Source organism: Chionomys nivalis, chromosome 2, assembly GCF_950005125.1.
Source record: "Chionomys nivalis chromosome 2, mChiNiv1.1, whole genome shotgun sequence".
NCBI lineage: Eukaryota > Metazoa > Chordata > Mammalia > Rodentia > Cricetidae > Chionomys > Chionomys nivalis.
The window spans coordinates 83,937,693-84,058,086 of NC_080087.1; the positions used below are offsets into that span (position 1 = coordinate 83,937,693).

The 120,394-nt window shown below is 49.1% G+C and overlaps 7 protein-coding genes across 9 annotated transcripts; 3 read left to right on the forward strand and 4 right to left on the reverse strand.

Moving 5' to 3' along the window:
- The first annotated feature begins 13,807 nt into the window (after window positions 1–13,807).
- On the forward strand, window positions 13,808–15,400 carry LOC130866272 (cytochrome c oxidase subunit 7A1, mitochondrial). The gene is made up of 4 exons (XM_057757566.1): window positions 13,808–13,908; window positions 14,649–14,735; window positions 14,836–14,920; window positions 15,264–15,400. Exons 1-4 carry the CDS (start codon window positions 13,894–13,896, stop codon window positions 15,317–15,319), a joined length of 243 nt encoding a protein of 80 aa, XP_057613549.1. The 5' UTR covers window positions 13,808–13,893; the 3' UTR covers window positions 15,320–15,400.
- Window positions 15,401–16,408: 1,008 nt separating this feature from the next.
- On the reverse strand, window positions 16,409–27,126 carry Capns1 (calpain small subunit 1). Its single transcript, XM_057757258.1, has 11 exons — window positions 26,978–27,126; window positions 25,803–26,026; window positions 24,649–24,682; window positions 24,292–24,381; window positions 24,119–24,176; window positions 23,955–24,019; window positions 20,679–20,747; window positions 20,491–20,569; window positions 20,265–20,381; window positions 17,089–17,147; window positions 16,409–16,958 (listed from the first exon to the last, which is right to left on the reverse strand). Exons 2-11 carry the CDS (start codon window positions 26,009–26,011, stop codon window positions 16,932–16,934), a joined length of 807 nt encoding a protein of 268 aa, XP_057613241.1. The 5' UTR covers window positions 26,012–26,026; window positions 26,978–27,126; the 3' UTR covers window positions 16,409–16,931.
- Window positions 27,127–55,752: 28,626 nt separating this feature from the next.
- On the reverse strand, window positions 55,753–61,529 carry Tbcb (tubulin folding cofactor B). The gene is made up of 6 exons (XM_057757282.1): window positions 61,363–61,529; window positions 60,920–61,063; window positions 57,350–57,446; window positions 56,575–56,766; window positions 56,137–56,209; window positions 55,753–56,017 (listed from the first exon to the last, which is right to left on the reverse strand). Exons 1-6 carry the CDS (start codon window positions 61,474–61,476, stop codon window positions 55,903–55,905), a joined length of 735 nt encoding a protein of 244 aa, XP_057613265.1. The 5' UTR covers window positions 61,477–61,529; the 3' UTR covers window positions 55,753–55,902.
- Window positions 61,530–61,690: 161 nt separating this feature from the next.
- LOC130869051 (DNA-directed RNA polymerase II subunit RPB9-like) lies at window positions 61,691–63,085 on the forward strand. Its single transcript, XM_057761153.1, has 7 exons — window positions 61,691–61,796; window positions 62,074–62,173; window positions 62,252–62,306; window positions 62,478–62,551; window positions 62,639–62,713; window positions 62,801–62,852; window positions 63,023–63,085. The coding sequence occupies exons 1-7, from the start codon at window positions 61,691–61,693 to the stop codon at window positions 63,083–63,085; spliced, it is 525 nt and encodes a 174-aa protein (XP_057617136.1).
- LOC130866177 (DNA-directed RNA polymerase II subunit RPB9) lies at window positions 61,762–68,018 on the forward strand. Of its 3 annotated transcripts, none has more exons than XM_057757418.1 (6): window positions 61,762–62,173; window positions 62,252–62,306; window positions 62,478–62,551; window positions 62,639–62,713; window positions 62,801–62,852; window positions 63,154–63,241. In XM_057757418.1, the coding sequence occupies exons 1-6, from the start codon at window positions 62,115–62,117 to the stop codon at window positions 63,202–63,204; spliced, it is 366 nt and encodes a 121-aa protein (XP_057613401.1). In that variant the 5' UTR covers window positions 61,762–62,114; the 3' UTR covers window positions 63,205–63,241. The 3 variants fall into 3 exon arrangements, with proteins under 3 accessions (XP_057613401.1, XP_057613406.1, XP_057613395.1); XM_057757423.1 differs by lacking the exon at window positions 63,154–63,241 and adding an exon at window positions 67,992–68,018 and having other exon boundaries at window positions 61,767–62,173; XM_057757412.1 differs by lacking the exon at window positions 63,154–63,241 and adding an exon at window positions 63,023–63,120 and having other exon boundaries at window positions 61,769–62,173.
- Ovol3 (ovo like zinc finger 3) lies at window positions 63,168–66,009 on the reverse strand. Its single transcript, XM_057757397.1, has 4 exons — window positions 65,916–66,009; window positions 65,777–65,841; window positions 64,902–65,103; window positions 63,168–63,376 (listed from the first exon to the last, which is right to left on the reverse strand). The coding sequence occupies exons 1-4, from the start codon at window positions 66,007–66,009 to the stop codon at window positions 63,168–63,170; spliced, it is 570 nt and encodes a 189-aa protein (XP_057613380.1).
- A 2,323-nt stretch (window positions 68,019–70,341) lies between the features above and the next one.
- Wdr62 (WD repeat domain 62) lies at window positions 70,342–108,690 on the reverse strand. The gene is made up of 32 exons (XM_057757614.1): window positions 108,420–108,690; window positions 103,596–103,687; window positions 102,048–102,110; window positions 100,316–100,373; window positions 99,921–100,091; window positions 99,705–99,842; window positions 99,173–99,355; window positions 95,666–95,826; window positions 92,903–93,092; window positions 90,228–90,365; window positions 88,998–89,176; window positions 86,522–86,613; window positions 84,591–84,716; window positions 82,963–83,030; window positions 82,761–82,882; window positions 81,609–81,684; window positions 80,858–80,969; window positions 80,696–80,759; window positions 80,113–80,235; window positions 79,043–79,176; window positions 78,109–78,161; window positions 75,297–75,521; window positions 73,999–74,126; window positions 73,604–73,707; window positions 73,202–73,312; window positions 72,881–73,012; window positions 72,505–72,619; window positions 72,277–72,406; window positions 72,145–72,196; window positions 71,369–72,034; window positions 70,756–70,913; window positions 70,342–70,664 (listed from the first exon to the last, which is right to left on the reverse strand). Exons 1-32 carry the CDS (start codon window positions 108,597–108,599, stop codon window positions 70,404–70,406), a joined length of 4,605 nt encoding a protein of 1,534 aa, XP_057613597.1. The 5' UTR covers window positions 108,600–108,690; the 3' UTR covers window positions 70,342–70,403.
- Between the last annotated feature and the right edge of the window lie 11,704 nt (window positions 108,691–120,394).

The following is a 120,394-nucleotide window of genomic DNA, read 5'->3' on the forward strand; positions in this document are numbered from 1 at the left end:
GGCGCACGCCTTTAATCTGCACTTGAGAGGCAGAGGCAGGTGAATCTCTGTGAGTTCGAGACCAGCCTGGTCTACAAGAGCTAGTTCCAGGACAGGCTCCAAAGTCACAGAGAAACCCTGTCTCGAAAAACCAAAAAAAAAAAAAAAAAAAAAAAGAACGGCCCATTGAGCTCTGCCTCCCGAGTGCTGGGATTAAAGGCGTGCGCCACCACCGCCCGGCTCTATCTTCGGGTTTTTATGCTGTGATGAAACACCATGGCCAAGAGCAGCTTGTGAGGGGAAGGGTTTGTTGTGCTTACATTTCCATGCCACAGTTCTCCATCTAAGGAAGTCAGGACGGGAACCTGGAGGCCGGAGCTGATGCAGAAGTCATGGGGGGGGGGTGCTGCCAACTGACTTGCTCCTTGTGTGGTGCGGGAGAATTGTCTGTATTCTGTCAATCATGTTTTAAATAAACGCTGATTGGCCAGGCAGGAAATATAGGCGGGAAAACCAGACAGGAAGTAGAAATGATGTAATGAGAACAGGAGAATTCTGGGAAGGAGGAAGTTCATTCCTCCCACTCCTGCCTAGACCACTGAAGCAGCAGGATGTGATTTGCCCCACTGAAAAAAGGTACTGAGCCACATGGCTAATATAGATCAGAAAAATGGGTTAATCAAGATGTGAGAGTTAGCCAATGAGAGGCTAGAGCTAATGGGCCAATCAGCTTTATAACTTATAGAGATCTATGTGTGATTTTTTTTTGGGACTTGCTGGCTGTGGGGAATGGAGGTGGGGGGGACGACACAGAAAACCCCAACAAACAGGACTCTCTTGTGGGCTTGCTCAACCTGTTTTCTCATAGAACCAGGACCACCAGCCCAGGGATAGCACAATTGGCTGGGCCTGCCCCCATCAATCACTAAATTAAGAAAATACCCTAAAGGCTTGCCTGAAACCCAATCTTATGGAGGCTTTTGCTTGAGGTTCTCTCCTCTCAGATGACTCTAGCCTATGTCAAGTTGACTTAAAAACTAGCCAATACAAAGGCCAGGGTCAACCTTCCTGACCCTGGAGGCCTGGAACTCTGAAGCTGGGACCAAGTGAGGGTCTCTGACCACTGTAGCTGGAAACGCTGTGTGTTTTTTTGGGGGGGAGAGGGCTAGCCATCTGTGACCCTCTGTAATGCCGCCCCAGCATTGCCTCTGTTACTTATTTTTCTCTGCTTGATCATTCCCACCGGTATAAAACACACTGGCCTTTCCTTCACCCTGTCTGAACCCATTTCCACCCTTATTTCTGGTTCGCTTTTACTTTTCCCTGGGGGAGGTGGGTGTGTGTTGCGGGAGCTCCTTACGCTCCTTCAGCCAATAGCCGCTGAGATACCAGCCCACTGGGGCGTGGTCTCTCTCCCTTTAAAAAAAGCGGCCACTTCCCTCTGCTCGCACTCTGGCTTCCGGCTCCACTTCCAGCGAGTAGGCTCCATTCCTGATTGCTCAGAGGGCTGTTGTCTGGGACGGTGATCTGTAAGTTTTTCCCCCTTAAAATAAATAACCTCTCTAATAATCATAATTCCAAAGTGGTGTGGGATTGTTTGTGACTTACGCCTTCAGGTGTGTGCTTGCAGATTCTTGCTGTGACCCAGTCCTCAGACTGCCGAGTTCCGGGACTGAGCTTGTCTGTTAGCTCATCTGGGCTTTATTCTAATCTCCATTTTCCCTTTTTAGGACTCTTCACTTATCCAAAAAGAGAAATCAGAGTAGGCCAGGTAGTTCTGAATGCTATGGCCCTTCAGGTAGGTTGAAATTTCCTCTCAAATATTTTTGTTTTACGTTTTATTTATTTGTTTGTTTGTTTATTTGTGATCCGGTCTTACTGTATAGTCCTGGCTAGCCTAGAACTCATTATTAGACCAGGCTGGCCTCAAACTCACAGAGATCTGTCTGCCTCTGCCTCCTGATTGCTGGGATTAAAGGCCTGCTACACCACACCCAGGCTTTATTTGCATTTAGTTACTTTGTTTACATTTAGTTACTTTGTTACTTTGTTGGTGGTCCTGCGGTGTCTGTAAACTCGGAGGTCTAAGGACAACTTGAAGGGGAGTCAGTTATCTCCCTTCACCACATTCCCAGGGATGGAACTCAGATCACCAGATCTGGCAGCAGGTGCCCTTTGCTGCCAAGTCATCTTATCAGCCCCATAATTTCTCCTAACCCTTGAGAACATAGGAGCATCTCCGTGCCTTATGCCAAAATACCTCTGTAACCTGCTCTCAGGGAGCAAGTGACGCGCCCCTCCTCCCTACTTCCCTACCTCCTCTCTTCTTGGCACTATTTACAAAGCTCTCACAGGGTGCCAAAGGGATGGAAATACATTCTCATGAAGAAGACAGAAGCTTTCTTTTAATATCAGTGGGACTGAGGATGAGGTGACTCTCCAGTGACTCCAGCAGTTCCTCTCCTACGCTGTTCCATGTCACTCCCTTTTAAGAAAAGTATTTCATGCGAGAGAGATGGCTCTATGCTTAAGAGCACGGGCTGCTCTTCTAGAGGATCTGCATGCATTTCCCAGCCCCCACATGGTGGCTCACAGCCCTCTAACTACAGTTCCAGGGGATCAGAAGCCCTGTTCTGACTTGCACAGGCACCAGGCACACAGGTGACGCACAGACATACATGCAGACAAAACACCCATACTTATAATGTCATGCTGTCAGAAATGATATACAAAAACTTATGTCTATCATAAGCTGGTGGTGGCGCACACCTTCAGTCCCAGGACTCAGGAGGCAGAGGCAGGCAGATCTCTGTGAGTTCGAGGCCAGTCTGGTCTACAGAATGAGTTCCAGGACAGCCGGAGCTACACAGAGTAAACCCTGTCTCAAAATTGAAAAAAAAAGAAAAAAAAATAACTCTTTAATTCACTAGTTATATGTAAATATCTATCGTCTCAGGAAATGGTGACATTCAGGGATGTGGCCGTGGAGCTCTCGGAGGAAGAATGGAAGTGTATGGGCCCTGCCCAGAAGGACCTGTACAGAGACGTGACTCTGGAGAGCTTCAGTCACTTGCGCTCACTAGGTAAGGCCACACAGGAAAGGGGACACCCCAGTGGAGACAGTGGGAGTTGCTGTGTTCGCCTCTGGCCTGAGGGGTAAAGGAAGGGGACAGAAAGAAGCAGCCAGCAGCAGTGAGCACTCCATGTGTTTCCCAGGTCAGAGGGGAGGGAGAGCTAGGAAATCCCCCACCTTCACCGCCCTTGACCTGTGGCCTGCCAAGCATAATGGGAAAGCCAGGGACAGGCAACCCTGAGGCACAGAGCTGACTTGGCATAGTGGAGGGGATGGGGAGGGTTAATGGATTCTAATCCCAATTCAAAAACAATGGCCTGAAATTTCTAGGGATTTACTTGTTTTTTGAATTCTAGGACTTGAACCCAGGGCTTTACATACTCGAGGCTTTCTGCCACTGAGCTACAGGCTCAGCCCATCCCTTTTTGACTTTCTCAGCCCACTTTCAAATGTCTCACTCAATGTCTGTTCTCCATTTTTCCTAGGAATTGTTTTGGGCTTTGTGAAGCTGCAACTGAGCCATTCCACTGGGCGCCTCCTTCTCCCTGTCCTTTGAACAGTCTTCACTTTTTCTCTCTATTCTTTGGTCCACACCATAATCCCAGCACTTGGAGGCGGAGGGAGGAAGGTCAGGAATTCTAGGTCCTCTGTGTTAAAGCAAGGGGAAAGACCAAAACCATGATTTTCCAGTTAAAACAAGCTATACTTTGGGGTGTACTTGGGACTGACAAGCTGGCTGTCTCACCTTCAGTTGGGATTTGAGAGGGCAGCCCCTGCTGGCTTATTGAAGTCCCTTGTATAGGCAAGATAAGGTATTCCCGGGGGTGAGAGAGTTGGCTGCTACACACTGATAGAAAGCACAGTGAAAGGGAGGGACAAGGGTCAGAGGTACATCAGGTGAACGGGGCTGTAGGCAGTTTACCTCAGCACTAGAAAACAGGAATCTGCCCTTCCTTCCTTCTGCCCTTCCTACCTTCCTTCTGTCCGTCCATCCATCTATCCTTCCTTCTGTCCATCCGTCTGTCCTTCCTTCCATCCATCCATCCTTCCGCCCGTCTTCCTGTCTTCCTTCCTTCCGTCTGTCAGTCCTTCCTTCTGGTTTTGGTTTTTTTAAGACAGGAGTTCTCTGTGTGGCTCTGACTGTCCTGGAACTCCCTATGTAGACCAGGCTGACCTTGAACTCACAGAGATCCACCTGCCTCTGCCTCCTGGGTGCTGGGATTAAAGACATACACCACCACGCCTGGTCAGTGTTTGAAATTTAATGTTCGTATGTTATTGTTGTTGTTGATTTCATGTACATTGGTGTTTGGTGTTTTGCCTGCATGTATATCTGTGTCCTTTGGAACTGGAGTTACAGACAATTGTGAGCTGCCTTGTGGGTTCTGGGAATTGAACTGGGATCCTCTGGAAGAGCAACCAGTACACTTAGCACTGAACCATCTCTCCAGACCCCAGAGTTGAAGTTTAAACAGTCTGATCATGCCTCATTTCTCTTCCCATGAACAGGACTTGTCTTTTCTAAGCCTGATGTCATCCTCTTATTGGAGCAAGGGAAAGAGCCGTGGATGGTTACAAATTATATGACAAGACCTTGGCACCCAGGTGAGTAAGATCTAACCTGGCGGGAGAGGTCATGGGACTAACGGTACCATGTATCTACTGATAGCTGTAGCCTGGATGATTGTCAGGAAGCCCTGAAAGCCTGCTGTGGAATAAAGGCCTGAGTTAGGAAGCAGAGCAGGACTGTCAGCGTTGGCCTGGCTGTGCACATTAAGTACAAATGTAAAAATATTCTGTATTAGATAATATTTCCTCCCACTGCCTCTGCCTTCTGTGGTTGATAAATCAGGTAGTTATAATTTGGGAAAATGTTTAATGTATATGTATTGTCTTGTTTTTATTTATTTATTTTTTTCTCTTTTTTTGGTTTTTCAAGACAGGGTTTCCCTGTGTTAACAGTCCTAGCTGTCCTGGAACTAGCTCTTGTAGACCAGACTAGCCTCAAACTCACAGGGATTCACTTGCCTCTGCCCCCCAAGTGCTAGGATTAAAGGTGTGCATCACCACCGCCCGGCTTATTTTTATTTTATGTATATGGGTGTTTTGCCTACATATATGTCTGAAGCGTATGCATGCCTGGTTCCCAAAGGAGGCCATAAGAGAGCATCTGACCCCTTGGAACTGGAGTTACAGAGCCACCATATGGGTTCTGGGAATTGAACCCATGTCCTTTGGAAAGGCAGCCATCCAGTGCTCTTAACCAGTGAGCCACCCCTCTTCCTCTTTTTTTTTTCTCCAAGACAGGGTGTCTCTGTGTAGCCCTGGCTGTCCTGGAACTAGCTCTATAGACCAGGCTGACCTCAAACTCACAGAGATCCGCCTACCTCTGCCTCCTGAGTGCTAGGACTAAAGGCATGTGCTAGCACTCTCTCTCTCTCTCTCTCTCTCTCTCTCTCTCTCTCACACACACACACACACACACACACACACACACACACAGAATAAACACTTTTATTCTGTGAGTTGCAGATTCTGACTGTCTGCCTTCCGTACTTTGGTTTTCCTCAGGCAGAGCTCCAGCTGCTTGCCCTCTAGCAGACGGGTTCCTGCCCCATCCCTGCAGCCTAGCCTGAGGCGATGTAGGCAGAAGCTGCCCTGCTTCTCCATAAATCCGCTGCTTTTCTTCTTTCATCACAGTTCTTTTGAATTTTCCTTGATCCTTGTTTGTTTAAAATGCCTTCCTCTGTAGCCCAGGCTGACCACAAACTCAGAGCTCTGTCTGCCTCTGCCTCCCGAGTGCTGGGATTAAAGATGTGCGCTGCTGCTGCCAGGCAGCCAGGGCTACATGGAGAAACCCTGCCTTGAAAAAGCAGAAAAGCTGTACAATCCCTTCCTCCTCAGGAGTTAGCTTGGCCTGGGCTGCAGTGTGTAGTGGGACTCTGACCTTCCGAGTGCCGTCAATAAGCACAATGCAGTTCTCCCCGGGCCCGGTGCGGACCAGTCTGTTATTGGATGTGTTGTATACATCAGTGATCCTTGTCTTGTGAATACAACATTCAAAGCCCCAGGAAAAGTCCCCCACATCCAGTCTCGGGGCACAGGACTTTTTATTGCCTCCTCAAACTCAGGCAGGTGTACGACAAGGGCCAATCTGAGTGTTGGCAGCAGGCCCTCCCAGCTCTTACCTCTTCTCATGGTAGAACTTTCTCTTTTTTTTTTTTTTTTTTTTTTTTGGTTTTTCGAGACAGGGTTTCTCTGTAGCTTTGGATCCTGTCCTGGAACTAGCTCTTGTAGACCAGGCTGGTCTCGAACTCACAGAGATCCGCCTGCCTCTGCCTCCCGAGTGCTGGGATTAAAGGCGTGCGCCACCACCGCCCGGCAAGAGATTCCTAAATAAATAATTCTTACGTTTATTTAGTGTGTGTGTTCATTCATATGTAGAAGTCAAAAGTCAACTTGCAGGTATCAGTTCTTTCCTGCCACCGGGTGGACCTTGGAGATCAAGTCAGGTTGGCAGGCTTGGTGGCAAGCATCTTGCTGAGCCCTCTGCCCAGCCCTGTTGTTTCCTCTTTGATTTGGTCTGAGGTCTTTGAATAAGGGACTTAATTCTCATGCGTATAGTTAGTATGTCTGTTCAGATGTCTCTGCTTTGCTCATAGACATGTGCACACGCCAGGAGGACGCTGGGACTGGTGTACTAGTAATGCATTTGCTGGGTGACTCCGGTCGATTTCAGAACCAGGATCCTCAGACTTAATTTATTTTCTTGCCCCAGTCTGGCAGCATGTATGCTTCTACCATATTTGTGCCCTCAAAAAACTGCTCAGTATTTGAGACATAGTAAGTCAATTTTTTTATGGTGAAAATTTTCATTCTGTCTCCATATTTTCTGTGGTGTTTTCATGCCTCATGGTAAAAAATAGTTTGTAGTTGTTTTTCTCTGGTTTCCAGGCGTGGCATCAAGGGCTGATGGAGTTCCACAGCAAGGACTTTTGGAAATAGAGTCCTTTAAAAGGGAGGAAGTGAAGAGCTTTCAGAGCTGTGGCCTTGAGGACTCCCATGGCACGGACGACAGGGCATGCAGAGACCAGTTTGAGAGACAGCCATGGAGTCAGGAGTGCCATCTCAAGCCAGTGGAAATCCCCTACGGAAGCATGCCTGCTTTCAAGCCTCACACATCCGCCGCCCTGTTACATCAGAGCTGCAGGACTCCGGAGAAACCGCTCGAATGCGGGAAAGCATTTAGCCAGGCCCCACCCCATATGCAGCACCAGAAGACTCCTGCTGCTGAAAAGCCTTTTGAGTGTAAGGAGTGCGGGAAAGCTTTTGGGCGAGCCTCACACCTCGTTGAGCATCAGAGAATCCATACAGGTGAAAAACCCTACGTTTGTAAAGACTGCGGGAAGGCTTTTTTTCGTAGTTCCCAGCTGACTGTGCACTGGAGAACTCACACGGGGGCTAGGCCCTATCAGTGTAGAGACTGTGGAAAGACCTTCAGACAGCACTCACAGCTCACCGTGCACCAGCGAATCCACACCGGGGAGAAGCCCTACAAGTGTAAGGACTGTGGAAAGGGTTTTATCTATAGCTCAGAAGTCACTCGCCATCGAAGAATTCATTCTGGGGAAAAACCTTATGAATGTAAGGAATGTGGGAAAGCCTTCAGACAGCACGCACAGCTCAAGCGACATCAGACCGTTCATACTGTTGACAGACCCTTTGAATGTAAGGACTGCGGAAAGGCCTTTAGTCGGGGTTCATACCTCATTCAACATCAGAGAATTCACACAGGTGACAAGCCTTATGAATGTAAGGAGTGTGGGAAAGCCTTCATTCGTGTTTCCCAGCTGACTCACCACCAGAGGATCCACACCTATGAGAAGCCCTACATATGCCGGGAGTGTGGCATGGCTTTCATCCGCAGCTCACAGCTGACCGAACATCAGCGAATTCACCCTGGCATCAAACCTTATGAATGTAGAGAATGTGGGCAGGCCTTTATCCACGGCTCACAGCTCATCAACCACTACCAACAAGTTCACACTGACTAGAGGGTTCTGGGATATCTGTGCAGTCTGCGGAGATGGATTGCTGTGATTGTTGCAGTAAAAAGCTGAATGACAGCAGCTACGCAGGAGGTGCGGGAGGGGTTTCCGGGGAGAAGAGGAGGAATCTAAACACACAGGAGACGCCAGGAGACGCAGAGAGGACACAGGAGGTGCGGGAGGGGTTTCCGGGGAGAAGAGGAGGAATCTAAACACACAGGAGACGCAGAGAGGACACAGGAAGTGCGGGAGGGGTTTCCGGGGAGAAGAGGAGGAGGAAGCTAGACACACAGGAGACGCAGAGAGGACGCAGGAGTGCAAAATGCAAGAGCGGTAGTGCCATGTGATAGAACGTAGATTAATATCCATGGGTTAATTTAACTTATAAGAGCTAGTTAGGAACAAGCCTAAACTAAAGGCCGGTCTTTCATAATTAATAAGAAGTCTCTGTATCATTATCTGGGAGCAGGCTGGCAGGACAGAAAAGGACTCGCTACCCTAAAGTCCTAAATATCAGTTGCAGAGACAAGCCTTTTCGCAAAGTTCACATCTGGCCAGAGGTGTATCGCCCCCAGTGTGACTACTGTCAGAAAAAGTTCATTCATCTCTTCTGTTAAAGGGGTCAGAAAACTCAGTGCCAGCGACAGACCCAGTGAGTATGGGAATTCACTTCGCCTCACTCGCTGGTTACTAAGCGTCAGCAAACCTGTGCTAAAAATAGCTTCGTATGAACATAGAAAAGTCTCTTATTGCCTATCAAAATATGTTCAATTTCTGAGAATCCCAAATAGACCGTGATCCTGATTAGATTATTCATTTGGTGTGCTGACTGGTGAATGTGCCTTTTGGTCGGTGTGGCATAGACCTTGACATTGCTCCCACTGATTAGTAGATTTTGCAATTTTGTCTCTCCTTTTTACTTCCTTGTTTTTTATTTTGTTTTTTGAGACTGGATCTCATTTAACCTTAGCTGGTATCAAAATTATGTAGCTGAAGATGACTTTGAACTCCTGATCCTTCTCTCTGCACCTCCCAAATTCTGGGATTACAGGCTTGTACTGCCATGCCAGCTAACTTCTTGGAGTTTGGTTTTGTTGTTTTGTTTTTTGGGTTTTTGTTGTTTGTTTGTTTTAGGTTTTTTTTTTTTTTTTGGTTGGTTGGTTGGTTTTTCGAGACAGGGTTTCTCCATGGTTTTGGAGCCTGTCCTGGAACTAGCTCTTGTAGACCAGGCTGGTCTCGAACTCACAGAGATCCGCCTGCCTCTGCCTCCCAAGTGCTGGGATTAAAGGCGTGCGCCACCACCGCCTGGCTTGTTTGTTTGTTTTTTTGAGACAGGGTTTCTCTGTGTAGCCCTGGCGGTCCTGGAACTCATTCTGTAGACCAGGCTGTCCTCAAACTCACAGAGATTTGCCTGCCAAGTGCTGGGATTAAAGGTGTGCACCACCGCTGCTCAGCTGGTTGTTTGTTTTGTTTTTAAGAAAGTGTCACTTACCTTGTAGAAGGCCTCCATGTTGTAATTTAACATGCATCTCTCTCTGGCATTTCCTACAACTGGGAGCTAAGATTTTAGAGATTTAGCCAGCACATGCTTTTATTTTTTTTGTTGTTGTTTTTTTTTGTTTTGTTTTGTTTTTTGTTTTTTTTGTTTTTTTCGAGACAGGGTTTCTCTGTGGTTTTGGAGCCTGTCCTGGAACTAGCTCTTGTAGACCAGGCTGGTCTCGAACTCACAGAGATCCCAGCACATGCTTTTAATTCCAGCACTCTGAAAGCAGAGGCTTGGTCCAGGCCAGCCAAGGCTATGAAGTGAAACCCTGTCTCCAAAAGGGAGTGGCACTGAAGCGATGGCCAGTCATTAAGAGCATCCGTTGTTCTTGCAGAAAACCTGAGTTTGCTTCCCAGCATTATGGCTCACAACCATCCATAACTCCAGTTACAGTAACCCAACACCCCCTTCTGGCTCTGCAGGCACCAGCATGTACTTGGTGCTCATCAATTTATGTAGACAAAATATTTTTTTAGTTTTTTGTTTGTTTGTGTGTTTAAAATAGTTTTTTGGGGGGTTTTCATTTCAGGATAGGGTTTCTCTGTGTAGCTTTGGAGCCTGTCCTGGAACTCACTCTGTAGACCCCCTGCCTCTACCCTCCTAGTGCTGGGATTAAAGGTGTGTGCCACCACTGCTCAATCATCTGCCATCTTCATAATACTTTGACATGGGCACAATCCTGAAACCCACCAAAGGGCTATTTAATTAAATAGTAAATTTTAATCATCAACCATAAGTGACTCCATCATCCCCATCCCTAGAAGCCCAAGGATATTGGGAAGGATGGATGTCCAACCTTTTTTTCATGCCTTGATCTTTCTGGTGACCAGCCCCATCTATCTATCTACCTGGGGACCTCCGACATCCCATTAGCAAATATAGAACACTGTCGATCACTCTGATGGTTCAAAGAATTTTAGGAACTGGAGACAGGCCCAAAGATGTTTTTTCTGTTACTCATCTGGTACCTTCATTCAGTCAGGAATATTCATGGGTTTTGTTTGAGACAGGGTCTCACTATATAGCCTTGGCTATCCTGGAACTCAAGATGAGCCTCCCAAAAGGTTTACGGGCATGCACTTATGAGGTAGCTTAAAGTGCCATGGGATGCATTGATTTAAAATCGGCAATTGTAAGCATGGTTTGGTGGGACCTGCCACTAACTGCAGTGGTCAGAAGGTTGAGACATGAGGATCACAAGTTCCAGACAGGACAGAACAGTGTGGCAAGGCCCTGTCTGGGGACAAAAGAAGTGTGGGTGGGATGAGGCTAAGAAAGTAAGTCAATAAATACATGGAGAGGTTCAGGTTGAAGAGCAGCTGACTGTTTCAGCCACGAGATGGCAGAAGAGTGCTACCAAACAGGTTTTGGCAGACTTCCACCACAGCGGCAATTTATTTGCTTGTTTGCTTGCTCTTTTGTTTTGTTTTGTTTTTGTGTTTTTTGAGACAGGATCTCACTATGTAGCTCTGGCTTATTTTTTTGACTTTTAACTTTAGGTGCACGGATGTTTTTCCTGCATGCCTATTGTGATGAGTTAAGCGATGCCGTGGGAAAAAAAAGTCTCACGTTTAGGACGTTTTGCATGGTCAAAGGAAGGAGACACAGTCCTGTGTAGTCCAGGGTTGCCTCCAACATGAAATCCTGTCTCCGCCTGAACCCAGGGCTTTGCACAAGCTAGGCTTTGCACGATCTAGCTAAGCTCAAACTCAAGCCCCTAATTGGTGGATTCTAGATAAACATTCCCTTGCCACTCAGCACTTTTATTTTCCCATTCTGTGTATGCATGCGTGTGTGTGTGTGTGTAGGTGCATATTTCTGTGTGTGTGTGGGCATGTGTGTGTGGGTGCATATTTGTGTGTGTGTGTGTAGGTGCATATTTCTGTGTGTGTGTGTGTATAGCTGCATACTTATATGTGGGGGTATGTGTGTGTATAGGTGCATATTTGTGTGTGTGTGTAGGTGCATATTTGTGTGTGTGTGTATAGCTGCATACTTATATGTGGGGGTATGTGTGTGTATAGGTGCATATTTGTGTGGGTATGTGTATGTGTGTATGGTGCATATTTATGGGGGAGGGGTATGTGCGTGTGATATGCATATGGTATTGTGTATGTGTGATTGCACACAGATGAAACTGAACTAAATGCAAAAATATTTGACTCCGGCTTCAGTTTTTTTCAGTGTGCTAGGGTGTAGATTGGGCAGAGCGCTGGCCCAGAAAGAGCTAGGTGCTAGAATTGGTTCTGCACAAGAAACAGATTTCCCACTAGCAAGAGTTCCTTCTGTTTGATTTTTCTCAAAATCACATTACTAGTTCCTTCTTTCTTCTCTCCTCCTGTGCTTTCCTTTTCCACATCTCAGGTAGCTCACGTCAGCCTGGAACTTTCTGTAGCCAAGGCTCTGGTGTATATGATGGGAGGGCCCACGTTTGCCACAGGAGGACAACCTTGTAGACTTCGGCGGCGAGCAGCTACCCACAGAGCTGGCTGCCGAGCCCTTCTTTTTTCTTTTTTTTTTTTTTATTTTATTTTATTTTTTTTTTTTTTTGAGACAGGGTTTCTCTGTGGTTTTGGAGCCTGTCCTGGAACTAGCTCTTGTAGACCAGGCTGGTCTCGAACTCACAAAGATCCGCCTGTCTCTGCCTCCCGAGTGCTGGGATTAAAGGCGTGCGCCACCACCGCCCGGCCCGCCCTTCTTTTTTCTTAACTGTGCGAGCTGAATTATGCTCTGAGCTCACTTCATTGCCGCAATAAACCTCTGACTATAGAGACAAAAGGGTCAGAAATCTAAAGCAAAATGACCTATTCTCTGGTAGTTAGACCTGGTGACCTATGGTCTTGTTCTACAGTTAAGCCTAACTCCCAATGGCCCCTGGCGCCTCACCCAAACAGTGGGTTGCCCTCTTGACCTCACTCCAGGCTGAATCCCATACGAAAGGCCTAAGGAGCCTAACTTCAGCTACAGAGGAACCTCACTTTTCTCTCAAGGGATCTCTCCCTCCCTCCCCTCTGTCCCTCAATTTGCTCTTGTGTTTCTATCGAGTCTCTATTCTTTTTTTTTTTTTTAGATTTATTTATTATGTATACAACATTCTGCCTCGATGTATGCCCGCACGCCAGATCTCAGTACAGATGGTTGTGAGCCACCATGTGGTTGCTGGGAATTGAACTCAGAACCTCTGGAAGAGCAGCCAGTGCTCTTAACCTCTGAGCCATCTCTCCAGCCTCCCCCCCCCCGAGTCTTTTTTTTTTTTTTTTTTAGGTTGTTTTTGTTTTGTGGGGGCAGGGTTTCTCTGTGTAACAGCTCTGGTTGTCCTGGAACTCTCTATGTAGACCAGATTGGCCTCGAACTCACAGAGATCCGCCTGCCTCTGCTCCCCCACTACCACCACCCCAACCCCAAGTGCTGGTATTAATGTGTGCCACCACCACCACCCAGCTATTCTTTATCATTTATTTTTATGTGCATTGGTGTTTTACCTACATGTATGTCTCTGTATGGGTGTCAGATCCCCTGGAACTGCAGCTGCAGACAGCTGTGGGCTGCAGTGTGGGTGCTGGGAATGGAAACTGGGTCCTCTGGAAGAGCAGCCAGTGCTCCTAACCACTGAACCATCTCCAGTCCCACCCCAATGTGTGTGACAGAGTCTCTATGCAGCCCTGGAACTCACGGTGTAGACCACTCTGCTTTAAAATGGCAGAAATCCACTTTCCTCTGTGTCCTGAGCGCTGGAATTAAAGGACTGAGCTTCTTTTTTTTCTTTTTTTTTTAATTTCTTAAATCAGTTCTGGCCGTGTAAATAATTTTATCTTAGTGCCTTCCTATTTCCTCAGGACACTGAGGAAGATTCTAACTTGGCTCTCAGGAAACAAATATAGAAACTAAGGCTCTGAGGTACGAGGTGCAATCACTCACTGCGTAGACAGAACGAGGAGTTAATTTACCTCGGCCCTCACTGGCTCCCAGATACCAGCAGGGTAGCCCTAGATGGAGGCCGGGGAATGGTGCCTCCCCTGAGACACCGTCTCTGCCAAAAAATATTCTGTTGCAATCAACCCAAACACGGAAACAGATGATGACTGGTAGGTTGGAACCTTTCCTCTGAGCTTATTGGACAAATCTGATTTGGCCACGCCCCCAACTGTCAAGCCCGGCGCAGCAGGCGTGTCTTGGGATTCCCTCAGGGGTAAAGTGCTGCATGTCCTTGGGCTGAGAGAGGAGGTGACTCGAGCTGCAGAGGACGCAAAATGAGGGCCTTGCGGGTGAGGCCCCCACGGGCTGTGTCGGGGTGGAGGGGAACCCCACAACCTAAATGCCTACCTTAAACATGTCAGGATCTGGAGTCTTGGAACACGTGCACCCCTCGGAGTCTGGGACTCCCTCCCTGACCTCCTGAGTTTCCAAGACAGTACCTCTAACCTGGTCCAGAATCCTGGGTTTAAACCTCCCTTTACCCGAGTTCCCTCTTAACATTCCTCGGAGCCCTAATACCAGCTCCGGGTGTGGGTGTCTTGGGCAGCCTGGAAACTCTCAGGGAACTTCCAAGCCAGCCTTGACATCCCTGGGACCCGCTTGGCAGCCTGCTTACCTCCACACCGTACTCTCTCAGCATGGATTCCCTACCCTTACCCCCACCCCACCCCCTTTTTTTTTGGACACTGGGCATCATATAGCCCAGGCTGGCTTCTAACTTGATATGCAGCTGAATAAGTCTTTGAACTCCTAATCCTTTCTCCTCCCCCTCCCAAGTGTGATAACATGTGTAAAACCTTAAAGTCATTTTTAAGATGCTTACTGAGTAGCCCAGGCTGGCCCCAAACTCCTGATCTTCCTGCTTGAATGCTGGGATTACAGGCCTCCCCTGATTCCTTCTCCACTGGTGACTGGTCTCTTGCCTCTAAGACAGACATTCACCAGACATAGTCCCTACACCCCTTCTCGCAGGACCACGTGAAGGCAGCTCTCCAGGTGCCACCAACCCACCCATCTCCTATCCCTCCAGGTCTCCCAGGCTTTGATTCGTCCTTTTAGCTCATCTGCTCGGAGCCACTTAGAAAATCGTGTGGCAGAGAAGCAGAAACTCTTCCAGGTAGGACAATGTCCCTGGACCGATGGTGGGGTGGGGGTGCCATGCACACGGAGGTCTATGCAGGACCCAGCACCCTGTTGTCACCCTCACCCTCACACAGGCCAACAACGACCTCCCAGTACACCTGAAGGGCGGGGCAATGGACAACATCCTATACAGACTGACTATGACCCTGACGCTGGGGGGTGAGTGCAGGGCCCACCCGGTTGCCTGGGTTGTGGACTAGCCAGTCAGTCAGTGCTTCAGGAGGGGGGAGTCCTGAGCTGACAAGGTCTGAGGATGGGAACAAGGGGTCACCTATTGCCCTGAGGGATCAGAGCTAGTGATAGGTCTGCCCACCCCACCCCAAAATAAGCTCCTGGCCTGGTTCATATCAAAACGGGTGGGGGCGGGCGTTCCCTGTGAGGAATCCAGTTTGGGAGGAAGTTCAGAGCTGAACTGAGCTGTGATCCATGAGGGGCTGGGGGAACCTAGGGGCTTTTACAGGTCCTGTGAGAGGATCTCATTTGATATCCATCCTTTCCCTAGGCACTGCCTACTGCTTATACTGCCTGGGCTGGGCCTCCTTCCCCCACAAGAAGTGACACCAAGAATGCTGGCGGACTTGCACAAACATCAATAAACATGCTAACCTCTTGAGAACCCCACTCTGCTCTGGCCTGTGTTTGTCTGTGTTCCAACCCACCTTCCCATCATCCAGGGATGTCTACCCAGTGGAAAACAACTCACCCCAACCCTTGGCCCCTCATGCTGGACCAGTGCGGTACTTAGAACAACCTGCTTTAGATGCCTACTGGGGGACCAAGGACCTGTAGTGGTGATGCTGAGCGGAACAGGGGTATTATTGTCCAGCATAGCATCCCTCCCTTTGTAGAGGCCCAAAGGGTAGGGAAGGTGCTGGTCTAGTTCCAGGGCAGCCAGGGCCATACAATATGGAGACCCTGGTTCAGAAGGGAAGAGAGATGGCATGGTCTATGAGCCAAGGGAGGATAAAGACTGGCACCAAGACTGAAGCCCGATGGTGATGTGGCTGAGTGGAAGAGTATAGAATCTGCCCGGTGTGTGTGTGTGTGTGTGTGTGTGTGTGGTAGAGTACTTGCCTAGCATTTGCAAAGCCCTGGGTGCCATCCTTTGCACCAATCAGGCAATCAATTAAAAGACAGAAGTTCAGAGAGCTACAAACATGGCCCCAAGGGACAAAGAACAGAAGGTCTCCAGGATCTGTTAACAGCTTGGAAGCTTTGGGAGATGCAAGGGCATCATTGGGAATTCCAAGTCCCATCCTGAGCCTGCATGGGATCCAGGCGAAGCCTCAGCAAAGCCAGGCTGTCTCGACTTAGAACACACAGTACGAGGAAAAAAAAAAAAAAAAAGATGCGGAGTAGGAAATACGTGGTCCAGCCCCAAAGACAGGCACCCCAACCACTCTTGGAGCTGGAAAGACGATACTTTGCTGCTATTGAAGAGGATCTGGGTTCAGTTCCCAGCACCCCCGGTGGCCCACAACCCTTTGTACCTCTGTTCCAGGGGATGGCAGATACATGGTGCACGTATGGGCATGCTCATTAAACACATACACTATATAGTAACTAAGCAAATACTCAAGCCCCCATAAGATCGTTCCTCCTCCCTGGACTCCGAGCCACCTCTCAACACTCAGGAGGCAGAGCACATGGGAAGCAGCAGGTGGAGAGAGTTTATTTCCTCCTGGGCCTGACAGCTGTGGAAACAGTGCAGGCGTTGGCACTAGGGTGTGGGGCCTGCCATGGCCTGGAGTTTATTTGGCTGCCTGGGAGGTGACTGAACGAGTGTGTAATAGGGTGTGTGGGGACAGGAGTGATCCTCCCAGAACTGAGACAGGGCCCTTGGGACATGGAAGCAACCGGAGTGCTAGGCTCGGCCCACAGACAGGATGGAGGTGACGAGGGGAACGGAGGGTGTGGGATGGGTGTGCTGGGGCGGGGTGACCCTTCAGCAGAGAGAGCAAACTAGCTTGTCTTCGAGCCAGGGGTAACTCAGGGTATGGCAAGCTGGGACATGTTGGGCTCTGGCTACTGACTGGGAAGCTGGGTACCAAACAGGGAGAAGAAAGCCCTGTGGGTAGCGGGACATGACCGTAAAAATGTGGCTGCAGACAGGATCAGGATCCAATGTGGCTCCAGAGTGAGCTGTGAGGGGCAGGTCTGTGGTCCCAGTTCAGGAATACATAGTCAGCTGCAGCCACTGGAAAGGGAAGGCACAGATGAGCAGAGCGCCCCGAGAACCAGACACCTCACCCAGGGCCTGCTGGGCAATAGGACGGGAGGGGCTGGAATAGGAGCTGAGCACCCACCCACAAGAGAGGCAGCCTTACCTCCTGGATGTTCACTTGGATCTGCCCAGTGCCATTTTTGTCAAGAGATTTGAAAGCACCTAGAGGTGAAAGGAAGAGAGAACTGTATGCTTTGGATGATATTATACTCACACATGGCCAATTAGTCTCTGATGTGGGAGGTGATGTATGCTGGGAATATGCTTTATGGCCATTGGTTAATAAAGAAGCTGCTTTTGGCCAATGGCTTAACTGAGTAAAGCCAGGCTGAAAGAGATATAGAGAGAGAGCAGGCGGAGTCAGGGAGGCGCCATGTAGCCCCAGACACCGGGGATGGAATTTTACCCGGTTAAGCCACAGCCATGTGGCGATAGACAGATTAATGGAGATGGGTTAGTTTAGGATGTAAGAGTTAGCCAGAAATACACTTAAGCTATTGGCCAAACAGTATTGCAATTGTTACAAATTTCTATGTGATGATTTCGGGAGTTAAGCGGCCGGGAACGAGCGAGCGGCTTCCGCCAACAATTCTCTTTTTGTTAACTGTTGTTTTTGTTTTGTTTTCAGACAAGGTCTCACTGAATACCCTTGACTGACCTCAAAGTCGTGGAGATCCGCCTGCTTCTGCCTCTAGAGTGCTGAGACTAAGCGTGTGCCACCTGACTGGCTACAGGATAATGTTGTTGTTATGATGATTAGTTAGCCCTCCATTCATCCCTTTTTTTTTCCTGTGCCAAGCAAGGACTGTGCAGAGAGCTTCAAAGGCACGTGTGGTGGTGACACCGTAATCCCAGCACTCGGCTGGCTGTGCAAAAGGAAGGTCTTGAGTTCATATTACTCTTAGCTACATATGGGGGTTCAAGGTCAGCCAGGCTAAGTGAGACTGTATTTATTTTTATATATTTATATATTTAATAATATACAAATATATTTATATTTAATAATATTAAATCAATAAAATAAAATATCTAATTATGTGACATGTGGCATTTTTAAATGAGGCAAAGAATTAGGGTATTATAACACAATACAGAAGAGTATTTGCCTATGATGCCCGAGGCACGGGTTCAGTCCTTGACCCTCAACAAACAGACAAGTGAAGTGGCATGCTGGAGCTCACCCAGGAAGACAGGGCAGAAACGGACTAGAACCCAGGCCCATCCTCCCAGTACCTCTGCCACATGCTCTCCAGGTGCAACCCAAACAGGCTCCTTAAAGGAGGCAACTTGGCAATCTGTTTCTTGGCCCTAGAATCTGGTCCCCACTCCTGCCCTGGAACTTAACTCCATGCTTCCTGTCCACAGACAACCAAGCCAGAGTTGCCCACACTAACCAAGGCTGAGTCACTACCTTCAGGTGGCCACATAGTGTAGTGGATGCCACTGGTGCTCCTGCTACCATAGGCCAGGGGACCAGAGAACATTTCTCCTGAAATTCTTATCTTCCTGCCTCTACTGCCTGAGCACGGGGATGACAGGTGTGGGCCATCATTGTCAGGTTAACAGAAGCATGGTGTTAACATTAACGGATGCATCTATGCATGGTATCCATGCATATAACTATGCTATATCCTAACCCTTTAACTAAGTAACTAATTAATTTTGGTTTGAGACGGGTCTCACAAAACCAGGATGGCCTCAAATTTGCCAAGTAGTCAAGGATGACCTTGAACACCTGACCATCCTCTTGTCTCAGCTTCCCAAGTGTTGGGATCACAGTGTACCATAACACCTAACTCCATACTACACCCAACCGCACACTACACCCAAATACACACTGCAACCAACGCCACACTATGCCCAACCCCACACTACACCCAACTTCACACTATACACAACTCCACACTATACACAACTCCACCACTACACCCAACCCCACACTACACCCAACTTCACACTATACACAACTCCACCACTACACCCAACCGCACACTATACCCAACCTCACACTACACCCAACTACACACTACAACGAATTCCACACTGCACCCAACTCCACACTACACACAACCCACTACAAAGGAGCTTTGTAACCCAAAGCTGACCCAGCCCCTCCCTTGCCTAGAATCTGCCTTGGCTCTACAATGCCCACAACAGTCTGAGCATCCCTAGTTTGGCATTTACAGCACTAAAAAGTGCCCATGCCCATCATCCCTGTTTCTTTGCATTGCTCAGTTTGGTCCGCAAACAAGCACAAAGTTGAATCCTGGCTTCCGACGTCCTGGCTGAGTGGCTGAGCGCAAGCCAGGAAACTGAACCTTAGGATCCTCCACCATAACAAGGGAACAGCAGCCCCACTCCTAAGAGTCTTAGGACTCTTACATCAAATCCATATAAAAGCTCTCACTGCAGGCGTGAAGACCAGAAGTTCAGGGTCACCCTCAGCTACAAATTAAGTCTGAAATCAACTTGAGTTATATGAAAACCTGTCTCAAAAACAAAAACAAAAAACAAAACAAGCAAGACAGGGATGGAACAATGGCTCAGAGGTTAAGAGCACTGGCTGCTCTTTCAGAGGGCCTGGTTCAATTCCCAGCACCCATATGGCAGCTCAAAACTGTAACTCCAGTTCCAGGGGATCTGACATCATGCACAGACAGACATACTATACAGGCAAAACACTCATATAAGTAAAATAAAATTTAAAAAACTAACAAAAAACAGGTCAGAAAGAAAGAAAGCCAATCTTGGTATGGTAGCATATGCAGAGGCAGTAGCTCTCTGTAGTCTTGAGGCCAGCCTGGTCTACATAGCAAGTTGCAGGACAGCCAGGGCTATATAGCCAGACCCTGTCTCAAGAGTGAATGAGAGAGAGAGAGAGAGAGAGAGAGAGAGAGAGAGAGAGAGAGAGAGAGAGAGAGAGTTGTCCTCTGACCTCTACATGTAAACACAAACTTAATTAGTAAACAACCTTAAAACAGCGAGAGTCCCATCACACTGCCCCTTAGCTTGCAACACCCTTCCTTGCTCCCTCTAGCTTCCTCTTCCTCACGCCTTGTGTCTTAGTTCACATTTGCCTTCCTCCAGGCAGCCCTCCCTGACTCCCTGGGTTGAGTCAGATGCTCGCTTCCCCTCACAGCCCAGGTGACTGTCACTAGCCTATCCCATCCCCGGTGACCCCGGCATCATTCATGTTAAAGTCAGGCTTAGAGGAGACCATGGCCAGTGAAGGTTAGCAAATCCCCAGCCTCAGAGAGATCCAGAGCGAGCGTCACTCACGGAACATGGCGTCCAGCCTGACCAGGCAGCTGATGAAGTTGTCAAAGTCCATGCTGCCACTCTCATCCGAGTAGCGCCGGATGATCATACTGTAGAGGTGCTCATTCAGGTGGAATCCTGAAAGGGCTCAGTCTCAGGGCAGGGGCACAGGTCCTTCTCCATCCCCAGGACAGTGGTGAGGCCTTGCTCACCCCACCTCTAGCCCATCAGAGCCCTGCCAGCCCACCTGCAGCCTCAAAGGCCCCCTGGAGTTCACTGGGGCTGATGGTCCCCGATCGGTCAACATCAAAGCGTTTGTAAATAGCCTGCAGGAGAGAGAAGACACAGTCCAACCGAGCATCGTGGAGCATGGGTCATGGGTGTCCCCATGGCTCGGGGATCTGGATGCTGGGAGTTCCAGAGGCTTCCACACACCTGCCACTTTTTAATGTTGTTCCAAAGGTACTTGAATTCCTCAAAGCCCAGCTTGCCTGTAGTATCACTCTAGCAGGAGCTTGTTAAGAACAGCATGACAAGCCGGGCGGTGGTGGCACACGCCTTTAATCCCAGCACTTGGGAGGCAGAGGCAGGCGGATCTCTGTGAGTTCGAGACCAGCCTGGTCTACAAGAGCTAGTTCCAGGACAGGCTCCAAAACCACAGAGAAACCCTGTCTCGAAAAACCAAAAAAAAAAAAAAAAAAAGAACAGCATGACAAAATACAATGGGGTGTGTGTATGAGTGTGTGTGGTGATGCCATAAGGAAACCTATTGTTTTGAAGGCTACCTTTTAAAAAATTAACAGAGGGCCGGGCGGTGGTGGCGCACGCCTTTAATCCCAGCACTCGGGAGGCAGAGACAAGCGGATCTTTGTGAGTTCGAGGCCAGCCTGGTCTATAAGAGCTGGTTCCAGGACAGGCTCCATAGCTACAGAGAAACCCTGTCTCGGAAAAAAAAAAAAATTAACAGAAATGAAATAAGCTTAGAGGGCTGGAGAGAGGCTCAGCAGTTAGGAGCACTCACAGTTCTTGCAGAGGACTTGGGTTTGGTTCCCAGAACCTAAATCCTGCAGCTCACAACCACCTGTAATTCCAGCTTTAGGGGACACAATGCCCTCAGGCCTCTGAGGACACTTGCATGCACACCCACACCCACAGACATACGCATAAATAAAACTAAAATAAGTCAAGTCAGGCATGGTAGCACATGTCTATAGTTCTAGCACTTGAGAGGCAAAAGGAAGATCAGGAGTTCAAGACCAACTTTGGCGGCATACTGACTTCAAGGCCAGCCTAGACTACTGGAGACCCATCTCAAGAATCTAAAACCACAGTACCATAAAATAAAATAAGCTGGGTGTGGTAAGGCTGCTGTAGTCCTCAGTAGTGCAGTGCTCAGCCACCCAGGTCAAGGTCAGTCTGGGCTATTTAGCAAGACACCATATATAGATAAATAAATCAACAAGCTGGGATATAAATAGAATCTCCATCTACTACTGATGAGGCCTGGATTAATCCTAAATCTCCCTCTCCCTCTGTCTCTCTGTCTCTGTCTCTGTCTCTCTCTCTCTCTCTCTCACACACACACACAATGTGATAATTAAACCCAGATACTGCATTAAATGTACTGGGTACATGACAATAATCCTGGGAATCTAGGCTAACAGACAACTCCCATTCAACACTATAGTCATGTTATACAGGGCATGGTTTGAGTTACTTGTTTGTTTGTTTAACAAAAGGTTTTGGCTGGGTACAGTTTTGGCTGGGTATGGTGCCATACACCTTTAATTTCAACACTCAGAAGGCAAAGGCAAGCAGATCCATCTAAGTCCGAGGCCAACCTGATCTATATAGTAAATTCCAGGCCAGCCAGGTTTACACAGTGAAACCCTATAATAAAATCAATAAGTAAATAAATATTAAAATTTGCTTTTTTAACACAGGGTCTTATGATGAAGTTCCAGCACTCAGGAAGCAGAGCAGAAGCACCGAGAGTTTCACAGTAGCATGGGGTATATAGGAAGACCCTATTTCAAAACCAAGACTGGGCTGGGAATGGTGGGGCAGCCCTTCAACCCCAGCACACAGGAGGCAGAGCAGGCAGATCTCAGAGCTTTGAAAGCCATCTGGTCTACATGGTAAGTTCCAGCCAGAGCCTTGGGGGAGGGTAAGAAAATGAGCAGTGGGTAAAGTATGTAGGTGTGCATGCACTCGTGACTGGCTAGTGACTGGCCATGTGCAAATGTTCATGTGTACTCCATATCACACACATGGAGCTATGTATGCTCTTGGGTATGTAGAGAAATATGTGTGCATATGTACCATGCATATAGTTGTAGCCCTTGGTATATGTTTAAATACGGTTGTTAGAATTTAGATACTTGGGGCTGGAGAGATGGCTCAGTGATTAAGAGCACTGGTTGCTCCGCCAGGAAGGGCCAACATGTTCCCAGCAGCACCATGGCAGCTTACAACTGTCTAACTCCAGTTCTGAGAGGTCTGGTATCCTCTTCTGTCCTCTCCACATAACACACATACTACATTCAGGCAAAACACTCATACATGTAAAAATAAATACATCTTTACAGACCGTTAGCTGGAACTGGGCAGAAATGGCTCGCAACTTTAATCCCAGCATTTGGGAGGCAGAGGCAGGTGGATATCTCTGAGTTTGAGGCCAGTCTGGTCTACAAAGTGAGTTCCAAGATGGCCAGGGCTACACAGAGAAACCCTGTCTTGCAAAATCTTGCAAAGAAAAGAAGGGGAGGGGGTTAGCAGGGGGCGGGGGTGTTAGCCAGGAGGTGGTGGTGCCTGCCTTTTAATCCCAGCACTCAGGGACTTTAGAACAGCTAGGGTTGCACAAAGAAACCCTCTCTCCAATAAATAAGTAAATAATAAACAAATATAAAAACTGTTTAAAAAGCAAATACCTAAATAAAAGCTTAAATTTTCAAGCCTGAAGGCCGGGCGGTGGTGGCGCACGCCTTTAATCCCAGCACTCGGGAGGCAGAGACAAGCGGATCTCTGTGAGTTCGAGGCCAGCCTGGTCTACAAGAGCTAGTTCCAGGACAGGCTCCAAAACCACAGAGAAACCCTGTCTCGAAAAACCAAAAAAAAAAAAAAAAAAAAAATTCAAGCCTGAGACTCCCAAGTCCAAATCCTATCCTGCCATCTTCTCTTCAAACGAGGCTTCTGCTATTCAAGTCCCAACCAGCCCCAAACCTGATTAGCTTCCAAGATCAGATATTAAGTGAATTCTGGGCAGTTTGGCCAGAGGCAAAACCACTGTGTCTCTCTGAGCCTGTTTCCTTTCCTGTTACGTGTCCCCTGTCTAGCCAGGTGTCTGTAATGGTTGGCTCCACTGTGGCAGCTGATACTATTTATTGTCATGTAGGTAGGCCTGTGTCCTCACTATGAAAATATAGCCCTGGCTGTCCTCAACACACTGGCAGGAAATCCCCTCTGCCGGTGGTGGTGGCAGCAGCAGCAGTGAGGCACGCCTTTAATCCTAGCACTCCAGAGGCAGAGGCAAGAGGATCTCTGTGACTGAGTTAGAGGCCAGCCTGGTCTACAAAACAAAAAAAAGAGGGGGAGGAAGGAAGGAAGGAAGGAAGGAAGGAAGGAAGGAAGGAAGGAAGGAAGGAAGGAAGGAAGGAAAAAGAAACCCTTGCTTCAGCCAGGACGCCCTCTAGACTGGTCCCAAAAGGATACATCCATCACAGCCACCATGCTTCGACAAGTGTCAATGCCAAAACCATCAGTTTTCAGATCCGGGTCTGAGGGGTGACAGGGTGAAGGTGAAAGGTCAGAGATCACAGTCATCCCAGTCCATCTAACCTCTAAAGCTTCCCCATGCCCTGACCCTGGTCACTCACGTCGGGTCACCACCTTGTTGAGGATATTCATGAGTTCCGTGGCGCTGACCTCCATATCCTGAGAGCAGAAGGTAAAGACAGTTCAGGGAGATGGAAAGGGCTGCATCTCATAAAAGACCACGAAGACTTCTGGGCTGTCAGGTCAAGGAGGGCCAGCAGCCCAGGATACTTACATCTCCAGCCAGCTGCACAAAGAGTCTCCGAAACTGCCGGACCTCCTCACTCTCATTGGCCTCAGTATTAGAGAAATGGCTACGTGGGGGCTACAGAGAGAGGAGGTCTCAGAACAGATATGGAGAAGCACGTCTCTCTCCTCACACCCAAATGTCCCGGGGAAAACTCAGAGAGGGCTGGGCAGTTTGAGGGTCAGGGAACCTGAACTGACTGAGACCCAGGGCTTCAGAAAGGACATTCTGAATGGCAGGGGAACTTCCTAAGAAAGGAAGGGAGCCTTCTCTATAGGAATGGCGGTGATGACGATACAGACAAGCCTGGGGAGGGGGGTGTCTCTAGTGCTTAAGGTGGCTTACCGGGGGCTCGGGGTTGTACTGCGCAGCGGCCTCGCTGAGGAGAAACAAGAGGGAGTTAGCGCATGGGGGCGGAGCCTCCAACGGGCCACAGAACGGTTAGTTCAACCCCTCAAAGTTCAGCGCCCCTTTTCCTCAAGTGGTCCCTCCCCCTCTGTATGTCCCGCTCCTCACCTGTCCCAATTTTCAGAAGAGGGCTGCCCCTCCTTTTCCTCCATCAGGCCAACCCCTCCCACGGGCCCACTCCCACGGAAGAATCCTTACCTAGTCGAGGAACACCCACCAATCGTAGATGTTAGAATCACCCTGGCCCCAATCAATATCACTGAAATCCCACCACTCAGCAGGACCCGCTCCCGTGAAGAACTCACTTCATAGGGGGTCTGCGCCAGCTGCCCTCGGCCCAGTCTTCTTCAGGTCTCTGTCTAGAACCTTACTCCATTGCGCCTCTTCCCACTTATCTAACTTCCGAACATCCCACCCCAGTTCCATCAGTTTCACTCCTCCGGGGGATCGCTGCAGGGTGACCAAGGATAAGTAGGTGCAAACCACAAGCTCTAACCCCATCAAGGATTTTTTACCCACTAAACCAGCCAGTTCCTGATCCTCGCTGGACGTTTCTTCTTAGTAGGCTCTGGTCTTTCCTGGGCCCACCCTCCCAACAACAGCAGGCCACACCCATGTCAAGTCTTGTGCCATGCTGTGCCCTCAGATTCACTGGCTCCGCCCCCCAGTGATGGATCCAGTCCTATGGAGTCTTCCCCAAACCCACTGACAGTTCCCTCGGAAACTGCATCCAACTCGTTGACCCACAGGAGCAGATTTACACCCACATCAAGCCCATCCCTAAGAAGCGACACCATCCTCATTAGGGTTCCCCTAGGGCCGGTTTTCTGATCTAGGCCAGCCCAGTCCTAGACTCCACGTGAGTCCCTCAGTTCTTTTTTTTTTTTTTTTTTTTTTTTGGTTTTTTGAGACAGGGTTTCTCTGTGGCTTTGGAGCCTGTCCTGGAACTAGCTCTGTAGACCAGGCTGGTCTCGAACTCACAGAGATCCGCCTGCCTCTGCCTCCCGAGTGCTGGGATTAAAGGCGTGCGCCACCATCGCCCGGCCTGTCCCTCAGTTCTTGGGCCACCCCGCCCCTCCAGGTGGTCTTACCTGATGGCGCTAATGACTCCGCCCAGGATGCGCATGGCAGTTCCACCGCCTCCACCACCTCCTCCCATGCCCATGCCGCCACCGCCACCGCCGCCGCCGCCCGCAGCTCCGCTGATGAGGCCTCCGAGAACATTCCCCAGGCCGCCGCCCAGACCCCCGCCTCCCCCGCCGCCACCGCCGCCCTTCAAGAACGAATTAACCAGGAACATGACTGCAACAGAGTCCTGTAGAGAAAAAGGGGTGAGTCAGGTAGTCGCCTCGCCGGGGAGCTTCCCGAAAGGAAAAAGCAAGAAAAGAAAGCATTATTTCCGGCAGCTAGACTGGGGAGGCCTCAGGAAAGGGGCGGAGCCTCAGACTAGGGGTCTGGACTGGTGACAGCGGGTGGTCCTAGGATGGGTGCGATGGGACCGGTCAGGTCAGACCCCTAGGGTCTAGAAGATACCCGGGCCGAGGCTCGACGGCATGCCGGACATCATGAGGAGTAGGGGTACAATCCCCTAGGGCGTGGTGGCACACAATCGTGAATACAGACTTTGGAAACTAAGGCTGGAGGGTCAGTTTGAGACCAGCCTCAGCCACAGAGCCAGCCTGGACTACGCGGACCCCTGTCTCGGCAGCTGAAAGCAGGACTACGGGTCTGGTGGAGATGCTCCACATAGGGACCCTCATTTGTGTAAGGTGTACCGGACGTGACTCAGATCGAGGTCCCCCAGAATCGAGCTTAGGGTGGGGATGACGGGCGGGTAGGGGGTGCAGCCTGGGCCCTCAGGACTGAGTTCAGGAAGTCCCTAAAGATTAGGGCAGTTAGGTATTCCCGACAGAGGGATTACAATGGCACTACTGGATCTGTGGGCTCCGGCCTAAAATTATGGCTGTGTGCCCCGAGGATCCTGGATAACGGAGTTCCTCCCACTGCAATGGGGATCAGACTCTCGGATCGTGGTTCTAGACGCCCCAAATAATTTATGGGGTGCCCCTCAGATCTTTGGGCTTATATTTTTGATCGTGAGACCCGGGATGGCCAGGAGTGCTCCGGAGGGGGTGACCAGAGTGTGACAGGCCCGGTTGTTCAGACCCCAAGTGCCACAATTTAGGATTTCACCACGTCTGAAGACGGCCGAACCCGGGTCTGCGGGGTGCAGGGGTGCTGGGCCGGCGCGCCCGCTCTCACTTACTGTTCCGGCGGTCCCGGGTCGCTCCCTCCTGCTCTGGGGCCTCCGGCTGTGTCCGGCTCGGGAGGGCGGGGCCGGTGACTCAGGCGGCTCCTCCGGGCTGGGGCCCGCGCAACACCCTGGAGCCGTCCGCTGGGCCCTAGAGCCGCCAGTGTAGCTGCACCCGCGCCTGCGCGGGAGGGCCCCGCCCCACTTAGTGGGTTCCGGGTGTGTGCCTCTGCCTAGCTAATCCGCCCCTGTACACACGCTGCCAAAAATTCAACGCCCTCCAGATTTAACAGCTCTGAGTACTAACAAACCATTCTAACACCGAGGGACTGGAACGTCCAGGGAACTAGAATTTTGATCCATGTCGCCCACAGGTCACCCACCGTTGCAGTATATAGCCTGCTCCAAAAGGGACTGCAGTTTTTACTGTCATTCATTCATTCTTTCATTCATTCTGCACTTTGAGACAGGTTTGTTATACATCCCAAGCTGAACTAGAACTCACCCTAACGCCCTAGTTGACCTCGAATTCGAAGCAATCCTCCTGCCTCTGCTTCCCAAATGCCAGGATTACAGGTATTCACTACCATAAACAACCTGGGGGGATCTTTAGTTGACCATCAGTTTGTGTTCTCCAACTTAGGTTCCTTTGTGGCTTCTAGGCAGTCTAGCTGTCTGAGCCTTGACCACTCCTGGGGGACTATGTAAACCTCAGTTGGAGTCTGCTCATCCCTAAAACAGTGACCTGATGTCTGTGAGCCATGATTTTCTCATCTCTAAAATGGGAGCACATCCAGGAATGATGACACATACCTGAACACCAGCACTTGGGAGGTGAGGGCAGGAGGACGGTCTCAGTACATAACAAGTTTGTGGCCAGCTTGGCCTACATGAGACTCTGTCTCCAAAGGAGAGGAAGTTAGCTGGGCCATGGTGGCACACACTTTTAATCCTAGCACTTGGGAAGCAGAGGTATGTGGATCTCTGAGTTCGAGGTCAGCCTGGTCTACAATGTGAGTTCCAGGACAGCCAAGGCTACACAGAGAAACTGTCTCAAAAGGCGGAGGGGGATAGGCATAGGTTCCCCCTGGGTAGACCCCTATCAAAATTAAGTGATTAAATACATAGTAAATGCCAGTAAATGTTAGTCCCTATGCCACCATACTGTTCTCTCAGCTTGCAGCCCACCTGGATCTCTGAGTTTACTCTTGCTCATCCTTACATAATAGAGAATGCTAACTACCAGTTCCTAAGTACTTTGCACACATCGGCTTGTGTGTTCTCATGGCAGCCCTGTGGGGTAGATGCTGTTCATTATCCCCATCCCACATATAAGTAAACTGAGGTTAAGCTGCACTGTCTACCTTACCTGTTCCTTTCGCTGCCACCGTTACTCAGACACTCTCCAATAATTTAATTAATATGATAATCACTCAAATCACAAAATCACAGCAGACAAAGCTGTACTTGTACCTGACGTCACCTGAGGGCTTGCTGGGACCAAGCCAGGCAATGGCTGCTCAAGCCTGTATGTGGGAGGCAAGCTATAACGTGAGCGAAACGGAAGGTGATGACCCGGGCCTACACCTAGACCAATACGTCACTTGGTGGTGACTCATGTGGATTCCTTTGCTGCCACACCCCTCGCCACACAGTTCTCCGTCCTGACCTCAGGCTCCGCTCCCTGGCAGACCTTTGCACAAACCCTGCCCTCTTCCTACAGACACTCCTGTTTGCCTGTGCCCTCCACTTTGGATGGGAGCTCGGGGTCTCTCATTTGGGAAGTCCTCTTTGTCCTCACACCCATCCAGGACTTGGTGAGGCCGCGGCTCCATGCTCTCAGAACCCCTGTAGTAGACACGCTGACACAGGCCTAGAATCCTCAGGCTCGGAAGGCTGAGGCCCGTGAGCTACACCATAGGACCCTATCTCAAAACAACAGTTTAAAAAATGCTTTCAGGCCAGGCAGTGATGGCCCACATCTTTAATCCCAGTGCTTGGGAGGCAGGGGGGAGGTAGATCTCTGTGAATTCAAGGCCAGCCTGGTCTACAGAGTGTATTCCAGGACAGCCAGGACTACACAGAGAAACCCTGTCTTGAAAAACCAAAAATAACAAATAAATAAAATAAAAAATAAAACAACTTTTTGTCATTGTTTTTATAGTACCCAAAGAGATCGGTTGTGTTGTCCTCTCTCTCTCTCTCCCTAACTTTTAACCCTAACCTCTGACCCTGTCTCAATTCCCACCATCGGTGAGCCTTAGGTCTTGTCCCTCCTGTCAAGCCTACTGTGCCATTTGGTACCTCCCTGAGGTAATTTTTAATGACTTTTTTTCCTGTGTGTACATGTTGTGAGGTAGTCTCCTACAGCCCAGGTTTGTAGTCTCCTATAGCCCAGCCTGGGATCTCCTACAGCCCAGGTTTGTGGTCTCCTATAGCCCAGCCTGGGGTCTCCTATAGCCCAGCCTGGGGTCTCCTACAGCCCAGGTGGCCTCAAACTGACTGTGTGACAGAGAATACCTTGAACTGATCTTCCAGTCTCCACATCCCTAGCCCTGGGACTGCCGGTGTGTCTGCTCCTGCTTGTCTTTCCTTCCATCTCCAGATCCCTATCTTCAACCTGGGCAAGGAGGGGACTCAAGGCTCCTTCTTCCTGCTTCCTATTTACAGTCTCCTTAGGGATGGGGGCAGAGTTCCTAAGGCATCAAGTGTTTCCTTCCTGAGCATTTGCTCGCGCCAACTCCTATTTTGTTTGTTTGTTTTTGCTTTTCTTTAGTTTCTTAGATTTGAAGTTTTAATTTCATGTTTGTACACATATGTCTGCCTACCATGTATGTTCTGGTATTCAAACCTGAGCTCTCTGCAAGAGCAGCAAATGCTCTTGACCTCTGAGCCACCTCTCCAGCCGCTTGTTGCTGGCTGGATGTTTGTTCTTGAGACAAGGTCTCCTAGTGCTCTGATTATGCTCCACCACACCCCCAACTAACTCTCTTGTCTCTGTTTGCCCCACTGCTCCAACCCGTCAGTCAATCTAAAGGCTCCCTCCGCAGACCCTCAGTGCTGCCCCCCACCCCACAGCCTTAATTCCTGCCCTCCTTGGGCCATCTCAGCAACCTCAGTCACCTGCAAACAAAGGAAGCCTGTGCACATGGCTCCAGTCCCTCTGACTCAGATTCTGTTCCGGCTATACCTCATTCCAGAAGCATCAAAATTCTCTCCCCAGGGAGGACAGCTCGGTGGTAGAGTGCATGCCCAGCCTGCATGAAGCACCAGTTCTTTTTTTTTTTTCATTACTCAAAGCCACAAAGTCCTTACTGATCCATCCTGTCACCTCCTGACCCTTTGAGACAGTACAAGGAAGCCAGACTTGGTGGCCCTTGCCTTCATTCCCTGTACACGGGAGGAGTGCACGGAAAAAGTTCCAGGACCTAAATGTTCGCAGCTGAAACCCTGAGAACAAAACATGGAGGCTCTGCTTGTGTACGGTGTCCAAACAGCCCCTTTCCTGCACACGAGATACCAGAAGTCCACAGCCCAGGCCTCTCCTGGCCTCCCTTGGAGTCGCCTCACCTTGTGATTTTAGCGGGCTCTTCTCAGGTCTCCTATTAACCTCTATCACACACCATTTTTTTTTTCTTTTATGATTCAATCTCATTATTATATAGCCCTGGCTGGCCTGGAACTCATGCTGTAGACCAGACTGGACTTGAACTCACAGAGATTCTCCTGCCTCTGCCTCCTGAATGCTGGGATTAAAGACCTGCACTCCACCACATTTCCCAGCCCATTTTTAGCATTCACGCCCCACTAATACACTGTAGAGTTATTGACCAATACTGCTTCTTGTCTGTCGCCGGCACTGACATGTGAGTTCTCTGAAGACAGCACTTTCTAGCTTGTTCACAGACGGGTATCTAGTTCCTAGAACAGCATTTTCTTACCATGAAGGGTTAAACTCTCCTACTTTTTACAACTGAATTTAACTTGCAGCTCTCTGAGAAGGGCAAAACAGGTGTCTTTTTGAACAAAGGGCCATTTATCTACAAGGCTCTTACATTCAGGGTTGAGGGAGGGAGAAAACACAGAGGGCCTAAGCCAGTCTCAGTATCTCAAGGACAAACTCAGCAGGCCCCTTTCTGAGTCACATCCAAGCTTGTACAGTGTATCCAAAATGATAAGACTATAAACCTCAGCCAATTAAAAATATACTAATGTAACAGTGATGTAGCTGACCCTGAAGCTCCCCTTAGCTACACTTAAAAGGAGTCTGTCTGTCCCTCTGGGGTAGCCACCATTTTGTGCAGGCGTCGACCCCTGCATGCTGGAATACTAAACACTCTTTGCTCTTGCATACTATTTGAGTCTGGGGTCTTCCTTTAGCATTCCTCGGCCCCCACAAGCAGTGTTGGGCACTGACTCTAGGCTCTCTGGGCTGGGAGTCAAGTGCTCTAGAATCAAATCGTACCCCAGTTCTTTCACAGCTGACTGTATGAGCAAGGGATACATTTTCAGCACGGAGAAGGGATGCACACTGTGATATTTTGTTTTAGTGTCTTAACAAATAAAGCTTGCCTGAAGATCAGAGTGCAGAGCTAAGCCACTACAGGCCAGGCAGTGGTGGCATACACCTCTAATCCCAGGACTCCCAGACTAGGTCAGAGGCAGATCTCTGTGAGCTCAAGGCCACCCTGGGCTACTTGAGATTGAATCAGTTTAAAAAAGAAACAGAGCCAGGCAGTGGTGGCTCCCACCTTTAATCCCAGCACCAGGGAGGAGGAGATGGGGAAGTGATATGGCTGGGATATCACTGGAGAGAGGAATATTAGGCGGGAGGAGAAAGGGGTTCAGGTGCTGTCTGAGGTTTGGGGGAGACAATTGCAGTCTGTGCATGCAGTCTGAGGATTCGGTAGAGGTAAAAGGTCTCTCTAGTGGCTGGCTGCACTGCTTCTCTGATCTTTCAGCTTTCACCGCCTAATATCTAACTCTGGGTTTTTATTTATTAAGATCAATTAGAATTCATGCAACACACCAGTTATCCCGGGCTAGACAAGAAGACCTGCCTTGGTCTCCAGTGTCCTTTAAGGTCTTCTGTGGCCCAGACTGGCCTTGAACCAGAAGACAACCTTGAGTTTCTTTTTTAAAAAAATTTGGAGAAGCCAGGTGTGGTGACTTTAACATTTTTAATCCCAGCACCCTGCAGGCAGAAGCCTGATCTATGAATAGAGTTCTAGGGACCTTGTCTCAAAAGCCACAAAGCAGGGTGGGAGGGCTGGAGAGATGGCTCAGAGGTGAAGAGAATCTGCCGCTCTACCAGAGGACCTGAGTGATTCCCAGCTCCCCTGTTGTGTGGTTAGAACCACCCCTGACTCTAGTTTCAAGGCGTCCAAACCCCTCCTCTGGCCTCCTCAGGCACCCGCACATGAGTGGCTTATATTCACACAGACAAAACACATAGAAGTAAATGATACCCTTTAAACAATCGTTATTTTTGTTTATCTTGGTAAGGGTGTGCGTGTGCTCAAACATGCATGCATGCCTGCATCTAAGCCACAGTGTGCTTGCAGAGGAGGGAAGACAACTGGCAGGAGCTGGTTCTGTCCTGCCAGCATGCCGGCATCCAGAGCTACTGAGTATCAGCCTCAGCACCCCCTCGGGGCTCAGAACAGGACTTCACAATAAGCAAAAAACTGGCTTGGCAATGGGATCTGAGGGGTAGAACAAACTAATTCAGGCATGTTTTTCCTGCATGTTTTTTATTCCTTGGGGGAATAATATTAAGGTTTATTTTGGGGGTAAGCCTGTTAAATTTCTCAGGATCCAGAAAGATTTACTATGGCAGCTGAAACCCTGGCTAATTGGATTGAGGGTAAAACAAAATAAATCAACACACATACATTACCGCTATATGTTCTTTAGAACGAAGAAGCAGCGTCATATGGGCATAAGGTGTACCGGTAAGGGGTGATCTCCAAAAAAGCTTTCTGTTTATATAGGAACACAGACAAGTTAGCAGTCCCATAGGCATAACTGTTAAGCCCAAATCCGCGAAGTCCCCGCAAAAGCCAACAAGGAGACCGAGTCCCGTATGTAAAAGCAAAGAGCCTTTATTTTAATCAAGTTTGCAAACTCGGGCTGTCCACATGTCCAACGTATTGGAATAACCAGAGAGCCCCAGCTCAGTTAGAATTGGGTTTTTATAATAGTAAAGTTGAGGGTGAGTGGTTTCTGAGATTTAGGACCCTTGATTAGCTGACATTTGTCTAGGGGTGATCTGGTGAGTGTGCGTTGGCAGGTGATCTTATCTACAGTGATTGGAATGTTAACATTTTCTTTGGATGGTCTGTTCTTGGGCAGTGGACGGGTAATCTCAGCTTGTGGATCCTCCTGCAGCCAGGCATTGCCTCAGGGTAAACTACTGAGACTCTGGCCTCTTATTAAATTTATGGATGGTCAAGTTCTACTCTGTCAGGTGATAATGGTTGGAAGTAAAGAACTTCCTTTGGGTGACCTGCCCATCCATACTTCTCACGGCTGGCCCCTCACTTCCCCCTTCACAGGCACCGATGACAGGATCCAATCTTGGGTCCTGCATGCCCCTGGTTTTAAGGAGGCATGGAACTACTTAATTAATAAATCTATTAATTGACAACTCTGCACACAGTATATTAACAGGCACTATGGGGCTGGAGAGATGGCTCAGCGGTTAAGAGCATTGCAAACCACATGGTGGCTCACAACCATCTGTAATGAGGTCTGGTGCCCTCTTTTGGCCTGCAGGCATGCAGACAGAACAATGTATACATAATAAATAAATATTAAAAAAAAATTAACAGGCACTATATATGTTGTCCCCCATGCCAGGGAGTTCCCTCTTGTCTCAGCTTTTTAACCTATTTTGGGCAGGGGACATGAGACAACTACTTCAAGCTGACATTGGGGCATTGTTATGCAGGCCCAAGCAGGTTGAAAGGCTAGCCAAAAGGGGGGGGGGGATATTTAGGCAATGGGGCACTCATCAGACTCCTTTTTTTTTTTTTTTTTTGATTTTTCGAGACAGGGTTTCTCCATAGCTTTGGAGCCTGTCCTGGAACTCCCTTTGTAGACCAGGTTGGCCTCGAACTCCCAGAGATCCACCTGCCTCTGCCTCCCGAGTGCTGGGATTAAAGGCGTGCGCCACCACCGCCCGGCTCATCAGACTCCTTTTAAGGATCAGGGAGCATTCATATCAGCTGGACTGGTCCCACATCAGCTTTCATGAAGTCCAGGGCTCACCACCATTAGAGGAGGTTGCAGTCAGCAACTGATTCTTAGATGTGTCTGCCTGCCAAGTGAAGCCTATTGAGATAAGTTTAAACTAGGAACAGAAGTTAAAATTTATCTACTTAACTGCCGGGCGGTGGTAGTGCACACCTTTAATCCCAGCACTCGGGAGGCAGAGACAGGTGGAGCTCTGAGTTCGAGACCAGCCTGGTCTACAGAGCTAGTTCCAGGACAGGCTCCAAAGCCACAGAGAAACCCTGTCTCGAAAAACCAACAACAACAAAGATTTATTTACTTAAAGAAAAGCCCATATTGTAGAAAAAGAGCAGATAACGGGTATCTGTAAACAGAAGGAATAGACTCAGACCTTTGAGTCCTAGCAAAAACTACAGATTTTTATTAGAAGCATATATGTTTTTCTGCTGTCCAGAGAACCATGTATGGTTTGGACAGAGATGTCTTTGGCCCAATGAGAAACACCTTTAAGTTTATATTTAAATGACAGCCAGAACAGATCTAAAATCTTGAGCTTGTGCTTGTGACCCACACAGTAAGTAAGTAGTCCTTGCTCTATCAGCTTATTAGAACTATCATGGGGGCGGGGAGGAGGGGGAGTCAGAAACATTTTATATATATATATATATATACATATATTTAGATTTTCGAGACAGGGTTTCTCCGTAGCTTTTGGTTCCTGTCCTGGAACTAGCTCTTGTAGACTAGGCTAGACTCGAACTCCCAGAGATCCGCCTGCCTCTGCCTCCCGAGTGCTGGGATTAAAGGTGTGCGCCACCACCGCCCGGCTCTAAGTCATTGCTTATGAACTTTTTTTTTTTTTTTTTTGGCTTTTTTCGAGACAGGGTTTCTCTGTGGCTTTGGAGCCGGTCCTGGAACTAGCTCTTGTAGACCAGACTGGTCTCGAACTCACAGAGATTCACCTGCCTCTGCCTCCCAAGTGCTAGGATTAAAGGCATGCGCCACCACTGCCCGGCAAAGCTTATGAACTTTTATATCCTCAGACCTTAAACCATTTTTTACAGAGCTACCAAGCTGCCTGTAGCTTTGTGGAAGGATCTGGATACTTTTTGCTGCTAAACTGACATTATAACTGCCCTAGCCATCAATACTATCAGAGATCTCAGAAGGATGAATAAAGTATATCTGAGTACAAACCAAGTAGTTTCCGAATCTATTAAAAGTGACAGGGACCAGAGTCCATATACAGTTAGTCATACCCAGGTCTCCATAGCACTGGAGGCAGAAATATCCAGAACAGCAGTTTTACTGTCTCAGCCAGGCCCATAAGGTGAACTTTTCTTTTTCTGTGGAAGAGGGACATGGGAAAGACTGACCTAATCCAGGCAAAAGTGGTGCAATCAATTCTCCAAGGTCCTGCTGTTTGTCCACAGTCTGGACCGGATCCTGGCAACTGGTGTTGCACTGAGGGTCATCTCGCCCAGTGGTCAGCGTCGTCCTAATCCAGGTGGAGACATCATGGTGTCTCCTAATCTTCTCTGGAGATCTTGGGTTACTGCTAGGATCTCAGCGTCTCTGTCTAATGTAATAATAGTATCAAGCATGCATTTTCACAGTCACAAGAAACTGGTGGATCTGGCAAGGAGCACCTTCTGTCTCAGAGTGGGTGTGGCTGTGAAGTTCCCCTGTGGCTGGGAACAGAGAGTTGGTAGCTATACTAACCTGTGGGTTTGATTTGCATTAGCGGCTAGCTGGATGAGTTAAAAGGAATCTCTTCTGGGGACCTTGCTTTTGACTCCAACCGAGAATTTTTCTCTCTGAAGCCAGTTTTAGTGACTCAGGCCCTTTTCCTGTATAAACAGTTAATTTCCTGGGCTATGATCCTGTGTTAGTTGACAGCAAGGTGAAGGGTAATTACAGAAAATTAGTAGCCTGTTTCGGTCAGATCAGAAGTCCCGTAGATTACACTTCCTGAGTCTGCTGTTAGAGCAGACATATTACCTCCTGTGTGAGGCTCCTTTCCTATCAGTGAGTACAGTCCGGTCAGTAAGGATAGTTGTGGGGGACTATTTTATGTAGATTCTGGCTGTGAGAACAAAGGCTTGACTGAGTGAATCCTTTTCACTTCAAGGATTCATGGTGTGGGGGAGGTATCCGGTTGTCCTCCAGGAAAAGTCAGGTTTATCCACTGCTGGTGTAAGACTTTAAGACAATTCTGAAAAAGCCGGGCGATGGTGGCGCACACCTTTAATCCCAGCACTCGGGAGGCAGAGGCAGGCGGATCTCTGTGAGTTCGAGACCAGCCTGGTCTACAAGAGCTAGTTCCGGGACAGGCTCCAAAGCCACAGAGAAACCCTGTCTCAAAAAAAAAAAAAAAAAAAAAAGACAATTCTGAAGCCATTTTGACAATTCTGAATCCTCTCAGCCTCTGTGCCATAGTGCTTCCCCTCCTCCCCTGGGAACCAAGGACCTAACAGCTACACTCGCACATACTCAGTTCCTGAACAATTACCCATATACGTATGTTTTGGTTCAGTCCCCTGGGAAACGGGGTCAAAATGACCTCTTACCTCACCTGATCTGGCAACAACTCTCCAGTCAATTATTGGTAATAGCCCTTTCAAATAAGCCAATCAAAATAGTCAAAGAACAACTCCCCTTGCTTCTGTGGCCCCTTTAAAAGTAGACTGTACCAGCTATTCAAGGTCCCTCGGCTTCCCGAATGCTGGGGGACCCTGTCATGACAGAATTAATAAATCCTCATGCTTTTGCATCGGCTGTGATGTATGAAGTGGTCTCTGGGGGCGACTCCTCCGTGGTTTTGGACGCTAGAGTCCAACACTGGGATCTCTAGAAGGGAGAAATGCCATCATTTCACAGGATTTCTACGGAATTGGCAGTGACTTATCCAAAGGCCAGGTGTGCCCGCAGCCCTGCAGAAAACAGTGTAGTCCGAGTGGACATGTACTGGTGTGGGAGAATTGTCTGTATTCTGTTAATCATGTTTTAGTCCAATAGATCTGCCAGCTGTACGGTTACCTTATAATACTTGTGGGCTCACCACAGGTCCTGGAGATCAAACGTCATCAGGCTTGGCAGCAATCATATTTACATGCTGGGCCATCTCACTGGCCCCTCTGATCCTCCTGCCTCTGCTTCTCCAGTTCTGGGAGTAGCCCGTGCTACTCTGTCCAGTCTGTGAGATGGGAAACATTAGGATTTGGGTACCAAAAGGACTCCATCCGTCCTCAGTCCCAACCTCTGCTTATTTTGTTTTACTTATGACTTTTTCCTGAGACTATTTTTATATGTTTCTTATCATTTTGAATGTGCAAATTAAAACACTATTATTGTGTATGTACAGGTGTGCACGTGGCACAATCATTCGCAGGGACTAGGGGACAATTCAGGAGTCAGTTCCCTCCCACCTCCTTTTGAGATCTGAGGATTGAACTCAGTCTGCCTGGCACCACTGAGTCATCTGGCTGGTTCCTTCAATATGCAAATGTTTATTCTGACCATTTTTGCATATTCACCACTCACCTGGGACCAGGCTCGGCGTTCCGCCCCCACTTTCCTCCTTGAAGGTGTCCAGTGACTCTCACAGTCCTTCAAGCGAAACTAGACAGTAAGGCTGAGGCTTCATCTCTCCCTTCAGCTCGCTGGGAAGGAGGAGCAACGCCAGTCTCTGCCCTTTTTCTTCCCCTACTGGCTAACACAGGGATGTGGTGTAACCATCTTGGATCTCACAGGCCAGGCTGCTGCCTGAGGAGTAGCAGGGCCATAGGTAGAAGCTGTTTGAGTGCTTGGTGCCCGGTGACCTCAGCATCTGTCCTGGAGTGCTTAAGCTTTTAGCTGCTGTGGAAGAAAGAAGTAGAATTTGCTATAATCTGCTGGCCTGGTCTGTCACCTGGGTACCCTTTCCCTTTAAGAGACAAGCTCCACTCACACCCACCCACTCCCTCACTCCCCCCAACCCCACCCCCGCCAGACATGGGGGTCTCCCACCTCCTCTCCAGCTCTCCCCCTCTGTCTTCACTCTCCCTCCTCCTCTCCCCTCCCATCTCTCCCCTCTCTCTGTCCTTCTGGAGAAGCAGCTTTTGCCTCACTCTCTTCTTCCTCCACCTTCTCCCCTTCCTCTTCCTTTCCCCTCTATAACCACTAAATAAACTCTATTCCCCAGCTCTCTCTGGATGTCTGTCTCCCACCAGGGGACCCACTGAGGCCTCAGGTGACCCACCGCTGCCCCTCCTGGGACCAGTCCCCCACCACCTCTTTATAAATAAAAGAATTCTGTTGTATTGACCCAGCTGTCCTTCTGAGTTCTTTTGCAGGGTTTGTTATAAACGTCATCTACCCTATCATGATCATTATAAACACCCTGGATAATTTCCCACAGTCCTAAAAACATCATTTTCACTGTATATATACTATTCCACCATCTGAAAGCCAGCAGAAGTTTTTCTTCTTCATTTCTTCCTCGAACACTATTTATTGAGCACTGACTAAACCATAGACAATGGAGATCTAGAGATAAACAAGACCATTGTTCTAGTTCGTGTTCTGTTGCTGTGGGAAAGACCATGCCCAAAAGCAATGCAGGGAGGAAAGCATTGAATTGGGCTACATGTTATAGTGTAGCTAGGAAAGCCAAGGCAGGAACCTGGAGGCAGGACCTGAAGCAGAGCCCTGGAGGAACAGTGCTCACTGGCATGCTCTCTCCATGGCTCACTCAACCTGCTTTTTTATACAATTCAGGACCACCTGCCTAGGGGTGGCACTGCCCACAGTGCACCGGGCTCTCCCACATCAATCATTAACTAAAAAATGTACCCCACAGATATGCTCGTGGGCCAACGCAACGGAAACATGCTCTCAACTGGGGTTGTGGAACTCTTCCCAGGTATCCCTAGCTTGTGTCAAGTTGGCAAAAAACCTAACCAGCACGGCCATGAGGTTACACCCTCTGCGGAAGGAGAGGCAGACAAGCAGCAGACGGAGACAGCTCACAATGCAATCCCCCCTCCCTATTTTCAGAATGAGCACAGTCCCAACTGTGCAGTAGAGATTGGCCAGTGTGAGCTGAAGTGGCGGGAATAGGGATTCCAAACAGTGGGTGTTAAGTGAGAGGACTAGGAATGAGGAATTAAGAAGACAAAACTAAAAAAGACAAAAGCAATAGCTGGGACCAGGAGGTCTGGCATAAACTGACTACTTAGGTCAAGCAAGTTTATAAAGTGCAACATCGTATATACTATCTGTAGGGAGGAAAACGGCCAAGGTCAGCAGAGAGCTAAGTCAGATATTGTTAGTAAAGAGAACGCAGACACAACCGCCTAATGACCGATAACCAGGGGGAAGGGTCGGGTCCCTAGGAACGGCTAGCTTGACTCCTTCCAGACCCAGGCTCCAGCCCCAGACCAGCCCTGCCAAGTCCACTCACGGATAAGGATGCAGAACTGACGTTCTCTTTGACCTTTTAGCAGGGCCTCTGAGAAAGTCTTGGGTCTGTCTATTTATACCAAGGATCTACTTATAGTGTTTCCTTTTGGGTTTCCTAGGCAAGACTACATTTCCCATCCTCCTTTGCGTTAGTTATGTGTAGTCTCTCAACTGTTGCCTGTACGGTGGGAGCAGATACTTTGTATCAAATTCCCCAGTCTGAGTTACTGTTACTGATTGACAGACACTGAGATGGGCATGTGGTGTGTGACTTCAGGATGGATGAAAGGAGAATATATACAACTGAAACGAAGAAAAAAACCCATAATTGTCCCTTAAAGAAACCGCTTGAGGCTGGAGAGGTGGCTCAGCTGTTATTAGCACCTATAACTCCTGTTTCAGGGGAGCCAATGCTCTCTTCTGACTTCCATGGGCTTCTGCACTCAGGTGGTACACACACATGCACTCAGGCACACATACATATGTAATCCGAGATTTCTCTCCCACCTGCCACTTCCCGAATAACCACTCAGAAGCTTAATATTACTTTTTTTTTTTGAGACAGAGTTTCTCTGTGTAGTAGTCCTAGCTGTCCTGGACCAGGTTGGCCTCGAACTCACAGAGATTTGCCTGCCTCTCCCTCCCGAGTGTTGGGATTAAAGGCATGCGCCACCAATGCCCGACTCAGGCTTAATATTACTTATAAGTGCTTGGCCAATGGCTCCAACTTATTACTAGCTAGCCCTTACATTTAAATTAACCCATATTTCTTATCTTTGCTTTGTCATGTGGTTTGTGGCTTGTTACCTCATTTTCTACATGTCTTGCTTCCTTGGTGGCTGGCTGGCATCTCCCAGACTCCACCCTTCTCCTGTATCTCTGCTTGGATTTCCCACCTCACTGCATCCTGCCTTGCCATAGGCCAAAGCAGCTTTATTTATCAACCAATGAGAGCAACACATATTCACAGCATACAGAAAGACATCACATGGCACACATACATACAAGCAAAATTAAATAAATACTAAAAACTGAGTGTGTACCTTTAATCCCAGCATTTGGGAGGCAGAGAAGACAGGGATCTCTGTAAGTTTGAGTCCAGCCTGGTCTACACAAAAAGTTCCACACCAGCTGGGGCTGTATAGTGAGACCCTGTCTCCAAAACAAGCAAACAACAACCAATAACAAACAAACAAGAAAAGATGACTTATATTTTTGTGGTTTGCTCATTGGAGGGTTTCTTTGAAGAGTAATCATTGAAACAACCAACTCAGCCAGCTTAATTTGAAATAATGGCTTACTTTTCTTAAAATAAAAAAAAGTAAAGAAAGGAAGAAAAAAAGAAAGAAAGAGAAAGAAAGAAAATAAAATTCTTGGACCTGAGGAGGTAGTTCAAGGGTAGAATTCTTACCTAGCATGTATAAAGTTCTAGGATAGAGGCCAGTCACACACACACACACACACACACGTAAAGAAAAATTGAGGAAAAAATGAAATTTTGGTTGCTTTTTGTTTATGTGAGGTTGTACTATGTAGCTTTTTTCCCCTCTGTGTGTGTGTAGTTTGAGACAGAGTCTCACTTGAGACCTGGCTTGTCTAAACCTTTCTGTGTAGCCCAGGCTAGCTAGGAACTGGACCCACCCATCACTTCTACTTCCTGAGTGCTAGACACCATGCCTGGCTACAGAAAGGATGTTCTCTGTGCCAAAGAGGGGGTGTCTTATGAACGGAACCACACTGGGTGTGGTGGCACAGGCCTGTAAATCCCAGCATTGAGACAGAGGCAGGAAGGCCACAGGTTGCAGTATGGACTGTTTCAAGAATAAGAAAGAGCTGGGGACAGTGGCTCACACCTTTAGTCCCAGCACTTGGGAGGCAGAGAGGTGGATCTCTGTGAGTTCAAGGCCATCCAGAGCTACAGAGTGAGATCCTGTCAAAAAAAAAAAAAAAGAAGAAAGAAAGAAAGAAAGAAAGAAAGAAAGGAAAAAGGTGGGGATCTCTGTGGCCCCCTCTTGAATCTGAGCATCTTGTGAGCACTTTGGTCGACAGCACAGCGTGACTCCTGAAGGTGATGACCGACCGTGTGTATGGCTTCTGAAGGAGGGTTGGGAAGGGTCCTGTAGCTTCCGCTTGCTTATCTCAGAGCACAGCTATGGAGAAAGGGAGGTCCCACCTGCACAGAGGCTGCCTCTCCAGAAAGGCCATGTGAGGTCAGGTCTGCTAGTCACAGTCCCCAGGGCTGGGCGGACAGCCAGCATCACTCCAGCCAAGTTGTGAGTCATTTGGACATCCAGCCTTGTCACGCTGACAGTCAAGGAGAGGGCTCTTAAAGAAGAAAGTGCCAAGGAACCAGAGGAAGAGCTAGGCTTGTTTTCACTCTTCTGCTCTGATGGGATTCTGGGCTGGGGCCTCAGGCATGCTACGTGTATGCTTTCTACTCCCCCAGCCCTTGGACATTTTATCTTTGCCATGGCGCCCGCGTGGAAGTCAAAGCAAAGGTTGTTAGAGTTACTGTGCTCCTTCTACAATGTGGGTGCTTAGAATTGCACTCAGACCATAGTCTCAGCAGGCAGCACTTTTACCCAAGGACCCAGCTCACCTGCCTTTCGTTCATTTTGAAACAGGATGTTGGGTCTCCCAAATTGGCCTTGAAAGTCTCTATGCTGAGGATAATCTTGAACTCCCGACCCTCTCGTCACCACTTCCAAGTGCCTTTTCCTGGGGCTGGGGGCGGAACCCAGGGTAGTTTGCAGCTAGTCACGCATTCTAACCTTGACAATAATATAAAAAACCACCAAACAGTCCTCGTTCTGACCCTGAAAGAGTCAGATAGAGAATATATATCAGGACTGGAACTTTGTGTGGCACTCCGGAAGCAGAGGCAGGAGAGTTGCCATGGGTTCTAGTCTAGCCTAAGGGGCATGCCTAGACCCTGTCTCAAACAGAACAAAACACCAAACAGCCAGGGCTGGCGGGGCATTCTTTTAACCCCAGCACTTGAGAGACAGAGGCAGGCAGATCTCTGGGTTTGAGGGTGGTCAAGGTTACATAGTGAGCCCCTGTCTCAAAGGGTACAACAAAAGCCGTGAAAGCAGCTGGCTATGACAGCAGGTGCCCGAGCTGTGTGCATTTTTACCCTGGGAAAACAAACACAGAACTCTTCACACCAAGCAGGGCATTGCCAGCAGACAGAAGGAACACTTCCTCTCAAGTCTTGCTCTGTGGAGCAAGTGGTTTATGTAAGGTTGATCACGGGCTTTGGGGCAGCTTCTCTTCTCTTTAAAAATTATTTGTAGGGACATAGCCCCACCCATTGGGGGGCGTGTTCGCCTCGGGCTAATGTTTACAGATAAATCTGCCGGGCGTGAGCCCAGCAGCCCTTTTTCTTTTGCTCCGCTTTTCCGGTACACCGCGGGAACCTGTGGTCCTGTAAGTCTATTTCCTTATTAAAGCTGTATATATCTATATAATCTGTCTACATTCATTTGCGCCGCCACATTTGGCGCCCAACGTGGGGCTATTTTGCCCCCGACCTGGCACAGGGGGGGCGCAAGCTCCACCTTTCCCGGCTAGTTGCCTGAGCTCAGGAAGGCGATTTACAGCGCGCTCCCTGCTCGCTTTCCCTTCCCCCACTCCAGGCCACTACAGTCGCAGAGCAGCGACCCCCCACAGAGCAGTTAATAGCTCCCTGCTTCTTCCAAACCCTCACTGCCTGATTTAAGTGAAGCACCCGCGGTTTTAAAGTAAAAGCCACCAACCCCTTCCCTTAACAGGCAGTACAATAATTTTTGTTTTGAGTTAATTGTTTCAGACCGGCTCTGGCTTAGACCACGTGGACTCAGGTGCATTTCTTTAGCCACCACTGGCAGGAAAACTTCATTACAGGTACATAATTTTCTTTTATAAATAAGAAAAATGTCTAAAAACATTACCATTCAAGACTTTAACAGCCTTTTCAGTTGTACCATGTGGGAGATTTTACAAAAAGTGTCTGTCAGCCCACAGATATGGATCTTTCTGGGATTCGTAGTTTTCCTTGGTACTGTATGGTTTGATAATAGAAATATGATAAAGTCTTTACGAGACGAGGTTGAACGCTTAAAAACAATTGAGAATGACAACAATCTTCTCAAAAATCAGTTTAAAGTTCTCCAGGCAGAGAACAGATCTTTGTTTAACACAACTCGACAAACTGAAAAAAATTTAAAAGAGGTACAGGCTGATATTAAGAAGAAATTCATTACTATGGAAGAGGGAACAGCTGATTTGGATCGTAAGCTTCAGTCCCTTTCTGAAACATTAACGGCTGATATTAAGGAGAAATTCATTACTGTGGAAGAAGGAACAGCTGATTTGGATTGTAAGCTTCAGTCCCTTTCAGTAGGAACAGAAACATTAACTGAGAGAATCAAAACTGCTGAATGTGACAATCGGATTTTGTCTAAAGCTTATGACAGATTGACAAAAAGATTATCTATACAAGAAGGCACGGTATATGCTATAAAAATTATGTCCAAAGATGAGACATTATCTATAATGGACAAACTTCATACTTTAGAATCCTCAATAAAGGCTTTAGAACATAATTCTGGACAGGAGATTCAGACATTAAAGAAGGCAATGGTAAATAAAATTAAAAAGATTGAGAAATTTCTAAATTCTGAGGAAGAAGAGCAAGAGGTAAAAAGGCATATTCATTTATTGTTATTGGAGGCATGAACATATGGAAGTCAGAGGACCTTGTGGGATCAGTTTTCTTCTTCCACCTTCACATAGGTTCCAGGGATCGAACTCAGGTCTTTAGGTTTGACAGCAAGCACTGTTAACTCTGAGCAGTCTCATTAACTAGCCTGGTTTATATTTTCTCTTATTCTGTCTGTCTCTTTGTCTCCTTTACTTCTGAGGATCCAGAGACCTCATGCACTCTAAGCAAGACTTCTAGAGCTCCCAGAATTTACCCTCCTTTAAAGATAGGAGTCTCCATATGTACCCCAGACAGAGCCTACAATCCTCCTGTCTCAGCCTCTCTAATGCTGGGATTGCAGGAATAAGCCATCAGGATCAGGATCTTTTTTTTTTTTTAAAGATTTATTTATTTATTATGTATACAGCATTCTGTCTTCATGGATGTCTGCAGGTCAGAAGAGGGCATCAGACCTCATTACAGATGGTTGTGAGCCACCATGTGGTTGCTGGGAATTGAACTCAGGACCTTTGGAAGAGCAGCCAGTGCTCTTAACCTCTGAGCCATCTCTCCAGCCCGATCAGGATCTTTTTTTAAAAAATTAAATTTTGCTTATTTATGAGTGTTTTGCCTGCTTGTAGATCTTTGTACTGTTTGTGCATGGTGCCTTCGAAGGCCAATAGAGGGCACTGGATTCTCTGTAACTAGAGATAATGTTGTGAGCTGCCCTGTGGGTGCTAGAAACTGAATTCCGTCCAGGTCTTCTGGAAGAGCAGCCAATGCTCTTAACTATGGAGCCATCTCTCCAGGCCTAACCAGCACCAGATCTTAATATCACAAAGATAACCAAAGCCAGGGGTGCGACGGCAAGCCTGTAATTTTAGCACTTGCTGCAAGTCCAGGACAGCCTGATCTAAATATGGAAAACCTGTCTGCCGATGAAGTAAGGGAAAAAGAAGCGACCAGGAGGCAACCTGTGGAGTTGCTTCTAGTGGAATTCGGCACTGCCATTCCCCAAAATTGAATACTGGCACAGTCTTTCAGTCTATTTACAGCAACTAATTGGGAATTGAAGAACATCTCAGGACTGGTGAGAGGGCTCAGTGGGCAAGGTCACTTGCTGCCAAGACTGATCACTTGAGCTCTACCCCAGTAATCATAATCCGTGGGACCCACATAGTGGAAGGAGAGAGCTGAGTCTGGCCTCTATAGACTCACTAGGGAACATACACACATAAAATAAATAAATATTGAAGAAGAGTTTGTTTGTTTTTAAAAGAAACACATTGAAAGGCATCAAGATAGTTGGGCGGTGGTGGCGCATGCCTTTAATCTCAGCACTCAGGAGGCAGAGACAGGCGGATCTCTGTGAGTTCGAGGCCAGCTTGGTCTACAAGAGCTAGTTCCAGGACAGGCTCCAAAGCTACAGAAAAACCCTGTCTCAAACAACAAAAACAAAAGAAAATATCAAGGGATGAAACCAGTTAAGTTATTATTTAGACTGTGGGAAATCCATGGTGTAGACCCTGGGAAATCTCTGAAAAATGAGTTGGAGCAGGACCATTGCAGAATTCTTAAGAGAGCTATCCAAATGCAGCATGTGATGTAGGGACCCTAGATTTTGATTTGTATAAATCAACAGGAAAGACTACATTTATGAAATAATCAGAAATATTTGAGTACTGATCAAATATTAAATAATATCTTAAGGCCGGGCAGTGGTGTTGCACGCCTTTAATCCCAGCACTTGGGAGGCAGAGGCAGGCGGATCTCTGTGAGTTCAAGACCAGCCTGGTCTACAAGAGCTAGTTCCAGGACAGGCTCCAAAATCACAGAGAAACCCTGTCTCGAAAAACCAAAAAAAAAAAAAAAAAAAAAATCTTAAAATTAATGCAACTTATTTCTTATGAATCTTTTCTTATAATTCATTTATTTGTATTTTATGTGCATTTATGGTACGGGAGAATGGTCTGTATTCTGTCAATTATATTTTAAATAAATGCTGATTGGCCAGTAGCCAGGCAGGAAGTATAGGCGGGACAACCAGAGAGGAAGTAGAGGTGGGTCAATGAGAACAGGAGAATTGTAGGAAGGATGAAGCCCATTCCTCTGCAGTCCTGACCAGATCACAGAAGAAGCAAGATGTGACTGCCTTGCTGAAAAAGGTACAGAGCCCTGTGACTAGCATAGACAAGAATAATGGGCTAAGCCGGGTGGTGGTGGTGGGTGCACACCTTTAATCCCAGCACTCGGGAGGCAGAGGCAGGCGGATCTCTGTGAGTTCGAGACCAGCCTGGACTACAGAGCTAGTTCCAGGACAGGCTCCAAAGCCACAGAGAAACCCTGTCTCGAAACCCCCCCCCCCAAAAAAAAAAAACATTTCTGAATGAGATGTTACACTGCCGGAAAGAGGCTAGCTACAGCTACATAGCAAGACTCTGTCTCCAGAAACTAATTACTCCGTTAACTAATATAATGGGAGACGTTTAAAAAACAAAACAAGAAGGCCATAAGATGACAATTACCAAAACTGAATCAGGCATGACTTGAGGTTGCAGGCCTGCAGTTCCGGTACCCCGTCCACTGGCTGGCGTTCGGGTTAGACTGGGCTATGCAGTGACAGGGTTTTCAGTGCCAGCACTTGCGCAGCACCGCTGTCCTCTCAGCGGTCAGCCAGATCTCCCACTGCACAATTCCTGCTGGTACTGGGTGGGAGGAACCCAGACGACAACTAAGTCCCCTCGGGAACAGTAGGATGGAGCTGAGATATCGCGATGCTTTCTGGAAAATGAAGTCCTTTTCATTTGCGGGACTCCGCAGTTCTGCAGGACTGCTGGCCCCACAGCGTCTGAGCGGTGCGCTGCTGCCCCCTGGTGGAGGTTGTGAGGTTACGGCCCAGGCTAGGGTCATTGCAGATGAGGGAAGTGGAGACCTAGTGGAGACCTGGAGAAGCTGTAGAAATCCTTCTGGAAAGGGTGGACAAACCTAGAGGAGCATTAGGGGGCGAAAGGGTGATGCTTTAAAAGCAGGCGCAAGGCTACGAGGATTGCAGCGCGATCTTTTCTGGCTGTGCATAATATCTCGCTGTACTTTTTAGCTAACGACGAGCAAGCAATTCTGTGGGCCAGTTGCCTCTCTAACAGAAGCTAATAGGTCCAGCAACTTTATGTGCGTGTGTGTGCGTGTGTGTGTGTGTAGGTCTATCGTCGGTCCTGCTTCTGAGGAGTAAAGCTGTAGCTCATTCATCTAAATAGCCAGAGCTGGATGCGAACCGGGGCTGCCGGGCTCCGGAGTTTGCACTAAGGCTTACTAATTACACCTCTCTTAACTAGTTAATTATCCCAAGGTTTGCCGGGCGGTGGTGGCGCACACCTTTAATCCCAGCACTTGGGAGGCAGAGGCAGGCGGATCTATGTGAGTTCGAGACCAGCCTGGTCTACAAGAGCTAGTTCCAGGACAGGCTCCAAAACCACAGAGAAACCCTGTCTCGAAAAACAAAAAACAAACAAAACAAAACAAAACAAAAAAATTATCCCAAGGGTTTTTTTTTAATATTTATTTATTTATTTATTTATTTATTTATTTATTTATTTATTATGTATACAATATTCTGTCTGTGTGTATGTCTGCAGGCCAGAAGAGGGCACCAGATCTCATTACAGATGGTTGTGAGCCACCATGTGGTTGCTGGGAATTGAACTCAGGACCTTTGGAAGAGCAGGCAATGCTCTTAACCACTGAGCCATCTCTCCAGCCCCTATCCCAAGGTTTTAATGGGCACGAAAAACAACTCATTATTAGCATGCAAATCCTTAAATCAGAAATTTAGCTCAGCTCTGGACCACAGGCTGCAGTCAGTGCATCAACAGGAGTCACGGAGGGATTGCTTTAGTTACGGCCACTCCTATTCAAGCGTGACCCACGTTTCTCCGCTGATGACATCCCTGGCAAATCTGGCTATTTAGTTTCCTCTTCACCCACTGCCCGCTCTGCTTACCTGGAGTGCTTTAGATCTAGCTGTGTTATTAATACTGGAATATTACAGAAAACACGGCTCAGGGGTTAAGAGCTTTTGTGCAACAGACTTTTCCCAGGGAGGTAGGAAGAAATGTCTACCCGCCCCAAAGAGGGAGCCCATGACAGACCAAAGTGCAGATGACACCAAAGTCCAGCTTGGTGAACCAATGAGCTTGATTGGGTTATTTACAGGAATATGGGTGAGGGGTCACTTACAGATGCAGAAATGACTCAAAGACAGCGGCATCACCATGCCCTCCCCAGCATGGTGACAGCTCGTCAACACTGAACTTGGAGCCCACTGCACAGCCTGCAGTCGGCTCAACAGGTTGGAGAGCAGCCTTTCCAGGCGCCTCAGGTGGTCTGAGCATCTTCCAGGCATTTCAACTGATCTCTGCTTCTTGCAGAAGCCTGGGCTTGTCTGATTGACATGCAGCAGGTTTCACTGCTTAAATACACTTTTGGGAGGAGCCTAGTGTATCTGGTCAGTTTGGGGGACCTCCTGAAGCTATTTTGGGTGTTTATTTATTTATTTTAACAAGACAGGTTTTTCTGTGCAGCTGCCCTAGCCATCCAGGAACTCACTCTGTAGACCAAGCTGTCCTTGAACTCAGAGATCTGCCTGTCTCTGCCTCTCTAGTGTTGGTATTAAAGGCATATACCACCCAGCTAATTTTAAATTTTTAAACAAAACCTAAGAAGAGATAAAAAATTTGGTTCAGTGATAGAATGCTCAAGGCCCTTGGTTCAATACCCAGCGTTACAAAAATAAAAACAACAACAACAAAAAAACCCCTAACTAAATGTACAAATAAATTGCTAGTCTGTTCCTGGAGGGTGGCTCAGGGGTAGTTGTGTGACCAGAGAGCAGCAGTGAGAGAATGGGGTGGTGGTTTGGTGGCTGGGGGCTGGCTTAGGGCACGTGAGAAGCTGCACTGCATGGCCAGCGAAGGCTCTCACACACACGGATCAGCCCGTCCACTGTCAGCTCACCAGTGATGGTGTTCACACACACACACACACACGGATCAGCCCGTTCACTGTCAGCTCACCATTTCACAACCATGAGTCTTTTCTTTTTATTCATTTTTTATTTATTTATTTATTTTTGGTTTTTTCGAGACAGGGTTTCTCTGTGGTTTATTCATTTTTTAAACTTTTTGTTTGCTTTTTGAGAAGGGCTTTGTTCTCTGTGTGGCACTGGCAGTCCTGGAACTCACTCTGTAGACCAGGCTGCCCTCGAACTCACAGAGAGTTCTGCCTCTGCCTCCCGAATACTGGGCATGCGCCACCACCGTCTGATTAAAAATTTTATTTTTTTATTTTCTATTTATTTATTTGTTTGTTTGTTTGTTTTTTATTTTGTTTTTCGAGACAGGGTTTCTCTGTGGTTTTGGAGCCTGTCCTGGAACTAGCTCTTGTAGACCAGGCTGGTCTCGAACTCACATAGATCCGCCTGCCTCTGCCTCCCGAGTGCTGGGATTAAAGGCGTGCGCCACCACCGCCCAGCTATTTTTTTATTTTTTGACATTAAAAAATATCTGTATGGGGGCTGGAGAGATGGCTCAGAAGTTAAGAGCATTGCCTGGTCTTCCAAAGGTTGAGTTCAATTCCCAGCAACCACATAGTGGCTCACAACCATCGGTAATGAGGTCTGGTCCCCTCTTCTGGCCTGCAGGCATACACACAGGCAGAATATTGTATCCATAATAAATAAATAAATATTAAAAAAAAAGAGCACTGACTGTTCTTCTAGAGGACCGGGGTTCAGTTCCCAGCACCCACAGGGCAGCACGCAACTGTCCAGTTCCAGGGGACACCTTCACACCAATGCATATATAAATTATTCTTTTAAAATCTACGTGTTGTGCGGTATTTATGTCTGTGTATCACATGCATGGACTTCCAGGTATTTTTGACTAAGCCTGTGGCTGCTGGGAATCAAACCTGGGTCCTCCGGAAGAGCAGTTGGTGCTCTTAACCACTGAGCCATCTCTCCAGCACTAACTGGGACACTTTTGAAGCACTCCCGGAAAGTTTGTGCTGGAGCTTGGTAGATTTGTGTGTGGTAACTGTGACTCTGACCTGGAGTGTACCAGCGGAGAGCACAAGCTCCTCCTCTCCTTCTTAGCCCCATCGCATGGAGTACATATGAGCTCGGGTCCTTGGTGCTGAGGGTGAGCTCTCTTGCTGAACTCAGGCTGGCAGGTGTTATTTGGATCCTAAGTGTCCCCCAAAGACCCTTAGGCTGAAGATTGGTCACCAGCCAGTGTCACTATTGATTGTGGAACCTTTAAGTGGAGACTAGTTGAAGGAAGGAAAGACATGGTGGTGCACACTTGCAGGGGCTGGTGGGATCCTGGCTCCCCCCCCACCCCCTCTGCTTCCCCTGCTACTGAGAGATAAGCAGCGTTGCCACGGGCTCCTTGCTGTGACGCTGTCTTACCACAGGCAGAGATAATAACAACGAGGGTCAAGTAGTCACAGATGGAAATCTCTGCAGCCCTGCCTTTCCTCGTTTTCCCTGTTTGGAAAGCTAGGGGTCGGATCCGGGACCTCGTGCTGCTTGGCCAGTTTCGGATCACTGAGCTATGGCCAGGCTCCTTTCCTGTGTACAGTGTTTGCACGTCTGAGGACTGGAGTGTGCATGCCCCTGTAAATGTTAGGTGGGCATGGTGGGCCTGCCTGTCATTCTAGCCTGGGAGGGGGGGCACGGGGTGGGGTTGGGGTCTCCAGAGCAAGCTGACTAGCAAGACTAGCCACTATCAGTGAGCTCTGGGTTTGAATGAGAGACATACCTTGAAGTATGAGGGGGAAGAGCAACAGAGGATTATTCCCAACATTAACCTCGGACCTCCATATGCATGCTCATATACGCAGACGCACACATACCCACATGTATACTTACACACGTGCGCACACACACGCACGTGCACACACAGAGAAAAAAACTCTCGTCCATATTTGTCACAGTCACCAACAAGCTGGTCGGGAAGTTGGGCATACCTCTTGCTTGCTGACTAGGGGTGTGTGTGGGCAGGGGGAGGGGCGCCAGCATATCCTATGGATCTATTTCTTGTGATGTCTGATGGCACTCAGTATGTGTGGTCCGTATGTGGCTTGTGCAAATCTGTAGGCAGTTTGTGCAAACCATGTCTTGTATCTGTTTGGGGTTGGCCCTCTGGGTTGAGTCTATCAGAGTGAGTCTACATGCTCTGTGGTGGGGGTAGGTGCCACCGGCTGTGCGCCCAAGAACACCACAGCCCTCGGGTACATTTGTTTCCGCCCCCGCCCGCCCATTACGGCTAGCTCCTCCTTCTTACTGTACCCGCCCCCGCCAGCCCAATACGGCTAGCTCCTCCTTCAGGAGTTATAATTAAGCAATTAAACAATTAAGCCATCTTCCAAAAAGTTGTTCTACCTAGAATCCCTTGAAAGAGCTAATGAGGGTTAATATTTTACATGCAGGCCCAAGCCTAGTGACTCACTCTCCAGAACGCAGGGCTGCACACACATCATAAGCCTGAGGGCAGCGGTCTCTTCCAGGCTGCGCAATGGTACAAAGAATGGCTTCGTGCTACTTGCCTACTTCCAGTGCTTTCCTTCCTTGCTCCCTCCCTTCCTTCCTCTCTCTCTTTTCTCTCCTTGAGATGGGAACCTATGCCAGGCAAATACTCTGCCCCGAGCAATATTCCCAGCCCTCTTTTTATTTTAATTTTTTAAAAAATTTATGTGTGGGGCTGGAGAGATGGCTCAGTGGTTAAGAGCACCGCCTGCTCTTCCAAAGGTCCTGAGTTCAATTCCCGGCAACCACATGGTGGCTCACAACCATCTGTAATGGGGTCTGGTGCCCTCTTCTGGCCTGCAGGCATACACACAGACAGAATATTGTATACATAATAAATAAATATTAAAAAAAAATTTATGTGTGTGAGTTTTTTTTGGGGGGGTATGTATGTATATGTGCCACATGTCTGCAGTGCCGTCTGAGGCCAGAAGATGGCGTCGGATCCCCTGGAGCTGAAGTTGTAGGTGGCTGTGAGCCACCAGGTGGGTGCTGGAATTGAAGCCGAAGCTTGCTAATGTTCCTTTTCTCTTCTGATTTTTGGTTTATTGAGACAGTGTTTCTCTGGGTAACCCTGGCTGTCCTGGAACTCACTCTGTAGATCAGGCTGGTCACCTGCTTCTGCCTCCTGGGTTCTGGGATTAAAGGCAGCCCTGCGCCACCACCCACCCAGGTTTCTTTGTGGGTTTTGAGGCCTTCGGCTCACTGAGTAGCCCAGACCTGTCTGAGGAGGGAGAATGGCAGGCCTGTACCACAATCCTGGCCTGGCTTACTTCCTTAAAACACCAAGCGGAGCTGGAGAAATGGCTAGGCAGTTCAGAGCCCCGGCTGCTCTTCCAGAGACCTGGGTTCAATTCCCAGCACCTGCCTGGTGGCTCCCAATAGTAACTCCACTTCTAGGGCACCTGATGCCCTTTTCTGCCTTGTGGGCAAAACATAAGAACAAGTCTTAGAATGCAAAGGTCCCTCGGGTGCGGGTCTGCAGCGGATCTCACCAGCGCCCTCCCTCCTTCACAGCTGCCTGAGCTAACAGCCTGACTCCAGGTTCTCCTAGTTTTACCATGGGGGTCACATGACAACACCCTGGCCAATGAGTTCGGAATAAGTTTTGAATTGTGCCTCTTCCAGGTTTGTACTCCAGCCAAGGCAGGTTTGGAATTCCTCATAACCCGGACTGTCCTCCAAATCACCAAGGCTAACCTCCTGCCTCCGCCTCCTGAATGCTAGGACTTCAGTGACCTACCATGACCAGCTCTGGTGCTCTTCCTTAAAGGCTGCTTCTGGATGTGAGGTAGGAGAGGATGGGAATACACCAAGGTGTACAGAGACGGCTGCTGACACGGAGATCATCATACTAGTGAGTATGTGAGCCCCTAAAGAAAGTGAGTCAAGCTGCAGGGAGGGCGTGGTTACGCACGCCTTTATTCCTAACACCTAGGAGAAAGGGCGTGGTTACACAGGCCTTTATTCCTAGCACCTGGAAGAAAGCGGTTAAGAAGGATCTCTGAGTTTGAGGCCAGCCTGGCTTACACAGTAAGTCCAGGCCAGACTACGTCTCAACAACAACAACAAAGCCGGACCTGAGCTTTCATCCTCATAAGCCCCGTTGTCTTGGCTGTTACAGCAGCAGAGTATTTAAGAGGAAGCCGTATGTAGACTGTGTTTGCAGGACGTTGACGGGAGCCTTCATGAGCTGCGTGCTGGGATGGACGCTGGTCCTCTGCTACAGCGCACTTTTTTTTTATTGATATTTATTGAGCTCTACATTTTTCTCTGCTCCCCTCCCTGTCTCTCCCCTCCCTTCTTCAACCCTCCCCCAAGATCCCCATGCTCCCAATTTACTCAGGAGATCTTGTCTTTTTCTACTTTCTACTTCCCATGTAGCTTATATCTATGTAAGTCTCTCTTAGTGTCTGCACTGTTGTCTAAATTCTCTGGGATTGTGGTTTGTAGGCTGGCTTTCTTTGCTTTATGTTTAAAAACCACCTATGAGCCGGGCGATGGTGGCGCACGCCTTTAATCCCAGCACTTGGGAGGCAGAGGCAGGCGGATCTCTGTGAGTTCGAGACCAGCCTGGTCTACAGAGCTAGTTCCAGGACAGGCTCCAAAGCCACAGAGAAACCGTCTCGAAAAACCAAAAAAAAAAAAAAAAAAAAAAAACCACCTATGAGTGAGTACATGTGATAATTGTCTGTGTCTGGGTTACCTCACTCAAAATAATGTTTTCTAGCTCCATCCATTTTCCTGCAAAATTCAAGCTGTCGTTATTTTTTCTGCTGTGTAGTACTCCATTGTGTAAATGTACCACATTTTTCTTATCCATTCTTCGATTGAGGGGCATTCAGGTTGTTTCCAGGTTCTGGCTATTACAAACAAAACTGCTATGACCATAGTTTAGCACATGCCCTTGTGGTACAATTGGACATTCTTTGGATATATACCCAAAAGTGGTATTACTGGGTCTTGAGGAAGGTTGTTTCCTAATTTTCTGAGAAATCGCCACACTGACATCCAGAGGGGTTGTACCAGCTTGCATTCCCACCAGCAATGCAGAAGTGTTCCCTTTTGGCCGGGCAGTGGTGGCGCACGCCTTTAATCCCAGCACTCGGGAGGCAGAGGCAGGCGGATCTCTGTGAGTTCGAGACCAGCCTGGTCTACAAGAGCTAGTTCCAGGACAGGCTCCAAAACCACAGAGAAACCCTGTCTCGAAAAAAAAAAAAAAAAAAAAAAAAAAAAAGTGTTCCCTTTTCCCCACAACCTCTCCAGCATAAATTGTCATCAGTATTTTTGATCTTGGCCATTCTTACAGGTGTAAGATGGCATCTCAGAGTTGTTTTGATTTGCATTTCTCTGATGACTAAGGATGCTAAACATTTCCTTAAGTGTCTTTCAGCCATTTTAGATTCCTCTGTTTAGGTCTGTACTCCATTTTTTTTTTTATTGGATTATGTGATCTTTTGGTGTCCAATTTCTTGAGTTCTTTGTGTATTTTGGAGATTAGTCCTCTGTCTGATGTGGGGTTAGTGAAAATCTTTTCTCATTCTGTAGGCTGTCGTTTTGTCTTGTTGACCGTGTCCTTTGCTTTACAGAAGCTTTTCAGTTTTAGGAGGTTCCATTTATTGTTTCTCTCAGTGTCTGTGCTGCTAGAGTTCTATTTAGGAAGTGGTTCCTTGTGCCAAATGTGTTCAAGTGTACTTCCCACTTTCTCTTCTATAAGGTTCACACTTTTTTTTAAGTTTATTTGCATGCATGGATGTCTGTGTAAGGGGGTCAGATTTTGGAATTATAGATAGTTGAGAGCTGTCATGTGGGTGCTGGGAATTGAACCCAGGTCTAACCACTGAGCACTGAGCTGTCTCCCCAGCCCCACAGCAAGCACTCTTAGCCAGGAGCCGCCTCTCCAGCGCTCAGGATATTATTGTAAGTAAAAAGATGTAAATCCACTGGGTGGTGGTGGCGCACACCTTTAATCCCAGCACTCAGGAGGCAGAGGCAGGCGGATCTCTGCGAGTTTGTGGCCAGCCTGGTCTACAAGAGCTAGTTCCAGGATAGGCTCTAAACCTACAGAGAGACCCTGTCTCAAAAAACAAGCAATACAAAAGTTGTAAAGCCATCTCTTGGAGGAGCCTAGGTGCCACCCCTTCATCCAGATTTTTTTTTTTGGAAGGGGTCTTTTTATGTACTTCTTGCTATTCTTGGAACCCACTCTGTAGACCACGCTGGCCTTGAACTTGGAGCTCTACCTGCCTCTGCTCCTAAGTGCTAGGATTAAAGGTGTGCCCACCACCGCCGCCCACCATGAATCACTACCATGATCTTCCCGAATCAAGAGACTCCCACATCCTCCTGGGTTCTGATTAATTTAATGCACAAATCTCAAAAGTCAACAGCAGACAGAAGTGAATAATATTAAACAGGGGAAGGAAAGGGCCACAGGCGGACAGACAGAGGGGCCCTGTCAGGGCCACAGCAGGGGACCACGTCCTTCCTTCAGTGTCACATCTCGTCCAACCCGTAGTCCTCCTCGGGGAAGTCCCCCACGGTGACAAGAGCCGGCTTGACAAAGGCGCCGTACTTGGGCTGGCATTCAAAGTAGCGTTTCCCATCCACACTGCAGGGCAGGACGGGAAGGCAGCAGTGAGGGGCTGAGGGGCGGCTACCACTCCACGAGCCAGCGTGCGAGGGCTCCCACATACACGGACAAGCACACACAGCAGCGGTCAACGTTACCTGCCATCGTTCTTCCCTAAGGGTTCGTCGTACCGGACACCAACCCAGTAGCCTGGCTTGAAATCTGTAAGTCCTGCCCAGGAGAGAAATCAGGTGAAACCTCTAGATGGAGCTCACTCCTGGCTCATGCTTCCTGGTGGAGAAGGGCTGCCATGGAGACAGACTCCTACCTCCACTGCTTAATGGGCAATGTAGCATGGATAAGCCAGGCTTCAGGTTAGTGACTGACTGCATAGATTCCATAGGAGCTGGGCGAGGTGGTGCACACCTTTAATACCAGCACTTGGGAGACTGAGGCCAGCCTGGTCTTCCATGATGCTGTGACCAAGTGCATGGAGCCAAATGGCCATGAGCTGAACCCTCCGAAACTATGAGCCAAAAGACATCTTTCCGAATGTTCTGTCAAGCTTCCAGTCACAGTGACAGAAAGACACCTACCTACATACATGACAGTGCCTCGGCGAAGGGACTGGCCAGGTGCCTGCACCTCGCAACGGCTACCCACAGAGATGGCACTGGCTTGGGCCTTCTCCTCGCTGAGGCGCTGGGCGGCTTCAGCCTCTCGCTGTGCCCGAAGTTCTTCATTGTACGGGCCTACCTTGCTGCGCTTCATGAAGGACCGAACTGTGTCTGTGGGCAGGGTGGGGACGGGGATGGGGGACAGGGTCAAACCTGATCTTCAGAGCACGTTCCTCTCACAAAGGCCAGCGTTCATGCAGAAATTCTATTCTGAGTGTTTAAGAGCTGCCGCCACCTCAAGCCTCTCCCCTACTTTCCTCTTCCTACCCCCATCTGCCTCCCGTCCCTCACCTGACCCTATTTCTCCACACACACCCCGGTCTGGTACCCCATTCATCTTCATCTGGCTCCTGAAATGCTCCCCTGTCTACCCACCCTGACCTTCCTCAGATGCCTGCTCCAAATGCCACACCACCCTGCACACATCCCATGCCATCTTTGCCACTACTCCCTCAACCCAATCCCCAACCCACCTCGAGTCCCCGTCTTTCAGAGGCCCCTTTGCCTGCCTAACCCCATGAGGGCCACTCTACCCCAGCTGCCTTGACTCATCCATCTCCCAGTGTCTGTCTCTGAGTCCCACCTCCCACTCTCCAAGGCCTGCTCCTGCTGCCTGGCCTGTGATGGCCCCACTGTCTCTCCCAGCCTTCTGAACCCCACACGCCCCCTCCAGCCCGGCCCAAGCACTCTGTACTTTGCCTCCGGTCATAAGCTTCTGATGAGATCTCGAATTTCTCCACCTTGGACACGTCCTCATATTCTCCAAGCCGGACGCCACTGTGGTCAATGACCTTTGGTAAGAGGAGGGGGGTCAGTGGGGAATGGGGTCGCTAGAGAAGACCTGGGATGCTGGCATCAAGTCACACACTGGGTACAGTCCTGGAGACTTTAGCAGAAGCCACACTCCTCCCCTGCCCGCCACCAGCACAGCAGAACAGACACCGGCCACTCCCCTTCCTCACCCCCAGCTCAGCCCCTGAATACTGCATGTGCCCCCAGATGTCCTCCACACGCTGGCGTCAACATCTCCTGAAACCAGCTGGAGATCTCAAGTCTGGCTCACATCCTTCCTCTGAGGGTGGTCCCCACCTCCAGAACCAGGATCATCTGGGTCTCTGGTTTCCCTATTCTGCCTGTCCTCCATCTGGCTTCCCGCCTACAACCTGAGGTGCCATGAACACCCGAGGCACAGCAGACCCCTCATGCTCAGCGCCCTCCTAATGTCCACTGTCCTCCCCAATAGCTCTCGGAAGCCGCACGACACCTGCTCCCAGAAATCCTCACAGATCTCACTGAAGGCCCAGCCTCCCCAGCACCCGAGATGCCAAGCTCTCCTGCACAGCCCTCATTCCCACAGATTTTCCTGTCTGGTTCTGTGATCACTCAGCTAATGCCACCATACCCCGTGGGTAGGGCTAACACAGGCCTTCTGGGTTATGTCACGCAACTATGCCCAACCCAAAACAGATGTTTGAAGAACCAGTAACAGGATACCTGAACAGAAAAAAAAATGACCAGTTTTCCAGGCTTAGTGGCCAGGGCAGACCCAGGTCAAAATTCTACCAAGAGTTCACCCTCAAGGTAAATTCCAGGGCTGGAGAGATGGCTCAGCAGTTGAGAGCATTGGCTGCTTTTCCAGAGGACCCAGGTTCAATTCCCAGCACCCACACGACAGCTCACACCCGTCTGTAACTCCAATCTTTTTAAAAAAAAGTCAGGCCGGGCGGTGGTGGCGCACGCCTTTAATCCCAGCACTTGGGAGGCAGAGGCAGGTGGATCTCTGTGAGTTCGAGACCAGGCTGGTCTACAAGAGCTAGTTCCAGGACAGGCTCCAAAACCACAGAGAAACCCTGTCTCGAAAAACTTAAAAAAAAAAAAAAAAGTCAGAATCACTGAAAGTTTTGTTGTGTTTTTTTTTTTTTTTTTTTTTTTTTTTAAAAAAAAGGAAGAAAGAAAGAGTAAATTCCAGTGTTGGGAGGGCGGCCCAGGCCTATAATCTCAGCACTCTGGAGGTAGAGGCAGGAGGATTGCGAGTTCAAGGACAAGTACAGTCTGGAGAACACACACACACACACACACACACACACACAGAAATCAAACTGCATAAGAACCAACAAACAGAACGAAACAACAGCAACAATTCCTTCTCCCACAAACGGGGATAAGGGAACCACAGTCCTGGCGTTATTCTGGGGGTCAATGAATCAGCAGAGACTCGGTGATTCATGGAGGACCCTGTCTGTGCTGGGCCCTATTCCCATAGTTGGTGATACAGCACTGACCTACAGCAAGAGCGACTTCTGCCCTCCCAGAATTCTAATCAGGGAGACGACAAAAAGCCAGACCAGTGAGAAAGCCCCATGATATGCTAGAGCATGGGAACAGCTAAGAGCAAAGAGAAAACTCAAAATATGCTTTAAAAAAGGAGAAAGAGCCGGGCGGTGGTGGCGCACGCCTTTAATCCCAGCACTTGGGAGGCAGAGGCAGGCGGATCTCTGTGAGTTCGAGACCAGCCTGGTCTACAAGAGCTAGTTCCAGGACAGGCTCCAAAACCACAGAGAAACCCTGTCTCGAAAAACCAAAAAAAAAAAAAAAAAAAAAAAAAAAAAAAGGAGAAAGAGAGGTCAACTTTTTATACTAAGTTATCTAACTCCACCTGGCATGTGGAGACAAGCTCAGGAACAGAGGGCTAGCCGTGGCTACACAGGGAGTTTGAGGCCAGTCAGGGAAGCACAAAACTATCTCAGAAAAACAAGAGGTGCTGGAGAGGTGGCTCAGCAGTTGAAAGCACTGGCTGCTCTTGCAGAACCCAGGTTCGGTTCTCAGCACCCACATAACAGCCCACAACACCTGCAACTCCAGTTCCAGGGGATCCAATGTCCTCTTCTGGCCTCTACGCATAGACACACATACAGGCAAAAGACTCACACACATAAAACAAAATGAATAAATCTAAAACAAACCAAAACAGCGAAAAAGGGAAAGAACCGAAGGACAGTTGCAGCAGGATGGCTCAGAGGGCAAAGGTGCTGATGGCAAACCCAGTCCTCGGAGGGCAACTGAAGACTCACGCAGAGGAGAAAACCATACCTGTGTGCACCATGGCACAAGATAAATAAAAACAAAACACATGAAACTGCTGACTCGTAAAGGTGCTGTCTGGAAGGCCATTTTCTTGTCTGTGCTAACAACTGAGCTTAGGCCTTGTGGTTCCACCACACCTGGCCCTTCCATTGTGTGTGTGTGTAGGCCAGAGGACAACTTTGCGGAACGGTTCTCTCCTTGATGAGGGTCCAGGAACTGATCTCAGGCTGACTGGCTCCTGCGACCAGCTCCTATTTGTTTTTGAGACAGGGTTTCACTGTGTAGTCCTGGTTATCCTGGAACTCACTAGCGTAGCCCAGGCTGGCCTTGAATTTACAGAGATCCACCTGCCACTGTCTCCCAAGTGCTGGGATTAGAGGTGTGTGCCATCACTGCCTGGCTTGTTTGTTTATTTTTTGGTTTTTCGAGACAGGGTTTCTCTGTAGCTTTGGAGGCTGTCCCGGAACTAGCTCTTGTAGACCAGACTGGCCTCAAACTCACAGAGATCCGCCTGCCTCTGCCTCCCGAGTGCTGGGATTAAAGGCGTGTTGCACCACCGCCTGGTGTTTATTTTGTTTTTTAATTGAGTACCACTGTTTATCTTAGGCTTGCCTCCTAACTCCTCCTGAATGCTGAGATTACAGGTGTGCCCACTGTCTCCAGCGCTGGAGGAACTTCTTAAGATCAGAAGGCTCAGCCATGTGGGTTTATGGAAGTGAACTTTGTGGACAGAGAATACAACACAAGACAGGAAAGGGAATGGAGGCAGAGCTAGAATCGGACGTCTAAGAGGCCTTTTGTGTTCTTGCTTCTCCCAGCCTGGCTAGCCTGACTGCTCCTGGTCGTTCACAATTCTTTAGCGCTCTGTACCCCTCCATGTAAGTAGCCTCAGGATATAGCTCAAACATCCATTCCTCCAGGAAGCCTTTTCTAACGTCCCCAAGTGAAGTCAAGTGCCTCTCCTGTATTTGACCACTCCCCCAGGGTGCCTCTAACCGGGTCCAGACAACTCTGGTCTGTCACTGTCTACTGAACACTGCTTTTCACCAGGCTTAACTGGGGGTTCATGAGGGCAAGGCCTATACTAGTTATCACACCCGGCAAAGCACAGCAAGTATTTGCTCAATAAATAAACAAACGAATGAACGTGGTGTGGGGTCCCAGGAAGGGGGGGCCTCACATGGATGCGGCAGCCATCATCTACAGGATAGGAGCCCAGCAATGCATCCTCTTGATCCAACTTGCTGTAGAATTTGTCGTCGGCGCCATACAGCTCCAGTTCCATGCAGGAAGCAGGACTGCCCACCACCAGTTCTAGTTTACACTGCGGCAAGGCGGTAGGAGAGGGGAAAGGCTGTCAGAGGCCTCACTTTCAGGCTCCTGTCAACAGCTATGATGGCGTCGCTGCTGTTCCCAAAGGCCTGGACCCAGCACAGTCCCCTCTGGGTCCCGCCCCCTCGGCTCTATGGAGCACCTGATTTTCCCGGGTCCCGCCCCTACCCTGTGGACTGTTTCTCTGGGGCTCCCACGCCCCGGAGGCTGGTAGCCAGTCTCTGCAGCCTCGCCTCAAGCTCCGCCCACTAGCCTCAGGCCCCGCCCCGGACCCCGCCCCCAAGGCCACACCTTGAACTCTGCGATGGTCAGGCTACGACTGTACCGCTTCTCCGAGCGGAAGCTGTTGAGAGAGCTGCTGATGAAAACCGTCACAGTGGGCGCCGAAATCCCCGTCACCTCCATCTCGCCGCGCTCTGTAGTGACCCGCGATCCGGTTCAGCAGCCTCACACCGGCTCCGCAGTGGCCGCCGCTGCTTCTGGGATATCAGTCCCACCCCTGGTCCCGAAGCTGGCCAATACAAGCGCTCCAACAAACACGACCGGCCAATCGCTATCGTCCGTTCTCCACCTCCAGGCTGAGTCTCGGGCAGGTCCAGCCAATCCCGAGAGGGCGTCCATGCCTCTCGGTTCTTCCAATAGCTGCACGGTAAGCCGCCCAGGAGGGCGGGAGGAGGAGGACGCCAAGAAGAAAGACTGGCTGGAGTTAGCCTGGTTCGCCATGAGTAAGCTCGGCGCATGTGCCTGACGCCAAGAAGAGAGCGAAGGCTTCTTCCGTTTAAGCTCAGTGCCTTGCGGGTGGCGTTGCGCATCCTAGTCTCACCCCTTGTCCTAGGTCCGTGCTACTCTGTAAATCGAGAAGCAAGGTTCCGAAATCGGGACTGATTACCAGAGGGTACCAAAGGATTGCGGCAAGCCGTCAGCCAGACCCCCCCGCAAGAGCGAGAGCCCGCGTGCGCGCGCAGCCCCTGCCCGCGGCCTGACCCTTCCCGCGGTCCGTAGAGCGGCCGCGCAAGCGCGGAAGATTCGACAAGCCCGTCGCTATGGAACCGGACGGGACCTACGAGCCGGGCTTCGTGGGTATTCGATTCTGCCAGGAATGGTGAGTCCCGGGCAGCTGGTGTGGCAAAGCAGTGAGGATTGGCTTCGGGGCTGACCTGTGACCTCCCTCTCCCCACAGTAATAACATGCTGTACCCCAAGGAGGACAAGGAGAACCGCATTCTGCTGTACGCGGTGAGTGCCGGCCCCCTCTTCAGCCCTCCTCTCCGCTCCCTGCTGGGTCCCACGCTTTTGCCTCTTAACTGCCTCTCAATGCACCCTCTCTCCTTCTTGCCCTTCCCCTCCGGGGATCATCCTGAGCTCCTTTCCTCTGATATGTTTGTGACACCCCTCCCACCGCTGTAGTGCCGCAATTGCGATTACCAGCAGGAAGCTGACAACAGCTGCATCTACGTCAACAAAATCACGCACGAAGTGGAGTGAGTGGCGGGACCCCGGCTTGGGGCACGGGTATGCTCTTGGGACACCCAGTCTAACCGTAATTACTCGCTTCCCCATCCCTGCAGCGAGCTGACCCAGATCATCGCAGACGTGTCGCAGGACCCCACGCTACCTCGGACGGAGGACCACCCTTGCCAGAAGTGAGTGGCCTGGGGAAAAGAGAGTGGCTGTCCCCTGGTGATGACGAGGGTCTTTTCACACTTTTAGTAACTGAACCGTCCCCGTAGGTGTGGCCACAAGGAGGCAGTGTTCTTCCAGTCCCACAGTGCCCGAGCTGAGGTGAGTGGGCCACCTTCCTAGGTGACTGAGTGGTTCCCCAGGGGGTGAGAACGCCAGTTTGAGGCTGATCCTATGCTTCCTCGAATCAAGATCGGAAAGTTCCTTTTTTGGGGTACCCCACACTACTGTCCCCTGGGCTCAGACCCTTTCTAATTGAACGTTCTTGCCAGGACGCCATGCGCCTCTACTACGTATGCACCGCCCCACACTGCGGCCACCGCTGGACTGAATGACCCTTCCCCACCTATAATAAATGCCAGTTTTTATACTAGTGTTTCCCGTTTATTCGTCTTGTGGATAGGAAGCGCCGGTATATCAGGGTGTGCGGTGGAGCGTGCGATGCTGTGCGTAAGCATCAGGCCGAGAGCTGGTGAAGCCACAGTCTTCACACACGTGCAGCTTCTCCCTGCGCTCCCGGTAAGCGTAGCTGGCCGGCTGCCCGTGCACCTTGGCAAGATGAGCTTCAAGGGAGCAGCGCTGAGTGAAAGCTTTCCCACAGGCTCCACAGCGGAACGGCCGTATTCCTGTAAAGATGAGAGACAGGGGCAATGGCTGCCGACTCTAGGCTTGGGCTGTAAACTGTAGGTGGACTTCCCACCTTGCATTTCCTGTCGTTATTCCAGGCTGGGCAGACACTGACATTCACAGCCCACCAGCCATCTGCTATCCCTTCCTTAAGGCAACAGGAGCCAGACCTTGGATGGGGAAGCTCTCCTGAGAAAGGCAGGGGCCCTGAGCAACTTGGGAAGTCCCCTTAACTGCTCTAAATCTGGATTCCAAAAGTTTATTGTTCTGTTGTGAGATGGTTTCTCTGTGTAGCCCTGGTGGTTCTGAACTCGCTCTGTAGACCAGGCTGACCTCAAATTCACATAAATCTGCCTGCCTCTGCCTCCCAAGTGCTAGGATTAAAGGTGTGTGCCACCATCACCCGGCTTTATTGATTTATTTATTTATTTTATTTATTTTTTTGTTTTTGTTTTTCGAGACAGGGTTTCTCTGTGGCTTTTGAGCCTGTCCTGGAACTAGCTCTGTAGACCAGGCTGGTCTCGAACTCGCAGAGATCCGCCTGCCTCTGCCTCCCAAGTGCTGGGATTAAAGGCGTGCGCCATCATCGCTCGGCTGATTGATTTATTTTTTAATGATTTATTTTTATTTTATGTGCATTGGGTATTTGCTTACATGTTTGTCTGTGTAAAGGCATAGGGTCCTCCAGAACTAAAATAACAGACCCCTGGGAGCTGCCATGTAGGTGCTGGGAGCGGAACCGAGCTACTCTGGAAGAGCAGCCCATGCTCTTAACCACTGAGCCACGCCTGCAGTCCTGTTGATTTATTTTGGAGACAAGGTCTCTGTGTAGCCCTAGTTGGCCTGGAACTCAGATCAGCTGGGATTAAAAGCAAATACTACCAAGCTTGGCATAGGTTTTTAACTATGTTTTGTTTAGTGTGTTTGTGTGTGCATGAGAGTGAACCTGTGCACAAATGCCATGGCACAAGTCAGAAGGCAATTGAGGGAGTCTGATTCTACATCACCTGCGTCCTGGGGATTGAACTCAGGTCGTCAGGCTTGCCAGCAATTGCCTTTACTCACTGAGAAATCTTGCTGGCCCCAGAACCTGAATTCTGTAGCCAGCACCCATCTCTACCCTCTGCCTGACCCCTTTCTTTTTTTTTTTTTTTTTTTTTCTTTTTTTTTTTTGGTTTTTCGAGACAGGGTTTCTCTGTGGCTTTGGAGCCTGTCCTGGAACTAGCTCTACCCTCTGCCTGACCCCTTTCTTAATGCCATCTTTTTTTTTTTTTTTTTTTTCGAGACAGGGTTTCTCTGGTTTTGGAGCCTGTCCTGGAACTAGCTCTTGTAGACCAGGCTGGTCTTGCTGCCATCTTATTCCCGCCCCCTATGAGGTGCATCATGTCTCTGGTCTCTCGTGACGTGTCCCTGCTACTCCCCACCCCCTTGGGACCTTATACCCCATGCATCTCCCTCTGGTTCATTCTCTTGCCATCCCCATCTGGTGTCCGGAAGACCCTCATTGTCCCTGCTGTCGCTCACCCGTGTGCGTCCTCATGTGGCGCTTGAGATCGAAGGCGTCGTGGAAGCCCTTGCCGCAGCAGCGGCACACGTGGCGCCGTGCCGGGCTATGGCACTTGAGGTGCCGAGTCAGCATGCGCTGCAGTGGGAAGGCCTTGGGGCAAAGCGGGCAGCCAAGTGTCCCCGGGGCCCTGGGAGCAGCGGTCAGGGTTCCCTGTGAGGACTGCCAGAGGGGTGCAGGAGTTAGCCGGGCCAGCTGGATCCTGCCCAGGCTCCGCTACTCTAACAGCTGAGGACCATGAGAAGAGAGTCTGTGGGTAGTGGGGACAGGTGCCACCCTCTTCTCAAGACCTTCCTTAACCAATCCCATCACTGACCATGTCCCTCCATTGCCAGGAACACACTTTGCTGATACAAGCTTTCCTAGTTTTATTGTGCTCCGTGAGGAAGTGGGCGTCAGTCCCTTCTGCTGGATCCTCAGCACCTTGCTCAGTGCTGGCTTCTCAGATACCGAGCTGACCCCAAGCTCTCTGGGTTTTGACTAGTACTTTCCTGCCTCTCAAAGACAGCACAGCTGGCCTTCCTGGGAGGTTAAGCCAGCAGAGCCCCTGCCCCCATCTCTGTTACCTTACCCAGTATTGATGTAAATCACGTTCCGCCTAGTTTGCACCCACTGGACACAGCTCCCTGGAGCAGGGTCCTACAGCCGCCCCCCCCCGCCCCCCCGGAGTGCGGGTCTTAACTGAGACTAGACTGAGCTGGCTGCTGGGAAGGGAGCGGCATGCCAAGTGAAGAAGGTTCTGGGCTGGAAGTGTGTGCAACAGGGCTTGGAGTAAGGGTCAGCCAGCTTCCCAAATGCGGATGGAAATTTGTCCCCGTGCCAGCTGCAGACTCACCGCTGCCCAAGTGTTTCTCAGACCAGGAGATCTGTGCGCTGGTGGCACTGCCAGGCTGCAGCAGTCTGGGGAGAGAAGCCAGAGGGTGACTCCTTGTGTCTCCTTGGCCCGTCATGGCCAGGCCCAGGGAGGTGCATACCTGGGATATAGGCATCTCCCCGGAGCTGGTCAGGCAGACGGCTCCAGTTAGGTGGTTGTGGACGGCGGCTCCTCACAAGGAAGACCCGGGGCATTGCTGTCAGGATGGTGCAGTGGTTCCCCACTCGACTGCCTCCTCTGTCTGCTCCCTGTCAGACCTCAGCCCAGAACTATGCAGAGCTAGGTGAGGTCAGGAGACCCACGGAGGAGCCTCATTCTCTTCATGCAAATTTTGGGACAAGCCTGGGGAGCAGCCTTAACTGGCTCTTGTTACCTCTGCTCCAGGGCCTGTCATTATGGCTCCTTCCCTAGGCCAGGCTCCCAAGGAACACTGCAATCTCCAGGGGCTGAGACGCTTAGAGGACCCCCAGAGAGGCTTGAGTGAGGGAAGAGCCTAGGCTATGCTTGAGTCTGGAGAGAAGAAAGATACATGGCCCCAGTCCTGGCACGGTGAAGGACTCCAGGGATGGTTTACCAGGCAAATCAGCCCGTGTCCGTTCCCCTCCACACACATCATCAGTCTGCCTGGTTATTCAAATCACACAGCTGTCCAAGGATGCGGGTGGGCACAGCTGTGATTGTTCTGTGCCACGGGTGTAGGGTGACAGCCGAACCTCCTCAGGCAGGAAGATCTCTCTGATCTTCAGACTTCTGAAGATGGCATCCATCTTTCTAGCTTAGGGCATTAAAATGCTGGTTTGTCAACAGTCCAGTTCCTAGTGAGTTCACAGGACCCCCCCAATCCCTGGAGCTGCCAGGAATTTACTACACTCCAGGTAGGCTGTTCTAGACTGATCCTTATCTGATGTCTGAACTAGGAGTCAATACTGGACACTCTCCCCACAGTTATCTTTGCTGCTTTATTATTTGTTTCTTTGTTTGAGACAGGGTTTCTCTGTGTAGCCTTGTGTGCCCTGGAATTTGCTCTGTTAACCAGGCTAGCCGCAAACACAGAGATCCTCCTGTCTCTACCTCCCAAGTGCTGGGATTAAAGATGTGTGCCACCCAGCCCAATTTCGTTTTACTCACACCAATAGAAGCCCTAAAACCTGGGTTCAAGGGATTGAACTCAGGTCACCAGGCTTGCATGGCAAATGCCTTCACCTGCTGAGCCATCTTACCACCACCACCCCTTGTAAAACAAAATAGAACAAAAACAGGGTCTTACGCATCCCAAGCTGGCTTCCAACTTACTATGTAGCCAAAGATGGTCTTTTTTGTTTGTTTGTTTTTTTTTTTTTTTGGTTTTTCGAGACAGGGTTTCTCTGTGGTTTTGGAGCCTGTCCTGGAACTAGCTCTGTAGACCAGGCTGGTCTCGAACTCACAGAGATCCGCCTGCCTCTGCCTCCCAAGTGCTGGGATTAAAGTTGTTTGTTTGTTTTTTGAGACAGGGTTTCTCTGTGGCTTTGGAGGCTGTCCTGGAACTAGCTCTTGTAGCCCAGGCTGGTCTCGAACTCACAGAGATCTGCCTGCCTCTGTCTCCCCAGTACTGGGATTAAAGGCGTGTGCCACCACTGCCAGGTGCCAGGATGGTCTTGAACTTGTGATCCTCCTACCTCTACCTCTCAAGTGCTGGGATTGTAGGCATATGCTACCATACTCATTCTCTGTGGTGCTGGGGATGGAGCCCAGGGCTTAGGGGGTGCCAGGCTAGCTCTCTATTAAATTACATCCCACTCCAGGAAAGATTCCTTTGCATTCCTTGTGTTAAGATGTGAGTAAGAAGTTCTCCGAAGGCTCATGTGCCGGTGAATCAATTGAGAACTGATCAGGTCATGAGGCTTCCAAGCTCACCCATGAATTAATCCACTGGCGGACTCGGAGTTTGATGGCATTCTTGAATTGGTAAAACTAAGTGGTGAGGCCTGGCTGGAGGAAGCGGGGCACTGAATTATGTACCTATGAAGAGCTCATCCCGTCCCCAGACCTCTCTCTGGCTCTCTGCTGCTGGCCACCATGAGATGAGCTGCCTTCTCTGCCACATCCAGGAAGTTCTGCTCTGTCTGAGGCCCACAGCAAAGTGGCAGTCAAGCATAGCTGGAAACCACAGCCTAAACAAACCTTTCCTGTTTCTCAGGTACTTTCATAAGGATGGGAAGGTGACTGGCACAGGAGTTGGTCTTGTGGATTCATCATGGCCTACAAGGGTAAAGCTTGCTTCCCGCCTGCATGCTGAGCTTTGCCATGCTGTCTCTGCACGTCCTACAGTGTAGGACCTGAACAAGTTGCCTCTCAAGGAGCCTTTAAAAAACATGACTTTTGTGTGCGTGTGTTTGTGTGAAGGTACATGAGAATGCAGGTGCCCGCAGTGGACAGAGGCATTGGGTCCCATGGAGCTGGAGTTACAGGTGGATGTGAACAGGTGTGGGTGTCAAGAGTGAGACTTGTGCCCATTGGAAAAGTCGTTTGTGCTCTTAACTGTGGAGCCAACTCTTCAACTTGTTTTTATTGTTGCTGTCTTTTTTTTTTTTTTTTTTTTTTTTTTAATGCTGAGATTGATGCAATCCAGGCTGGTCTCAAACTTATGTAGCTGAGGCTAGCCTTGAACTCCTGATCCTCTGGTCTCTACCTCCCATGTGCTAGAATAATAGAATTACAGGTGTGTGCTGTCCACACTCAGCTTCTCCATTCAGCATTCGGGTGTAAAGTGTCTTTCTGCTATGGTGTGTTAGTCTCCACAGAGCGCATGCTCAGTGTGACGTCAGCCAAGGGTGGCCATACCCAGTCCTGAAGTGGCTGGGCAGGCTCTGAGTTTCGCTGACCTGGCTGAGAAATGGGGCTGAAGTGACTCCATGTTTCACCTGCTGGACTTTATACTATGATCGGTGCCCTTGTGCAGGTTGGTGTCTCAAGCCAAGTGTGGGTACGGGGCACAGATGGTGATGGCAAAGGAGGGGCTGACACACGAGTGGGGAGAGCTATTTCCTTCTCAGGTGCCCTATGTACGCTTCCATGCCTCCTGTAGCCAGCTTGTAAAGGTCAAGCTGCTGGACAGCGGACTTCAGGTCTAACAAGAGCTGGTTTTGATTTTTGCTTTTTTTTTTTTTGAGACGTTTCTCTGTGTATCCCTGACTGTCCTGGAACTGACTCTGGAGACCAGGCTGACCTCAAACTCACAGAGAACTACCTGTGTCTGCCACAAGTGCTGAGACTAAAGGTGCATGCCACCACCGCCTGGCTGTTCTCTTTTTTTACATAAATTGTTAATATTATTTTTTTTTTTTTTTGGTTTTTCGAGACAGGGTTTCTCTGTGGTTTTGGAGCCTGTCCTGGAACTAGCTCTTGTAGACCAGGCTGGTCTCGAACTCACAGAGATCCGCCTGCCTCTGCCTCCCGAGTGCTGGGATTAAAGGCGTGCGCCACCACCGCCCAGCTGGTTTTTCTTTTTTTTTATTAAAGATTTATTTATTATGTATACAGTGTTCTGCCTGCATGTATGCCTGCAGGCCAGAAGAGGGCACTAGATCTCATTACAGATGGTTGTGAGCCACCATGTGGTTGCTGGGTATTGAACTCAGGACCTCTGGAAGAGCAGCCAGTGCTCTTAACCTGAGCCACCTCTCCAGCCCCTGTGGCTATCATCATCTTAATCAGAGCTCCTGTGACTACCCACAAAGAGACCTTCAACAAGATCAGGCCCACAGACCTTCCTTCCCAAGAGTGGATGGGATGAAGCTGGGTGTGGTCACAAGTGGCCTTTTTTTTTTCCTCCCCGTGACAGGGTTTCTCTGTGTAGCTTTGGAGCCTGTCCTGGAATTTGTTCGGTAGACCAGACTGGTCTTGAACTTACAGAGATCCGCCTGCCTCTGCCTCCCAAGTGCTGGGACTAAAGGCGTGTCACCACTGTCCGGCTGGCCTTCTTAGGGATATACTATGTGTCTGCTTGCCTACTGCCTGAGGGAGCTAGCTGGTGGCTCACGGAATGAAGCTGGATACAGTCCCATTCCCGGGCACTGGGTGGCTTGGGGTACTGCTGATTGTTCAGTGGTGTTTGTTTCCCACTTCCCCTGCTGCAGAAGTGACAGCAGCAACCTAGACCATGCAGGCTCCGGTGTGGATTTAGCCTAGGATTGTATGCACTGAGAACAGGGTCAGACCCATGATGACCAGTGGCTCCAGTGGGTTTGTAAGTACCTATAGGGTTAAGGTGGCTAGCCCCTCCCTAGGTACAGCTGGGCTCCAATGAGCAAAGAACACACACGACCCCTGCAGTAGCTCAGTATGCTGGGGACAGGCTGCACGGGAAAGCAGGCCAGGCATTCATCGTTACTGCTGGTCCCATTTCCCTGTCAGCGTCCACAGAACAGGCCTAGTGCTGAAGCCAAGCTGAGTGTCCAGACTGCTTCGTTCATGCAGCGGACTCTGCATCCAGCGAGGGCTTTGAGATAGCACAGGTTCCAGGAAACAACTTTATTTAGTGTAGTCAGTTTATTTGCATAAAAATCTATTTCTCCAGTGCAGCAGGGATTTGGTAGAGGGGTTGCGGTTCTCAGTCACCCCTTGCCTTCCTCCTCACAGCCTGCACCAGCAGCTCAGAGTAGTGCTCCAGCAGGGCCTGCAGGTTCGGGCTGGCCAGGGGACATAGTGTAGGTGGGGACGGCAGAGCAGGGCTAGGCAGTGTTTGGGGTGGAGCTGAGTTAGCTGCAGCCATCCAGTTGGCTTCCAGCTGGCTGTGGATCCAGTGGAAGGTGGAGGCCAGCTCACTCTGTGCCTGCTGATGCTCAGCACCCAGCTGGTTGCTGGAGATCAACTGTAAGGAGACAAGTTTGTCAGGAGACATCCAGGTACTGCCAAGGGAGCCTTTGCCATCCTCCTACCCTGCCCTGGGTTCCTTAGCTTACCATTTGGTGAAGGTCAAGGGCTTCTTGAAAGGCAGTCTGCAGCCTGCGCAAGATGGATCCTACAGTGCCCAGCTCAGGGAGTGGTGGGGGCAGGACCTCAGCAGGTAGCCCAGGCTCCCCGCAGTGTCCAGGGCTGCCTGGGATCCCACTTGGTGTGCCTGGGGTAGAGAAGAGTGAATGACCAAGATAGCCTTACTTTCTAGATGGCTTGAGAGGCCAGGTGGCTGGGCTAACGACTCTAGGCCCTAGACCACTTTCTTCAGTCCCCGAGGTTCCTCTTCCTCACAGGGTTCTGCCGGGCATAAACTCCCTAAATCCCTTTGTTGACATCCTAAAGTTGAAGCTACACTGCCAACCCCCTTCTCTTACTTTTCTAGGTAGCTATCACCTTGTGATGTGTTTGATTTTGATCTGGGTATCTCCCCTAGCATAGGAATTGACTCCCTGCCCTCTTGTTTGCCACCGTCTGATGGCCCAGGTCTGCCCTTAACTATGTAGATGAGTGAATGAACAGATGAGCAGCAGAGTCCCCATGGCTAGGGAGAGGAGTCCAGCAGTGCAGGCTGGGCTAGGGCTCTACTGTACCCCGTGGCAGTACTCAGGCAGTACTCACCGGGGGTGGGCTCCAGGAGAGCAGTGGCGCTACCAGGAAGCCTAGACCTGGTCTCTAGAAGTTGGAGGTTGTTGGGATGGCCAGGAGGGGTGAGGGGCCCAGAGGCAGAGGTCTTTGGGAGAAACACAGAGCTGTGGAGTCTCAGGGTGCTCACATCTACAGGGCTGGGTGCTTGGAAGCTGGCTACAGTGACTGCCATAGCAGGCTGGACATCCACAGGTTCCTGAGACCTCACACATGTGGTGGGTGGCTCCAGTGGGGGTGAGGTGAGGAACTGGCCACAGATGCTGGTTAAGGACAGTTTCAGGCTGGCTCGGGCCTCATGGTTGCCCCAGGAAGGCACGGCAGGCTCTTGACCTCCGAGGCTAGAAGTGAGTGTCACTGTGGTGGGGACAGCCTGGGGTTCCTGGTCCAAGGAAGCCAGTTCTCCCAAGGATAAGGGTTTGTGAAGTGACCTGGATAGCTCAGCTGCCACAGGGCCCTCACTGTCCCCAAGAGAGATGCGACGTGGTATCTCGGCATGTGAGCTAGTCATCGTCTCCAGGTAAGAACATGTAGAGGGGGCACAGGCACTTTGATCCAGGACTGGGGTAGGTACAGATGTGGGTGTTGGAGGCTTTCTGTCTGTGGGTGGCATGGAAGGAGAAGGGACACAGGATGCCAGGCCTGTGAGGGAAGCAGATGGTTCACTTGCACGCTCGTCTTCAGTCTGAACGGATACTTCCCATGGCTTAGCTGGGCACCCAGGGCTGTTCATCTGGGACAGGGACACTTACTTGGTAAACAAGAGGCCTCTGGGGTCTCCTCAGCCTTCGGCCCAGAGAGGACCTGCAAGCGCAGTTCTGTGGTAAGAACAAGGCCTCCTGGCCTGTAGTCCTGTGTCCCAAGAGAGTGACCCCAATACTCACATTGGTCCCATCTGCGGACATGTAGCCAGTACCTGCTCTCAGGGACCCTGCTCTGGGCTGGCTGCCCCCCTGGCCTGTAGGCTTGACCTCTAGAGACTTCGTAAGGTGCAGGGGCAGCCGAGGAGGGAGCCTGGGAAGAAGGTAGGTGGGAAAGAGAAGCTCATGAAGCCTTACCAAGGGGTCACCACGGGGCTGAGAGAGGGGAGGATGAGGGTCGCTAGCTTCTACCTGGAGGTCTTCTGGAGGCGTGAGAGAAACTTGGTGGAGATACTCAGCCGGGGATTGAAGAGATGGTCATCAGTCTCTGAGATCTTTATGTCTGCCACTGACCCATGAAAGAGCTCTAGAAGACAGCCATGGAGTCTCAGGCCTGGCCACATCTCTCATGCCTCAAGTGTGGAGAGGTCAAACTGTCTGCCTTCCATCCCTCCTGGCCTTCCTCACCCTACCAGGGGCCATCACAACAAGGATGCCCGCTTGCTCCCACTCACCCTCAGGTGGGCTCTGTCCTCTGAACTGATGGAGGAGACCCTGAGAGGAGTCGCCACACTATGCCCGGCACTGGACAGACACACACACAACCTGGGTGCAGGTCAGGTCCTACCTTCAGTAGGGCTGTCAGTAAGTGTCTCAAAGTGGTGGCGGAGAAACTTCTCCTGCTCAGGGGTCTGGGGTAAGGAGCCACTGGCCAGGCCCGGCACTTCAGGCTGGGAAAGCTCTTCTATACTTGGGTGCTCTGCATGGGAGGCAGGGTGCAGAGAGGCGCTGTCAGCACTATGAGTCATGGCAGACGCCACTGTTTAACAATGGAGAGATCCAGACTCACTTGCCACACACCTAGTTGCCACCAGGCTGAGAAGGACATGCCAGTTTTCCATTGACGAAACTAAAGCTCAGGGCTGCAGGGCGTTTACACCTGACTTACCTGGTTCATGGGGCATTGTCATGGTGAGGCGAGGACCAGAGTCAGTCTGTGAAGCTGAAAAATGGGCATCGGCGAAGCTGCACTCCAATTCAGCCTCCGACTCCCCGGAGTCTGAAGGAATAGAGCATGGGGAGAGGGGTTAGGAGCCTGTCCTGGGTGAGCAGGGCAAATGACCCAGCTGCTCTGGGCTTTGTTTCCCCATGTGGAGGATGGCGGAGACATGTACTGCTCCACACTTTCATGGCCTGAGTGACAGAGCTGACTGCTCAGCATCCTCGGGACAGCAGGAGACACATTGATCTTCTGTGGCATCATGAATGTTGGAGAACTGGGCCAAAGTTACTACCAGTGCCCAGAAGGCGCCATCGCAGGCCACCAGGGCACCTGTGGCTCCCCACTCACCCTCAGGTGGGCTCTGATCCTTTGGGCTGACGGAGGAGACCCTGAGATAGGAGTCGCCTTGGGGCTCTTCAGGTCCTGCTTCGGCCTCCTTCTCGTAGTACTCACTGCACCATCGGGGTGGGGTTAGACTGGTGTCAGCAGCTGGCCCGTGCCCAGAGCCCTGGCGCTCACGCCCGGCTCCTAGAGCACACCTCAGTTTCTCCTGCCCCTACAAGAACCCCTCATCTATCCTGGGACCAAGAAAACTGAGGCTGCAGCTGAGTCCGTCTGACCCATGTGCACCCACGCCCACTCCCACAGGCCACTGGAAGAGCAAAGGGCTTTTCCAGGCTGGGCCCATCACAAGGGGCTCCTTCTCTCCAGCTATGGCTTCCCTTGGTACATAGAACATTCACCTGTGCATGCCTGTGACTGTCACTTCTGCCTCTGGGGAGCAGACGATGAGTTCTCTTGTCTCAGTGGATTCTCTCTGTAGAGGCAGGAAGGAGGGATGTCCTCGGCGCTCCTCCTGGGGACTCTCTGACTGAGAGTGAAGAGCAGAGACATTCTGAGGGGTCAGAACACCCATGCCCTCAAAGGCTGCCAGCTGTTACAACTAGCAGAGGAATGATCCCACAGGCCCCACTGCCAGACACCAAGTCAGGAAGAGTGTGAAGTGTGCCGCTCAACCAGATCTCCTCCTGCCAGGCATCAACAGTCCCTTTACAGATAAGGAGTAGGTACAGCCTGGGACCAGAAGAGGCCTACTCTGTTCACAGAGCAGTAGCCAAGAATAAGCAAAGCATTATTGGTGGATGCAGTGGCACACACATTCAATCCCAGCACTCAGATGCAGAAGTAGATGGTCTCTGAGTTCCAGGCCAGCCAGAGATACATGATGAGACCCTGCCTCAAAACAACAACGAACACTGGCAAACCAGTTCATGGGGAGAGGTCAGAACGTGGGCTCCCTCAGACTTGGGTCATAAGAGGTTTTCTAGGAGATACAGAATGCTGTGTGTGATTAGGGTGGCAAGAACTCTGGTGACGCGGGTAGCTGAGGACATGTATGTAGTAGGACAGGGAAGGATTGCCCTCTAGAAAAGAAGATAAGAGCTGAGCCCTGGATCTGTGAGTCTTCTGAAGCGGGGAACATAATTTTTTTAGTTTTCTAAGAGAGAGGCAAGCCTGTTAGACCAGGTCACAGAGGCAGGGAGAGGCTAATCCAGGCTCTACCCACTTGGAATACTCCCCACTTAGAAGGGCCTGTTCTGGGGAAACCAAGTTCTTTTTTTTTTTTTTTTTTTTTAAATATTTATTTATTTATTTATTATGTATACAATATTCGGTCTGTGTGTATGTCTGCAGGCCAGAAGAGGGCACCAGACCTCATTACAGATGGTTGTGAGCCACCATGTGGTTGCTGGGAATTGAACTCAGGACCTTTGGAAGAGCAGGCAATGCTCTTAACCACTGAGCCATCTCTCCAGCCCGGGACCCAAGCTCTTCACCTCTAAGTAATCCTCTACCAAAGACTGTTTGTTTGTCTTAAAAATCACACTGTGTACTGGGCCTGGGCTCAGCCTCCTGCCTTCAGCATCTCCTGGAACCCCCTCCTCAGTGCTGGAGTGGGACAGTCTTCCCTGAGTGGGCAGCCACAGTGCAGGGACGGCTGGTGGGCTTGGGGCGGAGTGGGGGGGCGGGCAGGCTGTACCTCACTCAGCAGGCCTGACAGGTTCTGTGGCTCCAATGAATCCAGAACCGAGTCCTCTGAATTCTCAGACTTCATAGGTGTAAAGTAGGAATCCAGGGCCCAGGTGTCCAGGATGGTCTTGAGGGGCTCCTGCTCAGCCCGCTCTGCCCAACGGCCATGTGGCTGGTAGCTGCGCTTGGCACTGGCACGGAAAGCTGAGGTGTCTGCCACATCATCATCCCCTAGCTTGAGGGACAGGGACAGTAGTCAGGTGGCGAGCCATGTGTTCAGTATGCTCAACAAGGGCCACACAGATCTCTCATCCAGCCTCCAGCTTCACACCTCTAACAGCTTCCAGAATCCATGTGCCTCCATCCTGAACCTATCTACCGTACCCCCAACCCTTCTCTTTTTCTCTTCCTCTCCCCTCCCTCTTTTCTCCCAGATAAAGATTTCCCTGTATCTGAGGGTGGCTAGAACTTGCTCTGTAGTCAATCTTCCCAACTTTGCCCCTCACGAGTTGGGGTTATATATAAGCCACCAGGCTGGGCTCTAACCCTCCTACTGAGGCTGTGCTACCTCTCCACATGAATGTCTCAAAGTTACCAAGTGGAGGACTCTGCTCTGGATTCCCCTTAACTTGACCCCCCCAAAGCCTTGCCAACCGCAACGATTCGCTGTAGTTTCTTAGGCCCCCAACGGTGGTATCATTCTCCTCCCCTTAGACGGTCACTCACGCTTCACTTGTATTTCACCAACAAATTCTTTAGCTCCGCCACTCAAACACACCCAAACACAGCCCCATTCCTACTCTACCAACTGTGCCTCCTACCAAAGCTGTTGCTGGAGAGGGAGCATTATGTCACATATTCTAACACCCAAGCTTCCTGTCTGTGAAATAGGGATGGGAAAAGCCCCTACTTCAGTGAAGATTTTTTTTTAAATAAAAAAATAACTTTATTATGGTTTCATAATGTAAAATAAAATTATTTTCCAGAAAAATTAAAATTAAAATATAAGACAGCCCAATAACAGAACATAGTAGCTAATTATTTCCAGACAAGCGAAAATAAAAGGAGATTTCAGAAGGGCTTAGAATGGAGTAAGCATGCTCTCAAAGTTTGTTGAATAACCATAATGTGTGGGCAAGGAGAAGTCTAGGGCCTGCATAAGCAGAGCCAAAGGCTAGCATAGCATTCAGGCCTTGACCTTAGGTGTGGCCTGGGGATGAAACAGACTAATGAGCTTTCTACAGTACTGAGGATTAACCCAAGGTCTCTTCAAGTTGTAACACCAGCTTCCTGGCTTTCTTTTTGTTATCACTTATTATAACTTTGATTTTGAGACAGGGTCTCACGTTCTCATGTTTCCCTGGCTGGCCTGGAACTTGCTGGGTAGCAGAGAATGACCAAATCCCGCCTCTATCCTCGGTACTGGGACTATAGCTGTGCAGACTATAAATGTGTAGTACATACCTAGCTTAGATGGGGCAGAGGACTGGACCTAGAGCTGCATCCGTGCTACCAAGCACTGTACTAACTGAGCTATATCCCCAACCCTATTCTTTTGTAAGAGACAGAGCCTCATCTAGCCCAGGTTGGTCTTAAACTCACAATCAGCTCTTTCTTTTTTTTTTTTTTTTTTTTTGGTTTCTCTATAGCTTTGGAGCCTGTCCTGGAAGTAGCTCTTGTAGACCAGGCTGGCCTCGAACTCACAGACATCTGCCTGCCTCTGCCTCTCGAGTGCTGGGATAAAAGGTGTGCGCCACCACCATTTGGCTCAGATCGGCTCTTAAATTTAAGATCAGATCCTGATCCTCCCGCCTCCCAGACACTGGGTGCATGAGGTACCCACCTTACTTTTTTTTTTTTTTAAATATTTATTTATTTATTATGTATACAATATTCTGTCTGTCTGTATGCCTGCAGGCCAGAAGAGGGCACCAGACCCCATTACAGATGGTTATGAGCCACCATGTGGTTGCTGGGAATTGAACTCAGGACCTTTGGAAGAGCAGGCAATGCTCTTAACCTCTGAGCCATCTCTCCAGCCCCCCACCTTACTTTTTTGACTCAGTGTCTTACTAAGTTGCCTGGGATAGTCTTTACCTCACTCTACGGCCCAAGCAGGCTTTGATCTTGTGATCCTCCTGCCTCAATTTCCTGAGTAGCTGGGATCACAGGTCTATACCACCAAGTTGGATCTGGCTAGAGGTTAGGGTCCTGCTTCCAGCCTCTACTCACCAGTTCCTAGCCTGTCCCTCATCCATGTCAACAATGATTCCTTTCACTTTAACACTATCCTGGTAGTTTTCTGTCCCTCATATCCAACTGAATGGTCCCACCTTTGCAATCCCTCTAGTTCACCATTTCCGTCAGACCCAGCTCCTAGCCTCTCTTCTAGGCCTCTTTCCTGCTCACCCTGGCTTAGTTCTTGTCACTCTACCTTCTTAGGCTCTGAGAGACGTCACGAGATGGTACTTGGCACTAAACTGACGCCCTGAACAGTCTTTTATATTTTGCTCGCTAGCATATCTCTGCTCCCACATGTAACATGGCATATCTGTTTAATGTGGCTACTCTTCTCCCACTTCCCCTCACAGGTGAACAGGCCTGGAAGGCCTAGACTATCTGCTGTGCTCCCTGCCCCACCTCCAATGGCCAGGACAGCAGCAGGCATGGGGCAGATGGCTGTCTCAGCTGAGCCTGAAAGGATGACGGGGTTCTCCGAGGAAAGGAGACATGGGAAGAAAAAAGAACTTCCGGGAGGGGGAGGAGTTGGTGGGCTCCTTCTCTGCCAGTCACTAAGTTTCCCATTCTTCCAGTAGACTCACCAGCCGCTTTGCCCAGAGTGGCAGCTTGCCATTGGTCAGCAGGCACTGAGGATCTGCAGACACATGAAGAGAGGTCAAGCAACCCCAGAGAGGAATGGACCACACTGACAACTGGGCATTCTCCAAAAGGGGTAGCACAGGAACCCATGGATCAAAAGATGCTCAACCTCATTAACTGTCAGAGACATGCACATTTAGATAATATACTGTTTAACTCGTAAGACTGACCAAGTCTAACTATTAGGGCGGGGATGCTGGGTGTAGTGGTGTGTGCTCATAATCTTAGGAGGCTGCGGCAGAAATGAGAGCTCCAGGCCAGTCCAGGCTACAGAAGATCCAGACCAAGACTGATGGGGCTCAGCGGTGGGGTGTTAGTGTGGTGAAACTCTGAGTTCGATGCCTAGGGAATTCTAGGATGGCCGGGGCTGCACATAGAAGCCCTGTTTTGAAACCACTCTTAGAAAAGTCTCTTTCTTTCTTTCTTTCTTTCTTTCTTTCTTTCTTTCTTTCTTTCTTTCTTTCTTTCTTTCTTTTTTTTTTCGAGACACAGTTTCTCTATGTAGTGCAAACTGTGATGGAACTTGCTGTGTAGAGAACTTGCTGTGGAGACCACGCTAGCCTTGAACTTACAGAGATCCTCAGGCTTTGGGGATTAAAAGAATACACCACCACACCCTACCTGATATCTTTTTTAAAGTCTCCTGTTGAGCAGGCTAGCCTCACCTTGCAATGGAGCGGAATGCTGGGGTGACAGGCGAGTGCACAACACTCGGTGGGTGGGAAGTACCTTCCCCTTGATATCACCTGACCCTGGGCCCAGCAAAGCTCGAAACCAGTGTTTTTGATTTTTTCAGTTACATCAACCAAATCGTTTCTGGTTGGCTCAGCTGTTACACTCCCAGTGTTGCCCCAGGCCAATGGCCCTTTCCCTAACCTGGGTCCAAGCTCTCTTTGGATGGTGTTTTCAGCGACTCTTCCGGGTCACACTCCTCCTCCGTCTCATCCTCTGTCTGCTCTCCAGGGCTCAGGGAGCAGATCTCGCTCGGTGTAGATACATATGTCTCCTGGCTTCGGGAAGGAAAACAGAAAGGAGAGAAGCATAGGTAAATGGAGTGAGGCGGGAGCCTGTCCGCGGCTCCAGCCATGACTCTGTTGAGAGCTACATGGCGGGGTATTAGCCTCAAAACTAAGTACAAGCTGAGGTACATTCCTTTGGTGCCTCAGCCCATGACACCTCCACTTCAGGACCAGTGGTTGTGGTCTGGGCCCAGTCCTCACAGGCACCTTGGAGCCTATATGGAGGCCAGAGCAAAGACTCAGAGTGAGGGGCAGAGAGGGACAGGCCAGAGTAGAGAAGAAACTTCCCAACACCTTCAATCTCAAGCCAGAACCTGAGCGAGGTATTGTGGTTCATTCTGATATCTGAATACTTGGAGACTGAGGCAGGAGGACTGGCCAGCCTGGGCCAGACAGCAAGACTATCTAGAAAACCGTGCAAGTTCACTCCAAATAGTGGGAGAGATATAAACATTAAAGAAATGTTCTTAGGGGACTCAAGTAAGCAGAGGACCAGCTCTGTGCTGAAGGGTAAGATGACATTCAGCGCCACCGGAGTCCCTACTGGTTCCCCTACTGAGCACCCTTCCCCGCTGCTGGGTGGATAGGTCCCCCAGTCCCCCCAGGGCTTCCCCATCATTGCGCTCACTAAGTACGAAGATTCAGCACTTTAAAACATTTCTTAGACAGGGTTTCTCTGTAGCTTTAGAGTCTGTCCTGGAACTCAGAGAGATCCGCCTGCCTTTGCTTCCCAAGTGCTGAGATTAAAGGCGTGCGCCACCAGTGCCCACCACTTTCTACCCCTTCCTTCAGTTAAAACTTTTCTTAAATTGTGGTTTGGAACTTTGTTTCCAAAGTCTGACATTCCCCCAGGTTAAGACTACCGGAGGGCTCAGCTCAGGGCTTTCTTGGCCCAGGCCACTTCACTGGTCTTGGGGTTGGCAGGACCTGGGTGGAACGCTCCACTTCTGGAGCTTGGGCTGCCGCTGCTGCTCCTGGTGATTGATCTCCAGCAAGTGCTGCTTCATGCAGTTGGTGATCTCCGGGCCCAGGTGCCAGATGAACACACAGCTGCAAAGAGCGGGGTGTAAAGCAGAGGAAAGTGCACCTGAGAGTCACTGCCTTGTCTGAGCCTGGAGCCCTTACAACATCATGGCCAAGATCCCACTCCCCAGATGCCCTGTCAGCTGAGCTCGTAGGCTTTGAACCTGGGCTCAAGGTCCAGACATCCCAGAAAACTAGGGGCCTCCAGACTCAAGACAAATAGCTCTGGGGCAGAACTGTGATAATCAAAGGGACAAACAAAAGACCTCCCTGGGATCAATCAATCCCGAAGGACAGGTCATGTATTGTCCTCTTAGTTGTCTTACTGTTCAGGACAGAGCAAACAGGCTGGGGGGCAGGGGGCAGGGGATATGAGTAAGTGTGATCTCTGAAGCACAGCATGCTGGGCTGAGTCTCTCAGCCACACTGTGCGCCCACCTACTCTTAGAGGGAGGCCCACCAGGGGCAGCCTCCACACTTGTCCCACCTGTCTCCAGACACTGTGATCAAGTGACGGCAGTCATAGGTGAACTTCATGCCCGTGACGATTTCTGCAAGCAAGGAGAGAGGCCATCCTTACTCTGAGTCAGGCTGTGGGAGCAGGGAAGGTGGCTCAGGCAGGTACCTTCCTGAATGGCCGAACACCTACCTGAATGGCCGAACATCTTGGCAACACACTCGCCCGAGTAAAAGTCAATCACCGAAATGCTTTTATCAGAGCAGCTTGTAGCCAGGAAGGTGCCTGAGGGGTCCACATGGACCTGCGGGAAGAGACATGTCACCTCAGGCTGCCTGCTTTATTTCTATTGGGAGGCCCGGGCCAAACATCTCAGTACCACCCCCTGAATGATCACCTCTTTTGTGCTTGGACACTTGGTCCAGGGAATCAACTCAGGGCACTCTCATGACACCTGGCAGGGCAGGAATTCCTGCTGCCATTTTGCAGGTGAAGAATTTGCAGCCACCAGTATAGAATGATGGTGGCCAGGCCCTAGGCTGTGCTCATCAGTGCCTGCAAGCTTAGCCCTCTACACAACAACCCGAGGGTGGAAGCGGCTTCCATTGACAGAGACGCTCAGCCTGAGGCACAGCTGGGGTCTGTTAGGGAGCCTGAACTCAGAACAACTCCTCTGACGCAGAGTCTCTGGAAAGTGTCCACCTGAGCTGTGTCCCGTGGGAGGACAAGCCAAGACAGGAGTGAAGTCTGTCTGTTTCCTCCAGCCACACCCTGTTGCCATTTAACTAGAGCCCACTCAGCAAGTAAAGGACCCTCCTTCTACTCCAACTCAAGCACCCTTGGCTAGCCAGGTCTGAGTGGATGCTGTTCAGTTTGAGCGAGGTACAGGTCTGAGGAGGCAAGGTGGGGTTCTGTGCTGGCGTATGAGGTGTCCCACACTCACCTTCAGCAGGGACCCCTCATCTCCCTGGGAGCCCTTGTAGCACTTCTTCTGTTTTCCACTCACTGTATTGTAGACCCTGGGGAAGTGGGGATGCCATGTGGGAGCAGAAGACACCTCTGATGCCCTCTGCTCCTGGGTGGGAGCCCGCACCTCAAGCTGAGGTTATGTTCTGGGTACTGATGAACTGGCATCTCTTCTTTCACCCAACAGGCGTAGGGCTTAGTCCCAGGTAGAAGTAGAGAGCACAATCCTCAGGCCAACCCTGCTAGCTCCTGACCTTCCTACAGGTCACACTGGCTCCCCAGGCTCCCTTCACCCCAGCCTGGACCACCATGCACTGTCCTTTTGTGGGCTTCCTGAAGGACTGGGCTACCTTGGCTACTACTGTGATAGCCGAGTTCTCCAGCCCAGACAGGCACCCAAGCAAGACAGGTGAATGAGTTATGAGTCCCAGGAGCTACAAGTCCTCTTTCTGTAGGGCTGGTGGCTAAACCTGGTGGAGCAGCTCCTCTTCCTCCTTTTTGAGAAGGGTCTCATGTAGGCCATGGTGACTTCTAATTTGCTATGGCTAGGGCTGGCCGTGAGCTGCTGATGCTCCTCCCGAATGCGGGGATTGCAGGCATGTGCTGCTGTGATGAGGACCACGGACCCCAAGTGACCCTCTCTTCCCCTTAAATCAGGCCACATCCATTTGCAGTCTCTGTCCCAGCCACAGAGAGCTGCTGTGACCTTGCAACTATCACACAGCTGAGTTCTTTCCCTCCTCCACACAGTTGGGAAACAACCTTGAATTATCACTGTTATCAGTGCCTGTGACTTCTAGGTCACATGAAACCTCCCACCCTGAGCCCCTGTGGAACCTCTCAGAGCCAGAAACTTACTTTGTCTTACAGAACTGAAAGGCCTGCTTCTCCCTTTGGGGCCCCTCAATGCTTCCTTTCCATGAATCTGCTACTATAGATACTATATAATGCCCTGCTGGAAGCCAGACTTCTAAGAAACACAGTCTCACCAGCTTTTCGGGGACCAGACGAACAGGGAGAAGAAGCAGGTAGCCAGGAAGAAGACAGTCCAGCAAGTAAGTACGTCCTTACTCAGCCAGGCTGGAGACAAGCTGGGGCCAGGCCAACAGAGGCACAAGGAACTCCTCACCTCACATTGCGGTCCTGGCAGGCCACAGCCACATACTTCTGTGTGATGTCAATATCCATGTCATACAAGGTGGTTTTCTCTGCTACATGGTGGGTACGGACAAAGTGCAGCCCATCCGAGGTCTGGCAGGGCAGGCAAGACTTTCAGAGGATACCCCTGACAAATTCCTGACCTTAGCCCCCAAGGAGGCCAGCCCACTTACCTGCTGGGCACTGCGAAAGTAGATGCTCTTGTCGGCCCCACAGCTGATCATCTGGACATCCCTGGTGCCTGGAGGAGGAGGAGGAGGCAGGGGTTGTTGGACAGTGCCACTCTATGCTACACAGGAGGGAAAATCCCACCTCAGGGCAAACAACCAAATCTGCTAGCATCAGAAAGGTTCCGAGTGGAGGGGAGGCCTTTTAAGACACAAACTGTACGTAAGGCAGGTCTGAGCAGAATAGGGGTACTCAGGAAAACAAAGAGAAGGGGTACAGAGAGGACAGCATTTTGAGAGCTGGGGGTGGTGATACATTCAGTATGTGGGAATCCGAGGCAGGAAGAACTCAAATTCTAGGCCAGTTTGGCTATAGGAGATCTTGTTTCAAAAAGCAAAGACAAACAACTAAGGGCCAGAGATGGAGTTTTATATATATGTCTTGTTTAGTGTGTTTAAGGGAGGCCTCAGCACCGCAACAAATGGCAAATGAAGGCCATGTGTGATGCGTCTGTAACCCCAGCACTTGGGAGATGACGGTGGGAAGATCAGCTCAAGGTCATCCTTAGCTCCACAGTAAGTTTGAGGTCATAGTAAGGAACTCGGAAGCCTTGCTGAGGACAGTCTTAAATGATACACCTAGTCCCACTCCCCAGTCACCGGGATTACAGGCTCATGCTACCACACCTGACCGGACATATATTTCACAGAAGGTCAAAAGACTGCATCAGGTATCATTCTTGGGCACCTTTACTAATTTATTGTGTTCACAGTGTATGGTGTGAATGTGGAGGCCCGAGAACAGCTTTCAGGAACTGGTTCTCTACTCCCACTGTGTGGGTCCCAGAGATTAAACTCAGGTCGTCAGGCTTGGTGGCAAGGACCTTTTCCAGCTAAGCCATCTTGCCTGCCTCTTCCACCTTAATTTCTGAGACTGGTCTTTCATCTTTCACTAAGCTGGAACTCACTGCTCAGCTAGAGAGCTGTGTGTCTCTACCTCCCAACCCTAGGCTTTTTATGTGGGTGTCAGAGATCAGAACTCAGGTCACCAGCTTACATAAAAGCATTTGCCCACTGAGCCATGTCCTCAGCCTCTGTAATGGTGCATCTGCACCCCTGGACACGTCTGTGAGGAGATCTGTAGAGGTATAACTGAGGTATGTCCCAGCTTGAATGTGGGGAGCACCATTCAGACTAGGGCCCTGAACAAGCCCCAGCACGCACCTTTCTCTGTCCCTGACTTTGGATGCTGTCTCCTAGTGCAGTATTGTCTTCCTGCTAAGAACTGTATCTTATCCTAAACCGGGAGCCAAAACAAATCCTTCATAAGTCGCTTCTGCCAGGTATTTTGTCAAAGCAACAAGGAAAGTAAGCTGCTAGGTTGGTCATGGGTTCCTGAGCCCAACAATCCTCTTGCCTCTGGAGCAGCTGAGACTACAGGTATATGACACTGCATTGGCCTACCCGCTTTTCATCCATCTATCCATCCATTTTTATAAACCAAAAACCAAAAAGCTCAATCTTCAGGTCCACAGTTGCCACTCCTGTCTCTGCATGCCATAGGACATGCTGTGGTTACTTACAAACAAAGAGATGTCTGTTGAGGTCCAGTAAGCGGGAGGGAAGGCACTCACCAGCAAACTTAATGGCTGTGATGGAGGAGGAGTGGTCATCCAGGGTCTGCTCCAGGTTGTAGTTCTTCTCCACATTCAACACATGGATAAGCCGGTCCCGACTAGCTGAAGCCAGCAAAGTTACTCCTGTGAGTGGAGAGGACATATGGGTTGCCAAAGGCTGCCTAGATGCTCTGCCTCTCATGTAAGCAGGTAGACTGAGAGTCCAATCCTTGAAGAAGGGGGTCTTTGGGTTCAGAGCCGTAGCTAGGGTGCCCAAAACCAAGAAAGGGCAAGTCCTTGGCTCTGGGTGGCCTTTTCCCTGAGCCCCTACGCCCTTACCACCAGCTGAGCAAAGGCAAATCTTGGCATGTGTATGTGCCACACTTATCTGTAGTAGACCCTTTGGCACACCACGGCACTCCTTCCTGCTAAGTGTATTCTGAGGGATGAATGGGAGGAGGCCTAGGCATTTGCTAAGCCCCACTTACAACCATGCCCAGTTCTAAGTCTTGGCTCCTTAGGCCTCAGTCAGGCCTTGCTGTCTGCTGTCACCATCCTTCTCTCCCTGGGCCTTTCCTGCATTGGCCCTCAGACTAGGCCAGCTCTGTCACTACAGAGCTGAGTTTTTCATACAACCTGAGCCCAGGAGAGTTCAGAGAAGTTGTAAGGGTGGAGAAACACAGAAAGAAACTCTGATGGGCAGAAGGTATGGAGGATGGAAGGAAAAATGGCATGACAAACCATCATTTGCACCTCAAGGGGGATAAGTCCACCCAGATTGAATGGTGTGCTGGTTTGAATAAGAAACGCTCCACACAGGCTCAGGCATTTGAACACTTGTCCCTAGGATTTCATTATAGCAGCACAACAGCAACTAATACAGACAGGGTATTCCAAACGTGTACTGTCTGAATCAAATGACAGATCAGACAAGCTCAAAACGGGAAATTCTACATGACTGGCTTGTACTCTGCAGAAAGCCGAAGTCCAAAGGCCAAGTTAAGACTGTGGGAGTGCTCCAGAGTAAAAATGATAACACAGCTGAGACGCTGTGAAATGTGAGCCTAGGTTAGGAACAAAGGTTCTAGGAAAGACAATACTGGGGAACTAAGCAAATTTCATTAAGGAATTGGATAAATGACATCATGGTATCAAAATGAAATACACAGACTTGGTAAGTGCAGTAGTGTTTTATATGTGTGTACATATAAATAGATATATACGTGTGTGTATGTGCACACACATATGTATACACACACACACATATACATACATACATACATACACATACACGCATGAATGAATGAATAAATATGACCAAGATGGGACAGGGCATATATTAATGTACAATGCTAGGTAATGCTCCACCCCTGAGTTCCACCCTAGCATGCTATAGTCATGTAAATGTAGATGCTCTTAGGGTACTAGAGGGTCAGAGGACATCATTCCTGAACTCTCACATCACCCAGCAAAAAAAGTCAAGTGTGAATGTTCTTACTCTATCCTGTGTGTGACACACACATACACACACAGAGCAATAGAAAGAGGAAAGCAGAGCAAGTCATGTATGTAGTCATGTATGTAGTAATGTACGTAGTCATGTATGTAGTCAAAGGGTTAGACTGGATTTAAAAGAAAATCTGGATCTAGAAAGATTGCAAATACTTGCTATCACATTCTTGCAATTTTTCTGTAGACATTTAACTTTTTAAAAGGCACACCCATCAGCCCGTCCATCCAGCAGATGAGCTTTTATTCGTATCCTCACTCACACACCTGCAGCTTGGGTCTTGATGAGGTCCTGGGACCAGCATGAGCCTGCAGCTGTCTTGTTTTGTGGAATCCATACAACCTGGCCCAGTCTAACCACAGGGCCCTTACTGAAGACTCCCGTCAGTTGCTGCTTTCCGTAGCTCTGCCCACCTGACCTTAGCCTGCTGTAGGCTCACCTGTCTCAGGCTTGGAGTACTCCAGGCACAGCACCTCAGCATCATGGGCCTCCACCTTGATCAGCTCGTCCATGAAGTGCAGCTCGTGGATCCTGGGAGACACACACTGCCAACTGTACCCTGCCCACCGCAAGCCTGGCTCCAGGCCAGCACTGAAGTCTTACTGTGCCAATTGGTCTGAGATGTCCAACCACACCTTCCCATCCAGACACGGCTGTGGTAAAGGCAGCAGTGCAGAAACAAGGAGACCACAGGTATGACCCTCCTGTAGTTCACAAGCCAAAACAACCCCGGGACTGAAGACAGCACTCTGTAGCAAGGCAGTTTGCAGAGCTAACCATCACAGGCAGTCTCTGATGGAAAGGCAAAGGGTCAGAGACCATATTCATGGATTTACCTCTCCTTTGTTTTCTTTCTTTTTTAAAAAAAGATTTATCCCCCTTTTTTTCATGGGGGAGGCATCCCCAAGTATTTATCCCTAGCTGGCCTGGTACTGGCTATGTAGACCAGGCTGCCCTCAGGCTCACAGAGACCTACCTGTCCCTGACTCCAAGTGATGTGATTAAAGGCATGTGCCTATTTTTTAAAAAATGTTTTCACTGTGTGTGTGTGTGTGTGCCCGCACGCGCGTGTGCATATGTGCCTGCAGAAGCCAGAAAAAGGCATTAAATCTAGAGCTATAGTTAAAGCCCTGTAGTTCTGAGTGGTCTGACATTGCTACTGGGGACCAAACTGTGGTCCTCTGTGAGAAAAGTAAACAGCTGAACTCCTGGGCCATCTCTTCAGCTCTTTGTTTCCTTTTGATAGAGTATGCACCATCATGCTTCATTCATTAGTCGTTTTTTTCCTTTTCTTTTTAAAGACAGGGTCTCTCTATATAGCCCTGGCTATCCTCGAACTCAGTCTGTACAGCAGGCCGGCCTTAAACTCAGAGATCTTCTTGCCTCTGTCTCCTAGGTGGTGGGATTAAAGGCATGCGTCACCACATCCGCTCATGCCCATTCATAAACATTCTCAAATGTAGACTTCCCTTATTTCTGCCACCACAGCTTCTCTACTGTCTATTGTGTGAGTTTTGGCCCAGCCTTTTCTGGTTTTACTCATCTCAATTAACCTAAGTATATAAAAGATAGATAAAACAGGGTTTTAAATTAAATTTAAAGGGGATTAAATCACTAGATAAAAGCCAGGCAGTGGTGTAGCATGTCTTTAATCCCAGCACTTGGGAGGCAGAGGCAGGTGGATCTGAGTTTGAGGCCAGCCTGGTCTGCAAAGAGAGTTCCAGGACAGCTAGGACTATTTCACAGAGAAACCCTGTCTCAAAAAACCAAAAAAAAAAAAAAGGAAAAAGAAAAAGAAAGGAAAGAAGGAAGGAGGGAGGGAGGGAGGGAAAGAAGGAAGGAAGGAAGGAAGGAAGGAAGGAAGGAAGGAAGGAAGGAAGGAAGGAAGGAAACCGACCTGGAGGATGACTCAGTGGGTGAAGCACCAGCTGTGTAAGTGTGAGGATCTATGTTTTGTGCAGAGTGTGCCTCTAACCCCAGTGCTGTGCCCTAACAAGGATCCCTGCGGCTTGCTAGCCAGCCAGTCTAGCCAAGCTGGTGAGCTTCTACGTCAGTGAGAGACTGTCTCAGAAAATAAGTGTAATGGGGTGACTGAAGCAGACATCCAGTCTTGACCTCTAGCCTCCATACAGGAATGCATACCCACTTACGCATATATACTACAGGCACACACACAAACAAATAAATGAAAATAAAAACAAATCTGGACATGGTAGTACACACCTGGGACCCCAGAACTTAGGAGGTGGAAACAAGAGAATTGCTATGTAAGATGTGTCTGAAAATCACAGCAGGGCTGGAGAGACGGCTCAGCAGTTAGCACTGGCTGCTCTTCCAGAGGACCTGAGTTTGGTTCCTAACACCCATGTTGGGTGGCTTACAACTACTTGTAACTTCAGCTCCAGGGGAACTGACATCCTTTCAGTCTCTTCTGAGGGGACACACATACACAAACACACACACACACACACACACACAAACAAAACCAAAAAACTAAAACCAAAACCAACAAAATAAAAGCAATGAACGACTTTGGTGGGTGGGTAGCCCACCCGGGCCTTCTATGCTCTACCCCACTGAACCCGCTCAGTGCACCCATCCCCCTGCAGCTGGCTCCTCCCACTGACATTTCAGCGTCAGTGCCCATGGCTGTGAGAGTGTTTCATAAATCTCCCTGGCCAGGGAGGAGGCCATTCCATATGGCTGCTGAGGTCCTGGCAGTTACTGTGACCTCAGGCCTTCAGGAAGACCGCCCTAGCTGAAGTCTTGGGGTGCTGCTGGTAACTGGATTACTACTCATGGTCCCCTATTCCCAACGAGCAGCTGAAGTGCCAAGACCAGGACTCCTCCCCAGTGCCCTGAGACCCCCAGCTGGGGCCAGGAGGTGAACACTAGCCACCACCAGGGCCACTTGCCTCAGATTTCCACTGCGGTCGCCTGAAGCCAGGTGCTGGCCATCAGGACTGACCTGCATGACTCGGACCCCAGCTTTCACATCCATGGGTGTCCCGTTCTCATTGCCCCGGTCTGGGAAGTGAGACACGTCCTGCAGGTGCTGAATGTCACTCTCCACATATACCACCTTCAGCAGGGTCTGTGGGAAGAGAGGCTAAGGTCAGCATTGCAAGGAGCTCACAGCACCTCGGAGTTCAGTGCATCCCGTGGCATGGACCTTACTGAGGAACAACCCAAGCACTGGGATTACAGGCATGTGACACCACACCTGGCAAGCTTTATTTTTCAATCATGCAGAAGACAGTGCTATTGGCTGGCGAGGGAAAGTAACAAAGGAGTGGTTTCCATGCTCCTCCTGCACCACAGGCCTGCATTACTGCTGCCATACTGACCTTTGACGGTTTTCCCAGTCACCAAGTTTGGTGTTACCCTGGGGCCTTTGCACAGGTTATTCCAGGTATGGCATCTGTCCCCTCCTTTGTTTACCCCATCCCTCCATACTAGGGCTGATGTGCTCCTTCCAGAGGAAGCTGCTGCTGCCGATGACGCTCTTGGGACAGTATGGGCAGGGTCACGTGCTAACAGCATCCTGTTGTTTTCTTTCATAGTGCTTCCTGCACTTGTGCTTGCACATGACTGGAAGTTACTGAACCCGTCTGCCTCCCGCTAGACTTGGAGATGCCACAGAGGCAGAAGGGGGTTTTAGCATGAAGTACAATAAACAGAGTGATTGAGCTCTCAGCTACCCAGAAAAGCTCCCTTGCTGGCCTAGCAGCACTGACCAAAATGTCTTCCGCAAACTGTTTCTCCTGAGCCTCCAGCAGGCCTCTCCCTGGGCTCCTGCTAGCACACCAGCCGAGGTTCCCCATGTGACAGCTACTGAGGTGAGGCATGCCACTGCCTGGCTCTGCCTACTGTGCTCTCCCTGAGTTGTGACTCAAGGCTTGGAGACAAGGTCATCTCCAGTGAAGGTGCTGGACTGCCTGACGTGGACATGCACACACACAGCAGAAGTTAGGTGGAAAAGAGAGAAGATGGCTCAAGCCACAGAAAGGGAGAGAGGAACAGAGAGAAACAAGAAAGAGTGCCCCATCTCAGTTCCTGGTTCCTGCCCCCAGGGAACCTAACATCTTCTTCCAGGAGGAAGGCTTCACTGCTCCTAGAAACCGGATTACAATGGAACAACTCACATCGCTGAAGATGTTTTTCTGCCACTGAGCGTCAGAGCTGCTACCCATATTCCAGAAGCGGATGGTGTTGTCTGAGGAACAAGTCAGAAAAGACCCGGACGGCAGACAAGCTCTCTGATCTTCAAACTCAGGATACACCTACAGTCCCAGAGAACAAGGCAACACTGAACGACGGATGATGATGGTGATGATGATGGTGATGATGTACTGCTGCATGTGGGCAAAAAAACTAAGATAAAGCTTGAAATGCTGGTGGACTATGCCTGTAATCCCAGCAGTTGGGAGTTGAGGAAGGAGGATTAGAAATTCATTTCAGACTTAGCTATATACTGAGTTCAAAACTAGCCTGGGCTAGATGAGACTTTGTCTCAAAAGAAAGAAAGAAAAACTGGTCAGGCATAATGGCACACACCTCTAATCCCAGCATTAGAGGGAGGTAGAGGCAGGCAAATCTGAGTTTAGGGCCAGCCTGGTCTACAGAGTGAAGTGCAGAACAGCCAGGGCTACACAGAGAAACCCTGTTTTAGGGGGAAAATACCAAGAAAAAAAAAGAGAAAAAACATTTTGAGGACTACTTAACAAGACCTTGCCTCAAAAGAACAAGCCAGGAGCAATGGTGAAAGGCAGCACCTGGGAGGCAGAAGCAGCTGTCTCTCCCTGAGATCAAGACCAGCTAATGCTACACAGTTGACCCTGTCCAAAAGATGTGTGTGTTTCCCAGACAGAAACAAAAAGTAGAAAAAAAAAATGTGACCATTTTCAGAATTGAATAATTGCTGCCCTCCAACTCTGGTATATATGATGTGGAAAGAACATAACTAATAGGACATTCTCATTCTATAACTTCCTGTGCCTCTGACAACTAGGAGCCACCTTGGTGCCCTGAATGAGTTAGCAATTAGCAGGATGGGGATACATCAGTGGTAGGGTACTTGAGTAGTATGGATAAAGCTTTGGGTTCAGTCCTCAGTAGCAAAAATGAAAGCAAAATCTAAACAACAACAGAAATACCCATGCCAATTCCCACTGGAAAAATGAACAAGGGTTTCAAAAAAATGGCTGGGTCCAGGTCTGGACAATAAATGTACAAGATGAAGCTGAAGCATCTTGGCAATAACCAGCAAGGTGCTACCAAAGACTACCAGGGTTGTTTCCAACCCCAGAAGCCAACTTAAAGAAACTCCTATTGGCCCGGAATGAACAAGTTGAACTGCAACAATGTTAATGGTGGTGGAAAAAGCATATCTGATATATTAAAACATATGAGTTTATGTAAGGCTATGAACCAAAGCTACCAGGTATGTTCAGCAGGCAGAGAACCAATTGGTTGTCTAGGAAAAGGGCAAGCAGAGGGAAAGATCAAGCATCATTTAGCCATCACTGGATGAAGTGTACCCAGTGCCCAAATGGTACAGAAAGAGAAGGGACTCATTAATGTGAGGGCCAACTAATAAGGAGAACTGACCAGCATAATAATACCCCACAGTGAACCCCTCAAACACAAATGGATTTGGGGGCTGGAGAGATGGCTCAGAGGCTAAGAGCACTGGCTGCTCTTCCAGAGGACCTGAGTTCAATTCCCAGCAACCACATGGTGGCTCACAACTGTCTATGAGAGCTGGTGTTCTCTTCTGGCCTGCAGGTATACATGTAGGCAGAACACTGCATAAATAATAAATCTTAAAAAAAACATGCGTCAGGCGATGTTGACGCACGCCTTTAATCCCAGCACTCAGGAGGCAGAGGCAGGCGGATCTTGGTGAGTTTGAGGCCAGCTTGGTCTACAGAGTGAGTTCTAGGACAGGTTTCAAAGCTACACAGAGGAACAAACAAACAAAAACCCTTTTTTTATTTCATGCTTATGGGTGCTCTCTCTGCATGTATGTATGCCATGTGCATGCAATACCCACAGAGGTCGGGAGAAGGCGATGATCTGGAGTTACAGGCCGTTATGAGCCCCCACCTCACACCCAGGTTCTCTTCAAGAGCAGCAAGTGCTCTTAACCACTGAGTCATCTGTTCAGTCTCTGAACAGAGCTTTTGAACATTTTTTCCTTCCTTTTGTTCTCTTTATCACAGGGTCTCACTTTCCTACGACCTTGGCTGGTCTGGAACTTGTTATGTATATCAGGCTGGCCTTGAAATCACAAGAGATCTGGTAGCCTCAGCCTTCAGAACACTGGGATTAAAAGTATGCTTCGAAGCTGGAGAGATGGCTCAAAGGTTAAAAGCACTGGCTCCTCTTTCAGAGGATCAGGGTTCAATTACCAGACCCACATGGCAGCTCACAACTGTCTGTAACTCCAGTCCCAGGGAATCTGACACCTTCACACCAACGCACATGAAATAAAGTTAAATAAATTATATATATATAAAGAAAAGTATGCTTGGGTCATCAATCCTGTCCAAATTTTTCTTTTCTTTCTTTGTGACAGGTTCTCATGTACCCCAGGTTGGCCGTGAATATTCTGTGCAGCCAAGGATGACCTTGAACTCCTAATCTGCCTGCCTCTACATCTCAAGTGCTGGGATTACTGGTGTGTACCAAACCCAGCTCAATTTGTGTCTTTTCACCCAATGGTCAAATGAGTTCTCTAGGCTCTATGGGAGATACACGAGCTGAGCCCCAGTGGAGACACAGCTGGACAAAGAGAAGGAGGGAAAGATGGTCTTACCTCCACATTCCAGACGAAGGAACTATGGAAGAGTTCTGACCACATTTTGCTGACTTCATTGATGTCCTTCACATCCCAAATATAGATGCTGTGGTCCTTATAGACACATGAGAGCCACTCGTGGACGGGGTCAAAGGTCAGTGCCACAGTATCTGGGTAGACTGCTTCTGCTTTTCTGTGGAAGAGGAAGCTACCAAAGCCATATGGGTCAGTCACCATCAATGCCAGCGAGCCATTCCTGTGTCTCTGGGTCTGGCCATGACAGCACATTCTTTGTCATGATAGTGACTGCATTTATTACTTATTGCTAGATCAGAAAAGAAAATAAGGCTGTGAGAAGTTACAGAAGCATGTAGCTCCATGAAGATCACGAAACAGTGGTGGTGCCCGCTGTAGTTTAGCTAAAACTGGCTTGCCCTGTAGGTGGTCCAAGGACCACACACATCAGTGGTGAGATGATCAACAGATCTTTCATCTGGAATTTACATACCAATAAGCACACGAAAATAAATCCAAAGTCAAGTATAGTGGCGAACACCTTTAATCTTAGCACTGGGAGGTGGAAGATTTTGGATCTCTGAGTTTGAGGCTAACCTGGTCTACAGTGCAAGTTCAAGAACAGCCAGGGCTACGTAGAGAAGCCCTGGGGTGGGTACAGAGAAAATAAATTCAAGGCAAAATTGGCTACTACTATATAGCCAGGAAGTAGAAGCCATCACTGGTGTCCCATGTCTCTATAGACACAGGTTTACAAAATGAAATCTAAGAAGGGAAGAGTCCTGTGAAAGCAATCCGAGGTGCTCTTTTTTTAAATTCTGGGGGAGGTGGGGTTGTTGTTGTTATTTTATGTGCAGGGATGCTTTGGCTTAATGCATGTCTGTATCATGTTTGTGCTTGGTATCCATAGAGGTCAGAGGAGGTACCAGACTCTCTGCAAGTTAGACTATTATGAGTCTCCATGTGGGTGCTGGGAGTAGAACCAGGTCTTCTGGAAGAGCAGCCAGTGCTCTTAATCACTGGGTCATCTTACCAGTTCCTTGCTGTTGTTTTGTTTCTGTTTTTTAAAAATTTTTATTTATTTATTTATTATGTATACAGAATTCTGTCTGCATGCCAGAAGAGGGAACCTGATCAAATTACAGATGGTTGTGATCCACCATGTGGTTGCTGGGAATTGAACTCAGGACCTCTGGAAGAGCAGCCAGTGCTCTTAATCTCTGAACCATCTCTCCAGCCCCTTGTTTCTGCTTTGAGATAGGATCTTACTATATAGCTGGTCTGGAACTTGCTGTGTAGACCAGGATGGCCTTGAACTTACAAAGATCTGCTACAGGTGTGTGCCGCAATGACCGGTTGAGTTACTGACCAATTATCACGTCTATTCCCATTCCATTCAACCCAAGATTCTGTCCATTTCTGTACAGAGAGAAAATAAACATATACCTCAGGCCTCTTCTCTTCTGTCTGGCTTCACTAATAACTGATCCAAAACTGCTATGCAAGGGGCAGTGCCTAGGCCTTGAGTTTACTATGAAGACTGTAGCTCACTAAGTACTTGCTGTGGGCTATTCAATTCTTCACCACTACCAGGAAAAGCAATTTTGTTTTTCAGGTGAGGAAGCAAACTCAGAGGGGCACACTGACTACCTGAGACCACACGGCACACTACAGTAGGTAGAGGAGCTAGGCAGTCTGGCTAGTGCAATACGCCATGATCTGTAGCTTGTTCAACTTTCTCTTTCCTTTACACACCCAGTCACCCCATCCAGCTTCCTCTTGGAGAGTTGCTGGTCCAGGATTTAACAATCTACAAAGAGGGAGCCCACCATGGTTAGACACCCATGCCACGTTCCACAAGAGACTTACAACAAAGGGAACAGGCACAGCTTGGCCCTTCCCTCCACTCTGGATAAGGCAAATGATTCTGCATTCAAGAGCTTATCATGCAACCCCCTATGGCCAGCCCACAAACCTCAGAAGAGACACGGGCGAGGCCAGCTGGTCTCCATCAGCATTCCAGCCACCCAGTCTCACAACCCTTTGCTAGTCCTGCAGCATCCAGTGTGCTGTCCTTTTATGGCATTTAACTTGCTATCCACACAGCCGGCCTCTCCTACGGGACACTCAGTAGTCACAGCCACCCAGCAAGCTTCTGAGTCACTGCTCTCTTTCAGCACGAGACATGTCTCATCTGCACCTTCATGGAGCTCCCTCCCTGGACTGAGGTTTCTTGGCACAGAAGTTTGGTCGGCAGAGATTCTTTTTTGTTTGTTTTTCTTTTTCTCTCTTTTTTTTGTTTGAGACAGGCTTTCTCTGTGTAGTCTTGGCTGTCCTGGAACTAACTCTGTAGACCAGGCCGGCCTCAATTCAGAGATCCACCTGCCTCTGCCTCCCGAGTGCTGGGATTGAAGGTGTGTGGCACAATACCTGGATGCCAGCAGAGATTTTCTGGCTCGGATTCCTGCTTTCTGCCTTGGGCTGCCACTGAGTAGCTGGTTAGTAAATGTTACAACACAGGGGAGCACACTCTGCTGTCCTCACTCCTGCTCTGAGCATGTCTTCCCCGATGCTGGAGTGTCCCTTACCCTGAAGCTTATTTATCTCTGGAGCAGGACTTTCATGCTTCTTTCGCTGCATTAATGCTCAGTGCTAAGAGCAATCGTTAGTATTTACAGTATGGACACTCAAGTAGATGGACGCCAGTGAACAGACTCTGAACACCCTCCCTCTCCCAGGGCAGGGCAGGGCAGGGCAGGGAGGTACCTGGAGTCCAGGCCCTGTGCCACATCGACTCCCAGGTAGTGTGGCTTGGGCAGGTTGGCGAGGTACTGCAGGCTGTGGGCCTGGAAGATGCGGACTATCCCATCTGTGCATCCACAGAAGATCAGCTCCTCACTGACACACAGGCAGGAAGACAAGGATACCTGCGGGGACATACCCAAGTGGACTTGGTGTTTTATATTATTTTGAAATCAGAATATAGGATAGTCACGACTGAAGATGTGCCAACATGCAGGCACATGACTTGGGGCAGAGTTGTCACCGCTGTTCACAGGGGACTTAACAGTGGGTAAAAAAATCGGTGGGGATGGAAAGATGACTCAGCAGTGAAGAACACTTGTTCTTGCAGAGGACCAAAGTTCAACACACACCCACACAGTGCCCTCACAACTATCTATAACTCCAGTTTCAGGGGATCCAATGACCTCATCTGACCTCCATAGGCAGCAAGCCACAGTGGTGCACAGACAGACATGCAGGCAGAGCACTCATACACATAAAAATAAATAAATCCGAAAAGAGCACATTTACAGCAGTGACTTTGACAAAAGGGATCATAAGCGCCAGATTCTCGACAGATTTCAGTTTTCTATGGGACTTAATTTGTGAGTCATTTAGTGCTCTATCAAAAGCTCTCTCTCAGCCGGGCAGTGGTGCTTTTAATCCCAGCACTTGGGAGGCAGAGGCAAGTGGATTTGTGAGTACAAGGCCAGCATGGTCTACAAAGCAGTTCTAGGACAGGCTAAAAAGCTAAAAAGAAACCGTCTCAAACAAACAAACAAAAACAAAAACAAAAAATCCTCTCTCTCTGTATTGTTTTGGTTTTTGTTTGTTTTTTGAGAAAGGATCTCACTATAGGGCCTGAACTATACTGGAATTTTTGGCAATCTTCTGGCTTCAGTTTTCCAAGTGCTAGGACCAAGTGCACCACACTTTACCAAACAAAAGGGGTTTCCTTACACCATTAGTGATGGTGTGTAATTGTAATCCAGCACTAGAGAAACTGAAGTTAAGAGATTACAAGTTTGAGGCCGGCCTGGGCTCTATGATGAGTTCTTGTCTAAATTAAAACAAACAAACTAGCTTTTATCTTGCTTTAAAGTTGCGTAAGTTCTAAAAAGATTAAAAGGAAAATTGAAAAACAAAGGGCTGAAAGTGAAGGCTCATCAGTTCCAAGTGTTTATTGCTCTGGAAGAGGGCTCCGAGCTTCCCGAGCTCGGGTCAGGCAGCTCACACCCCCTGAACTCCAGGGCCAGTGCATCCTACACCATCTCCTGACCTCCACGAGCACCTGCACTCATGTGTAAACACAGACACACGCAGACATGCCACACTCACATTCAACATTATAACACTGTCACAAAAAAAAAAATGCATATTTTATTTTCAATGATGTTTAGGAGTTAGAGAGACGGTTCGGTGGTTGAGCGCCTACTGCTCCTTTAGGGACCTTTGGAACACGATTCAAGATTGGAGTTGTGTGAGGAGATTTCTGAGCACTTGTGAGGACACTCCAAGAAACCAAGACAAGAGTCTTGTCATTTTTTTTTTCTTCAAAAACATGGATTTGAGCAGGGCTGTGGTGGCACACACCTTTAATCCCAGCACTCGGGAGGAGGCAGAGGCAGGTGGATCTCTGTGAGTTTGAGGTCAGTCTGCTCTACAGAGTGAGTTCCAGGACAGCCAAGACTACAGAGAGAAACCCTGTCTCAAAAAATCAAAAACCAAAACCAACTAACCAAACAAAAACACGGAATTGTTCTTGGACTATGCTTTTGTGCTCCTCCCAGGTGTAGCGGACAGGAGTGAGCTTACTTCAGATCATTCATTACACCTGGCTATTGTTATTAGTTTCTATGGCTCTGGAAAAACATGCTTCTGCCACTTGAGGCTTGCCCTTGTGCTCAGGTGACCTTGCTGAGGCCTCCGAGTACACACTGCCTGACGCTCTGGATAAAGTTGGCTATTGCATGAGATGCTAGTCTGCCTCATTCATCGGCTCCATTCTTCCAGGTCCCACTGCCTCTAGAGTGGTGACAGAGGTCCAGAGTCTGGGTTCCAGCACCACACTGGCTACTTCACAGCTGTCTGTAACTTGAGCTCCAGGGAATCTGACGTCCTTTTTTGGCTTCTGTGGGCACTGCACTCATTTACACAAACACACTACACACAAGTAAAATATAAAATAATCTTTTCCTTTTCCCTCTTTTTTTTTTTTTTTTTTTTTAAATGATGCTTAAGTTCCTAGAAAACCTAAAATTTGGAAGTCTTCCACATGCTATAAGCCCTGGGGCAGTCACAGAGGCCAGTCAGGGAAAGGAGCAAAAAGCATATCTCTCACCCATTGTCAATGGGTAATGAGCTTGGAGCAGGTTGACAGTGTGGACTCAAACTCAGGTTCTGGGAGAAAAAAAAACAACTCTAACTTTTATTACATTTTATTACATTTATTATGTAGCATACTGTGTTCGGCCTGCATATATGCCTGCAGGCCAGAAGAGGGCACCAGATCTCATTACAGATGGTTGTGAGCCACCATATGGTTGCTAGGAATTGAACTCAGAACTTTTCCAAGAGCAGCCAGTGCTCTTAACCTCTGAGCCATCTTTCCAGCCCCAGCTTTTCTTTCTTGACCAAAAAAAAGTAGCCTCAAGAAACTATAAGAAAAAAAATCTGCATATTATCTCAAGTGACTTCCTTGTCAACTTTGTGGAAGATGGTATGGTTTCTCTGTGTCGTCCTGGCTGTCCTGGAATTTACTTCGTAGACCAAGCTGGCCTTGAACTCAGAGATCCATTTGCCTCTGCCTCCCAAATGCTGGGATTAAAGGCTTGCGCCATTACCGCCTGGCTCCATCTAAAATCTTTACTGATTTATTTGTGCAGGGAGAAGGAACGTTCTGGTGCCACAGTCACACGTGACAGTGGCAGGACAATCTGTGGCGTCAGTTCTTTCCTCAGCGAGGACCTCAGGTCCAGGCACTTCTCCTTGCTCAGCTGTCTCACTGGCCTAGCATTTGCTTTAATGGATGAGGAGATGAGGAAATTCAGAAAGGGAGACTCTCACATGGAGCCTGTGTGGCTTTTTTTTGGGGGGGGAGTGTTCGGTTTTTTGAGACCGAGTTTCACTATGTAGCCCTGGCTGTCCTGAACCAACAGAGATCAACCTGCCTCTGCCTCCTGAGTGCTGGGATTAAAGGTGTGCTTCACCACCACCCGACTGGCTCACGCAGAACCTGGGCAGTCAGACACTAACGATAGCAGGCACGGGGTGTGCACCTGCAACTGCAGCACTCAGGAGGCTAAGCAGGGGATCATGGGCCTGAGGACAGACTCAACCTCACAATGAAGGGGAGACCCTGTCTGTGACAAAACACAAACGCCTCAGCCCCTCCCAAAGCACTAGCAGGTCGGTGCACAGTAGAGCACCCCTGGATGTACTAAGGAATGAGCAGTTCCCAGCTGACTGCTGGCGGAGGGAGCAGGGTACCTTCAGGTTGATCCACTTCTCCAGCATCCTCTTCTCATTGAACTGGCAGAGGAGGCCAGAGTAGGACACACAGAAGGTATTGCCTGCCATCCGGCCTCGGCCGCAGGCCACACCACAGAAGATGTTGTTGTGCAGCTCGCCCAGGATGCCTGAGCGCCCCACCAGGGGCACTGTGCCAGTCACCTGGAAGCACAGAAGCACACGTTAGTGACTACCCCCTTGCCTAGTGCTCAGCCGTGCTCACTGGGCCCCTTCCTGACACAGTTAAACAGGAGGACTTTTAAGAAGTCCTCCATGTGGAGAAGGGAAAAATGCAGAGCCCGCAGTGGGGCAGACAGGCCAAGAGGCAGTGGTCCCCTAGTGAGCTCTGGCCTGGGGCAGAGTCCAGCAGCGCTTACTAGTGAGCACCTGGCCGCCTGAGAACCTAATGACCTGCGTGACGAGCCCTCCAAGTCCTGGGTGGTCACAGGAGCCTACGCTGCTGCTGCAAGTGACTCTCCAAGACCTGGCTGGAGTGGGGACACAAGCTCACCTTTGCCTCAGTGGAGACTTCCAAGAACCAAAACCTCACGTGCCGATTCCCAACGGTGACAAAATAGCTGCTGTCCTCGGAGAAGGACAGGGCGATGACTCTACATGACACCTTGTTGGAAGCCACCACAATGTCTTTCTGAAAGAGTGGGAGCAGGCTTAGGACACTGGAGACTCCCTGCTGGCCCATGTGCCCACAGGACCTCTGGGCTCTCACCTTCCAGTCCCAAACGTTGAGGACCATGTCATGCTGGTAGCCCATGGACACGATGTGCTTCATATTGGGTGAGAAAGCCACGCAGGCCACACCATACTTGTGGCCCAGCATCTCCGCCACCTGAGTTTTTTCCTCCACATCCCAGATGCGCACGGCTGGCCTGTGCCCGTTCTGGGGGTGGGGTGGCAGGGTAAGGTCGTTTTTACTGCTGAACGGTGTGCCAGACAGGGTTTGAGGGACTGTTTAGGCTGAAGTTGACATTGCCACGACTTGATCACCTCCCCTATCGGCCACAGGCCTTTTCTGAAATTAGTCAATTGGGGTCCGTCCTCAGGCCTGCTGGCAGCAGAAAGAATGGCTCCAAGGCCTGTGCCTGATGCTGAGGCCAGACTTACCTCTCCTGTCACTATGTATTTCCCATCTGGGGAGAAGGCCAGAGCACTCAGGGACTTCCTGAGGACAAGAAAAGAGCCGTCACTGGTCCCACCAAGGGCGACTGTGCTCTCAGCATTCTGCCCACTCTTGATCTCCAAGGCTGGGGTTAGGCTTGAAGGAACAAGTGCCAGTAGCTCCTACACAGCCAGTATAGCCTGTGTGCCCAGCGTGGCACTGGGAGAAACGGAACAGAAGCAAAGGGCTTTTCCTCCCTCAACACCAAAAACTGCAGACCCAGGATGGAGATTCCGCTTTCTTCCCCAGTGAGCTTCCCAAGACCCTCCCCGCTGTAACAGAGCCCTCAAACTCAGACAAGGAGCTGGTACAGCCTTGGTCTAACTAGAGAAGTGGTGCCCACGGGAGGACACCGGCACAAATGCAGATGTGCTTATTGAGTGCTCTAGGAACTGCAACACCAAATGCTTCCAGTACTGTGTGCACATGTGCATGCAGAGGCCAGAGGTCAGCTTTCAGCGCTGTGGCTCCTCAGGCGCTACCTACCTCATTTTCTTGTGACAGAATTTCCTGATGGTGCCTAGCTCACCAGTTAAGCTAGGCTAGCTGGCCAGTGAGCCCACAGGGATCCCCATTTCTACATCCCCAACACTGGGAATATAAGCACATGTCACCACACCTAACTTTGGGGAGGGGGTTGATACAGGGTTTTTCTGAGTAGCCCTAGCTGTTCTGGAACTTGCTCTGTAGCTGGTCTCAAACTCAAAACTCAAACTCAAACTCAAAACTCAAACTCAAAAGATTCGCTTGCCTCTGCCTCATGAGTGCCTCACCTAACTTTTTATGTGGATCCTGGGGACTGGATTGGGTCCTCACGCTTGCACAGCAAGCACTGTATAGACTGAACTGTCTCCAGCTCCTGTCTCTTTACTCTTAACTAGCCTGAACGTGGACTGAAGGGCAGACTAGCTGCCATGCCTTTTAGAAGCAAGGCCATGCCCGGACTCTACAGCTCTAGCTCCTCCTTTGTTTCAACCCTGGTTTTAGGTACTTTGTTTTCGTTTTCTTAGACAAGATCTCATGAAGTAGCCTCTTGCCTCAGCATCCTAAGTGCTGAGATTATAGGCTCACGTGCCACCCACCTGGCTTCTATGTGACTCTGCCACCTCCACAGATGATTTACCATTCTCCCTGGCCTATGTATGCCATCCAGTGGCATCTCTTGGCACTCAGTATGACATACAGCTCCTTCTCCAAGATGCAAAGTGGTGGTACAGTTTCTGCTTCAGCTTTCTCTTTCCTCTCTTGCTCCTATGCCCAGCACTCGGGCCCATGGCTATTCTGCCGGTCAGCTGTCTCTTCACCTTTGTAGCACTTCTTGCTAGTTTTCCAACATATGGGTATCATCGCTTCCTTTAGGTCTCAAACTCAGGGAGGCCGCCGAGATAGCTTTCCCCATTCTCTTCCCAACGCCCCACCTGTGACACTGATGGCAATCAGCTGGTAATCTGCAGGTGGGTTGATGTCTGCCTCCCGCACTGTCAGCTCTAGAGGGCAGATGCTTGTCCCTGCTCACAGCTAGGTTGCCAATACCTGGATAGTACCTAGCACAAAGCAGTCCCTGGGACCACTGCTGAGTAAATGAGTCACCGCCCACGAGTAACTCCGGGCTCTGTGGGAAGGGCTGAGGACAGCAGCCCGGCCCCCAGCCCCACCATATGCCCAGGCCCCACCTACCTGGTTGTGTTGAAGATATGCTGCTGCTTGTTCTCCTTGGGGTTCAAGATCACCACCACACAGCTGGGGAAAGAGGAAAGCACGTCTGAACTGGGGGGTTGGGAGAAGCACCGGGCCCAGGCATGACTCTCTCCCAAAGAAAAAGTCATTTGTCAACATGGCTCCCTCTGATTTTGTTTGTTTTTCTCATTATGTAGCCTAGGCTGGCTTTGAACTCCTCCTGCCTCAGGCTCCTGTGCCAAGGAGCTTTTGTTTTTGGTGGTACTGGGGATGGAACCCAGGGTCTTAAATACGCTAGGCAAGCCTTCTACTCCTGAGATACCTCTCCAGCTTTTTAAGCTCCCTCCCTCTAGGCAGAAGATTCTCTTTCTGGTTCCCCCTTTCTCCAGATATTAACACTGAGAAATATTGGGCACTTGTTATTAATATATGTATGTATATATGCATGTATATGTATAGGTTTTTTGAGATAGGGTTTCTCAGTTTTGGAACCTGTCCTGGAACTTGCTGTGTAGACCATGCTGGCCTCGAACTCATAGCAATCTTCCTGCCTCTGCCTCCCAAAAGCTGGGATTAAAGGTGTGAGCCACCACCACCCAGCTATTTCTTTTTTTTTTTTTTTTCGGTTTTTCGAGACAGGGTTTCTCTGTAGCTTTGGAGCCTGTCCTGGAACTCCCTTTGTAGACCAGGCTGGCCTTGAACTCACAGAGATCCGCCTGCCTCTGCCTCCCGAGGGCTGGGATTAAAGGCATGCGCCACCACCGCCCGGCTCACCCAGCTATTTCTATATATTCTTAAATAGAACCAAACACTTACTTTCTTTGTAGGGACTATTCCAGGAGGCCCTAGGCTTACACAGGCCTTATGGCTATAACAGCCTTAAACCCTCACGGCTGCCTGCTGAGGCCAAGGGCTCTATAGATCTGACATAGAGGAATGAAGCCCAGAGGGGGAAAGTCCTTTACACAAACCACCCAGGTCAGAAATGCAGTGGGGATGTGAATATACCCCAGCTGGATTTAACAGCTCAGCCTGTCCTGTCCTGGACTGTTTCCCAAGGTCTCATTAATAGATACTGTTTGTTACTAAGTCTACTCGGCCCTATCTTTCTGCAGGGTGGAGGAGAAGGCTCTTTCATTGTCTAAGCAGGGCCAAGCTAGACCAGAATCTCTGGACTAAACACAATCTCCTCCAGTTCTGTCAACTACCGGAATGGAGGGCTACTACCTAGGAGCAGAGGCTCTAAGAAGGGTCTATGTAGTCAAGCCGGACGTGAGTTTGGGTTTTAGCCACTTGAGTTTCCTATAATTGCTACCACCTCACATTTGCAGTCATGAGTAAAGGGTTTTCCGAGCACTGACTTGCCAGGTACTGCTCTAGACACAGATGGGGCTGTGGAGAGAACGGAATCCTTGCCACAGCCCGCAGAGGGAGCAGCCTTGTCTGTATCCTACAGACAGGAAGCCAAGGCCCAGAGAGATGTGCCAATGACTTCAACTCCAAATTTCTCAACAGCAACCAGCTGCTGAAGCCCACCCATGTGCTTACCCTGCCAGGTAGGCTACATGGCCTGTGCCAGGGTCACAGGTTAGCCCACTGCTGTTCTGAGCTGTGATGCCAAGCACCTTCTCAAGCGTCACCTGCAAAGAGAAGGGCTGTCAGAAATACATGTTCTGGCAGGCCCCACATGGCACAGCTGCCTCAGTCATGAGTCTCAGGGTACTCCCCACACTCCTGAGCGTCTGAAGCCATGCGGCTTACCAGCAACTAGCACTTGACTCTTGACACCATTCCCTTGCCTGCTGCAAGAGGAACAAGGGCTAGCAGGGAAGAAACGGGCCTGCAGGGGAGGAGGACCGCCCAGCGACAAAGTGACCTCTGACTGCGGGTCAAAGTATGTTGGTGGATAAATGACTTATTGCCTGACAACTGAGAGGAATAAGATCACAACCACCCTTGTTTACAGATAAGCCACAGATCCTGCAGCTTCAGAGGGGCATGGGTAGAGGGCAAACCAAGGTGCTCTGGTTCCAATGCCAGCACTTCAGGCCATACAGGGAAGACACAACACTAAGCAAAAAGCAGATAGTATTCCCTCATCAAATTCAGTCTAGCGTTTTCAACAGGTAGAGAAACAAGTCAGACTGAAACAGATTTTTTTTTGGAGCCAGTCCTGGAACTAATACTTATAGACCAGGCTGGCCTCGAACTCACAGAGATCCGACTGCCTCTGTCTCCTGAGTGCTGGGATTAATGGCATGTGCCACTACCGCCTGGCTAAAACAGATTTTTTTTACTAGGTTGAAGATAGAGCCCAATATCAGAATGTTTCCTTAGCATATATAAGGCCTTAGGTTTGAGGCCAAGCACTGAAAAAAAAAAAAAACCCTTTTATTTTTTGAGACGGGGTCTATTTGTGGAGCCCTGGCTGGCCAGGAAATCACTATGGGGACCAGGCTGGCCTGAAGCTCACAAAGATCCACTTGCCTTTGCCTCCCGAGTGCTAAGATGTAAAGGAACGTGCTATCATGCCTAGGAAAAAAGAATATCTTTTATCTCATACATGTGCCAGAATTTCATCAGGGTTGCTAAAATGATAAAAAAGAAACTACAGACTAACAGAATTGTGGCGCCTTCGTATCTTAGATACACCAGCTTCTAATGGCAAAGCCCAGCCACTCGCCTCTGAATTGACAAGCAAAGGTGTAAGGGCTGATGCTTCTGCATTCTCATCACAGTCAGGCACTGCTCTCACACCTCTGGGCGGAGCTCCTGAACACATGGCAACCAGAGCCCCAGGGCAGCTACCCGTGCAGCAGGAGCGACTGCCAGGACTCTGGCGTGGTCAGTCAAGCAACGGCACTCATGGGACTTACGTGTTCATTAGCTTTATGGGGCTTTAGTGTAACTGGACATTTTTAGAGAATGGCTTTTGCAAGCCAGATGATCTCTGATGTGCTGTCAAATGAGAAAAAATAGATGACATCACCCCAAACACAACAACAACAGTATTGACTAACACTGACAGAGTACCTGCAGTGTGCCTGCCCAGTGTTCTGAGGCTTAAGTTGCGAACCCTCAGAATTTCACAGGGACCCTATGAGGAGGCTGCGTAAGGAGGCGCACATCTGGGGTCCCGGTACTTAGAAAGCAGGAGGAGTATAAGTTTGAGGGCAGTCTGGGCTACATAATAAGATCCTGTATCAGCAACAAAACAGAACAAATTAAAGCATAAAAGCTAGTACAGTGTGAGAGATTCTACACCATTCTTCTTGTTTTACAGCTGGGGTAACTGAGGCATGGCAAAGTTCCTAACTTGATACAAGGAACAGAATATTTATGCTCAGTCGAGTCCAGAGATTGAGCAGACCACCTTACGTACCCCTTTCTGTACTTGCTTCTGTTATTCTCCTACATGCAGTTTAAGAACACGCAAGGCACTTTCGGGAGTGTGTAAGGGCCCCGAGGGAGAGTCAAAGTGGGTGTCTCTAGGCTGGGATTCCAGAACACCTCTCCAGACAAGAATATTCAGGCTGAGACTTGAAGAATGGGAAGAAGCCAGAGAAAGAGACTACAGCAAAACACCCAGCAAAGAATCAACCAGTGCAAAGTCCAGGAGGCAGAAAAGAACTAGCAACTTCAGAAAAACAAAGAGCAGGCTGGTATGGCTGAACCTCAGTGAAAGGGAGGACGGAGAAGGTACAGGCAGCCGGTGGTGGTGGCAGTGATGGTGCACACTTTTAACCCCAGCCCTCAGGAGGCAGAGGCGGGTGGATCTCTGAGTTCAAGGCCAGCCTGGTCAACAGTGAGTTCCAGGACAGCTGGGGCTACACAGAAAAATTCTGACTTGAAAAACAAAACAAAACAAAAAAACAGAAAAGAAGGTACAGCCACTATGGTGAGCAAGGGTCAGATGTGGTGGTGCATGCCTTTAATCCCAGCACTAGAGAGATAGAGGCAAGTGGATCTCTGCATTTGGGGCTGGCCTGGTCTATATAGTGAGTTCCAGGATAATCAGAGCTACACAATAGAAAGGCCTTGTGGGCAGGGACCACTTGCCTATAATCTGGCACCCTGAGGGGATTCTCTAAGAGATCGAAAGCCCACCAGAGAGGAAAAAGAGTCACCAGCAGCTGCCATGGATCCATCCTTTATCTGGACACTGTGTGTGCCAAGGAGACAGTCACCATTTCCTCTCCCTTCATTCCCATTGTGTGGCTGTCATCGCCATGTTATAAAAAGATTATGTGCCCAGCAATGACTAGAGAACCACTCTTAGTGTTGTTGGTGGGGTGGAAAGGAGGCTCGGCAGTGAAGAGTACACTGTTGCTCTCCCAAAGGACCCAGAGTCATCTGTAACTCCAGGTCCAGAGGATCCGATACCCTCTTCTGGCCTCCTGACACACCAGGCACCCACAAAATGCACATATATACATGTATGCAGAACACCCACAAAATAATAAATAAACCCTAAAACAACAACAATAACAAAAAAAAAAAAACCCCAAAACAAAAAACAAATCTATTGCTATGGGGCCAGAGAGGTGGCTCAGTGTCAGAACATGGCCCAAGAATGGAGTCATGTGAGCGGGAATTCTGTGTGTTTGCAACCTCAGTTTCTTCAAAAACACAGAACTGTTCTTGGATTATGCTTTTGTGCCCCTCCCAGGTGTAGCAGACAGGAGTGAGTTTACTTTGAATTACTCATTACAACTGGCTATTGTTATTTGTTTGTATGCCTCTACAAAAAAAAAAGTTTCTGCCACATGGGGCTTGCCCTTGTGACAGATAATTTACTCATGTGACTCCTCTTAACCCTCGGAGTGCAAACTGTCTATGCTTTGAATAAAGCAGGCTATTGCACGGTACTTTAGTCTGACTCATTTATTGGCTCCATGCTCCCGGGTCCCTTCGCCTCTAGAGCAGAAAACAGCTCAGCAGGGAAAGGTTCTTGGGACCAAAGTCAACAACTTGAGTTCAGATCCCCAAAACCCACTAGGAGAGTTTAATTTCAAAAGTTGACCCCACACACTTATACCTACACCATGGTACAAAATCCATCTCCCCCAATAAATAAATGTAATATAAAAAATGTTTTGTGCCAGGCGATGGTGGTGCATGCCTTTAATTCCAGCACTCAGGAGGCAGAGGCTAGCCTGGTCTACAAAGTAAGTTCCATGACAGCTAAGGCTGTTACACAGAGAAAAAGAGAAACCCTGTCTCGAAAAAACAAACAACAAAATGTTCTGCAGGGGCTGGAGACATGGCTCCAAGGGTAAGAGCACTGGCTGCTCTTCTCGAGGATCCAGGTTCAATTCTCAGCATCCACATGGCAGCTCATAATGATCTGTAACTCCAGTCCCAGGGGACCTGGCACCCTCGCCACAGACATCTACATGCAGGCAAAACACCAGTACACATAAAAAGAAATAAAAATCTTTGTTTAAAAAATGTCTTGCTTTAGAGACCAGCCTGGTCTACAAGAGCTAGTTCCAGGACAGGCTCCAAAGCCACAGAGAAACCCTGTCTTGAAAAACCAAAAAAAAAAAAAAAAAAAAAAAAAAAGTCTTGCTTATAGCATTCCTTCTACCTAAAATCATTTCTGGGTCTCAAAATCTGTGAAATTGTTCTGTAACTCTCCTCCCCGGGCAACACCACTAAGATTTTACAAATCATTCCTCCCATTCTCCATGATTGCGAGCCATAAATATGGAGCAGGAATCCCTTCTAGTGAAGGAAAGGAAGGTAGATCAGAAAGGTTAAGCAAGTAAGGGAAGCGAGCAGAGGTCTTAAAAACCCAGGGGACTGATGTCAACAAAACAGGAGCCAGAAGGCCAGGCCTTATCCTGGGGCGTCAGAGAAGAGGCAGGTCAAGAGTCAAGCCGCCCTCTTCCTCATACCCGGGGATGGCACTGTCTTGTTGCTGTTGTGGATAGCCAGAGCTATGTAATAGAGACATGGTGGCAAGGGACACCCAGCCCTATTCCACAAAAAAAAAAAAAAAAAAGAGAGAGAAAATCAGTAACAAGAAAACATTGGAATGGAATAGATAAGTATCTTAGATTACTCAATGAGAAAGTGAGACTAGGGAAGATTTGTAAACGCAAAATATTTTCCTAAGAGTTGGAACTAAAACACGCAATTTGCCAACGCTCTGGGTGGAGCCAGAAAGATGGGCGGCACCCAACTCCCAAGCCAGCAGAAAAGTGGGAGGAGCCTTTGCGAAGGGGGCGGGTCTTCCGGGCCAGGCGGGCCTGGCAGGCAGCCTGCGGCAACACGTAAAGAGTGCTGGGAGGGCCCAAGGGCCTCGGGCGGGACCAAAGTGGCACCGAGAAGCCCGGAGCTGGGTCATCGGAAGGAGCGGACTCTCACCCGGTTCTGCACAGTGTCCTCAGGAGCCGCCGCGAGTCGTGTCCGGCGCCGGAGGCAGAGCGGTGGGGCAGGAGGCGGAGAGGACTGGTTTCTCCGCGCCGGAACTCCCGCCATAACAGAGGGCAGCTTCTCTACCGTGTCACTCCGCGCGTAGCCTCCGGCCGCTAGGGCCGCCATCATCCTGGCAGAGACCAGCGTCCGTTACGCCCTCAACAGCCGCCTGTCGCCAGCACCCACTAGAAGAGCGAATGGCCGCGGGAAAGCCGGCGCCGCCGCCTATTGGACGCAGCCGGCAGCCCGTCTGGCCAATCTCGGGGCTGCTTGTCGGACTCGTTGGCCAATGGGAGCTAAGGGGCGGAGCTGAGGGTGGAGCCACGCCCGGTCTAGTGCACTGCTCGCATGAGCCTCCCTGCTCATCTCCAGCTGGCGTTTTCTTCGTTCACGGAGACCTGGGGCTGTCACTTCTGCGAGGCTAAGCCCTCGGCTTGTTTTTTGCCACAGTCCAGGGCGACTACTCAAGCCGCAGCAGTCTCCCGGATGTAGGTCTAGGGCGGGGCCAGGGAGCCGTGGACTTGGCGCAGGCTCAGGAACACCACCGCCCTACTCTTGCCTGTGCAAGTGGTGAGGGGCAGGCTTTGCGCGCGTGGTAGGGGCGTAGTCGTGGTAGGGCGAGCAACATCGTGTACGTCTGCGTCCTCAGTTTCCCCGTCACGTGTTGCGACATTTCCCCCACCCCACTGCCCCTGGGATGACGTGAGGCTGGCTGATTGCACGCCGGCGGGGTTCGGCCAAAGTGGTACCGCTGACTGGGCAGGACTCGACGGGGTTGGACAGCTATTCCTAAGTACCGCAGGGCTCCAAACTGCTCCAACTCGGCGCAGACAACCTGCCCGTGAGCTTCTACAAGTGAGCGCAAGCGCGGGGCGTGGCTCCGGGAGGGGTGAGGCTCATGGGTGGGGAAGCAGCTGGCTAGACCCTTGGTCCAGCTTGCCTGAGTCCTGGGAGACGCTATTAGGAAGATGCAGGTGTAGATAATGTAGTTCCTTCACTGCTACACTGCGAGCGAAAAGGTGACAAGAATGTGTAGACACATAATTAGTTCTCCCTGCCCATCTCCTGTTTTGTTTTGTATTTTTCCCTTTAACTCATTATGTGGAGCGTCACATGTTTGAGGTATTCAGCATTGTTAGTCAGCTCTCTGAAACCAACGTATTTTATTTTCAAAGGTTTATTTATTTATTATGTAGTATACAGTGTTCTGCCTGCATGTGTGCCTGCAGGCCAGAAGAGGGCACCAGATCTCATTACAGATGGTTGTGAGCCACCATGTGGTTGCTGGGGATTGAACTCAGGACCTTTGGAAGGTCAGCCTGTGCTCTTAACAGCAGAGCCATCTCTGCAGCCCAAGCCAACGGATTTTTGTCTCCTGTTTCCTCTTAGTCCTAGGTTTCTAGTGCCTGGCATGTAATAGTAATGAGGACAATGACAACAAGCTGTGTGCAGCAGCCAGATAGCTTCATAAAAACCAGGGTATTTTGTGTTGCTTGTATGTTTTCAGAGAATATCTTACAAAGCTCAGGCTGACCTTGAACTCATTAAAAATAATTTAAAAATAACTTTTTTTTTTTTTTTTGGTTTTTTGAGACAGGGTTTCTCTGTGGCTTTGGAGCCTGTCCTGGAACTAACTCTTGTAGACCAGGCTGGTCTCGAACTCACAGAGATTCACCTGCCTCTGCCTCCCAAGTGCTGGGATTAAAGGCGTGCGCCACCACCGCCCCACTTAAAATAACTTTAAACTCTTTTAAAATATTTATTTATTTATGGCCCGGCAGTGACAGTGCATTCCTTGAATCCCAGCAGAGGCAGAGGATATCTGTGAGTTCAAGGCCTGCCTAATCTGCAAAGCGAGTTACAGGACAGCCAGGACAGCACAGAGAAACCCTGTCTCAAGAAAAAAGTATTTATTTATGAATGCATGGCAGGGGGCTTGCATATGAGTATTGACGTTGGCGAAGGCCAGAAGGAGGAACTGGGTGTCCTAGAGCTACAGTGACAGGTAGTTTTGAGCTGCCCCAGTAAGTTCTGGGAACTGAACTCTGGTCCTCTGCAAGAGCAGTACATGCTTTTAACCTCTGAGCCATCTCTCCAGCCCAGCTTTGAACTCCTAATATTCCTGCTTCCACCTCCCAGGCATGAGGATTTCAAGCACGCACTGCCATGCTTGGATTAAAAATTACGTCTCATCTTTGTTGGTGCCTAACAATGACTGGCAGGCTATTCCTCCATTTCCGTCTTAGAGCTTTTATTGAGTTGGTCTAGCAAAAGAAGCCACTTACTTGAAGGTTAAATGAAGACCAGCAAGAGGGTTCAGTAGATAAAAGTGTTTCCTATACAAGCCTAATGACCTGAGTTCAATCCTTGGGATTCAGGAAGAACTGACTCCTGAAAGTTGCCCTCTGACCTCTACACATTGGACATTTGTAACATGTGTCTTTCCACCTACATTCCTTTCCCCAATATTAAATTTTTTTTAAAATATTTATTTATTTATTTATTATGTGTACAGCATTCCTTCCATGTGTGCCCGCAAGCCAGAAGGGGGCGTCAGGTCTCATTATAGATGGCTGTGAGCCACCATGTGGTTGCTGGGAATTGAACTCAGGACCTCTGGAAGAGCAGTCAGTGCTCTTAACCACTGAGCCATCTCTCCAGCCCCCAATATTAAATTTTTAAAAAGTGACCTGGACAGTGGGGGCACACATCTTCAGTCACAGCACTTCAGAGGCAGGTGGATCTCTGAGTTTGAGGACAGCCTGGTTAACAGAGCTAGTTCCAGGACAGTCAGGGCTACATGTAGGCAGAGACTGCTCCTTCATTTCCCGGCTGCCCTGACCCAAAATAATCACACAGAAACTAAATTAATTGTAACACTGCTTGGCCTATTAGCTCAGGCTTCTTATTAACTAACTTTTACATCTTAAGTTAACCCATTTCTTTTTCTTTCTTCCTTTTTTTTTTTTTTTTTTTTTTAAGATTTTATTTATTTATTATGAATACAACATTCTGCCTCCATGGATGCCTGCAGAATGCCAGAGGGCGCCAGATCTCATTACAGATGGTTGTGAGCCACCATGTGGTTGCTGGGAATTGAACTCAGGTCCTCCGGAAGAACAGTCACTGCTCTTAACCGCTGAGCCATCTCTCCAGCCCCCTTTTTTTTGGTTTTTCAAGACAGGATTTCTCTGTAGCTTTGGAGCCTGTAGCTCTTGTAGACCAGGCTGGCCTCAAACTCACAGAGATCCACCTGCCTCTGCTTCCTGAGTGCTGGGATTAAAGGCGTGTGCCACCACTGCCTGGCAAGTTAACCCATTTCTATTCTTTTATATTTTACCACGAGGCTCATGGTTTAGCCGTAAGGTTCTGGGGTAGGCATCTGTCTCCTTCAGCAGCTACATGCATGGCTGTCTCCTTGACTCCACCTTCTTTTCTTCTCTATCTCTGCTTGGAATTCCTGCCTTGCTCTATTCTGTGCTGCTGCAAATTCTTTATTAACAATAGTAATAACACATATTCATAGCATACAGAAGGCAATCCCACATCACCTTCCCTTTTATATCTAAATAAAAAGGAAGGTTTTAACTTTAACATAGCAAGATTACATACAGCAAAACAGTTATCAAGCAAAATTTACAGTTATAATATTTAGTCCATTTACATTTGGCAAATTAAGGAAAATACTCTTAGCTATCTTTGTGAGACTAAAGTTTTATACCTAATCTGTCTCTTATAGTTATAAAACTATCTTTCTTCAACTCCATCAGAGATTCCAGAAGGATATAATATTACCTAGGAAAACAGGAACTGCATTGTAAACAACTTTCAAAACTCTATAATTGACAGAGACATCTCACTGCTTGAACAGTCACCCAAAGTTCTTCTGTAACATTGGGGTATCCATCTTCAGCCTATAGGCCCATAGTATCCAGAAGACTTTTTCATGAAGCGGGAGATTTCAAAGACAGTTCTGCCTATATTGGCAGTTTGTCAGTCACTTTCTTCTGTGTTCTGCAGAAAGCCCGGCAGACTCTTTCATGAAGCAGGAACCCTGAAATATTGTCTCACCTTCTTTAGACAATCTTTAGCAGTGATTTTTCTGTGGGTCCTGCATGTCCAGTTTATACAGCATAACATCAAGCACTCCAGGCAAGAGCAATCTCTTGCCCAAATGGCTAACAAACTCCATAAGGAGCCTCTTCAGTGCCCATCATCCTCTTGAAGTAGATCGGTGCTGCCAGGAGCAGATGTGTCTCATCGTGAGAAGTCGAAAGTTCTTAAAACATTTTAAATGCCTTATTTTGTTAATCTTTGAAAGTTTTGAAGAATACCTACCCATTTGAAATATATCTCTATACATCTAGAAAACCGAACTTAAAAAGACTACAAGCTTGACTATTATAGATGACTATTGGCCTGTATTTCTTAGTTATACATTACATTTTTAAATGAGTTGCACAAACACAATACCTTAATCAAGAGCAGAAATATGTATAACAAAATTGACTTTAAATTTGTATTAATAGACCAAGATCCATACCAATGCAAAGTATTCATCTCTATAGCATATCCCCCTTTAAATGTAAAGAAACGTTTATAAGCATTCATTAGGGAATTTGGGCATTGTGAAAAGATCATTGTACCACAGTACTTCCCCTTTTTTTCTTTTGAAAACAAGAACTCTAAATCTAATCTCTTTTGTTTAGTTTTTTTTCCTGACCATTATCCATAACAACTTGTAACCAACACTCTAAACAAAGACAAACATGCATAATCCATTTTATGGGAATATGGGCATAGTTTTCTAGGCTACTTCTTGCTGATTGGGGGTGCTGATAATCTTTTTTTTTTTTTAAATATTTATTTATTAAGTATACAATATTCTGTCTGCATATATGCCTGCAGGCCAGAAGAGGGCATCAGATCTCATTACAGATGGTTGTGAGCCACCATGTGGTTGCTGGGAATTGAACTCAGGACCTTTGGAAGAGCAGGCAATGCTCTTAACCGCTGAGCCATATCGCCAGCCCCCGGTGCTGATAATCTTATGGGGACCTAAAGAAAATTTAGGATTATAGTTAAGTCCTGACTAGAATATTCTGTGAGGCTGGATCATCTCAGCCAATAATCTTGATAGGCTGTTCTGGATGTAGAACTCAGAGATCCTCTGAAATGTTGAATCATCTGGGCCTTCTGTTCCTATTGAAGAATTTTGGGGGGGTCTTCCTTGATCAAACCTGATTTTTCTTAACCCAGAATGAATCCACAGCCTCTCATTTTCTGTGGAAACAAAAGCAAAAATCTCTTCTCCAAAGTAATATTTTTTGACTCAAATTTTGAAGTCAAAGCATTTTCAGAATATATAGGTTGGATTAATCCAGCAACATTTATAATCCAATGTCTTTAAGCAGCTGTTGCTCCTTCCTCAGCCGTCAAACAATTCAAAGACAGCACAAAAACATACAGTATTCAGATTCTCTTTGTATTTTCCATCTTTACATGGCTTCTTTTTAAACTCCATTTCTTTTATTTTTATTTCTAATTTTTGTTTTTTTGAGACAGGGTTTCTCTATGTATCTTTGGCTGTCCTGGAACCTGTAGACCAGGCTGTCCTTCTTCAGTAGCTACATGGCATCTCCATAACTCTGCCTTCTTTCCTCCTCTATCTCTGCTTGGAATTCTTGCCTTACTCTATTCTGCCCTGCTGTAGGCCCAATGCTGCTTCATTATTAACAAATAGTAATAAAACCTATTCACAGCATACAGAGGGGAATCCCACATCAGCTACACAAAGACACACTGTCTTGAAAAACAAACAAACAGAATAAAGAAAAAAGAGACAGGTGGTAGCAAATGCCTTTAATCCCAGCATTTAAGAGGCAGAGGCAGGGGAATCTCTAAGTTCAAGGCCAGCCTGGTCTACAGAGCAAGTCTCAGGACAGCCAGGGCTACATAGAGAAACCCTGTCTCAAAAAATAAAATAAAAAAGGAAGAGAACCCAGGCCTTTAATTTCTGAACAAAGGAGCTAAAGGCAGGCATATGAGGCCAGCCTGGTCTACACAGTTTCAGGACAGCCAGGGCTATATAGAGATACCGCATTTCAACCACCACCCCACAAAAAATGAAAGAAAAAGAATATTTTCTAAAGAGATTCAAGAGCAGGCCTGGTGTCAAGAAGGAAATAAGGTAAAGCACATGAGGAATGGCTCCTAGGACGCAAGTTGAACTTTTGCCTGGGAGGCAGAGAGAACATTCATTAGTCCTTTGGGGCTTTATTATAGGGGCCTATTACTAAGGAGTTATATCTTCTTAACAGTCACAAAGTTCTGAACTAACGGTGACTTGAGCAAGTTACTAAGTCTATGGAACCAGCACCATTAAGTTACACTGTAGTCACAAATATCCCAAACTCAGTGGCTTACTAAGGCCCAGGTATGGTCCTTGCTCACGCTGTCCATTGCAGGTCATTGGTAACCCAGTTCCACAGCTGGGGACTCAGCCTGGAGGAGCTGTCCCTCTTGGAACATCGGGTCTTATGAGGAGGAAAAGCGAAAATGCAAAGATCTACCCGGTATCTCCTGGGAATTTTGTGTCTAGGAGTGTCCCATAAAACTGGCGCATTCTTCAGGCATAGCAATTATATACAGTAAGCCGCTTGTCAATGGAGTAGAGCAAAGGTTTTGAACGGTACAGCTCCACACAGGATTTTGTTTCTCTTTATGGTTTGTTTTAATTCTTTGTGTGGGGCATAGGCATGTGATTGCCAGTATCTGGGGAGACAAGAAACACTGGATCCTCCTTGAGCTGGAGTTGCTCCCAGTGTGGGTGCTCGGAACCAAACTTGAACTTGGATCCTCTGTAAGAACAATATGCACTCCAGGACAGGTTCCAAAGCTACAGAGAAACCCTGTCTCAAAAAAACCAAAACAAACAAACAAACAATATGCGCTCTTGACCATTGAGCCACGTCTCCAGCACCCTTATGCTTCTCTTGTGTCAAACAAGTGCAGAGGTTGACATCTAATGTGAGGGTCCTCTCCTGCTCTGTTGTCCTTTGCCCGTGCCCCACCCAGCATGCCCCCCCCCTCCCGCCAAAGGGAGGAAACACAGAAAGGTCTCAGTGCTCAACTGAGTCAGCTTCCTCTCCAAGGCCTTCCCAGGAACCCCATTCAGTGGTAGCTTTATTCCCCACAACTGCAAAAGAAGGTGGGAGTGTGGTCTTAGCTACACACTTAACCACCCTGAATACATCACTAGCCATGTTAATAAGAAAAAAATAATCTTGAGAGCATGCCGTCCCAATGCGACCCAACCAGGCTCACAGGTGGCAAAGGTGAACCCTTGTCCAGTTAATGTCGGATTTTAGAGGGAGGGCCCATCGTGAATGCTGCTATCTGGAGGAAAGTGAGGCCAAGTTGGGGATCGCTTTTATTATGCTAATCACTTTCCTTCTTTGTTCTCTGAAGCATTCGGATTCTGCTGGAGCATCCTTTACACAGCCCACACTACCAGAAACCATACACTGGCCAGAACACGGTCAGGTCACAGGACTCGCCTGGGACACTCTTTCCCCAGAAAATGCTAATGACCTCAGAGTTGTACTTTTGTTAGGAAGGAGTAGGAAGAGGGTGGATATTGGAGGAGTCAGCTGGCAGGCTGTGTGTAGGGAGGGGAAGGGTGCTGCGTCACTAGGTCTCATGTCTGTGTCCAGGAAGAATGGGGCTAGTGAGGACACTTAGCTCCCAGAAGGAGGCTGAAGGGACTGCGACATTCAGACTCCCTGGCTGTGTGCCCTGAGTTCTGCTCTTGGTGTGTCAGTGTCTCTGAGTCAGCCCTCTTTGACCTGCAGTCCCCAGGCTACCTGGCTTTTGTCTGCGATGTCTCGCTCCCGTCATCTCTCCACTCCACCTATTTCCCACTATTAGTCCTTTGAATTTTTCACATTTCCTTTCCATAGTTCCTCCTGGTTGGGTTAGTTCTTTCAGTCAGTGTCTCCCTGTATAGCCTGTACTGGTCTATAACTTGCTGTGTAGCCCAGGCCAGCTTTAACCTTGCAACCCTCCTGCTTTGGCCTCCCAAGTTCTACAATTACAGTCGCGTGTCACTATGTCCCCCTCCCTATGGTTTCTTTGTGTAGACAGACACAAACCTGAACGTATATTCTTATTTCCCTTCGATTACAGTACTACTTTAAAATATGTGTATATGTGTGTCAGCGTGTATACACGCCATGTGTGTGCATGTGCCCACAGAGGGCAAAACTGGGCAGAGAATCTCCTGGAACTGGAGTTACAGGCAGATGTGAGCCACCTGGTGCCGGTGTTGGGAAATGAACTCCGGTCCTCTGCAAGAGCAGCAAATACTCTTAGCCACTGAAACATCTCCCCAAATGCTCCCCCAGTCAGCTATGTTTCTTGTTTGTATGTTTTTAGACAGGGTCTCACTATGTAGCCCTGTCTGGACTAGAACATGTAGTGTAGAACAAGCTGAGCACAAACTCATGTAGTCTGCCTGTGTCTGTTTCCTGTGTGTCTGCTTCCTGTGTGCAGAGCTGAAAGGAGTGCGCACCTTTAACACCAGCACGAGTTTTCCGCTTGTGATGTCATTCCTCTTTTATGTACCATTATTTAGCATTTGAAATTGAAGGAGCTGGAGAGGTGGCTCAGTGGTTAAGAGCACTGGCTGCTTATTTAAAGAACCCAGGTTCAATTCCCACCACCCACATGGCAGCTCACAACTATCTGTAATTCCAGTTCCAGAGGATCTGACACCCTCACACAGACATACGTGCAGACAAACACCAAATACCAGTGCACAAAGAATAAAATTAAAAATAAATAAAACCATTAAAAATACTTAGAATCTATCAATTAAAAAACATTAAATTAGTGTGGAAAGCCTTGTAGGTCTCTGTGCATGAGTGCCCGTGTAAGTGATCTAGTGCTAGGTAGCAAACCAGCTCCACTTTTACTGACTTAGGAGAAACATTTAATGCCTCATAATTTCTGGCAGCTGCCAGAGAACTAGCCAGAACTCAAGTCACGTGGAAAGCAGGAGCTTGATCTCTCAGTCCTGCTGCCTCAGCCTCCTAAGTGCTGGGGTCACAGGTTTGTGCCACCGCACCCACTCTAAGACTATTTCAGAAGTAGAAACTAATATAGTAACCATGCTTAGCAACATTGATTTCTGTGTGTGCGTGTGTGTGCGCGTGTGCATGCGCGAGTGCACACATGCACGGTACAAGTGCCAGAGGTCAACATCAGGAGTCCCATTGCTTCCCACCTGATTTCTTTATTTAGTTTTGAGGCAAGGTCTCACACTGAGCCTAGAACTCACCATTTTGGCTCCACTGGCTGGCCAGCGAACTCCACCTCCCAATACCCGAGTTCTGGCTATGCACTGCCTTTGCCTGGCTCTTATGTGGGTGCTGGGGATCCGAACTCAGGTCCTCATGTTTGCAAAGCAAGCACTTTGCCCATGGAGCCAGCTCTCCAGCCCCACAGAATCAATGTCTTGTTGGGGTTTGTTTTGTTTTTCAAGACAAAGTTTCTCTGTGTAGCCCTGGTTATTCTGGATCTCACTGTGTAGACCAGGCTGGCTTCAAACTTTGTCTCTGCCTCCAGAGTGCTGGGACTAAAGGCATGTGCCACCACCACCCAGTTCAGAATTAATTTTTTTTGAAATTTTTTTTATTTATTATGTATACAATATTCTATCTGTGTGTATGCCTGCAGGCCCGAAGAGGGCACCAGACCTCATTACAGATGGTTGTGAGCCACCATGTGGTTGCTGGGAATTGAACTTGGAATCTTTGGAAGAGCAGGCAATGCTCTTAATTGCTGAGCATCTCTCTAGCCCCAGAATTAATTTCTTATAACAATCCAATATAGTTTATTACTTCTTTCTCCAGTTGTCTTTTTTTAAATATTTATTTATTTATATATTATGTATACAATGTTCTGTCTGTGTGTATGCCTGCAGGCCAGAAGAGGGCACCAGACCTCATTACAGATGGTTATGAGCCACCATGTGGTTGCTGGGAATTGAACTCAGGACCTTTGGAAGAGCAGGCAATGCTCTTAACCGCTGAGCCATCTCTCCAGCCCCTCCAGTTGTCTTATATTGGTTTTTTAACCAGATGGCTTATTGAACATGGGGGTCTAAATCCTGCATTTGGGTTAATGTTTATTTTTTATTGCATTTGTTTGTAATATGTATGTGGTATATATGAGGTCAGAAGATAACTTGCAAGAGTGAGTTCTCTCTATCTACCACATGGGTCCTGGGAATTGAACTCAGGTCATCAGGCTTGGTAGGAAGAAATAACTCTATCCACTGAGCTATTTCTCTGCCTCTTTATTTATTCATTATTTTAATGTTGTCTGAGACAGCGACTCAAGCTTACTATGTAGCGAAAGACAATCTTCAAATTGGACTTGAGATTCTCCTGCCTCCACCTCCTGAGTGCTGGGATTACAAGTACGCACCGCCACAATGTTTTACTTGGTGCTAGGGAAGAGCCCAGGGATTTATTGGAGGTAGGCAAGTACTCTCCCACGCGAGCTACATTCCCCAGGTTTTTTTGGGGGGTGGAGCTGTGCAAGGGAGGGTCTTACAATGCTGCTCAGGCTGGCTTCAAATGCATGGTAACTCTCCAGCCTCAGCTTCCTAATGCTGGGATTGCAGGTGTGCTCTACCATGTCCACTTACAGGAGGATGCTTCTTGGATGTGCACATGCATGCACATGCATGCATACACACACAGTTATATTGGGGGGGAAATCCCTGCTACATAAATACGGAAGAAATATTTCCCTTGGACTCTCATATTCTAGATATCCAATGTTATAAGCTCCTCCCTCAAATTCATACATAGAAGCAAAGTTGGAGGGTGCCAGTGGGTAGCCATGGCAGAACCCACCTGGAAGAAGGGGGACTCAAGTTGGGATGAGAGGAGTAGTGAGGGAGGGATGGGCGACGCTGGAGCCCCAGAATAGGCTGTGAGCATGAGAAAGCCAGCCTGGGGGGGAGGTATGAACTTGGGAGCCCAGGGTCTTTGGGTGTGAATATCCTCGGGTCAGGGTACATGGGGACCTGTGGCACTTGTGTAGTGGCTCTACTGTGCTGCAGGTTCCCACTGAAGGGTGGTCCCAGGCTCCAGGCCTAGCCATGGCACATGGGCCATGAGCACTGGGTACCCAGCTGCCACCGCTGCTTGCGCAGTGAGCGTTTCACACCCTTCCAGGGGCGATGGGGAGTTGGCCACCTGCGGCCTGATGTCCTGCTCTCCATCTTCCAGGTACCAGCTGACAAGGCAAGGAGGGCCCCGGAAGAAGCTGATCCTCAGCATCGCCACCTGGGAAATAGCCACAGAATCTGGACCCCAGGCTCCTTCCGCCAAGGCAAGTCCCCCTTTAATTCTATCCTTTGGTCTTCCCCTCCTAAGGGAGGTCTCTGTAGAAACTGACCCCAGCTCTTAGGTCTAAAGGAATGTCCTTAGAATATTCTCTGATGCTTTACTCCCTCACCCCCATCTTGTCTTTTAGAGCCAGATAAGAACCAGAAGCACCGAGATGCCTGTGGCACTGCCTCTTCCTCCTGGGCAGGAGGTTTCATCCACGCCTCTGGAGCTCAGCAGCATGGCCTCTGGCCCTGTGCATTTCATGGTACTGGGACCCGCATCAGAGACCATGCTTCTGACCCCTTGTCCCTCCAACATGCTTCCACAGGGCCAAGACCTTTAGTTCCTGACCGGCACCCACAAGCTGGGCTGGAAGCTACTCTTGGGGCGCTGCAACAGAGAGTTCACAGGTTGTAGAGGCGCCAGGAGTGGCGCCAGGCACAGTTGCAAGCTTTGGAACAGCTGGCATAGCAGCTGCACGGGGAGAGCCTGCTGGCCTGCACACACAACGATCCATTG

Bases quoted from the DNA above. Each gene is read 5' to 3' on its own strand.
- LOC130866272 (XM_057757566.1), top strand. The intron at 14,736-14,835 runs GTAGGACAATGT...ACCCTCACACAG, and splicing joins AGAAGCAGAAACTCTTCCAG to GCCAACAACGACCTCCCAGT. The intron at 14,921-15,263 runs GTGAGTGCAGGG...TCCTTTCCCTAG, and splicing joins TATGACCCTGACGCTGGGGG to GCACTGCCTACTGCTTATAC.
- Capns1 (XM_057757258.1), bottom strand. From the start codon at position 26,011: ATGTTCCTGGTTAATTCGTTCTTGAAGGGCGGCGGTGGCGGCGGGGGA. The intron at 24,177-24,291 runs GTAAGTATCCTG...TTCTGCTCTCAG, and splicing joins TTGTGCAGCTGGCTGGAGAT to GATATGGAGGTCAGCGCCAC. The intron at 20,382-20,490 runs GTGGGCTGGCAG...GAGCCCTTTCAG, and splicing joins GGGGGCCTTTGAGGCTGCAG to GATTCCACCTGAATGAGCAC.
- Tbcb (XM_057757282.1), bottom strand. From the start codon at position 61,476: ATGGAGGTGACGGGGATTTCGGCGCCCACTGTGACGGTTTTCATCAGC. The intron at 56,210-56,574 runs GTAGGTGTCTTT...TCTCCTGGGCAG, and splicing joins AGGCACTGTCATGTATGTAG to GACTTACAGATTTCAAGCCA. The intron at 56,018-56,136 runs GTAACGTTGACC...CCTGCCCTGCAG, and splicing joins TTAGGGAAGAACGATGGCAG to TGTGGATGGGAAACGCTACT.
- LOC130869051 (XM_057761153.1), top strand. From the start codon at position 61,691: ATGCCTCTCGGTTCTTCCAATAGCTGCACGGTAAGCCGCCCAGGAGGG. The intron at 62,174-62,251 runs GTGAGTCCCGGG...CTCTCCCCACAG, and splicing joins ATTCGATTCTGCCAGGAATG to TAATAACATGCTGTACCCCA. The intron at 62,853-63,022 runs GTGAGTGGGCCA...CGTTCTTGCCAG, and splicing joins CCCACAGTGCCCGAGCTGAG to GACGCCATGCGCCTCTACTA.
- LOC130866177 (XM_057757412.1), top strand. From the start codon at position 62,115: ATGGAACCGGACGGGACCTACGAGCCGGGCTTCGTGGGTATTCGATTC. The intron at 62,174-62,251 runs GTGAGTCCCGGG...CTCTCCCCACAG, and splicing joins ATTCGATTCTGCCAGGAATG to TAATAACATGCTGTACCCCA. The intron at 62,307-62,477 runs GTGAGTGCCGGC...CCACCGCTGTAG, and splicing joins ACCGCATTCTGCTGTACGCG to TGCCGCAATTGCGATTACCA.
- Ovol3 (XM_057757397.1), bottom strand. From the start codon at position 66,009: ATGCCCCGGGTCTTCCTTGTGAGGAGCCGCCGTCCACAACCACCTAAC. The intron at 65,104-65,776 runs GTGAGTCTGCAG...CCCCTCTGGCAG, and splicing joins TGAGAAACACTTGGGCAGCG to TCCTCACAGGGAACCCTGAC. The intron at 63,377-64,901 runs GTGAGCGACAGC...TCATCTTTACAG, and splicing joins CCACATGAGGACGCACACGG to GAATACGGCCGTTCCGCTGT.
- Wdr62 (XM_057757614.1), bottom strand. From the start codon at position 108,599: ATGATGGCGGCCCTAGCGGCCGGAGGCTACGCGCGGAGTGACACGGTA. The intron at 86,614-88,997 runs GCAAGTGGCCCT...TGTGTCTCCCAG, and splicing joins GACCGCAGTGGAAATCTGAG to GATCCACGAGCTGCACTTCA. The intron at 84,717-86,521 runs GTGAGCCTACAG...CTCCACTCACAG, and splicing joins GTACTCCAAGCCTGAGACAG to GAGTAACTTTGCTGGCTTCA.